Source organism: Pectinophora gossypiella, chromosome 28 (assembly GCF_024362695.1).
Source record: "Pectinophora gossypiella chromosome 28, ilPecGoss1.1, whole genome shotgun sequence".
Lineage (NCBI taxonomy): Eukaryota > Metazoa > Arthropoda > Insecta > Lepidoptera > Gelechiidae > Pectinophora > Pectinophora gossypiella.
In genome coordinates this window covers 4,832,082-4,952,134 of record NC_065431.1, presented here as the reverse complement: position 1 = coordinate 4,952,134, position 120,053 = coordinate 4,832,082, and the positions used below count along the sequence as shown (strand labels likewise).

Below are 120,053 nucleotides of genomic sequence, written 5' to 3'. Positions count from 1 at the left end.
AGAAATATGAGAAGCGAGAAAAAGCACCGTGGTTGCAGAAACTGGACCCTTATTGGCTGGAGTTCAGGTAACATTATTGATTGATTTTGACACATTGGTGCTAATTCCTGTAAAAACCACCTAATTTTATTTTAAATTATATCTGTCATTTTCTTATCCGCCGAAAAGGAAAGGGACGGATGATTGACAGCTCTTAATTTTAACGAATACTTAGATAAATCATTTATTTTTGTTTATTTGCAGGAAAAGATGTGGTCCAGCGGTATGTATTATTTCATCAATATCAATTTAAGAGCCACGCTCTTGTCGGTGTAGCATTTTCCATTCCAGTCTATCAAAGGCCAATTCCTTGACTTCCCTATAAGACACGACGTTAACCTTTTCTTTAATCTGTTCCATGTAAGCTCTTCTTGGTCTTCCCCTTCCTCTCTTTCCTTCTAGCTTTCCTTCTATGATGTTTTTAATGAATTCGTCGTGTCTTATTAGGTGTCCAATCATCTTGCCTCTTCTGTCCTCAATAATTCTCAGTATTTGTCTCTTTTCCCTTACTCTTACTAGCACTTCCTCATTTGTAACCCTTTCTGTCCAACTTATTCTTTCCATCCTCCTCCAACACCACATTTCAAAGGCCTCGAGTCTCTCTCTGTCCTTCTGTGTCAGTGTCCAAGTTTCACATCCATAGAGGGCTATGTATGTATTATTTAACATAACATAATAATTTAAGTGGGCCCAACACTCTAACCACTACACCACAATCTGCTTACGTCATAATGAGTAGCAGCGTCCTTCTTCAAGCGTCGCATGTTAGGGTTGGGGACGGCTGGCTCGTAGATCCATCGCTCAAGTGCACATTGGAACACATAACTGCAAAGTTACATTACTATAGAACGGCAACTTTCCGCTCCCCACCAGCGGCTGAGCTTGGTTTACCTCACCCCCTCGGTCTTACGAGTACTTTAGTCTTCAATTGTATGTCGTCAGACGTCACACACACAGATGCGCGTGTACGATATCGTCAATGTGTAGTGTCTGTGTAAAGCAAGGTGTTTTGTATGAGGTGTCCGAGGTGCAACTGGACTGCGCAGGTCGTTGTGAATGTGATGATGGGTTTTCATTTCAGCAACAAATGATGGGGATGGCTTTGTTCAAAGTTCTGCTGGTGTGTTTCTGGTTCTGGGTGGGGCTGTCACTCATCAACCTCTTCAAGTCTGCCGAGCTGTCCTTTGACAAGAGGCACTGCGTCATCCCGAAGACCATTCGCTTGGATAACTATGCTTGTAAGTCAATACAATACAGTACAGTACAGTACAGTACAGTACAGTACAGTACAATACAGTACAGTACAGTACAGTACAATACAAATACAGGGTGTTAGTGACATCGTAACGAAAACTTTGAGGGTTGATTCAGACCATGATTCTGAGATGATATCAGTTACTTTTTAGTAAACGTCAAAACATGAAATTATGGAATTTGTATGAAAAGGCAACATGTGACGTCATAGAAAAACGTGACAAAATGTCGCACTTATTATTATATTTTTCTTTATTAAAATTCATAAATAAGTTACTTAAATGGGAAAAAAACATTTTTGTCACCTTTAAATCTGTCTTTATTTAGTAAACAGATTTTCATAATTTATCATTGACCTAGGAAACCAGGTACTTATGCTCAATCTTATGAGAAGCCGCCATTGCTAGCCCATTGATGACGTAAGTGTTACCATTCAATTGGTATCTCCAACATTCCAAGGACGCGAATTTATATTATTGAAAATCAAGTGAATTACTGACTAAAGCCTTCCGAAGCACGGATCTTCTTACTTTCGGACAATCAGTTGATCAGCCTGTAATGTCCTAACCAAACTAGGGATCACAAAAGTGATTTTTGTGATATGTGACCACCGGGATTCGAACCCGGGGCCTCCGGATCGTGAGCCCAACGCTCAACCACTGGACCACAGAGGCCGTTGTGTTGCTGTTGCAGTTTCTTGTCATTTCTTCTCCTCAGCCATAATACTTTGCGAAGTGACGTAAATTCAAAAATGTTACTTTGACCTTCAACAAGTTTATCCATCTTCTTCTATCGTGTGGGTTGTAAGGTGAATTACCGACCTCATCAACCCTGGTGTCAGGGTTATTATTGAGCCGCCAAAGGCCCCTGACATGGCTCATTTATCCATGATTATTACGTTGAATAAATGATTCTTGTGCTGAGTGAGGCCCTTTTATCTCAGGACGTCCACAACCACCTTATGATCATTCTACTGAACATCCTCCTATGCTTTTTGTAATTGTTTTGTGAAAAGTTTTAAGTCATGTTATTATCTTGTCTTTGTGTGTGGCGTCCTTTAATAAAAAACAATTTATCATCATCAGCCCATTAACGTCCCCACTGCTGGGGCACGGGCCTCCCCTATGGATGGATAGGGAGATCGGGCCTTAAACCATCACGCGGGCCCAGTGCGGATTGATGGTTATTAACGACTACTAATGCAGCCAGGACCAACGGCTTAACGTGCCTTCCGAAGCACGGAGGAGCTCGAGATAAAAACTTTATTTTTTTGTGGTCACCCATCCTATGACCGGCCTTTGTGAAAGTTGCTTAATTTAAACAAACGCAGACCGAGCGCGTTTACCGCTGCGCCACCGAGCTCCTCAAACAATTTATATTCTATTATATTTCTATTCTATTCTGATTTCTGATATGGCGGTCACACTGGTATTGCCGTACTAACTTATTGCAGACTACCTAACCCAATTGGACGCTGAGGAAGTAAGCGTGAACTTGAAGCTGCATGGTCCCTTCATCCCCTATCTCCAGCAGAACAGAGAATACAATGAAGATTTGATGAGGACTGCTGAACAGAGGCCGTAAGTTAAAGTTAAAAGTTAAACATACATAACATAAACAGCCTATATACGTCCCACTGCTGGGCACAGGCCTCCCCTCAATCAACCGGAGGGGGTATGGAGCATACTCCACCACGCTGCTCTACTGCGGGTTGATGGAGGTGTTTTTACAGCTAACAGTCTGGACCAACGGCTTAACGTGCCCTCCGAAGCACGGAATCATCTTATCATCTTACTTTTCAGACAATCAGGTGACTCAAGCCTGCAAAGTCCTTACCAAACAAAGGACAGTCTCACAAAGTGATTACGACAATGTCCCCATCGGGAATCGAACCCGGACCTTCAGATCGTGAGCTTAACGCTCTAACCACTAGACCACGGAGGATGTTTCTATTAGGCCTCAAACTGGGTGACAGCGGCAACGGCGCGGCGGCGGCGGCGGTGCGGGGAGCGGCGCGTTCAAATGCTAAGATTTCTATTGAAGTGTTCTCGATCGCAGTGGCGCGGCGAGCGGGGTACGAGCGGTGCGCTCTAGTCGAGCGGTGTCTCTGCGTTTGAAACTTGCCTTTTTATTTCCTTTGTTCATTATAGGTATTCAGATCTTCTTTTGCCCATAATAAATCGTACGAAACAAAAGAACTACAATCGAAAATGCGTTGTCGCCGTTTCGACATCGCGTTCATTTGAGACACAACTCTATACCGCCACAACACCGCGCGATCTGCCCGCTGGCATCGAGAACGGAACAGCGGCCGGCGCGCCGCTCCCCGCGCCGCCATCGCCGCCGCGCCGCTGCCGCTGTCATCCAGTTTGAGGCCTTAAATTAACTCATTATTAGTAATTTAAGTCTAATCAATTACTTAATAATGATTTTCTGGGGAACAGAACCTAGAGAGTCCCTCATTCAGGGATAGCTTTTTTTTGACGTGACTTATTGTAGATTTGCCGCAGATGGCATTAACTACTTGGCCGGACAAATGGGGAGCGCTGAAGTCTCTCACCCGGTACAACGTTTAAGACAACAGGCCTGAGGGTGCCCAGTTGGGCGCGAACCTCTGCTCAGGACGTCGTCTGAGAGGAAAAATATTTGAATTGGTGGGTCGATAGTGATAAGCGCTGATTGAGGGAAAACGACGAAGGGGTCGGTATCGGGGTCCTAAAGTGTTCGGCGAAAGTCCCTAACGCACATTTTTTATGAGAACCGCCGTAGCCGGTTTAACCCCGCCACAGAATAAGGAATAGAACGGCAACTCTCCGCTCCCCACCAGCGTCTGAGCTGGGTTCACATTATCAATACGAGCGTCTGTGTGTGTGACGTCTGACACCATACGATTCAAGTCTAAACTATCCTCGAGGGGGTGAGGTAAACCTAGCTCAGCCGCTGGTGGGGAGCGGAAAGTTGCCGTTCTATAGTAATGTAACTTTGCAGGTATGTGTTCCAATGTGCACTTGAGCGATGGATCTACGAGCCAGCCATTCCCAACCCTAACATGCGACGCTTGAAGAAGGAAGCTGCCACACATTACGACGTAAGCAAATCTTCTATCGTGTGGGTTGTAAGGTGAATCACCAACCTCATTAACCCTGGTGTCAGGGTTTTTGTTAATACAAGAGAAGAAAATACCTGTAAGAAAGAAAACCTGAAAGAAAAAGATTAAAATTAGTAAAGAACAAAATAGCGTTCTCCGTCTCTTCTGTAGACCTTGTTCCTTCCGTCGTTACCATACAGCATAATTTTACACTCATCAGAAAAGAGAACTTTGCTCCACTGTAGGTATGACCAATTTAGGTGCTCACGTGCAAAGTTAAGGCGCGCTCTTCGATGGTCTGCAGTTAATTTCGGCCCATTTGCTGGCTTATGCGGTACCAGTCCACGATCCTTCAACCTTCTTCTAATTGTAGAGTCACTTACAGCCACCCTTCGTACAACACGAAGCCGCTGCTGCAGTTGAAAAGCGTTAAGGCGTCGATTTCTTAAAGAAGTTGTTACAATAAATCGATCATCTCGCTCAGAAGTGACCCGATTCCTGCCAGATCCTGAACGGCGCGTGAACAAACCAGTCTCCCGATAACGTTTATAGACTCTATGAACAGATGACAGGCTTAGATGCAGCTTGCAGCCACAACACGCTGACTAAGGCCAGAATCCAGCAATGCCACAACTTGGGCGGCTTCTGTGGGCGAAGTATCCATACGTTTTAGAAAAAAAACCTTTTTTCAGACGTCCCAAAGTCACAGTATTGAAATAAAAAACAAAAAGTTTAAGGATAGGCGCCAATTTTTAGTTTTTGAACGCTAAATGTACTCCAACCCTAAACACACATTTGTCTCAAAACAGTGATTCATTTCGTTTATAAGATAAACAAATGAAATTCTAATTTTGAATTTAGAATTTTCGCTTATTACTGTAATGGCCAAACTGCCAGCTATACATTTATGTATTTTTTGTCATCGTATGAATTCTTTTTTGTGTTAAATTCGGACAGAAACAATGAAAACGGAAGTGTTTCGATTTTTTTGTTAAAGTTTTATAGTATATACTTAACGTCGTCGCACATGCCGCCCGCGCCGCCCCGCCGCCGCCGCCGTATTGCGCCTGCGCACTGCAACCCGCGCCCACGCACCTCTCCCCGCTAGTTCCCTACATGCCCAGTTGCCATCCAGTGTTCGTTGAAACCATTGTTTGTATTACTAAGAATTGATTATAATCGTGTTGAAGACTTATTTTGGAGTTATTATTAATTTCACCAAGCAGACAACCCAGCAAGTAGGAAGGTACTTAACAGTTATGATTGAGCCGCCAAAGGCCCCTGACATGACTCATACAACGACTACGTACTTACATCAGTAAGTTGTAACCGCGGGACCAACGGCTTAACGTGCCTTCCGAAGCACGGATCGTCTTACTTTCGGACAATCAGATGATCAGCCTGTAATGTCCTATAACCAAACTAGGGATAACAAAGTAATTTTCGTGATGTCCCCACCGAGAATCGAACCCATGACCTCCGGATCGTGAGCCCAACGCTCAACCACTGGACCACGGAGGCCGTAGTTAGCAAATTGTTTTCACCTATGAGCGACTTTCCAGGCTACGTTCACCAAAATTAAAGCACATAATAACGGGTTCTTACCGCGTTTAAATGGGGATATGAGACTCCCGATATTTCGACACTGTTGCAAGTGCCATGATCACGGGATGACTGATGAGATTGGAGTGGAGTAGGTAGATCCATAATTTTCTACGGGCAGACATATCTGTCTACCCTCTTTCTCTGCCGCTTGTTTATGTTTTTGATACCGGAATGTTCGGAACCATCTGAACTCGCACGAAACTCACTATGACTCACTATGATCCCGTGATCATGGCACTTGCAACAGTGTCGAAATATCGGGAGTCTCATATCCCCATTTAAACGCGGTAAGAACCCGTTATTATGTGCTTTAATTATGATAATAACCGCGTAAACTTAAAACAATGTACGTTCACCAAATACAATATAATAATATGATTACCTAAGTACTTTCTCATTGCTCTGGTACATAATTATTCCAAAATACAATGTAATGGCAGAAGCATATATAAAAATAACTGTTGCTTGATATTTAGATCACACTAGCTTTTGCCCGTGACTTCGTCCGCGTGGCGTGTATCTATATTACGCGGTTTAGATTTTTTCATACAAATGTTTTTTCCCGCTAACTCCCGTTCCCGTGGGAATTTTGCAATATCCTGTTGCAACTAAGCTTTAAGTTTACTAAGGTACCTGCATGCCAAATTTCAAGCGTCTAACTTAAGCGGTTTAGATTTTTCGTACAAAAGGATTTTCCCCGTTCTCGTGGGAATTTCGGGAATTCCTTTCTTAATGCACCTCTACGGTACCTAAGCTACGTCCCTTCCAAATTTCAAGTGCCTACGTTTAGCCGTTTAGGCTGTGCGTTGATATGTCAGCCAGTCAGTTTCTCCTTTTATATATTTAGATTGTGTATAGAATTGTTGCTACCTATATTGCTTCTCTTTATTTTGATCAGAACAATAATGGGTGGAAGATGTAATTGTGCGTAGGTGTAATAAAAAGGGTTATCATGTATAATCCTTTTATCTCTTGTGTGAAGATAGATTTATGAATGGAATGTGCCGGTGTGCTTTTATGAATGGAATGTGCCGGTGTGCTATTTGTATTCTTGTGAGACAGTGAGAGTCCTCAGCGCTCCCCATTTGTCCAGCCAAGTAGTTGATACTATTTGCGGCATATACTTATACAATATCTAAGTCACGTCAAAAAAAGCTATTTGCATCTGTTGTGTAAAAACGGTGCCTGTTTGCTATTTACATCTTGTATTGTAGGTATGTGTAAAAACGGGATTTTTGTATGGAATGTGCCTGTTTACTATTTACATCTGTGTATTGTCTATGTAAAAGCGGGATATTTGTATGGAATGTGCCTGTTTGCTATTTACATTTGTGAATTGTCTATGTAAAAATTGAATTTTTGTATGGAATGTGCCTGTTTGCTATTTACATTTGTGTATTGTCTGTGTAAAAACGGGATTTTTGTATGGAATGTGCCTGTTTGCTATTTACATTTGTGTATTGTCTGTGTAAAAACGGGATTTTTGTATGGAATGTGCCTGTGTGCTATTTACATTTGTGTATTGTCTGTGTAAAAACGGGATTTATGTATGGAATGTGCCTGTTTGCTATTTGCAGGTATCTCCGACTGGTTACGCGAAGATTATGATGACGAATAAATCTGGAGACTTCCACAGAGAACCTTTGGATTACAACAACTACCCGCGCCAAGCCAGACTATCTTTGCCGAAGACAACCTTCGGAAACGCTACAGGTAACAGTTGCCTGAAGGTAATTTCTTCAATAACATGTTGTCCCCATTTTTACCGACTTCAAAAAAGGACGAGGTTCTTAATTCAACCGTATTTTTTTTTCATGTTTGTTCGCGGATAACTTTGTCCTTTATGAACCGATTTTGATAATTCTTTTTTTGTCTGCTATTTGTTTGTACCTATTTTTGTGTTGTGTCGTAGAATAAAGAATTATACAAATATACTTGATTGCACTAAAATAAAAGGCAATATAATTACAAAAGACTCTAAATTAGGTACACGGCAAATGGCGGCCTTATCAGTTAAAGCGACACTAATAATAATACTACGAGAACGGCAACTCTCCGCTCCCCACCAGCGGCTGAGCTAGGTTTACCTCACCCCCTCGGTCTTACTTTAGCCTTCAATCGTATGGCGTCGTCGCGCACACAGATGCGCGTGTATGATAACGTCAATGTGTAGTGTCTGTGTAAAACAAGGTGTTTTGTATGAAGTGCCCGGGTGTGGCATAGATCTTCTTCTATCGTGTAGATTGTGAGGTGAATTACCAATCCCATCAACCCTGGTGTCTGGGTCTGGTGGCATGGATGAGTGATATAAAAATAAAAAAAAACTAACTTGTGTGTATTATACAGCCTCCGCGGTCTAGTGGTTAGAGCGTTAGGCTCACGATCTGGAGGTCCGGGTTCGATTCCCGATGGGGACATTATCGAGATCACTTTGTGAGACTGTCCTTTGTTTGGTAAGAACTTTTTAGGCTTGAATCACCTGATTGTCCGAAAAAGTAAGATGATTCCGTGTTCGGAGGGCACGTTAAGCCGTTGGTCCCGGCTATTAGCCGGAAAACACCTCCTGCTGCTCCGCATTGGAGCAGCGTGGTGGAGTATGCTCCATACCCGCTCCGGTTGATTGTAGAGAGGCCTGTGCTCAGCAGTGGGATGTACGGTCACGAGCATTAATATGTATACACTTTGGTACCATGTCACATTAACTTTGTTGACAAATTGAACTGTAAGTCTCACTAAATGTCAAATATGTTAGTGCGACAGAGTCCTAAAGTGGGTACATTATATTGCTCATGACTGTATATAGGCTGTTTATGTGTTGTGTGTGTATTGTACAGGTGCTTCGGTCTTCTACGCACTCGGCTTCGGAGTCGATGCATTGCAGAACAAATCGGTACCTTTCAGCTTGGAGTACAATGTGGACGTTATCAGTATGAGGACTAGGGTCCTTATTGGAATGATTGCTCTGATCGTTTTGGGCGCGCTTGTTACTCTGACGGTAAGGCTCACAACTATGCAGGTTAGTGACATCGTAACGAATCATCATTAGCCGTACTACACCCACTGCTGGGCATAGGCCTCCCCCAAGGATCTCCACGACGATCGGGGAATTTCAATAAAAATCATGTCTTTTTGTGTTTTAATAAATTATTTTCAATTCGCCACTTTTGCGATGGAAAATTCCACTTGATATTTTAATTCAAAAATATCTTTATTCAGTAGGTAACATAGTTACACTTTGAATCGTCAATTTTTACATAACGAACGTCTCATCCGTCTAAAACTACTGCAGCTTCTCACAACCTGTATAGCCGGGGAAAAGAAGCTGCAAGAAAAACCTCGGCACAGGGCCCTAGACATTGTTTTAAAAAATAATACTTAATCATAAAATATTATTATACAGTTGAGTAATTTAGGTGCCTGATATCAGTTCTCAGTCAGTTAATCCCATGCATTCATAATCTTCTAAATAATCACTAAACTTATAATAACCTATTACATCGTTTAGTGACATCGTAACGAATACTGAGAAAATTTGCGATGGAAAATTCCACTTGATATTAACTCAGAATAACGAGCAGAATCATCCCCCTCAGTATTCGTTACGATGTCACTTACACCCCGCACAAGTACGTCCAAGTAGCCTCATACAAGTACGTATGGATGTTAGTGACACCGTAACGAATACTGAGGGGGATGATTCAGACCATGATTCTGGGTTAAAAGAGGAATTTCCCATCGGAAAATTAATGAAAAATTTTGCGTTTTTTTTTTAAATCATTTTCAGTTTCTACACTTTGGAAAATGCCACTTGATATCAGCTCAGAATCATGGCCTGAATCATCCCCCTCAGTATTCGTTTAGTTACGTCACTGACACCCTGTATTCTACCCCAAACTACCCCCCCCGCCCTTGTGTCACCTGTAGGCGACGGAATAGAGAGGGTATGCTTAAGCGAGACAGACGATGACCCTGTCATTTTGCAGATAAATCGTGGCGTAGCTGCGTTTGTAGCGATGTGTACCGCGCTGGCGGGGTATGTGAAGACTGGGCGAGATCTGGAGGTGAGGCGCTTCTGATCATTTACGTCACTACCACAAATACCGGCCTCTGTGGTCCAGTGGTTGAGCGTTGGACTCACGATCCGGAGGCCCCGGTATCAAATCCCTGTGGGGACATATCACAAAAATCACTTTGTGATCCTTGGTTTGGTTAGGACATTACAGGCTGATCACCTGACTGTCCAAAAGTAAGATGATCCGTGCTTCGGAAGGCACGTTAAGCCGTTGGTCCCGGTTACTACTTACTGATGTAAGTAAGTAGTCGTTACATGAGTCATGTCAGGGGCCTTTGGCGGCTTAATAGTAACCCTGACACCAGGGTTGATGGGGTTGGTAGTTCACCTCACAACCCACACGACAGTAGTAGTTAGATGACAGGAATAGCCCCAGTGGAAGGCAGAGAAGATGACTCTGTCCCCCCTGGGGCCAGCAATGTTCTTGTGTGAAACCAAAACCAACAGGGAACTATTATTATCGTTAATTGCCATGCATTAATTGATTTTTCTTTCGTTTTTTTTTTGTGAATGTCAGGTTATGGAGATGGGCCAGTGGCTGAATGCGGACCTTATCCTGTATCTGTTCTTCATAATGCTGCTGGTGTCAGTGCTCGTGGAAACGAGGATCTACTCCTGTATAGCTTATCACTTCATCATGGTAAGACAATGTACTAAAATTAACAGGGGGTTAAAATGGCCACATCGAAGTAATTCATCTAAGAAAGCAATATTGCAATTTGACATTTGCGCATATAAAAGTAAGTGCGCAAGGCAAACAAATGTCAAATAGCAATATTGCTTTCTTAGATGAATTGCTTCGATGTGGCAATTTTAACCCCCCAGAACGTTACAAGGCGATGCTCACATGACGCGGTCAATGAACGACCTCATCAGCCCTGGTGACAGGGTTACTATTGAGCCGCCAAAGGCCCCTGACATGGCTCATGTGACGACTACATACTTAACTAATTAGTACCCGAGAATGACTGCTTAACGTTTGGCGTACCTTTCGAAGCCCGGATCATTTTACGGTCGGAATATCGGAAGCCTGCAATGTTCTAAGCAAACTGGGGATCACGAAGTGATTTTAGTGATATGTCCCAACAGAGAATCGAACTTGTTACCTCCAGATCGAAAGGCCAACGCTCTAACCACTAGACCACTGAGGCCGGTATCTCCTAACGTCTCCTATGCCCTAGTGCCTCAAAACTCTTAAGGTTATTACTAGAATAACAGCTATCTCGCTCTTATTGTAATGCTTTGTTTCAGTTCTCACAACAAAGTGTTGGAACAGCTATATTGCTGATCAATGTCCTGCCAGCCGTCCTGTGTATTTACTTCAACAACATGTTTATTGCTTTGTTGTTTGCGCCTCTGGTAATCAGGTAATATAAATACCCAATACGGATACGTGCACGCAAGCGCACAGACACGCACGCACCAATGCACGCACGCACTCACACACGCACGCACGCACCCAAACACGCACACACGCACCTAAACATGCACGGACGCACCTAAACACGCACGCACGCACGTACGCACTCTCAGACGACGCTTATGTCGAAGTTCGTGCCCGACTAGGCACTCTCAGGCCTGTTGTCTTAAATTTTGAAACGGGTGAGAATTAAGCATAGAATAAGGAATAGTACTACGTATAGAACGGCAACTCTCCGCCCCCCACCAGCGTCTGAGCTAGGTTTACCTCGACCCTCCTCGAACACAGTTTAGACTTGAATCGTGAAGGCTGCGCGCGCACCGTTGTTTTTATTTTTTATCAGTTTAGTTTATATGTTCGAATTTTGAAATTGGACGCCGATGTTCTTTTGTCTGATTCGAATATTTGCCCGCGCTGGGTATGCCTGCGCGGCGCCTATAAATATTTATTTTTCATGGTTGATTGTTCATCATTACATGCTAATACATTGTTTTAATTTTACGCGGTTATTATCGTAATTAAAACAAATAATAACGGGTTCTTACCGCATTTAAAATAGGGATATGAGACTCCCGATATTAAACGCGGTCCCTATTTTAAACGCGGTAAGAACACGTTATTATGTGTTTTAATACATGCTAATAATTTGCAATACAATTGAACCTAGGTTAAGTGGTCACAGTAAAAATAATGTGGATGCAATTAATTAGTTCAGTGATTTTTTTAAGTCAAGTGTAAAACCTATTTACGTATATTATTCAACATTTCTTGATTGTAATTTGTGTGGTAAATAAATAAATAAATATTAACTGAAAATTAAAAAAAACATCTTTAGTAAGTAGTACCTAAGTAAAGACGGTTAAATTAGGTATTGTAATTGGCAGCCCTCAGACATCACACACACAGATGCGCGTGTTGATAATGTCAATGTGTAGTGTCTGTGTGAAACGAGGTTGATTGTATGAAGTGTCCGGGTGTGACTTAAGGCTCACCCCAAGCGCTCCCGATTTGTCCGGCCAAGTAGTTAATGCCATTACGGCAAATCTACAAAAGGCACTAACAAAAAAAAACACAAAAAACGCAAAATTCATGATTTCTTTTAGTTTTTTTTAAATTATTTTCTATTCTATACTTTTGCGATGAAAATTTTCACTTGATATTAACTCAGAATAATCAGCTGAATCGTTACGGTGTCACTAACACCCATACCTACTTGTATGGCTACAGTAATGTACTTGTGCGGGGTGTAAGTGACATCGTAACGAATACTGAGGGGGATGATTCAGACCATAATTCTGAGTTGATATCAAGTGGAATTTTCGGTCGGAAAATTCATGAAAATTGTTGTTTTTTTTTAAATTATTTTCTGTTCCATACTTTTGCGACGGAAAATTCCACTTGATATCATCTCAGAATCATGGTCTCAATCATCCCTTCAAAGTTTTCGTTACGATGGCACTAACACCCTGTATATATACGCACGCACGCACGCATGGTTGTGGCATACTCTCAATCATTTTGTAATGCCACGTAGGTACCCTGGATAGAAACGCCGCATTTTTCTTTTCTTTTTCAGGTTAATGGAACTCCTGGATCGGAACCCGTTCCCAGTGTTGATCAACCTGATGATGATCTGCAACATCTGTGGCAAGGCTTACGTCGGCACCTTCATTGTCAAGGACATCCTCAATCACATTGAGGCTAAAAACGCTGTAAGTATAACCACACAAGCCATTCAAGGAAAAAAAACTACTACGTCATGTTGACGGACCAATCGCAATAAGTTTTGTAGTATATTTCGTCTCTGATGTCGCGAACTGACGGACGTTAGGTTCAAGATAAAATTCTAATTAGGTAGTAAATAAAGACAGATTTAGAACTAACGAAAAACATTTTCGTTTTTCTATTTAACTTATTTATGAATTTTCCAGCAACAACAGTAACTGTCAGTACTATTCAGAGGCGGAGGACAGGAGTCCTAGTACGGCTTTGTAATAGACTACTCTGGGCGCCATCCCACTCGCGTCAGACACAGTACTGCGGGGCGGAAGGCAAGAGGGAAACCACTGCCCTATTTTTCCCTAAAAAGTAGCATGGAGAATGCTGCACCGACAAGAGCGTGGCTCTTAAATTGATGATGAATTTTCCAAAACAACGTAATAATAAGTCCGACAGGTTTATGACGTTTTTCTATGACGTCACAGTGTGCTTTTTCATACAAATTCCATAGTAAATTTGTGTTTTGACGTTTAGTAAAAAGTACCTGATTTGACTAGTTGGAAAAAAAATATAGAATTAAAAATACCTAAGAAAATCATGAATTTTGCGTCGGAATACTCCACCTGATATTAACTCGGAATCATGGTCTGAATCATCCCTCTCAGTATTCGTTACGATGCCACTAACACCCTGTATAACTAAATATTTATTGTTTCAGAAAATAGATTTAAAGAAGATAATGGATGTCTGCCTGAACCCATGTTTGATCATAGCGTTAATCACGGGAGGCGTTTGGTACCTTGTATACACTTTCATAAAACCACACGAATACAGAAAACGGCTGGATGTGGCAGGTTTGTTGACATTATATAAAATACTGAATCACTAACACACACACACACACACCCACACGCATACGCACACGCACACGCACACGCACACGCACACGAACTCACCCTCACTTTTCTCGCACGCATACACATGTCATAGTTTATAAATGTCTTAAGCTTGTTATGGAATCTTTTACTAATTATGCTTTGTCTTACTACTTCACTATCTACTTTTTACTTTAAGTACAGGGTCAGCTACTTGAATATAATCATTGTTTTTTTTTAAGAACCACCTCACGGCCGAACACTGACTCTTATGATACAGGTTCTTACCTAAAAGTCTACTCTTTGCTAAAAGTTTGAATGTATGTTTTGAGTCAATAAATATTTTTATTTTTTATTTATTTAAATTACTTCACAGAAACCGAGCAGCTAATGGCGCTGTGGAACAGGTTGTCTCACTCCATTCCTGACATGAGCCTACATTGGCACTACATTCGTCTGCAGATCCGACAGAAGAGGTTCCAACTGAACGAGAAACTGGAAGCTTTGAAGATGCAGGAGATTCCACAGTACAAAGAGACCAGGTCTCCGGCCTACTATAAGGAATTGCGCGCGGATGTTAGTTTTCTTTTAATTAACATAACATCAGCTCAGCACCAATTTAAGAGGCACGCTCTTAGGCTGGTATTAATAAACTAATCTCAGCTTCGAGACTGCCCTCAAGATCATGTCAATGTGACAGTTCTCATATAAAAACAGAGACTTGAGCATGATCTTGAGAGCAGTCTCAGCTGAGATTCGTTTATTAATACCACCCTTAATGTCGTCGAGGTCGTCAAGAGCGACTTTTTTAGGCAAAAAAAAGGCAGTGGTTTCCCTCTTGCCTTCTGCCCCGCAGTTGCCGGCCCTAGGGTGAGACAGACAGAGTGTCTTCCCGCCACTGGGGCAATTCCTGTTCGGTGCGTCCTTGCCGCAGGGGTGGGCGCCGTAGGCCGGAGTGAGATGGTGGCTGAGGTGGCGAATAGGGACCCAGACCTACAGGGTCAAACTTAGAACCCTTGCCCAGGGATACGTGTGAATACCTCAACGGTTCCGGAGGTGGAGAAGGGAGCCATCGGTACGACAATGCAGGACCGAAGATGCAAGTCACAGGGGACTATAACCTGGAACCTGACAGAGGGCAGCAGTAACTATCGGTTCTATTAGGCAGAAGACAAGAGAACAGCTTTGATAGACTACTCTGGATGCCATCCCACTCCCCACTCGCCTAGCAGCTGTCTTGACGCTGGTATGGGGCATACTCCACTACGCTGCGCCACTGCAGATGCTCCATATCGTAACGAAAGCTTTGGGGGATGGTTCAAACCATGATTCTAAGTTGATATCAAGTAGGATTTCCTGTTATTAAATTAGCTTCATTTTCATAGTTTGCGACGGAATATTTCACAGGTCATGAGCTGAATCAGGCCAACAGTATTTGGTACAGTGTCAGTAACAGAGTGTTTTAGTCTCTTTATGTGATTCAAATTCAAAATTATCTTTATTTAGTAAGTAACATAGTTTTGCACTTTGAATCGTCATTTTTTACATAACGAACGTCTCGTCCGCGTAATACTACTGCAGTTAAAACACAGTCATAACGGGTTATTACCGCGTCTAAAGTAGGGATATGAGACTCCCGATATTTCGACACTGTTGCATGTGCCATGATCACGGGATGACTGATGAGATTGAAGTGGAGTAGGTAGATCTATAATTTTCTACGAGAAAAGAAGAAGAAGGTAGACAGATATGTCTGCCCGTAGAAAATTATGGATCTACCTACTCCACTCCAATCCCATCAGTCATCCCGTGATCATGGCACTTGCAACAGTGTCGAAATATCGGGAGTCTCATATCCCTACTTTAAACGCGGTAAGAACCCGTTATTATGTGTTTTAATTATGATAATAACCGCGTAAACTTAAAACAATGTATATAATGTTTTTTTAACCTTTACTGGGGATGGGGGAGATACCCGAAGGCATTGACGAGGCCTAAGAAGGCGCGAGCTCGCCAAGAAGGTGCCTGTTCACTCTGGCCTTGAAAGCACCCGGGTTATATGCATTCGGACATACAGAGGACGGCAGAGAATTCCACTTCGATTTTGTCCACAGAATACTGTGTACAATTGGTACCTGGTGGGGAAATGTGCGCTTGCGGCGATAGCCTTCATCATTCTTATGACACATTACACGTACAATTACTACATCAATAGTATTCATCGGCATAGTAAGTACCTACTTTCATCATCCCGCATCATCCCGTTTTTCACAGGGTCCGCTTACCTAACCTGAAGATTTATTAAAAAAAAAGGATGAAAAAAAAAGTATACAACACGTCCTAGACTAAATTTTTAGTAATATTAATTTCTATTGTAAGTTATAGAAAATAGACTAGTGTCTAAAACTGTGAATTATTATAATTATATATTTATCTATCACAACCACATAACACTGTGAATAAAAAACAGTACACACCCTAAAGTTGACGAAGTGTTACATCAATAGTGTAACACGGATCACCTTCTCCAAAGTAAAAAATGAATGTCTCATGAGTTTTCGGGTGTATAAAGTCTCTGGCCCCATGCCGGAGGACTCACTGACGAAAATACAATTGACAGGTCCGGTTTTTTACAGAAACGACTGCCTGTCTGACCTTCCAACGCGCGAAGGGAAAACCAGCCCAAAACAGAGGTCGTCATACCTCCGAAAATGCATTTCTCGGGAATGTGGGTTTCCTCGCGATGTTTTCCTTCACCGCTGAGCACGTGATAATCATTTGTAATCCAAACATGAATTCGCACAGTTGAGTGTTGGGCTCATAATTCGCAGGTCATGGTACATGCAGTCGACCCAACTAGCATCCCTTCGTTAATTTTTCCTTCATCATCTATACTTCTTCATGTTTTCTTCTTCTTCATGTTTGTTTTCTTAATATCATTTTATCTTTTCTTCTCCATATTTTCTTCTTCCTTCTTCAAATTTCCTCCTTCATCCGTTCTTCTTCATCTTTCTTTGTTCATATTTCCTTCCTTCAACCTTCCTTATTATTCCAGGCCCCTTGAGACTGGGCTTCATCGCTCTGTTCTGTATACTCCTGCTACTCCTCCTGCTCCACTCCAGAGACTACGAGCTGCTGATGAAGAGGATCGACTGGCAGACCATCGTGATCTTCCTGTCGCTCGGAGTCATCACCTCGGTTAGTTAGACTCATGTCCAAATCTTCATCTATCGTGTGGGTTGTGAGGTGGATTACCATCCTCGTCAACCCTGAGTTATCATTGAGCTATCAAAGGCACACGACTCATGTAACGACTACGGATCTTGCATCAGTAAGTAGTAACTGGAACGGCTTAAGCACGCATTATCTTACTTTCGGACAATCGAGTGATCAGCCTGTAATGTCCTAACCAAACTAAGGGATCACACAGTGATTTTGTTATAACGTACTTTCTGATGATTATTTGTACAGGTATTTACCACACTGACTGCGCACATGGATGACTACCTCTGGAAGTTGTATGGGACCACGATGACGGGGTCCCGCAAGAGAAAGGTCCATAAAGTGTTCGCGCAAATGTTATCTGTGAGTATTGCTCATGATTTTACACTTTTTTTAAAACACTACGCCACCCTACTACTATGACTTACACTACTATCACTTACTACATCACCCTACTACTATCATTTATTACATCACCCATCTACTATCACTTACACTTACTGCGCCACACTACTACTATCACTTACTACATCACCCTACTACTATCACTTACTACATCACCCTTCTACTATCCCTTTCACTTTCTGCGCCACACTACTACTATCACTTACTACATCACCCTACTACTATCATTTATTACATCACCCATCTACTATCACTTACACTTACTGCGCCACACTACTACTATCACTTACTACATCACCCTACTACTATCACTTACTACATCACCCATTACTATCATTTATTACATCACCCTTCTACTATCCCTTTCACTTTCTGCGCCACACTACTACTATCACTTACTACATCACCCTACTACTATCACTTACTACATCACCCTACTACCAGTGTTGGGCAAAAAGTAATTAGATTATTCATTGTTGATTACGACTACTTTTTGTAATCTACAATCATGATTACAGATTACAGACGTAATAATCTGTAATCATAATTACAAAATAAGAAATTCAATCAAGAGTTTAATCTTGACATTGATTACAGATTAATAAATCTAAATTGTAATTTAGATTAATTGATTACATAATTTTACTTAGGTTTCAAATTAAAGAACATAATTATTTGATATCCATATTTTCTTAATCATGTTAATTGTACAAAAACACTGATCATACTTTAGCATTGATTATTATAATTAAAGAAAGACGCAAAAAAAATAATTAATTATTAATGATGAAATTTATGTTTATATCCAACTATGTATATGTACCCTTGCACTGTGGCTGTATAAAAAAATCTTTTGCCATTTTAGACTGTAACGCTGTAGGTAAGAATTTTAATAAAATTATTACTTAATTGGCAAATAAATAATATTTATCAACATATTTTTAATATTTATTAAATCACGTAATCATTGATTAATAACTACTGTAATCATGATTAAATATTACATGTAATTAAGATTGATAGTAGTCAAAGATACAAAGTAATCACGATTGATGTAATTATGATTACATTAAATCAGATTACTAATCTGATTACAAAAGTAATCGATTACGCCCAACTCTGCCTACTACTATCATTTATTACATCACCCTTCTACTTTCACTTTCTGTGTCACACTATTACTATCCTTACTACTTACATCACACTACTACTCTCTTCTTTTCTACTATGACTTTCTTTTGTAAGTATTGTTTTAAATTATTTTCAATTTTAAACTTTTGCAAAGGAAAATTCCACTTGGTATTAACCCAGAATCATGGTCTGAATCATCCCCCTCAGTATTCGTTACGGTCGGTCAATTACACCCCGTACGGTCACGATTAATATGTATGGGTCATTCTTCTTTTTTATCGACAATAAGAAGTCATTTTCTCGTTATATCGGATTTAACATCTTTCATTATAACGGCAATAAATATTTAAAAAACATCATATAGAGATGTGTCTGTAGAGGAGTATTTAGTGTTTCTCTTTATCTTGGTAATATACTGTTCCTTGCAGGCGCATTGCAAAATATATTGTGACAGAGTGGTCCTTTTCATCGGAGACAGCATTTCGATTTACCACTCTGTCACAGAATTTTGTGAAAAACAACCAAGCTACGTTAATCACTAATCGAGGAACCGATTAGTATTTCGCTAGTATTTTAAGTATAATAAGATAACTATATTTTTGGACAATGGAAAGAATAAATAAAATTCTAAAACATATAACATATCAGAGCGAAGGACAGATCATTGTCGATAAAAAAGAAGAAGGACCCGTATACACTTTGAATCCACGTCACATTAGCCTTTTTGACATATTAAACCGTAAGTCTCATTAAATGTAAAGTATGATATTGCGACGGGATTCTAAAGTGGGTCATCATCATCAGCCCATAAACGTCCCCACTGTTGGGGCACGGGCCTTCCCTATGGATGGATAGGGAGATCGGGCCTTAAACCACCACGCGGGCCCAGTGCGGATTGGTGGTTATTAACGACTGCTAATGCAGCCGGGACCAATGGCTTAACGTGCCTTCCGAAGCACGGAGGAGCTCGAGATGAAAACTTTTTTTTTTGTGGTCACCCATCCTATGACCGGCCTCTGCGAAAGTTGCTTTACGTCAACAATCGCAGACCGAGCGCGTTTACCGCTGCGCCACCGAGCTCCTCAAGTGGGTACCTACATGATATTGTTCATGACTGTACCTATGTATGTGTGTGTATGTATGTGTGTACATAACATTCATATACTGCCTATATACGTACCACTGCTGGGCACAGGCCTCCCCTCAATCAACCGGTATGGAGCATACTCCACCACGCTGCTCCAATGCGGGTTGGTGGAGGTGTTTTTACGGCTAATAGCCGGGACCAACGGCTTAACGTGCCCCCCAAAGGACAGTATCACAAAGTGATTTCGACAATGTCCCCATCGGGAATCAAACCCGGACCTCCAGATCGTGAGCCTAACGCTCTAACCACTAGACCACGGAGGCTGTATGTGTATATGTGTCTGTATTTTCTGTTCTCTTCCAGTACTGCTCAGTGACCGGGATAGCCAATGAGTATACCATATCGAAATTCTTCCTGGATACGGTGCTGACCTTCTCCGTGTTCAGAGGTCTGGACGCGATTGGAGAAATCATGGGAGGGTTCATGATGGCTACCGGCTTTTGGGGTAAGTCACATTGAAAATCCAAGATTTAAGTCTCTCTCTCTCTATTTAAGAGCTGCGCTCTTGTCGGTTGAGTAATCGCCATTCCTCTCTTCTTCCCACCAAAACCTTCACCTCCCGATACGACACGACCTGCACCTTCTCTTTTCTGATTTAAGTAAGTAATTAGTATTTTATTTTAGTAAGTAGTTATTAGTAAGTGATTTATGTTAGTATTTAAGTTGTTTCTAAATGTTTGTTTCCTGGTAGTGGTTGCCTGGAGGGAATTCCTCTAGAGCAATAAGGCTGCCCAAATTGTACTGTATTCATGTGTAGCCGGGACCAACGGCTTAACGTGCCCTCCAAAGGACAGTCTCACAAAGTGATTTCGACAATGTCCCCGATTGTATTGTGTGTCTGATTGTTGAAATTTAATTCTGTGCAATAAGGTATATTTGATTTGCTAATTTTCATAATTAAAAATGTTGGCCTAATGTCCACCTGCAAACTGTACCTACCATTTTTAAAGCGAAAAATAAATAAAGCGAAGCGATAAATGAATTATGTCTTAGAGGAACACAGTTTGCAGTTGGTCAATGGTGAGTGATAAACATAAATGTATTCGAAAACAAATTCGAAAATCATTAGTTTACGCCCGTATTGGGATTCGAAACTGCGACCTCAGAGTGAGAGTCGAGCGTTCTTCCAAGTGAGCTACCACGGCGTTGGTAGTTGCGGCTTCCAAATACATCCCGCTTAGGGACGGTAATGAAAAGTATCGGCGTCCGTAGGACGTAATATACGATCCCGTCGACCCGATTACTCTAGCCATAGAGGCGGCCAATCAGCTCGCGACACCAAACACTTCAGGGCCCCGATACCGATGATACCCCGCGTCGACGGTTTCCCTCAATTAGCGCTTATCACTATCGACCCACTAGGGTCGATTAATTCTTTCAAATATTTTTCCTCTCAGACGACGCCCTGAGCCGAGGTTCGCGCCCAACTGGGCACCCTCAGGCCTGTTGTCTTAAACGTTGTACCGGGTGAGAGCCTTCAGCGCTCCCCATTTGTCCGGCCAAGTACCTTTAGGTCCATAAGGTCCAAATCCCGAAATGTCCAGCGGGTGCAAAACGTCCAAATCCCAGAATGTCCATATCCCAAAAAGTCCAAATCCCAGAATGTCCATGTCCCAGAAAGACCAAATCCCAGAATGTCCATGTCCCAATATGTCCAAATCCCAGAATGTCCATATACCTAATTAACAACTTGTTTTTTTTTTTTCAATCCATCGTATAACGATTGTTAGGGACACCGTCCCAAAAACTTGGAGGCGTGATTCCCATGGCCCATGATTCTGAGATAGTATTAAGTGGAATTTCCCGCATCTGCGGCAAATCTACAATAAATTAAAAAATCCGACTTGCAACCTATCAGATTATATTGTTTTTTTTAGGTACTGCAACAATTCTGGGCACCGGCGCAAACCTATTGATAGCGGGATTGTCTGAAACCAACGGATATCAAATGAGATTTATTAAGCACATGCGATACGGACTACCTTTCGCTCTCATGTCCATCATTCTCCTTTACATCTTCATATCCACGAAATATTTACTCTAAAATCATTAACTATTTTGACTCTAGGGGTGGTATTAATAAACTTATTTCAGCTTTGAGACTGCTCTGTCATGTCAATGTGACAGTTCTTCCATAAAAACAGGGACTTGAGCATGATCTTGAGGGCAGTGTCAGCTGAGAAATGAAATGAAAATTTATTACAATAAATGTGGTAAGTATATCGAAGTAAAGCTTATAGCGCTCAGCACATTTAGTCATGTTGTGACATACAATAATAACTAAGTACTTACATAAAGTACTGAAAAATATTACAAAAATACTTATCTATATAAAAAAAGAAAAAAAGAACCTATTTATAAACTGAAAAACTCACTTAAGCTATAAAACTGCTTCACCTTTAACCACTTTTTGAGTTGGGATCGAAACTTAAAATGGGGTAGCTCTTTAATATGGGACGGAATGGCGTTATATGTCCTCACACACATAGAATGACAATTTTTATAATAAATTGTAGTTCTAGGAGTAAACTCCTATCTTAGTTTATTTGGATTACTAAGATTTAGCCCATGGATCTCCCCTGATGTCTTAAACAAATCTTTGTGTGTGTGTACAAAGAGAGATTAGTTTATTAATACCACCCTAGGTATGGGCATAGAATAAGAAACAATACTACGTATAGAACGGTTGGTAACGCGTGTCATTATATAAATAGCGCGTTTGGCAAATTTCATAACTTGTCGAAAAGGGGACTTGACGAATTACCAATTTGACATATAACAGTCTTGACCATAGTCGTTATATTCGTCAGTAAACTTAGTCAATATTTGTTTCTACTTATTTTTTCTAAGAAGTTTGTTTCCTTTTAATTTGAGTGCGAGTTATTTTTATGTTGGATCAATACGCTAAGTGCTAAAGTGCTCTGCTAGTAAGTAAGTGAAAAACTATTAATTAAAAGTGCTTAAATGTTTTTAAGTGCTGTCATTAACTATTTTTATTATCCTAAGAATTTGAGTTTGATTTATTTAGGTACTTACCTACCTTTGTGTTGGACTATAAGTGCTATCCTAGTGTATAAGTGAAATACATAACATTAGTAATTATTTTTACTTTTTACTATCCAAAAGCCCATAGAGGCAGCCAATCAGCTCGCGACACCAAACACTTCAGGACCCCGATACCGACCCCGCGGGCGTGGTCGACGATTTCCCTCATTCAGCGCTTATCGCTATCGACCCACTAGGGTCGATTAATTCTTTCAAATATTTTTCCTCTCAGACGACGCCCTGAGCCGAGGTTCGCGCCCAACTGGGCACCCTCAGGTCTGTTGCCTTAAACGTTGTACCGGGTGAGAGCCTTCAGCGCTCCCCATTTGTCCGGCCAAGTAGTTAATGCCATCTGCGGCAAATCTACAATAAGTCACGTCAAAAAAAAAAAAAAAAAAACAAAGAAAAAATTTATTTATGGAAATACCACTAAGAGCTATGCTAGTAAGTAAGTGTAGTGTGTGTGTGTGTGTGTAGTGTGTGTGTGTGTGTGTGTGTGTAGTGTGTGTGTAGTGTGTAGTGTATTTAAGTGTTTAACCATCATAACATTATTTTTATTATTATGTCAACCATTTTTTATTTAATACAAAATAATTTTCTAATAAGTTCCCAAGTAGCAAACAAGAATTGTGATTAAGTCATATATGTCTAAACTTTAGCTAAAGTGAGATTTATCCAAATCAAATAGGACTTATTAGGACTTCATAAATTCTTTTCCTTCTTTAATACTATATAGTTTTCAACAAATCCTACTTTAGATAATTTAGAATACACAAAACCAAGTTAAGTATTCTCAAAACTATTTAGTCTTATCTCAGCCTACTGTTAAGTCTAAAAGTATATTTTTACTTTACTCAGATTATTTGAAGGCTCACTTAATACTAAATTGATTTACTGAAGTATCAGTTTAGTCTTGTAAAGTAAAAAATGAATTGCCTAGATATACTTAGGACGAAGTTCAAAAAATAAAAAGATCTGGTGGTTTTCGAAGGCAGAAAATTAAATACAGAAAATTAACCTGTGATAATGCACATCCTACTGTTTTTGTTAGCGATGCGATATCTTCTTCATTGCTATCAATTTTTTCTATCGATTAGTATAACACAATCATTTAATTTTGTCAAAAAAATCGTAAGTTCCTGTTTTTCAATTCCGATACAGCGTGTGGCAGCCCGGGTACCTACGTCTCGCACAAATCTTCTCAAAAATGATTAAACTAGTCTAACCTAGTCTAAGCGCACGGCAACACTACATCATGAAAAATCGAGTTTTATATTAAAAACCTGCTAAGTTCAAATTTAAAAGTAGGTACCTATTAGTCTAATAATAAATAAATACTTTTCTTTCTTCTTTCATTCTTTCTTTTAATAATTTTAAAAATGTACCTATTTTTAACAAAGTTTCATTGACAATCAAAAACATATCTATTTTAAGTTTTGTATAGTTAAATTTTTATTTATAATTACAAACTTAGTCTAATTACACATAGATACAAAATGATAATTAAATGATTTTTAAATTAATCCAACATCAATGAGTTAACGTCTATGTGTGTGTGTTAGTTTTGTATATGGTAAAATGCATTTAAAGTGGGCATTAGATTCGCTTCCAATATTTTTTTAGCTTGATAAAGTCATCGGGAACTTGGTCGCCATTTTTAACAATAATGTTTTTGGTGGAATTAGAAACTACCGTGCACACGCACGTCGTTAATCAAATTGCAGGGTTCTTCGTGTATACAATATTCAACGGATACTCGTTAATTTTTACAAAAATCACATTGTATCCGTTGGCAATTAGAAGCGCGGTGATCGTACCAACTTTGCGTCAGCGAACCATGTACCTATGAGAATGTATGCGCGGTGACTCGTTAGCAAATTGAGTTTGTTTGTAACTAACAAACTTTGCTAACGATAATATTGAACTTGGCTCTCATTTCACATTTATGTTTTTGATTGGATATCATTACTTTTTGTAGGTAAGTACATATCCTCGTAGCGCGTGGGTCCTTTTAAAAGGACAAATTCAAAACTAAAAGTCGACTTTATAAAAATAAAACATTTGAATACCTATTAAACTTGTTTAAGACTCACGTTAAGTTTAAAAAAAATATGCCAGTAAAATGGATGAGAGTTGTGTTGTATCATGGGCGAAAAGCTGACAACCTATCACCGCTAAACACATGTTCCAACTTGCTTACCTACCCTCATAGTACTTGTCGAATGTGGCATCAAGTGGTTCCATGATCACTTAGTGCTCTGCCTACCCCGATAGGGCATATAGGCGTGATATGTTATGTTAAGTTAATCTACATACCTACCACAAAAAGACCGGCTGTCATGAGTTTTGATTACTTACTGATTCTTACATCTATAGTTAGGTACAGGCACTAATTAAGTATTTATAATTAAAGCACATAATAACGGGTTCTTACCGCGTTTAAATGGGGATATGAGACTCCCGATATTTCGACACTGTTGCAAGTGCCATGGCCAGCGAGGTCGTCGAGGTGATAATCGCTGCCATCGTCCTGTTTATCACCTAGGAGCATACATACATAAACAGCCTATATACGTCCCACTGCTGAGCACAGGCCTCCCCTCAATCAACCGGAGGGGGTATGGAGCATACTCCACCACGCTGCTCCAATGCGGGTTGGTGGAGGTGTTTTTACAGCTAATAGCCGGGATCAACGGCTTAACGTGCCCTCCGAAGCATGGAATCATTTTACTTTTTCGGACAATCAGGTGATTGAAGCCTGAAAAGTCCTTACCTGACTGTTAGCCGCAAAGGAGTAAGAGAAAGCACTCTATCTCGCTCACACTTAGGCTGCATTGTAAAAAAAGAGATTTTTATATGAAGAAGTATTTTACATTGTTTTAGGTTATTTTACATTATTTAGGTTTAAGTGGTTATTATCATAATTAAAACACATAATAACGGGTTCTTACCGCGTTTAAATGGGGATATGAGACTCCCGATATTTCGACACTGTTGCAAGTGCCATGATCACGGGATGACTGATGAGATTGGAGTGGAGTAGGTAGATCCATAATTTTCTACGGGCAGACATATCTGTCTACCCTCTTTCTCTGCCGCTTGTTTATGTTTTTGATACCGGAATGTTCGGAACCATCTGAACTCGCACGAAACTCACTACGACAAACCGCACTCACTGTGTCCTCACGTTTTTTCACCACATTAGGCCGTTTCAAGCTTTTTACAACACCTACTACTGGATTCCACATACTCGACAACTTGAACCCGTCTTCCCTGTTGAAATTTTTATGTTTTCTGATTTCAATAGCCTCTTTTACGAGTCTGGGGATGTAATGACGTTCTGTCGATAATATTTGTGGATTGTTAAACTCGATCCAGTGGTTAGGGCCCGACTCCAGTACGTGCTCAGCTATAGCAGATTTCTGCACGTCGTTTTTCTTCATGGCACTAATATGTTCTTTAATCCGGCAAGAAATAGACCGTTTTGTTTGTCCGATGTACGAACTACCACAAGTACAGTCTATTTTGTATACGCCGGGGCTCTCAAACGGAAAACAGTCTTTCGGGGAACGTAGACTCTGTGCAATTTTCTTTGAAGGAGTAAATATAGTTTTTATTAAATATTTACTTAAAATATTTCCTATCTTATCAGTAACTCCCTTCAGATATGGAAGAAATGCTGGCTGACGTTCAACCCTGGTAAACGCGGTAAGAACCCGTTATTATGTGCTTTAATTATGATAATAACCGCGTAAACTTAAAACAATTAAGTATTTATGTTAAGCGTTCATAATAGAATCTAATTATTTAAAAGTTGGTAGTTTTTTTTTTCCTTTGTATTCATCTAATTACCTATCTGCATACCAAATTTTAACTTTCTAGGTCATCTGCAACTGGGTTAGAGTTTTGATCTATAGGTCAGTCAGTCAATGATAAAAATGAGGATTTTTGGATATTAATATCTAAATAACCGTTTGAGATAAGCTTATGAAATTTAGAACACATATGTATCTTGCAAGTCTCAATATATGGGCCAAATTTAATACGTTTATGTGAAATAGTTTTTGATTTATGAGGGGGTCAAAAGTGGCTCCAGATGGTTCGTGTAATATTACACACGGTGCGGCTCGCCAGTTCTATTTCTTGAACTTGGCTTGACACGCTACCGCGTGTCTAGATACTTTTCTTTCTTCTTTCATTATTTCTTTTAATAATTTTAAAAATGTACCTATTTTTAACTAAGCTTTATTCACAATCATAAATATATTTTAAGTTTTGTGTATGGTTAAATGCATTTAAAGTGAGCATTAGATTCGATTCCAATATGTTTTTAGCTTGATAAAAGTCATCGGGAATTTGGCCGCCTTTATTAACAATAATGTTTTTGGTGGGATTAGAAACTACCGCGCACACACACGACGTTAATCAAATTGCAAGGGTTCTTCGTATATACAATATTCGTATACTATACTCGTAAATTTTTACAATAATCACATTGTTTCCGTTGGCAATTAGAAGCGCGGTGATCGTACCTACTTTGCGTCAGCGAACCATGTAGGTAACCTATGAGAATGTATGCGCGGAGACTCATTAGCAAATTGAGTTTATGTTTGTTAGTTCCATTTCTGATAAATATTAAACAATTAAGTAAATCACATTCCTATCCAAGTAAGAACTTAGCATAACAATATTGTTTATCTTCCACGAGTCGAAAAACTTACCTCTTAAACAAATATACTTTCCATACGTTTTAAAAGCTTGTTCGATTTTAATTGTTACTTGTTACATAGCTAACTCTGGCACAAAATAAACAAACATGATTTTACGACATTACTTCACTAAATCAAAATAGAGGATAACTTTAGATATAAGAGTTTTAAGTAGGAATTCACTAAATACTTTTTGTCTTAAGTGGGTATACTCCTAGACAATTGAAGTAAAATTTATCTTAACTAGTACTTGATGAAGTGCAACTTGACTTTACTTTTCTAAACTGATTCTTACGAAATCAATTGTTTCTAAAGTCTTACTTCATTTAGAAAAATATTACTTAACGCCATTTTGCACTTACAGGAAGAAAACAAGTAATTTTTTCTGACAATATTATCGTCAAAAACTGAAGTAAATTAATATAATATTTCTGTTGTAGTAACAATTACTGCGTTCAGCTGTCACATATTAATAGAAAATGAATTTCTCTGTACCATATGTCACCATTTTTTTTATTTGCTGAATAATCAATACAAATTTTATTATTATTTTTCTGGTATATTCAAGGCCCTTCTGTTTTTTAACACTTTCTATCGATTTTACACGAGAAACAATCATGCGTTTATAATTTCCTGTATGTGAAACGGCGGAATAACCTTTTGTTAAAATAACAACTAGTATTTTAGTCGCCATTTTCTTACAGACTTCATTTCTTGTGTTAATGTAAATGTTCGCCATTATATTCTAAAATAAAGACGCGTGAAGTAAAAATCGTTTTAAGTATGACCTGAAGTTTTACTTCGTTAAGTTACAATTGACTCAGTGCAATTCAATCCTATAGTCTTAACTAAGTATTGTAGATATCTTCAAGTATACATTCTTGGTATTAAGTGATACTACAAGAATTCTAAGTTTAGAATACGCAAGAACATTGTCTAAAGTAGGGTTTAAGTCTGACTTAGCGTTGTCTTAAGTCTGTCTTGTATAAGAGTTAAAGTATGTGCCCACTTTTACTAAACTGTGTCTTCAAGATATCTTGAGGGATATCTTGGAGACATATAAGACTTATACAAGACAAGGGCTTGATTTAGTCTACTTGCCTTCAAGATATCTACAATTCTCTTTTAATACAATCGGTTGCTACTTGGTGTGACAGTGCAATAAATGTGTACTTATTCATTATTACAATATTATTTAAGTATTTATAATATTACTTTAGTATTTGCTGCATGAGCAATAAGGCCGCCTGTTGTGCTTTTCTGTATATGTTGTCCTTATCTCTGTATTTTGTGTCCATTGTGCTCAATAAAGTATTTTATCTATCTATCTATTTACACAGAGAGGAGCTCGGTGGCGCAGCGGTTAACGCGCTCGGTCTGCGATTGTTGAAGTTAAGCAACTTTCGCAAAGGCCGGTCATAGGATGGGTGACTACAAAAAAAAAAGTTTTCATCTCGAACTCCTCCGTGCTTCGGAAGGCACGTTAAGCCGTTGGTCCCGGCTGCATTAGCAGTCGTTAATAACCACCAATCCGCACTGGGCCCGCGTGGTGGTTTAAGGCCCGATCTCCCTATCCATCCATAGGGAAGGCCCGTGCCCCAGCAGTGGGGACGTTAATGGGCTGGTGATGATGATGATGATCTATTTACACTATAACTTAGATTAAGGAATAATACAAAATACAACATATATAACGGCAACTCTCCGCTCCCCACCAGCGGCTGAGCTAGGTTTACCTCACCCCCCCCCTCGTTCTCGTCTTGGCTTCGGGCTTAATTTCGTAAAATTACGCCAGGTTTCGGCCTAGTAAGAATTTTCTACTCTCTCTCTTTTCCCATCTTTTTTTCCTCCTTTCAATGCCAAGCAAAGACACAATGGCAGACCAACAAATACACAGTCCCAACCACTAGATGGCCCACCATCACTGGGAACCCTGTTTTGAAGAACTGCGTGAAGGTAAACTTGTAGCCGTGCTGTTCAGCCACTCCGGCGCACACTACGTTTGCGCTCGCGCCGATTAGTGTACCGTTACCTGGTGAAGAAATGAATATTAGTAGTAGAGAATAGTAGAGAGTGAGAATAGTATGCATAATAATTAATTTTGGCATTACGCTAAGGGAGATCTTTTTTTTTATTTATATTCTTAGATTATTTTTGTTATTTAAGTAAATTTAATATTGTTATTGTCGCGTTGCGCGGGGTATAACGGGTGAAGACCTCAACGGTTGCAGAGGTGGAGATGGGAGCCATCGGTACAGCAATGCAGGATGGAAAGGACAAGTCACCTAACCTGGAACCTGATGTATGTATGCCTTACCTCCAAGACAAGCCCCGAACAGCAGCGCCCACACCAGCGGCCCCATCGGAAGGTTCAAATTGGGGTTGGTGCCCATCGATACCACCACTCGCACCATCATCGTCGTTAGCGGGATGTTGTCGACGAATGCTGAGATAACACCTGATACCTGATGGAGAAGATAAGATAAGAGAAATGAGAGAGAGAGGAAGAGAAAACATTTTTCACAGAAATTATTAATATACACTTCTCATCAAAAAAATCGAAACAACGGCTTCATATTCATGCACGACAATGCTAGGGCTCACACCGCGGGCGTCGTACGAGATTATCTTAACGAAGTCGATATCTCTATTATGGAATGGCCAGCAAGAAGCCCGGACATGAATCCCATTGAACATCTGTGGGATGAATTAAAGAGACGAATTCGAGCAAGAGATCCTGCCCCAGAAACACTTAGCCGGCTGCAAGATGCAATCCAAGAGGAATGGGACAATATACCACAGCATGTGATCGTGACTCTCATCCGATCGATGAAGAACCGTATGGAAGCAGTAATTAGAGCTCGGGGAGGGAATACAAGTTATTAAATAAACGTTTTTTAGCTTTTTTTTTCATTTACGTGTGTTGTTTTATCCATTTCCTTTATACTCCATACGGAATAAAAATGACTCATTTAACAAAATACGAAACCTATGAAAAATTCATTTAAATTTAGAACATTAACATTAAGATTTGATAAGCTCATATTACTCACTATTAAACGACATTTAACATTTATTCCTAAATGTACACATTTTTCTGATAATCCTGACAAAACGTAAACTTGCAAGGTGTTTCGATTTTTTTGATGAGAAGTGTATTTGCTTTTATGAAAGCAATATTGCAATTTGACTTTTGCGCATATTGTATTATAAAGTGCAATGCAAACAAATGTCAAATAGCAATATTGCTTTCTTAGATGATTGGTTTTCCCCGAAGGGTAAGGCATAAGATCAACTAAACACCTTTCGGAGCAGTAGAATGAATCGGGTGAAATAATCAAATACTTATGCATTTCTGGGTTTGGTATATTTTTTTAAAACGGACCTGTCAAATCCTCAGGTTAGGTAAGCGGATCCTGTGGAGACAGGATAACTATGGAGGTGATGACTCACCCACAGTGTAAGCACGATGGCCACAGCTAGCCTGGAACTCTCATCCACCTTCATGATAAGCTGCTCCATCAGACCTCCGACGTACAGGATCAGGCCAAGTTTTGATAGAGCCTGGAGGAATACCAAGGAGGTTCAAAACACTGACATCCTATAAAAAATCCAATCCTATATGTCGTTGTGCAATAAAGTATTATTGATTGATTGAAAAAATAAATTCACATGCGCTAAAGAGTTTTTCTAAAAACAGCGTCCGAAATATTATGTCAGTGCGATCAGTGTCAGTCTTCTTATTTTTTATTTTCTACAGCACCTGGTTGATCTAAAAAGATTCTGTCAAAAACGAAAATACAAGGAGACTGAAATGATTTCAAAGAAGTAATATTATATTCGTTTCTCATCCACGCATTGGTATTATTAGTAAATTAATAGAGTAGTGTTGAAGGGAATAAGGGTGTTTTGAAATTCTAAATTCCCTACGACACTACTGGCTGGTAGTGCAGAAGGGAATAAATATTCCCCACGGCACAACTGGTAGTGCGGCTTGGTAGTGCGGTGGGAAAGAAGGGGAACCGTGTTGTAAATATGTCGTGGCCAGATCGTAGAATTAGAAATGTTTTATAGCGACCATGTGTCCGTCCGGGTCCATTGTGGTGTTATAAAAATACAGAAGTAAGTGTTATAGTATCAACATGGTAAGGGCACTGCAACTGGTAGAGAGGACAACATACTTAATTATTAGTCAGCGATACAATTTATATTTATCATATTTTTAACAATATCATTATTTATCAAATTTTGTTTCACAACTGCCACAGAAATGCAAAGCGAAAGAATCTTGCGAAGTTCGTAATTTTACTTTTCCTAAGTTCAATGCATTGTACAATACACAAAGGATGTTTCACACTATTTATCATACCAACAAAAGTTCTGTCTACCTTGACACAATAACAACAATATTAACAATATTATTGCACTTATATTTTTAAAATATAGTATTATTTAATATAAGTAGTATTATTATATTAAATATAGTATAGAATTGATCGTTTCATACCTTCGTTCTCTTAATATTATATTCTCAAAATATTACATTCGCAAAATGGTGTTCGACCATTTCATGAAATGGTCATATTTTTACTTATCTCTCTCTTCTCTCTCTCTCTTTATCTCTCTTCCTTTCTCTCTCTCTCTTTAAAAACAATGGCTGCGTACCTCCATAAGCACGAACAGCGCCGCAAAGAAGAGTAACGTAGACCACTCGACGCGGTGCAGTATCGGCTCCAGGTCTTCGCGGTCAGCGAGGATCAGCAGCAGCATGGCGCCCAGCAGAGCCGTCCATCCCAGGGACACTCTGTCTGTAATCACCACAATAGGCTACTTGGCAACCTAGTCAAATGAGATGCTTTTTACGAAACGTCAAAACGAAAGATTTCTTTGGAGCTTATTTATTTATTAAGTACTACTACATCATAATATAAAACATTATCACAATTACTAAAATTAAGTCTTATACAGGGTGTCCCAGAATGAGCAAATATTTTTTTTTATTAAGTAAAAATAAAACCTGAAAAACCTGAAACCCCAATACCCAATATTGTGGTTTTGAATAAAACCTGACAGAGGGCAGCAGTAACTGTCAGTACTATTCAGAGGCGGAGGACAGGAGTCCTAGTACGGCTTTGTAATACTACTCTGGGCGCCATCCCACTCGCGTCAGACAGAGTACTGCGGGGCGGAAGGCAAGAGGGAAACCATTGCCCAATTTTTCCCTAAAAAGTAGCATGGTGAGTTAGGAGAATGCTACACCGACAAGAGCGTGGCTCTTACAATACAATACAATACAAAAACTCTTTATTGCACTTGAATCACATTAAAAATACATTAGTATTATAATTAAATTGGTAGTACCTTACACTTACATTGGTAGTAGTAGAGCGTGGCTCTTAAATTGATGACGATGAAAAATAAAAACCTTTAATACAATTTACTGTTCACCAAAATGAATTGCTATGGGAGATAGTCCTAATGTTCTATAAGATGTGCTAAATGCTTTTTTTAAATACATAGCCTTTAAAAAAAGCTTTTTTTTTTCTAAAAACCTGACATAACATATCCCACTTGGTCCAGTGGTTAGTGGTGGTGGTGGTGGACACCAAACACTTCAGGTCCCCGATACTGACCCCGCCGGCGTGGTCGACGATTTCCCTCATTCAGCGCTTATCGCTATCGACCCACTAGGGTCGATTAATTCTTTCAAATATTTTTCCTCTCAGACGACCCCCTGAGCCGAGGTTCGCGCCCAACTGGGCACCCTCAGGCCTGTTGTCTTAAACGTTGTACCGGGTGAGAGCCTTCAGCGCTCCCCATTTGTCCGGCCAAGTAGTTAATGCCATCTGCGGCAAATCTACAATAAGTCACGTCAAAAAAAAAAAAGGTGGTGGTGGTGGCGCTTTAAGCGATAAGGCCGCCATTTGCCATTTACTTAGTTAAGAATCTTTTTGTAATTATTTCTTTTTATTCTGGTGCAATAAAGTATATTTGTATTGTATTGTATTGTGGTTTTGACGCTGACGTTTCAATCATCATCCAAAGTTTTCGTTACGATGTCACTAACACCCTGTATGCATGAAAAAAAATATAAGTACTTACCTAAATCCACCACAAGAAAAAAAATTATCATCCCGAGCTCCTCCGTGCTTCGGAAGGCACGTTAAGCCGTTGGTCCCGGCTGCATTAGCAGTCGTTAATAACCATCAATCCGCACTGGGCGCGCGTGATGGTTTAAGGCCCGATCTCCCTATCCATCCATAGGAAAGGCCCGTGCCCCAGCAGTGGGGACGTTAATGGGCTGATGATGATGACTTACCTAAATAAAAAAATAAAATATTTTACTTACTAAGTTCAGGTATGGAGTGCATGAAGAAAATGACGACCACAAAGGTAATGGCCACTGCAGCCTTCGCCAGCAGAACCTTGTCTCGTATCTTGTACTGAAACATTAACGTTATATTTTTACGGCCTCCGTGGTCCAGTGGTGGAGCGGGTCCCGGGTTCGAAAACCCGGTGGGGACATATCACAAGAGGCAGCCAATGAGCTTGCGACATAAAACACTTCAGGACCCCGATACCGGTCACGCCGGCGTGGTCGACGATTTTCCTCAATCAGCGCTTATCGCTATCGACCCGATTCGATTCAACCTGACCCTGGTCGATTAATTCTTTCAAATATTTTTCCTCTCAGACGACGCCCTGAGCCGAGGTTCGCGCCCAACTGGGCACCCTCAGGCCTGTTGTCTTAAACGTTGTACCGGGTGAGAGCCTTCAGCGTTCCCCATTTGACTGATTTTTGATTGATTTTTCATTTGTTTGATTTTTTTATATTAACTTTAGTTTTACTTTTAGGTATTTAATTTATTTTTTATTGCACCAACCCGCATCCAAGTTGTTTGTAAATTTTTGTTTCCTTTTGGTGGTTGCCTGGAAGAAATTGCTCTAGAGCAATAAGGCCGCCCAAATTGTACTGTATTCACGTGTTATGTCTGATTGTTGAAATTTAAGTTTTGTGCAATAAAGTGTATTTGATTTGATTTGATTTGTCCGGCCAAGTAGTTAATGCCATCTGCGGCAAATCTACAATAAGTCACGTCATAAAAAATAAATTGTAATATTACCTTTCCCTTGAGCACCAGTAGCGTGCTGGTATACAGTTGGCTGGGGCAGGCTCGGCCGCTGGTTTCCCGGATGAGGGTCTGCAGCCTGGCCTGCAGCTTGCTGATCTTCCTCTCAAGCCGCTCCTTCACCACCGCCACGTCCGCGCTCAAGCCGGGCAGCGAGTCTGCCGCGCGACGCCATATCGATATCTGGTTGCGGAGATCTTCGGAAAAAGTTTATTTATTTATTTCTTTATTCAATCTTACAACTATCATTACAGGTTATACCTAATGTGTCAGCGTATCTTATATAATGTGTAACTTATCACCACATCATCAGCCCATTAACGTCCCCACTGCTGGGGCACGGGCCTTCCAATGGATAGGGAGATCGGGCCTTAAACCATCACGCGGGCCCAGTGCGGATTGATGGTTATTAACGACTGCTAATGCAGCCGGGACCAACGGCTTAACGTGCCTTCAGAAGTACGGAGGAGCTCGAGATGAAAACTTTAATTTTTGTGGTCACCCATCCTATGACCGGCCGTTGCGAAAGTTGCTTAACTTCAACAATCGAAGACCGAGCGCGTTTACCGCTGCGCCACCGAGCTCCTCATTCTATGATATGTTTTAGTAAAATGATCCGTGTTTCGGAAGGCACGTTAAGCCGTTGGTCCAGGTTACTATTTACTGATGTAAGTGAGTAATCGTTACACGAGTCATGTCAAGGGCCTTTGGCGGCTCGATCATAACCCTGACACCATGGTTGATGAGGGTGGTATTCCACCTCACAACCTACACGATAAGATAATAATTATATTTGTAGAACCTACCTTGGACGTCTCTAGGCTCGTTCAACCTCAACTTGTTAGTGTCTCGGAACATGAACCGGAACTGGAGTGTGGCCTGAACGAACACCAACAAGATGCCAAGCGACATGTGTGCTGTGAACGTCGTAAAATTTATACCCTGCGAAAAACAAATATGACGGAATGACGGAGAACCGAGCTGACCTTTCGCTGCCATGGGTAACAGGATGCGTCAAATTCCTTAATAATACTTAATAAAACTGCGTAATTTGGAACTGGTTTATTTAAATAATCATTATTTAAGCACAAAATGGAGCTCGGTGGCGCAGCGGTTAACGCGCTCGGTCTGCGATTGTTGAAGTAAAGCAACTTTCGCAAAGGCCGGTCATAGGATAATCGACCAAGCGCCGCCTTGAAATCGACCAAGCGCCGCCTTGACGGGGACCTGTGGACGGTGGTCGGGGGACCGCCGTCCACAACATAGGTCTCGTGCTGTAGGGCTCCCCAAGTGTTCCGGGCAGCCCTCGGCGGAGGGGGAGGCGCTTGACGCGCTCCCATGGGCGCTGGGCCCCAAAGGGCATCCGCCGGCGGGGACGCGGTTGTGTGCAATTGCGTTCCCGTATCCCCGCCACACGGCGGCAAGGAGGAACACCGTTGGGTTTTAGTGGGTATACCGGGTGGCGACACCCGGGGAGTCTCACATAACCACGTCCCCCCCCCAGGCGGCGTGGTATGCGTAATGCATTTCCCAACGTTAAAAAAAAAGGCCGGTCATAGGATGGGTGACCACAAAGAAAAAAAGTTTTCATCTCGAGCTCCTCCATGTTTCGGAAGGCACGTTAAGCCGTTGGTCCCGGCTGCATTAGCAGTCGTTAATAACCATCAATCCGCACTGGGCCCGCGTGATGGTTTAAGGCCCGATCTCCCTATCCATCCATAGGGAAGACCCGTGCCCCAGCAGTGGGGACGTTAATGGGCTCAGCTTGCGGGGCAACTAACTATTGCAGAAACCATACGTCGTCTAAAAAAGAAACTAGACATTTTCGATAAGGACAGTCAGATCGAATGACTACTTCAAAGAAAGGACCGACTTCGCTGGGAGTAGCTTCCTCCATGCCATATAAACCCAACTCATCTGTTTATAGTCAATGAGAGTGATCGCAAGATAAAAACACAAAAAAAATAAATTAAGCACACTAAAATATTCTTTTTTTTTTGACGTGACTTATTGTAGATTTTCCGCAGATGCCATTAACTACTTGGCTGGACCACCTAATCATCATCTCCCTAGCATTTTCCCGTTTTTCTCAGGGTCCGCTTACGTAACCTGAAAATTTGACAGGTCGACAGGTTTCCAACCCGCGAAGGGAAAACCAGCCCAATACAGCTTAGGTCACGCCTCATAATAGTAAATAAAAAAGGAACTCACTGCTTCCTGTATAGCTTTGTTGGAAGCCACTATCACGCAGGGGGGGTCCCCAACAGGGGTGGCAGTGCCTCCGATGTTACTGTAGATTGCCATGAACATCAGAATGGGGACCGGGTTTAGGTCCATCACTTCGCATAATCTGAAAGAAAACATGTTTTAACACGTTCACTCTATAACTAAAAATTATACAGGGTGTAAGTGACATTGTAACGAATACTAAGGGGGATGATTCAGACCATGATTCTGAAGTGGATTACACTTGATATTAACTCAGAATCATGGTCTGCAGAATCGGAAGCCATACAAGTAGATATGGGTGTTAGTGACACCGTAGATAGATAGATAGATAAAATACTTTATTGAGCACAATGGACACAAAATACAGAGATAAGGACAACATATACAGAAAAGCACAACAGTAACGAACACAGTAGTAACGAGTATTAAAAGGGATTGGGATGACTCAGACCATGATTCTGAGTAGATATTAAGTGGAATTTCCTGACAGAAACTTCATGAAAATTTTAGTGTTATTATTTTCAGTTCAAACACCTCCACCAACCCGCAGCGGAGCTTCGTGGTGGAGTATGCTCCATACCCCCTCCGGTTGATTGAGGGTAGACCTTTGCCCAGCAGTGGAACGTATCATCATCATCAGCCCATTAACGTCCCCACTGCTGGGTCACGGGCCTTCCCTATGGATGGATAGGGAGATCGGGCCTTAAACCATCACGCGGGCCCAGTGCGGATTGATGGTTATTAACGACTGCTAATGCAGCCGGGACCAACGGCTTAACGTGCCTTCCGAAGCACGGAGGAGCTCGAGATGAAAACTTTTTTTTTGTGGTCACCCATCCTATGACCGGCCTCCGCGAAAGTTGCTTTACTTCAACAATCGCAGACCGAGCGCGTTAACCGCTGCGCCACCGAGCTCCTCAAGTACAGTGGAACGTATATAGGCTTTTTATGAAGGAACTGATTGGACTTTTGTACCTTATCACACGTTGTGTGATAAGATTGTGTGATAAAAAAAGTCCGCCCATACAACACAGATGGCGTGTTGTATGGGCGGAATTAGCTGGTCAACTAGTTGGGTACCCACAGAATTGATTACCTGATGGTGACCGGGGACATCAGCAGGACAGTGGTGACATTATCCAGGAAGGTGGACAGGACTGCTGTGATGCCACATAGTAGAAAGATGAGAGGCCACAGCTTGCCTTTGGTTACCTGAAGCAAATAACAAAGAATCATTTTATAAGTCACCTCAAAAATAAACACAATTTTATATTCAATTTAAGTGCAACATACAATTGGGTAGTTTTGAACCAGTTTGATTTGATTTGATTTGACTTATTGTAGATTTGCCGCAGATGGCATTAACTACTTGGCCGGACAAATGGGGAGCGCTGAAGGCTCTCACCCGGTACAACGGTTAAGACAACAGGCCTAAGGGTGCCCAGTTGGGCGCGAACCTTGGTTCAGGGCGTCGTCTGAGAGGAAGAATACGTATATTTTAAAGAATTAATCGATCTTAGTGGGTCGATAGCGATAAGCGCTGATTGAGGGAAATCGTCGACCACGCTGGCGGGGTCGGTATCGTGGTCCTGAAGTGTTTGGTGTCGCGAGCTGATTTGCCGCCTCTATGGCTAGAGTAATTAGGTCGTCGGGATCGTATATTACGTCTTTCGGTTAAAAAGTAACATACACACAGAGTTACCTACTTTCGCATTTTTAATAGTATGGATATCCTTTCCGGTTGGTTAAGAGGCCTGTCCTCAGCAGTGGGACGTATATAGACTGCTTATGTATATATGACCAACGGGGTATAACGTAGAACCCTTGCCCAGGGATACGGGTGAAGACCTCAACGGTTGCAGAGGCGAAGATGGAAGCCATCGGTGGCAATGCAGGACGGAAGGGGCAAGTCACAGGGACTGTAACCTGGTCCCCGACAGAGGGTAGCAGTAACTGTCAGTACTATTCAGAGGCGGAGGACAGGAATCCTAGTATGGCTTTGAAATAGACTACTCTGGGCGCCATCCCACTTGCGTCAGACAGAGTACTGCGGGGTGGAAGGCAAGAGGGAAACCACTGCCCTATTTTTCCCTAAAAAAGTAGCATGGTGAGTTAGGAGAATGCTACACCGACAAGAGCGTGGCTCTTTAATTAGTGATGTGATGATGTATACATATATATGTACGTCAGTGTGGATATAATAACATTCCTTGTCCACTGTACTATCAGGAGAGGTTATCAAAGTCAATTATAAGTTTGCTGTTAATTTCCTAGACCTGTTTAGTATGAAATATGTTCTATTATTTTCATGGTTATTTGTGAAAACATCTTCCTCCTCCCCATTTGTCCGGCCAAGTAGTTAATGCCATCGGCGGAAAATCTACAATAAGTCACATCAAAAAAAAAATGTTACCTTTTAACGACTCTTCTTCTTCTATCGTGTGTGTTTTGAGGTGAATTACCAACCCCATCGACCCTGGTGTCAGGGTTATTATTGAGCCGCCCCTGAGATGGCTCATGTAACGACTACTTACTTACATCCGTAAGTAGTAACCGGGACCAACGGCTTAACGTGCCTTCCGAAGCACCTTACCTTTTTGGACAATCAGGTGATCAGCCTGTAATGTCCTAACCAAACTAGGGATCACAAAGTGATTTTTGTGTGTGGGCCTTACCTGGAAAGTGTAGACAGCAAGGAAGTCAAATATCCCGGTCTCCGCCATGATGGCGACGAGCAACATCATGCTGAACAGCAGTAGCAGCGTCTCCGCGTCCAGCCAGGAGACCAGCTCCTCCAGGGGCGGGCGCTCCCCGGCCATTGACAACACCGCCAGCGAGGTCGTCGAGGTGATAATCGCTGCCATCGTCCTGTTTATCACCTAGGAGCATACATACATAAACAGCCTATATACGTCCCACTGCTGAGCACAGGCCTCCCCTCAATCAACCGGAGGGGGTATGGAGCATACTCCACCACGCTGCTCCAATGCGGGTTGGTGGAGGTGTTTTTACAGCTAATAGCCGGGATCAACGGCTTAACGTGCCCTCCGAAGCATGGAATCATTTTACTTTTTCGGACAATCAGGTGATTGAAGCCTGAAAAGTCCTTACCTGACTGTTAGCCGCAAAGGAGTAAGAGAAAGCACTCTATCTCGCTCACACTTAGGCTGCATTGTAAAAAAAGAGATTTTTATATGAAGAAGTATTTTACATTGTTTTAGGTTATTTTACATTATTTAGGTTTAAGTGGTTATTATCATAATTAAAACACATAATAACGGGTTCTTACCGCGTTTAAATGGGGATATGAGACTCCCGATATTTCGACACTGTTGCAAGTGCCATGATCACGGGATGACTGATGAGATTGGAGTGGAGTAGGTAGATCCATAATTTTCTACGGGTAGACATATCTGTCTACCTTCTTTCTTTGCCGCTTGTTTATATTTTTGATATCGGAATGTTCGGAACCATCTGAACTCGCACCAAACTCACTCTCATATTCCCATTTAAACGCGGTAAGAACCCGTTATTATGTGCTTTAATTAAGAAGTATTTTTCTTACTTACCTCAAACACAATGAGAATGTAGAGTCCAGTTAGCAGTATTAGAGCATAGATCACGCCAGTACTGACCTCTAGCGGATTCAACATGTAACTAAAAGTGAAGGGTATAGTCTGTGGGGATGTGGAGTTGAATATAATGGAGTATATGCTTCCGTTTGATGCTGGTAGCTTGAATGTGGTGGAGCGCGGCACTCCAGCGTTGAAGTCCAGGTCGCTTTGGAGGTACAGCGTCCACGGTGGAGAAGCCTGAGTGAAAAACAAACATAAAACTTTTTTTTCTTGACTTATTGTAGATTTGCCGCAGATGACATTAACAACTTGGCCGGACAAATGGGCAGCGCTGAAAGCTCTCACTAAAGCACACCCCGGACACTTCATACAAAAAACCTCGTTTCACACAGACACTACACATTGACGTTATCGTACACGCGCATCTGTGTCTGTGACGTCTGACAAATTTAAAAATATCTTTATTCAGTAGGTAACAATAGTTACACTTTGAATCGTCAATTTTTACATAACGAACGTCTCATCCGCCTAAAACTACTGCAGCTTCTCACAACCTGTATAGCCGGGGAAAAGAAGCTGCAAGAAAAACCTCGGCACAGGGACCTAGACGTTCTTTAAAAAAAACCATACGATTGAAGACTAAAGTAAGACCGAGGGGGTGAGGTAAACCTAGCTCAGCCGCTGGTGGGGAGCGGAGAGTTGCCGTCCTGTACGTAGTATTTATTCCTTATTCTATGACATAAACTCACGAGTTTACATGAACCCTGTCAGGGGAATTTGGCGGCTCAATAAACCTGACACCAGGGTTGATTGGGTTGGTAATTCACCTGACAACCCACACGATAGAAGAAGAAGTTTATGAGAGTGTAGAGGTGTGTAAGTAAGTAGCTTACGTCAGTAAGTAGTAACCGGGACCAACGGCTTAACGTGCCTTCCGAATCACGGATCATCATACTTTCGGACAATCAGGTGATCAGCCTGTAATGTCCTAACCAAACTAGGGATCACAAAGTGATTTTTTAAATGTCCCCACCGGGATTCGATCCGGGACCTCCGGATCGTGAGTCCAACGCTCAACTGGACCACGGAGGCCGTTAAAACTAACATACCTCTTGAAGTTCTCCACTGTTCTCCACCCAGACCTTCATCTTGTGGAGTTTATCCAGTTCAGTGGAGTTGTGGACCATCTCCCGGTGATCAGATAGAAACGGTCCAGACACCTTCACTCGTATGGACTGGTCTATCTGTGATAGTGATAAGGTGTAGTCTGATGACAAAAAAAAAACACTTTTATTTTTTGAGATACGGCAATACATATATATAAATACATAATAGTTATTGTTATTTTTAAACGGTTTTATATATAGATATAATTATTATAATTTATTTCATATATTGCACCTCTTTTTATTTTCCCGCAGATATTCTTTTACTACCTGTGGGTTGGCTGAAAGAGATCTCTCTTAGAGATAAGTCCTCCCTTGTAAACGTCCATTTCATGTTTGTGATGTAACTAGTTGTTAAGTGTAATAAAGAATATTATATAAACAGCCTTATAAATAAAATATAAAACTAATGAATAAAAACCATATTAAAACTAACAATGTCAAATATAGGTGAAAAAAAAGAAAAAAAATAATGTTTTTGTCTTTCTTTCAAACAGAAAGCTCGATGAGGTGTGGGTACTTAGTTCATCTTGCGATGCATGTACTTCTGACCACCCCAATGGGGACAAGTAAGAAAATGACCGGTAATAATTATTAAAAATTAAAAAAATGCGTAATTAGTGAAAATGGTAAAAGTATAATGAATGATATCGTATTCAATGTTTGTTCCTTTCACGTACAGTCATGAGCAATATAATGTACCCACTTTAGGACTCTGTCGCACTAACATATTTGACATTTAGTGAGACTTACATATATGTCAAAAAAGTTAACGTGACATGGTATCAAAGTGTATACATATTAATGCTCGTGACCGTACCCACTACTTTACAGCAGATAATTCACTTACTGTTGGTTTCCTTGGGAGCCAAAGCAGTGTTCTTCACGACGACATCCTTCTCGTTGTAAATGAGGAAAACGACGGTGAAGAACAGCCAGCAGCCTAGCAGTAAGGTCATCTTGGTGTAGTACCGACCTTGTGATAGCTGAAAAAAATCATAAATTGTTCATCATCATCATCATTATCAGCCGTACGACTACGACGCCCGCTGCTGGGCATAGGCCTCCCCCAAGGATTTCCACGACGATCGGTCATAAATTGTTATTTAAATAAATAACGTTACATAGATATACAGGGTGTTAGTGACATCGTACTGAATACTGAGGGGGATGATTCAGACCATGATTCTGAGTTATACGACCCACTAAGGTCGATTAATTCTTTCAAATATTTTTCCTCTCAGACGACGCCCTGAGCCGAGGTTCGCGCCCAACTGGGCACCCTCAGGCCTGTTGTCTTAAACGTTGTACCGGGTGAGAGCCTTCAGCGCTCCCCATTCCCCCTGCCAAGTAGTTAATGCCATCTGCGGCAAATCTACAATAAGTTACGACCAAAAAAAAGTATGTGATCATAGATAATTAATATCACGAGGTTTCCAGCATTTGTGCTCGGTTAAAGGCAATGTTATCATGAAGGTATGATAGAAAAAGGAAATCAATTTATTAGTTTTAGACTTGTAGAAGTAATGAAATTAACATTTAGTAATTTATTTAGGACCTAGGTATAATTTATAAAGTCTTACCCTTGATTGGTTGCTCTTGACTGTTGGTATATCCGTGCTAAAAAAACATAAAGGAATTATTAAACCTACAGGGTCTTAACATCGTAATGAATACTGAGGGGAATGATTCCGCTCATGATTATGAATTAAAATGAAGTGGAATTTCCCATCGTAAAAGTATAGAATTTAAAATAATTAAACTATATTATACTACTACTATCACTATTACTATAAAAAAAATACTATTATTGTTTCTGGAATAAATCACTTTGTTTAGAGATAAGCTTACTTGTACTATATGTTTTCTTTGTATGTTCCTTGTGTCTGTTTTATTGTGTACAAATAAATAAATAATTAAAAAACACAAAACACATTAATTTTACGAAGAAAAAACCCACTTGATAACTCAAAATCACGGTGAAGGAAAACATCGTGAGGAAACACGCATACTTACCCGAGATATGGGGTTCGGAGGTATGTGACCTAACCTGTATTGGGCTGGTTTTGCCTTCGCGGGTTGGAAAGTCAGACGAGTCGGTCTGTAAATACCGGTCCTGTCAAATCTGCAGGTTAGGTAAGCGGACCCTGTGGAAACAGGATAACGCTAGGGAAAATACCTAACAGTGGCATCTCTTGAGTCCTATCTACTTACATAAACAGCCTATTTACGTCCCACTGCTGGGCACAGGCCTCCCCTCAATCAATCGGAGGGGGTAAGGAGCATACTCCACCACGCTGCTCCAAGGCGGGTTGGTGGAAGTGTTTTTACGGCTAATAGCCGGGACCAACGGCTTAACGTGCCCTCCGAAGCACGGAATCATCTTACTTTTTCGGACAATCAGGTGATTCAAGCCTGAAAAGTCCTTACCAAACAAAGGACAGTCTCACAAAGTGATTTCGACAATGTCCCCATCGGGAATCGAACCCGGACCTCCAGATCGTGAGCCTAACGCTCTAACCACTAGACCACGGAGGCTGTCCTATCTACTTACATCTTCTCTTCTCTGGTCTCCTTCTCAATCTCTTTGCTGTCTCCATCGCAGACCTCATCTTCTACGTGGTTTCCTTCTAATACTGGTGCTGATTTCACTAGTGGCAGTCTTTTGGTTATCTCCGGCTTCTTGTCTTGAGGAAGATCTAGTTTACCTGTAAATACATTCATACATAACTAGCTTTTGCCCGCGACTTCGTCCGCGTGGCGTTTTATAAAAGAGAGATCTTTGTATGTGTGGTAGTGCATGCCAAATTTCAAGCGTCTAACATATGTGGTTTAGATTTTTCATACAAAAGGATTTTCCCGCTAATTCCCGTTCCTGTAGGAATTTCGGGAATTCCTTTCTTAGTGCACCTCTACGGTACCTAAGCTACGTCCCTTCCAAATATCAAGTGCCTACGTTTAGTGTTTAAGCTGTGCGTTGATATGTCAGTCGGCGAGTCAGTTTCTCCTTTTATACAGGGTGTTAGTGACATCGTAACGAAAACTTTGAGGGGTGATTGAGGCCATGATTCTGAGATGATATCAAGTGGGATTTTCCGTCGCAAAAGTATGGAACGAAAAATAATTAAAAAAGACACAAAAATTTTCATGAATATTTAGACCGAAAATTCCACTTGATATCAACTCAGAATCATGGTCTGAACCATCCCCCTCAGTATTCGTTACGTTGTCACTAATACCCATACCTACTTGTATGGCTACTGTATGTACTTGTGTGGGGTGTAAGTGACATCGTAACGAATACTGAGGGGGATGATTCAGCTGATTATTCTGAGTTAATATCAAGTGGAATTTTCCATCGCAAAAGTATAGAATTGAAAATAATTTAAAAAAACTAAAAAAAAATCATGAATTTTGCGACGAAAATTTCGACCTGATATTAACTCAGAATCATGGTCTAAATCATCCCCCTGAGTATTCGTTACGATGTCACTAACACCCTGTATATTTAAGAAGATGCCAAAAAAAGATTGATTGAATTCACTTTTTGACAACCCAAATCACTGCTGCCTGTGTTATGACGACTCAATCATAACCCTGACACCAAGGTTGATGAGGCTGGTATTCCACCTCACAACCCACACGATAAGAAGACTGTGGCCTTGTGGTATGGCTTGCTTCTCAAACGGGGAGCGCCGACTCGAACCCCGGTAGCGGACTTGCATTGTACGGTCACGAGCATTAATATGTATACCCTTTGGTACCATGTCACATTAACTTATTTGACAAATTGAACTGTAAGTCTCACTAAATGTCAAATATGTTAGTGCGACAGAGTCCTAAAGTGGGTAAAATATTGCTCATGACTGTACAGGTTGGCTCGACCATTATAGCGATACGGCTCACCACCTATCACGTTGGTCTAACAGAAAGCTGCGTGAGGCGTCGGTACTTAGTTCATCTTGCGATGGATGATTCCTTCCCATTCCTCAGACTTCTGCTCCAAGTCATTCATGGTTCATGCTGTCTGTCTGTGGAATTCTCTGCCTGAAAGCATTAGGAGAGCTTCGTCATTGGAGTCCTTTAAAGGGCAAGTCAAGGCGCATTTCCTTACTTCTATTTTCTCTTAATCTTCATAAACTCTTAGCCATAGAGACAGCCAATCAGCTCGCGATACCAAACACTTCAGGACCGCGATACCGATCCCGCCGGCGTGGTCGACGATTTCCCTCAATCAGCGCTTATCGCTATCGACCCACTAGGGTCGATTAATCCTTTCAAATATTCTTCCTCTCAGACGACGTCCTGAGCCGAGGTTCGCGCCCAACTGGGCACCCTCAGGGCCTGTTGTCTTAAATTTTGTACCGGGTGAGAGCCCTCAGCGCTCCCCATTTGTCCGGCCAAGTAGTTAATGCCATCTGCGGCAAATCTACAATAAGTCACGTCAAAAAAAAACTTCATAATCTATCTACTCCTTTTCTTCCATAGTATTTATGTAGTAGTTTAAGTATAGATATTAGATATTTATTTATTATAACACCGCCCTCCGTGGTCTAGTGGTTTGATCGTTGGGCTCACGATCCGGAGGTCCCGGGTTCAAAGCCCGGTGGGGACACATCACGAAAATCACTTTGTGATCCCTAGTTTGGTTATAAGACATTACAGGCTGATCACCTGATTGTCCGAAAGAAAGATGATCCGTGCTTCGGAAGGCACGTTAAGCCGTTGGTCCCGGTTCCTACTTACTGATGTAAGTTAGTAGTCGTTATATGGCGGCTCAATAACCCACAGTGGATTCCACCTCACAACCCACACGATAGAAGAAGAATTATAATTAATATTAAATATCTCCGATACTTAAAGGTTGCCTGGAACAGATTGCCACTTAGCAATAAGGCCGCCTATTATACGCTTTCTATTTTTCTTTTGTATTTTCCTGTTTGTGCAATAAAGTATTTGTTATGATATGTTGTATGCTAAAGAGCCGTGGTAGCCTAGTTAGTAGAACGCTTGCCTCTCACTTCGAGGTCGCAGGTTCGAATCCAGCACATGCCTAAACCGATGAGTGTCGAATTTGTTTTCGAATTCATATTTGGATCATAAATGATTATCACGTGCTCAGCGGTGAAGAAAAACTTCGTGAGGAAACCCACATTCCCGAGAAATGCATTTTCGGAGGTATGTGACCTAACCTATATTGGACTGGTTTTCCCTTCGCGGGTTGGAAGGTCAGACAGGCAGTCGCTTCTGTAAAAAACCGGACCTGTCTAATCTTCAGGTTAGGTAAGCGGACCCTGTGAAAAACGGGATAATGCTAGGGAGGTGATGATGATGTACCTTTGGCTATTAATACCCATCAGGATGTAGTTGTGAGCGTATGATATGTTATGACAACCCAAATGAACCTCATCTCCAGGGCTGCCAGATGTACGATTTAAATCGTACTCGTACGATTTTTTGGCATTTCTACTCATGTACGATCGCAAGACTACGATCGTACGGAAAGTGTACGATTTTTCGGTACCTGGCAACATTTCGTAATGAAACAAATGTGTTCCTCCGGCAGCTTCGATTTTTTTCAACGCTGCAGGCATTTTTTAATCACAAGTGCAGAAAAAATCTAAAAAATATATGATTTAGATGACCCCATTATATCGAAACTGGTCTTGAACCTACCAATGCTGTTTCCAGTAATTACATGAAAAAAGTACCGACGTTGCTGCCACTCATGATACTGGTTCCAAGAATAATAAAACCCGAGGACATGCAAGTGATGCAGGCGATAGATAACGAATAGCGCAGTTTGCCGAATAAAAATATGACCTCAGAAAATTAGTATAAGTCTAATAAATAGTTTTATTGCATTATAACTTTTAAGTTGTACTATCTTTTCATTTCAAAATTTCCTTGGAATACGATTTTTTTGTAGTTGACGTACGATCATGCCTTTTTTTCATCTGGCAGCCCTGCTCATCTCTATAAGGTAGTTGTGAATTGTGCAACGTTGACAAATTCGACCATGTCGTGGTCATATTTTGCTTGCTTGTTTGATAACCAAATATGGTCAGACATAATTAGATACTCACTCAGACATATCTACAACCATATACAGGGTGTTACTGACACCATACTGAACACTAAGGGGAATGATTCAGCTGATTCTGAGTTAATAGCAAGTGGAATTTTCCATTTTTTTCATATTTTTTTTGGAGATGTCCTTAGAAAAGGTTTAATACGATCTACTCTGAACCGGCGTGCGAGTATGAAGCGATTGATAACTGTGGAGGAAGCAAGAGAAGTGTGTCAGGATCGAAGCAAATGGAATTCTATAGTCTCTGCTTACCCCGGTGGGAAATACGCGTGAGTTTATGTATGTATGTATGAATTTTCCATCGCAAACATATGGAATTGAAAATAATCTAGAAAACACAAAATGAAATCATAAATTTTGCGACGATGTTAACTCGGAATCGTAATATTTGTTTATTTATTATTAATAAACACACGTAACAGGTTACAGACACAAATCTTATGAAATAATACACTTTTTGAGGTTCAGACTGTAGCCCAACTAAACGTATATGCAAGTTATACAATACTATGGCGAGAAAAGACGACGCAAATTAAAAGATATTACAATAAAATATACTTAGCTCCGCAACAACATGGTAACAACTGCGATGGATCTACGGCCAAATATTCAGGTGAGCATTATGTTTCTAACAAGAAAACGAATGAAGGCAGAAAAAATATTATTAAAAATATCAATATCCTTGTCATTAACGACAAGGTCGTTGTACTGACGACACATACGGGTGATAGAGTTGTAATAGATAGTATTATTATAAAATCATTATTTAGGTTCAAGACTTTACATGCTTTATTCTTTTTAAAAACAACATTTATTAAACACAAAAACATCATACTTACAGATATCTACAAAAATAAAAACTCCAAAGCATTACACCGGGGGAAAGTGCCCAAAAGACTGGCAACATTTCCCCTTTGGACAGCTAAACCAACCCTTTGACAAAAGTAGCTGCCAACCGTCGACTCATGCGTCGCCTCGACGAGACGCTTCGAAAGGTCCTTCCTTAACACGTTGACAGTCCCCATACAAAATGTTTTGACTTCCTCGTAAGTCCCGCATATTACTTTTTTTTTTCTTTTTTTTACGGTATCAGTGGTTTACCTAACAATGTAATACTTTAATGATAGAAATAAATAAAATAAATTATTATACGTCTTAAAAACGTAAATAATAAGTGGAGCACCCGCCCGCGTACCTGGTCGTTTCTTAGTGACCCATACATGGGTCACGGACGTATAGAGCTAGTCCGTCATGACCCGTATATGGGTCACGGACGTATAGAGCTAGTCCGTCATGGCCCATATATGGGTCACGGAAGTATAGAGCTAGTCCATCATGGCCCATATACGGGTCACGGACGTATAGAGCTAGTCCGCCATGGCCCATATATGGGTCACGGACGTATAGAGCTAGTCCGTCATGACCCGTATATGGGTCACTGGACTGGCAACGTGTTAATGAAACTTTTCGTCTCCGGGCCAAATGGCGCCATCGTTTCCACGGCAAAAGGTACAAATAAATAGGACTGACCCAGACCCAGATACTTTTTTTAAGGTTCTCTCCCATCAAAGCTGCAGCTCCCGGACGTAAAGAGTTTCCATCGACATGGAATAGTGCCAATGTGTCCACACAAGTCGCTCAATTCCCAAACCCACACACCCCAGTGGACTCAAGTACAACCACTGTGTGTGTGAAAAACTTGATACTTACCGTGTTCCTTTTCATAAAGTTTCCGGAAGGGTTCCAGCGCGGGATCGAACCGGACTTCCTCCGGCAGTCCAAGCCAGAGTCTCAGGGTGTCCTCAGTCAGTTCTCCGGTGGATACTAGAGAGTACCTGCGTAACAGAACATAAGAACATTTTGAAATCCCTGAAACGACGGCAACCGACAATTTCACATGATATTAACTCAGAATCATGGTCTGAATCCGAAACGACTGTCCATTGGTACGTTGAGCGTTGGGTTCACGATCCGGAGGTCCCGGGTTCGCTTCCCGGTGGGGACATATCACAAAAATTACTTTGGTCCCTATTTTGTTTAGGACATTACTGGCTGATCACCTGATTGTCCGAAAGTAAGATGATCCATGCTTCGGAAGGCAAGTTAAGCCGTTGGTCCCGGTTACTATTTACTGATGTGAGTTATCGTTACATGAGCCATGTCAGGGGCCTTTGGCGACTCAATCATAACCCTGACACCAGGGTTGATGAGGTTGGTATTCCACTTCATAACCCACACGATAAGAAGAAGAAGAATAATAATAAAGTACCTGCTTCGGACCAGCTCTGTATCCACTTGGCCATGCGAAACACCTGACCACTCCTTCAGGCTCTTCCAAAGGTTACTCATTTTTGTAGTTGTTTTTTTAGACCTGAAAAGGATTAATTTGGTTAGTATACATACTATTACATAACACAACACCAGCCTCCCAGTAACAGCCTCCGTGGTCTAGTGGTTAGAGCGTTAGGCTCACGATCTGGAGGTCCGAGTTCGATTCCCGATGGGGACATTTTAAAATCACTTTGTGAGACTGTCCTTTGTTTGGTAAGGACTTTTCAGGCTTGAATCACCTGATTGTTCGAAAAAGTAAGATGATTCCGTGCTTCGGAGGGCACGTTAAGCCGTTGGTCCCGGCTATTAGCCGTAAAAACACCTCCACCAACCCGCAGTGGAGCAGCGTGGTGGAGTATGCTCCATACCCTCTCCGGTTGATTGAGGGGAGGCCTGTGCCCAGCAGTGGGACGTTTATAGGCAGTTTATGTGTATGTAACATAACACAAAATTAATACGCGCCGCAAGTGACACATACGATTGAAAACTAAAGTAAGACCGAGGGGGTGAGGTAAACCTAGCTCAGCCGCTGGTGGGGAGCGGAGAGTTGTCGTTTTATACGTAGTATTAATCCTTATTAATACGTTATGATTCAAGAGGAAGGTTTATATGTGAAATAGTGGAGAAATACGGTTATTTTTGAGGTTTTTAATGTGATGTCGTAAATAATTTCATTTTTTCCTCGGCGTTGCACCCGAGCGAAGCCGGGGCCGGGCGGGTCGCTAGTAAAATATAAAATGCGCGTTAAGGCATTTCCATCCTCTTCTATTCCGTATTTTAATCAGACTAGATGTATGTAATCAGTATGTCGTATAATTTTACGATGACGACGATGATGTTATGATTATCGTGATAACTATGATTACTAGCGATTACAGTCTGTATAATTCGTGTTTTATGCCAAAGAAATAGTGATGTGACATTCTGGCGAATTCTGAAGGACGTTATATACGATCGAGATGACCCGATTACTCTAGCCATAGAGGCGGCCAATCAGCTCGCGATCGCTATCGACCCACTAGGGTCGATTAATTCTTTCAAATATTTTTCCTCTCAGACGACGCCCTGAGCCGAGGTTCGCGCTCAACTGGGCACCCTCAGGCCTGTTGTCTTAAACGTTGTACCGGGTGAGAGCCTTCAGCGCTCCCCATTTGTCCGGCCAAGTAGTTAATGCCATCTGCGGCAAATCTACGTCACGTCAAAAAAAAATGTTCCCGTTGTAAAAATTGTAATATTTACAGACACTGGCTATTTTTTCTTGTGCTCTGATCTTATTTGTAAAAAGTATTTAATTTGTATTATCTGTATAAAGACTTTATTACCAAAGCTCTTTTTACTTTTTATATAACTTTCGCGCCTTTTTAGGGTGGTATTAATAAACTAATCTCAGCTGAGACTGCCCTCAAGACCATGCTCAAGTCCCTCTAACGTCGTAACGGCCTCTGTGTTCCAGTGGTTGAGCGTTGGACTCACGATCCGGAGGCCCCGGGTTCGAATCCCGGTGGGGACATATCACAAAAATCACTTTGTGATCCCTAGTTTGGTTAGGACATTACAGGCTGATCACCTGATGGTCCGTAAATAAGATGATCCCTGCTTAAGAAGGCACGTTAAGCCGTTGGTCCCGGTTACTATTTACTGATGTAAGTGAGTAATCGTTACATGAGCCATGTCAGGGAGCTTTTGGCGGCTCAATTATAACCCTGACACCAGGGTTGATGGGGTTGGTATTCCACCTCACAATCCACACGATAAGAAGAATACCATGCTCAAGTCCCTGTTTTTATATAAGAACTGTCACATTGACATGATATTGAGAGCAGTCTCAAAGCTGAGATTAGTTTAATAATACCGCCCTAACTGTCGCATTTTAGGTTTTAGGAACACTCAGAACATTCCGATAAGGAACATTAAGAGCTGTGGTAGCCCAGTTGGTAGAACGCTTGCCTCTCACTTCGAGGTCGCAGGTTCGAATCCGGCAAAGGCCTAAACTAATGATTGTCGAATTTGTTTCCGAATTCATGTTTGGATCATAAATGATTATCACGTGCTCAGCGGTGAAGGAAAACATCGTAAGGAAACCCACACTCCCGAGAAATACATTTTCGGAGGTATGTGACCTAATCTGTAGGCTGGTTTTCCATTCGCGGGTTGGAAGGTCAGACAGGCAGTCGCTTCTGTAAAAACCGGACCTGTCAAATCTTCAGGTTAGGTAAGCGGACCCTGTGAGAAACGGGATAATGTTTAGTGACATCGTAACAAATACTGAGGGGCATGATTCAGACCATCATCATCACCAGCCTATAACGTCCCCACTGCTGGGGCACGGGCCTTCCCTATGGATGGATAGGGAGATCGTGCCTTAAACCATCACGCGGGCCCAGTGCGGATTGGTGGTTATTAACGACTGCTAATGCACCCGGGACCAACGGCTTAACGTGCCATGACCATGATTCTGAACTAATAAATATCAAGTGGAATTTTCCGTCGCAAAATTCATGATTTTTTAGCTTTTTTAAATTATTTTCAATTCTATACTTTTGCGACGTAATTTCCACTTGATATCAACTCAGAATCAATGTCTGAATCATCCCTCAAAGTTTTCGTTACGGTGTCACTTACATCCTGTATATACATCACAGGTCAATGACCTGACCTTCACGCCTCGAGCATAACTAGACTCGCCTTTGTGATAGAGTGAAACAATGGATCTCACAATCGATTTACTCGAGCATAGAGAATATTATAAGAATATCTACACACGAACAGTTTTATAGGTATGGTATTTTATACTTTTGATAGGTAATACGGCCTCCGTGGTCAAGTGGTTTGAGCGTTGGGCTCACGATCCGAAGGTCCCGGGTTCAAATCCCGGTGGGGACACATCACGAAAACCACTTTGTGAGCCCTAATTTGGTTATACGACATTATAGGGTGATCACCTGATTGTCCGAAAGTAAGATGATCCGTGCTTCTGAAGGCACGTTAAGCTGTTGGTCCCGGTTACTACTTACTGATGTAAGTACATAGTCGTTACATAAGTCATGTCAGGGGCCTTTGACGGCTCAGTAATAACCCTGACACCAGGGTTGATGGGGTTGGTAATTCATCTCACAACCAACACGATAGAAGAAGAGTTACCCACGTTAAAAAACTAAAAACTTCCCATATTACAAATAAGTAAGTAGGCATAAAACTAAGTTTAACTTCACGATTTGAGGTTATGCTAAGGAAAATAAATAAAACTATTACCCGTACGAATAGAAACACGCGTTTCATTCTCACATGCACACTAAACAACAGGTTTTTGCACGAGGTCGCTTAATACTGTCCGGCAAATTCCAAATTACAAATATCGAATTAAGAATACTTTAAAAAAAAGTATATTTGAACATTTAAATTAAATGGAATGACATTTATTTAAAATTAATTTTAGAACATTGGTTTTATTTATATTTACATTTGTTCTAAATTCGAATTTAAATCCGACGCTAGCGTTCGCATTGGCGCGCGGTCCGTTACTGACTTTTGTAGGTATTAGGAATGTGTGCTGACATTGAATGTATTTTTATCATTTTCAGTCTAGCATTTAAGCATTATTTATATGCCGCGCGTTATCAAGAATATTGCAGTTAGAATTTATCGGAAGCGATTTCAAAATAAACAAATACTTAAGTAACAACTGTGTGCGTGATAGCTCAGTGCCGCTTGGCCGGGGCCCGTTTTATAAAACTTGCAATTGTTAATTTTCACAAGTATTACAAAAAAGTCGTCAAATAACCTAACTTAAAATTACTTAACCTAGAACCCACTCCGTGTCAAACTTGGCCCAAAAGTGCCAGGGTGTAAGTGACATCGTAACGAATACTGAGGGGGATGATTCAGCTCATTGTTCTCAGTTAATATTAACTGGAATTTTCCATCGTGGGATTGATTTTTTTTCAAATTCAAATTCAAAAATATCTTTATTCAGTTGGTAACATAGTTACACTTTGAATCGTCATTTTTTACATAACGAACGTCTCATCCGCCTAAAACTACTGCAGCTTCTCACAACCTGTATAGCTGGGGAAAAGAAGCTGCAAGAAAAACCTCGGCGCAGGGCCCTAGACGTTCTTTAAAAAAATAAACATAAAATATTGGTATACAATTGAGTAATTTAGCTGCTTAATATCAGTTCTCAGACAGTTAATCCCATGCATTCATATCTTCTAAATAATCACTAACTTTATAATAACCTTTTTTGTAAAGTTTTTTGTAAAGACAATAGTGAATGTCTTAAAACAGTTGAAAAGCAAATTCTGAAATTCTGTTAGGTTAGGTTAGTTTGTAAATTACATGTAAATTAATTGTAAATTACCAAGGCAATTTGATGTACATTGCAGAGTGTGTGATTACAAATATTTTGCAGTTTCAAATTAGCTACGTAATGAACATCAAATTGTCGTTGTAATTTATAATTGTAAGTTTTATGAAACCCCTGGAGTCGCTCACCGGGACTGACAGGGTGACTCGCCGACGGCATCCACAGACTCTACACGGACCTACGAAGTGGCGAGCTTCAAAATTCAAAAATTCAAAAAGATTTATTCTTAAAAATTGGCTTACATAGCGTTTATTGAACGTCAAAAATTTAAGTTACTCGATCGGTCGATAAATTCTATCAAATATTTTTCCTCTCAGACGACGCCTTGAGCCGAGGTTCGCGCCCAACTGGGCACCCTCAGGCCTGTTGTCTTAAACGTTGTACCGGGTGAGAGCCTTCAGCGCTCCCCATTTGTCCGGCCAAGTAGTTACTGCCATCTGTGGCATAGATGTATTTAGATATTATCGACAATAAAAAAAGAACACATTGAATCGAATTATTTATTACCCTTAATTAATTACCTTATTATAAAATTTGTGAAATATCATAATTATCTCACTACACTAATGTCATATGTCATAAGACACCACGGTTGAAGTACCTATTACCTAATGTAATCAAATCAAATACAGGTGTTAGTGACATCGTAACGAACACTGAGGGGGATGATTCGGTCCATGATTCTGAGTTAATATCAAGTGTTTTCCGTCGTTACGATGACTAACACCCTGCATATAACTCTAAAATGCATCGTCATCTTCGTCATATTCCTTCACACGTATCACTCTCGCACGACACTTGGTAAAATATCCTCTTCTCCACACTATCACGGTTAGAAACACTAGCGGGAATGTCACGAATATACCTGAAAAAAAAAACAAACATGACATAACCTCCGGTATGTTCGCCGTATAGATGACTTCCACGCGATCATGCGTAAGCACTGTGGGAATGCAATCCTGACTTAAGGGGCAATGTATACGTTTTTACAATAAGATTCCCATTGACATTCAGAATTTGCCTTTCTACTGTTTTAAGACAGTAGTTAAACAAAAACTTTACGAAAAAGGTTATTATAAAGTTAGTGATTATTTAGAAGATATGAATGCATGGGATTAACTGTCTGAGAACTGATATTAAGCAGCTAAATTACTCAATTGTATACCAATATTTTATGTTTATTTTTTTAAAGAACGTCTAGGGCCCTGCGCCGAGGTTTTTCTTGCAGCTTCTTTTCCCCAGCTATACAGGTTGTGAGAAGCTGCAGTAGTTTTAGGCGGATGAGACGTTCGTTATGTAAAAAATGACGATTCAAAGTGTAACTATGTTACCAACTGAATAAAGATATTTTTGAATTTGAATTTGAAAAAAAATCAATCCCACGATGGAAAATTCCAGTTAATATTAACTGAGAACAATGAGCTGAATCATCCCCCTCAGTATTCGTTACGATGTCACTTACACCCTGTACAAGTACATACAAGTAGATAGGGTGTTAGTGACATCGTAACGAATACTGAGGGGGATGATTCAGAGTTGATATCAAATGGAATTTCCCGTCGCCGTTTTTTTTTTGACGTGACGTATCTCCAAACTTACCTATCATAATACCTAAGATAATAGCACCATCAGATGCTGGGTGTTGTGTGAGGTTTTCCGTGTCTGGGCATGTCAACGTCTTGGACATAGCGCTGAGTTTATCCAAGGATATACCACGGACCTCTTGAGGTCTTTTGCAACTGAAAATTAAACAAAAATGAAGACTCAAACTCAATTGGTAACACACTTCTTCTTCTCTCGTGTGGGTTGTGAGGTGGAGGCCGGCCCCTTCCTGTTGACAGGTAGATGTCACTTCGACATCTTCGAATTCTGATACACGCTCAAACAAAGATCGATAGGCAACACTACTTACACCATGTTGGAAGCATCACCAGTGGAGTTGAGGAGCGGTACCAGTACATCTATCATCCACTGGATGTGGCAGTCGCAGGTGTATGGGTTGTTGCTGACGTCCACCTCCACCAGTCGGTCCCAGCGGTCCAGGTACTCGGAGCTGATGATGGACAGGTTATTGTTGTTCAGGTGGAGCTGGAAGAAGGACTTGCATCAATTCAAATATGAATTCACGTTTGGGTATTATTATATTTTTGAACATCATAGAAGGGGATCTCCCATTGCTAGTTGGCATAACATCACTCCTGTATCTCCAAAAGGATAGGCAGAGGTGCATGGTACCCGGTCCTGGGCAGTTATATTTAATTCCCGTGTAATAGAAATAAGATAAGATAATTTATTTGTATAAACATGAGCACAAATGACATGAACATGAGGGCTTCGAGGCCTTTAAAATGTGGTGTTGGAGGAGGATGGAAAAAATAAGTTGGACAGAAAGGGTTACTAATAAAGAAATGATAGTAAGAGTAAGGGAAATGAAGAGAGAGTTATTGAGGACAGAAGAGACAAGATGATTGGACACTTAATAAGACTCGATGAATTTGTTAAAAACATCACAGAAGGGAAGATACAAGGAAAGAGAGGAAGGGAAAGACCAATAAGAGCTTACATGGAACAGATTAAAAAGAAGGCGAACGTCGTGTCTTATAAGGAAGTGAAATAATTGGCCTTTGATAGAAAGAATGGAGAATGCTACACCGACAAGAACATGGCTTGTTGTAGATTTCCAGCAAATGGCGTTAACTACTTGGCCAGACAAATCGGGAAGCGGTAAGGGCTCTCACCCGGACAACAGAAATCCAGATGACAAATGAAATTCCAAAGATATAGGCGTGAGTGTGCCTCTAAGGATGTTTTTGGGTACTGAACAGAGCATAGTACCCCTCTAGCCACAAGTTGGTAGTGTGACTAGGGATCGACGATTCAACGGTGTCATGTTGGAAGTTGTATACAGGGTGTTAGTGACATTGTAACGAATACTCAGGGGGATGATTCAGACCATGATTCTGAGTTAAAATCAAGTGGAATTTTCCGTCGCAAACTTCATGTTTTTTTTTTAGTTTTTTTTAAATTATTTTCAATTCTATACTTTTGCGATGGAAAGTTCCACTTGGTATTAACTCAGAATAATCAGATGAATCATCCCTCTCAGTATTCGTTACGATGACACTTACACCCCGTACAAGTACATACGGTAGCCATATAAGTAGGTATGGGTGTTAGTGACACCGTAACGAATACTGAGGGGGATGGTTCAGACCATGATTCTGAGTTGATATAAAGTGGAATTTCGTGTCAAAAAATTCATGAAAATTTTTCTTTTCTTTTTAATTATTTTCCAATCCATACTTTTGCGACGGAACTTTCTACTTGATATCAACTCAGAATCATGGCCTGAACCACCCCTCAAAGTTTTCGTTACGATGTCACTAACACCCTGTATATATGTGTCGCGCTGTGCAAACTTTGCTAGCGCGTTTTAGGCCATCTATCAACGCCATCTGTTGCATGTGGGTGGAACTAGCTGGTCAACTAGTTGGGTCCACATGAACCTTACCTTTTGAAGCAAAGGAAACCTCTCGACCTCCAGCTCATCAGTCCACATCAAGAAGCCAGGGTCTAGCGTGGTCAGTCTACGGTTACAGCACAGGTATAGAGAGGTCAGGCTCTCTAGCTGTCCGAGAGCGCCTTCAGATATGGACTGGAGTTTGCTGAGCCGATTGAGGTGAAGCTCTTGAAGGCTGGTCAGTTTTGATATAGCTCTGGAAAATGAAAATTATTTTAGTCAGCACCAGGGTTGATGAGGTTGGTAATCCACCTCTCAACCCACACCCCAGAATCCCAGCACAGAAAACCAATGATTATCGAATTCGTGTTTGAATCATTCGCAAGTGATCAACGGTGAAGGATCATCATGGAGGAAACCCACGTTCCCGAACAATGCGTTTCGGAGGTATGTGACCTGATCTGTATTGGGCTGGTTTTCCCTTCGCAGGTTGGAAGTTCAAATAGGCAGTAAGTTCTGTAAAAAACTGGACCTAGGTAAGGGGCGTGAAAAGGGTTAATTTAAAGTTTTACCTGCTGCACCTACTCGCCATAGGAAACAATCAGCTCACGAAAACATACATTTCTGGATCCCGATACCGACCCCGCCGGCGTGGTCGACGGGTACCCACTAGGGTCTTTTAAATGTTTCAAATATAAACTAAGCGCCCTCAGGCCTGATGTCTTAAATTTTGGACCAGGTGAGATCCCTCAGCGCTCACCATTTGTCCGGCCAAGTTAATGCCGTTTGACACAAAACTACAATGTCTTTTGTATGCATGAGTTGTTGTATTGTATGTAGGTAATACTTGCGTGCCCTCATCCAAGCTGGCAAAAGGATTCTCATCGAGTCTCAAGTAGACCAAGTTGGCGGTCTCGCCGAGGGTAGCAGGGACGCTGGTGAACAGGTTGGCGGAGAGGTCCAGGCGCTCCAGACGACGCTGACGACGGAACAGACCCTCGGGGAGGGTCTCCAGCTCACAGCTGCTGAGATTCAATTCCTGGAGAAGTAAATAATCATTCCTTTTACCAGATGGTTTGAGCAGCGTTTTTGGGAAGAATCTTCTAGAAATCGAAATACGAGAAGTGGGTGTGTATAGTTTACACCCCTGCCTCTCTCTTGTGGGAATCAGACGTGATTCTATGCTATGTACAGTCATGAGCAATATAATGTACCCACTTTAGGACTCTGCCGCACTAACATATTTGACATTTAGTGAGACTTACAGTTCAATTTGTCAAACAAGTTAATGTGACATGGTACCAAAGTGTATACATATTAATGCTCGTGACCGTACAGGACCCAATTTCCGTACAAACTCCAAACAAAACTAAGAAAAAGCTATAAGATTGTGTATGTATATATAAAATGTGTCTATTGTCTTATTTTACGTATCTGCGCGCTACACTGCAGCTGTACAAATGTACCATATCCTTTGCCGAAGGTTGTCTGGAAGAGATCGCTCTTAGCGATAAGGCCGCCTTTGCCCACCTTAGAATAAGTTTATCCTGTAAATGTTTTGTGAATTTGTGTGCAATAAAGTGTTTTTATTATTATTATTAAAACTTTCGTTTTGACATTTCGTAAAATGTATCTCATTTGACTAGGTTGTGAAGTATACGGCCTCCGTGGTCCAGTGGTTGAGCGTTGGACTTACGATCCGGAGGTTCCGGGTTCGAATTCCGATGGGGACACATCACAAAAATCACTTTGTGATCCCTAGTTTGGTTAGGACATTACAGGCTGATCACCTGATTGTCCGAAAGTAAGATGATCTGTGATTCGGAAGGCACTATATTTAACCGTTGGTCCCGGTTACCACTTATGTAAGTGAGTAGTCGTTACATAAACCATGTCAGGGGCTATTGGCAGCTCAATAATAACCCTGACACCAGGATTGATGAGGTTGATATTCACATCACAACCCTCAGGATAGAAGAAGAAGTATCCTGTACTAAGGTATAGTACCTTCAATTTAGTCAGCATGGTAACAGCAGCCATCGTAACCTGGTCTATATACCGCAGTGGGTTACCGCTGAGGTCTAAAGTCGTCAGTTCTGGCAAAGCGATGAACAGGTCTTGGGGCAGCGCGTGGAGTTCGTTGTGGGACAGATTCAGGGTCCTCATCTTCGCAAATGGCTGAGGCTCTTGACCTGGTATTGTAGGGCCCTGGAAGACAAATCGTGGCTGACTTTGCGAACTGCTGCATTTTTTTGCTAAAATAATTTGTGTCTTATTGACAATAACATCAACCCCCTAGCGTTATCCTGTTTTTCATAGGGTCCGCTTACCTAACCTGAAGATTTGACAGGTTGGTTTTTTACAGAAGCGACTGCCTGTCTGACCTTCCAACCCGCGAAAGGAAAACCAACCCAATACAAACCACATACCACACACCTCCACAAAAAGTCACATACCTCCGAAAATGCATTTCTCGGGAATGTTTTCCTTCACTGCTGAGCACGTGATCATTCATTTATGATCCAAACGTATATAGGCGTTTATGTATGTGTAAGTACTTAAATATTTTTATAGCCTAAATACCACCACCAACCTGCAGTGGATCAGCGTGGTGGAGTATGTTCTATACCCCCTATGGCTTGAGGGGAAGCCTTTGCCCAGCGGTGGGACGTATATATAGACTGTTGAAGTTATGTTGTAAATATTTTTTTTAGAAAAAAAAATCTTACTTCAAATACCTGCCGATCCAGACTGACGATCTTGTTGTAACTCAAGTCCAGGGTGACCAGGTCCGCCAGTTTGCTGAAGCTCCGCCCTTGGATACTTTCTATCTCACAGCTGGATAGAGTCAGGTGCTGGATCGGCAGGGGAGCTATCTTTGTAAGGGAACCTAGAGGATTGAAGCTCAGGTCTACTGATGTTGGCTGGTGGGGTTTGAGACCTGAAAGTGTGAAGGAATCATTACTTAACCAAACATCACGCCTATTTCCCCGTAGGGCGGAGGGACACCTCTGATTCTCATAAGATAAGATGAGATGGGATATTTCCGAAGAGAAAATTTATGTCAAAAAATATTCTTACTCCGACGGGACTTGAGCCCGCAGCTCTTGCCAGGCCGGAACCATCTATGTAGATAGCATTCGTATCGTTTATTGGTCGAAGCGCTCAATATAATTCAGCGCGGTTGTCATGAAGACCTGGCTGGTTTTGTTATCTTCTTCGTCGTTCCCGCACTGTTGAGGATCGCGACCACAGGTTATGGTTTTCCATTCGGTACGGTTATATGCTGCGTGGACCGCCCTCTGTATGCTGCCGCCCACCGTCTTCTTCACGATGTCAGACCACCTCGTAGGTGCCCTTCCTCGCGCGCGTTTGCCATCCATTTGCCCAACGATGACCTGCTTCTCCAGACTGTGCTTTGGAGACCGCATATGTCCGAAGAAGCTTTGTTTTGTTGAAGTTGAAGGTTTTGTTGTACCATGCCTCAATCAACCGGAGAGGAGAGACTAGATTTAGTTTCCTTCATCGTCTATTAGAAAGAAAGAAAGAAAGAAAGAAAGAAAGAAAGAAAGAAAGAAAGAAAGAAAGAAAGAAAGAAAGAAAGAAAGAAAGAAAGAAAGAAAGAAAGAAAGAAAGAAAGAAAGAAAGAAAGAAAGAAAGAACATACATACATACATAAACTCACGCCCGTAATCCCTAATGGGGTGGGCAGAGCCACAAGTAATCAAAGACAACTTGCAGCCACTGTTGATACGAAGTCCAAAGATGGATATGATGAACCTTATGGTGATAAGGGATCAGCCTATCGCCCATACGGCGTGAGCCACGACGCTGGTATTCTGCGGGCCACGGACATCGCGGTATATATGTACATAGATACATACTACTTAAACTTACTTACATATAATTATTTAGTATTTAGTATTACCTACCTTCCCAGTCTTCCCACAGGAACGGTCTCCGTATATCTCGCTTTTGGCAATCCACCGCTCCAGCATCGCAGGAGCACGTGCTGCAGACCAGGTCAGTTGGTGCTGACGACGTAACTAGCTCCATCTGTGTTCCTGACTCTGTAACTAAATCAATCAATCAATAATACTTTATTGCACAACGTCAGAGGAGCTCGGTGGCGCAGGAGGAGCTCGGTGGCGCAGGAGGAGCTCGGTGGCGCAGCGGTTAACGCGCTCGGTCTGCGATTGTTGAAATTAAGCAACTTTCGCAAAGGCCGGTCATAGGATGGGTGACCACAATGAAAAAAAGGTTTCATCTCGAGCTGTTGGTCCCGGCTGCATTAGCAGTCGTTAATAACCATCAATCCGCACTGGGCCCGCGTGGTGGTTTAAGGCCCGATCTCCCTATCCATCCATAGGGAGGGCCCGTGCCCCAGCAGTGGGGACGTTAATGGGCTGATGATGATGATGCACAACGACATATACAAAGGACATAAACATACGAATAAAAAAAACACGAATCATGAATTTTGCGACGGAAAATTCCACTTGATGTCAACTCAGAAGAATGGTCTGAATCATCCCTCAAAGTTTTCGTTACGATGTCACTAACACCCTGTATATTCCAATATAACCCCTTACTTAGCACTATATTATGTAGATCATCATCATCATCATCAGCCCATTAACGTCCCCACTGCTGGGGCACGGGCCTTCCCTATGGATGGATAGGGAGATCAGCCTTAAACCACCACGCGGGCCCAGTGCGGATTGATGGTTATTAACGACTACTAATGCAGCCGGGACCAACAGCTTAACGTGCCTTCCGAAGCACGGAGGAGCTCGAGATGAAAACTTTTTTTTTGTGGTCACCCATCCTATGACCGGCCTTTGCGAAAGTTGCATAACTTCAACAATCGCAGACCGAGCGCATTAACCGCTGCGCCACCGACCTCCTCATTATGAAGATATTCCATGCTAATTAAAACACATAATAACGGGTTCTTACCGCGTTTAAAATAGCGATAATCTCATCAGTCATCCCGTGATCATGGCACTTGCAACAGTGTCGAAATATCGGGGGTCTCATATCCCTATTTTAAACGCGGTAAGAACCCGTTACTATGTGTTTTAATTATGATAATAACCGCGTAAACTTAAAACAATGTATATTCCGTGCTTATAGGTACTATTGTACTAACCATTTTCCGTCTGCATAGCTCCATAATGAAACTCGACCACTAAACACAGGAACACACAAACGCAATTTAATTTTCTCATAACGACATAACCTATACGCTTTTCTCGTACACGATTTATAATTCAATAACTAAATAATGTGACGGTGCTATCAGATACCTCTATACGTTATTAGATTAGGTACGATACTGAGATATGCAAAGGGTCTACGCTAAATTCTCACCTTGATTCTTAGCGAAGGAAACGATAAATGATAAACCGACCGAGTGCGAGTTGGCCGCTTAATAGAAAGGGCTCCGTACATTTTCTTCTTCTAATAATGCAATATTCAATATTAAAAAATAAAATAAAGATACATTTCAATATAATTATAAAATACAGTTACTTAAATACTATACTTAGCCATAATAAAACATAAAACAAAATAATTGTGCTATTTACATATTTTATTTCATTAAAAATTCATTATAAATTGATAAAATTCGTCTATATTCTAAAAGCAATTATCAATGCATATTTTTCGTATGGCTTTTTTTAAGAGTTTCTCGGGCAACTCTTTAATTCTATCCGGCAAGACATTGAAGATCCGCAGAATAAGAAATAAGTGGAATAACTAATAACTTGAGATTCAGTCCCTACTTCTGCGGAACCCTAAAAAGCTCATGGAGTTCGTTATCTACATACTTAAAGATAACACTTTTAACACGTTCACTGTGTAACTGAAAATTAGGTATCAACCCCTCACGTGCAATTTTATTTTTCGTTAAACATTGGAATTTAGATACACAAAAAATATATTAACTATTTAATAAATTTATTAGTTAATAAGTAATATTTATTTTATTAATAAATTTAATAAACAAATAATAATTTATTTCTATTTTTATTTTTTTATGTGATTTAAGTGCAATAAAGAGTTTTTGTATTGTATTGTAATAATTATTAAATAATTATTTGAATTTATTTATAAACACTATACTATAGCAAAAAAAAATGTGGCCCATATATGGGACATGCTCGTATCTCTTCTTCTATCGTGTGGGTTGTGAGGTGGAGTACCAACCTCATCAGCCCTGGTGTCAGGGTTACTATTGAGCCGCCATAGGCCCCTGACATGGTTTATGTAACGACTACTCACTTACATCAATAAGCAGTAACCGGGACCAGTAGCTTAACGTGCCTTGATCATCTTACTTTCGGAGGTTTTCTGGCCACGTCTTTCCCTCAGCGTTACAGATTCTGATGTGGTAGTAGTTTTTCAGCTAGTTACATAATATGTAATTTAATTTTTTTTGACGATTGATAATTCTATCAAATATTTTTCCTCTCAGACGACGCCCTGAGCCGAGGCTGTCTTAAACGTTGTACCGGGTGAGAGCCTTCAGCCCTCCCCATTTGTCCGGCCAAGTAGTTAATGCCATCTGCGGCAAATCTACAATAAGTCACGTCAAACTTATTGTAGATTATAAAAGGACACCACAGTAATTTTGTTTTTATATGAAGCCGTACTTTTAGGTGAAAAAACACCACAGTATTTTTTTTTTAGATATTCTACGACATTTCGACAGGATATAAAATAAAAATAGAATGATAAAATACACTTTATTTTCTCATCAAAACAACAATAATACATCACAAATCACAATACAAAATATATATTAAAAAAATCTGATTACGTCATGAAAAGGATTCGACGCGTAACGCTAGTTGCTACGAATAAATAAGCTGGTTGACTTCCGAATTAAAGAAAATCCAAATTTAAAAATCATAACTCGACCTCATCCATTTTTTTCTTTTATTTAGGGGCTTTTAACAAAGTTTCCAGCCAGCCCTATTATATCCCCCCGTAAGTACTAGTACATACAAGTAGCCATACAAGTAGATAGGGTGTTAGTGACATCGTAACGAATACTGAGGGGGATGATTCAGACCATGATTCTGAGTTGATATCAAGTGGATGTTCCTGTCGGAAAATTCAGTATATTACAATACAATACAAATACACTTTATTGCACTTTTTTGTTTGTATATTTAAAAAAAATAAAAATATTTTATTTCAGACTAAGATTGTCCATAAGATGTTAGTAGTTACACAAACTAGCAAGCGGATTATAGCGCCGAGACAAACCCGTGAGGGGTTTAGCGGTGTTATTTTATTGTTTTGTTAATTATTCGTTGTATTCAATAAAAAAAAAAAAACTTAGTATCTATGTTAGTGAGTAAATAAGACAATCAAACAAGTTTAGGCCCCTTTACCGATTTACGCGCTTATGAACATGTAAGTCGGTAAAGCGACGTAGAACAGCCGAGTCCATCCTCTCGGCAATCATCCTCAGGACTCCTTTATCGCTCCCCCGCATTCGCAACAACACCGAAGCAGTCTTTTTGCGCATGATTGTATAGAAATCATCTATGTTGGCATCTGCGAACATACCTGATGCGCTGCAAAAACGTGGGAGCCCCACCAGAATCCTGAAGACATTGTTGTAGAGTATATAGTTTTAGTGTTTATTTAAGTAATTTCAGTTCTATAGTTTTGCGACGGAAAATTCCACTTGATATCAACTCAGAATCGTGGTCTAAATCATCCCTCAGTTTTCGTTACGGTGTCACTACCACTGTATAAGGTTAACTACTAAATCGTTTAAGACAAGAAGTCTTCGGCGGGGGCTCGTTTGTAGAAAGCTCGGCTCACGTCCACTGGGCCGGACAGGCCGATGCAGGAGAAGTACCCGCGGCGCCACAGCAGCATCAGCGACAGCATAATTGGCACTGACAGTAGGACACCTGGGGAAAAAGGTAATAAGCTAAAAACAGCCTCCGTGGTCTAGTGGTTGGAGCGTTAGGCTCACGATCTGGAGGTCCGGGTTCGATTCCCGATGGGGACATTGTCGAAATCACTTTGTGAGACTGTCCTTTGTTTGGTAAGGACTTTTCAGGCTTGAATCACCTGATTGTCCGAAAAAAGTAAGATGATTCCGTGCTTCGGAGGGCGCGTTAAGCCGTTGGTCCCGGCTATTAGCCGTAAAAACACCTTCACCAACCCCCTCCGGTTGATTGAAGGGAGGCCTGTGCCCAGCAGTGGGACGTATATAGGCAGTTTATGTAAGCTTAAAACACATCTAAAAAAAAAGGTTAGTATAATCCCAGGGATGTTAGGGAGCTCCGTAACCGTAACCGAAACTATCGGATATATCCGATATAATAAATCATCCGTCACCGTAACCGAATCCGAAAAAAAAGTTTCGGATAATATCGGCTAGGGGCGGAGCCTACCTAATTGAGACACGTTATGACAACTTGTTTGGATCGGCTGGCCGCTGCCAGTTTTTCTTGCTTTGTCGTCATAACATACATAACTTGTCGTTATAAATAAAACCTTTATATTATTAGGCACCTATTCGTATTTTACTTTTGAAAGTGCTTAAAAAATAATATAATAATAATAAAAGTTTCTTTCGGACTTATAAAAAAAAACATCCATATTTGTTAGTAACATTACAAACTTAAATCTAGTATTATTAGTATTATATCTGTAACCGAAATTATCCGAAACTAACGGCTAATCCGAAATAATATTATTATTCGTATCCGTAACTTGAAAAGTCTTTACCAAACAAAGGACAGACTCACAAAGTAATTTCGACAATGTCATCGGGAATCGAACCCGGACCTCCAGATCGTGAGCCTTACGCTCTAGACCACGGAGGCTGCTGTGTGAAAAAAAATGTAGAAAATGTATTGACAAGAATAGGCTAGTTAACAACTAGTCAAATCAGTCATCAACCAGTACTTAATCAGAATTTAATAGTATATCTTTTATAGATAATCAATATCGCGTTTCCAGGATTTGTGTAAACGTGACGTGTCAAATCAAACACACACACACACACACACGCACACAAACACACACACACAGACACACACACACACACACACACACACACACACACACACACACACACATACACACATGTATGTATGCATATATTTTTATACTTACTCTTGTTGTAGCTTTATCCATTCAGATTAGTTTGAAAAACAAAAATGTGGTTTCACAAAAATTGTACCCCCTTAATTACACATATAATAATTAACTGTTGTTAACCCGAAAATGAAAATAAAATAAATAAAAACAAATCTTCAGGTTAGGTTAGCGAATTATGTTAAGTGTAGTTTTAACTAACACATCTTGCGATGGATGTAGCGATGTACCTTCGACTGATTGAGATATAGTCGAGTTTATGAACTTACCAATTAGGGTGCCCATAAGAATAGCGCCGTCTCTCTCAGGCCGATGACCATACTTATCCACACAGCGCATGGTGCGATGGATATCGTGTAGATGCTTCATGGTGTACCCTCGCATCTCCACTGGTTCTTGGCAGCTGTGAAGAGATAGAGTCTTTGATAAGAGTGGATGAAGCGAAAGTGGTATTTCAGATTCGCAGTAAGTATATTTCCCTGGTTGCTGCCCCAATGGAAATGCAAAAGCAGAAACCCTTTATTAATACATACATAGGTACAAAAGGTGGACTTGTCTCTAAAAGAGATCACTTCCAGGCAATCCCGCATGGTGTGAAAGGGCAACAAAAGTGAGAAAGCACAAAGTATACAATTAAAAAAGAAATGTACATACTTACATACAAATATATACATCTAGAATTTACATAAGTGTAAACACTTAATATTCATGTCCTTATATGTAAACCACTTTGAAAATCACTTTGTGATCCCTAGTTTGGTTAGGACATTACAGGCTGATCACCTGAATGTCCGAAAGTAAGATGATCCATGCTTCGGAAGGCACGTTAAGCCGTTGGTCCCGGTTACTACTTACTGATGTAAGTAAGTAGTCGTTATATGGGTCATGTCAGGGGCCTTTGGCGGCTCAGTAGTAACCCTGACACCAGGGTTGATGAGGTTGGTAATCCTTACAACCCACACGAGAAAAGAATTATATCACTGACATCATGCAGTGCAGCGCCAGGATCTACTTACACAAGCTTAGTGGAGTTGCTGCCAGCTTTTTCCACCACGGGCACCAGGATGTCCACCATCCACTGGGTGGAGCAGTCGCAGAGGTAAGGGTTGTCTGAAACGTCCACGGCGCGCACCAGGTCCCAACGGGACACCAGGCGCGAGTCGATTTCTGACAAGTTGTTAGACTGAAGGTACAACTGCGAAGGAAAAAATTATATAAATATATTACACAGGACCGATCGTTGTGGAGATCCTTGGGGGAGGCCTATGCCCAGGAGTGGGCGTCGTACGGCTAATGATGATAATATTACACAGATCAGGGGATTAAAATGGCCACATCGAAGCAATTCATCTAAGAAAGCAATATTGCAATTTGATATTTGCGCATATATGTATAGGTAAGTGCGCAATGCAATAGCAATATTGCTTTCTTAGATGAAAAAAATATCTAAATATATTACACAGATCAGGGGATTAAAATGGCCACATCGAAGCAATTCATCTAAGAAAGCAATAATTGCAATTTGACATTCGCGCATATAAAATAAAGTGCGCAATACAAACACATGTTAAATAGCAATAGGTATTGCGTTTTTAGATGAATTGCTTCGATGTGGCCATTTTAACCCCCCTGTTTTGTTCGTTTTGTCCTGTCGACAGACGGACAAACGGACAGACAACAAAGTGATCCTATAAAGGTTCCGTTTTTTCCTTTTTGAGGTTCGGAACCCTATAAATGTATCAAAATCATCATCTCCCTAGCATTATCCCGTTTTATAGAGTCCGCTTACCTAACCTGAAGATTAAACAGGTAAAAGTAATAAAAAAATATAAAATACAAAGATAATCAACCCTGGTGTCAGGGTTACTATTGAGCCGCCAAAGGCCCCTGACATGGTTCATATAACGACTACGTACTTACATCAGTAAGTAGTAACCGGGACCAACGGCTTAACGTGTCTTCCGAAGCACGGATCGTCTTACTTTCGGACAATCAGGTGATCAGCCTGTAATGTCCTAACCAAACTAGGGACCACGAAGTAATTTTTGTGATATGTCCCCATCGGGATCGAACCCAGGATCAACCACTGGACCACGGAGGCCGTTGGTAAAAATGATGACCCTTTTTATTACAACTTCCATCCATTATGTGTCATCATCATCATCACCAGTCCATTAACGTCCCCACTGCTGGGGCACGGGCCTTCCCTATGGATGGATAGGGAGATCGGGCCTTAAACCACCACGCGGGCCCAGTGCGGATTGATGGTTATTAACGACTGCTAATGCAGCCGGGACCAACGGCTTAACGTGCCTTTCGAAGCACGGAGGAGCTCGAGATGAAAACTTTTTTTTTGTGGTCACCCATCCTGTGACCGGCCTTTGCAAAAGTTGCTTCACTTCAACAAGTGTAGACCGAGCACGGTTACCGCTGCGCCACCGAGCTCCTCACCATGTGTAGTACAAACTAAAATTTGTTTTATATTATGGCAACACCGCGTTTAATCTTGCTTCTACCCTTCTAACATCAAGGCGATGGGGTGTTGCCTTTTTTATTTTTGTTAATTTAACTTATACAGTCCTTTTTTAAAACTCAAGAATGTGTTTTTATTTATTTAATACCAGCGACGCACACATTATTATTCTGATCAAAAGTCCCTCATTGGGGTAAGTACCACGTCTCTGCTTGTTTTTAAAGGGTATATGTACACCTTTACAACGACACGCTTACTCGGATTAATTCATCTCATTTGACATATTTTACACTCGTGTACACATGGGATAAACAACATAAGGTCGACACATTACATAATAAATAATACTAGCTTGTACCCACGACCTACCCCCGTATTCTAAGACACTCATCCCAGTAATAATAATAAAATAATAATAATAAAAAAAATATTTAGGTAAAACCTACGACACACAATTATAATATACATATTTACAACATTAAAATATACACACATTAATATTTAGTTGGAAAACATAAAGGGGTTCGGTGAAAATTTACTCAGAGCGCAACATTGAAATTGAAACTGAAATTATCACTCACTCACCCTCGACTCACCCTCGACTTACCCTCGGCTCACCCTCGACTCACCCTCGACTCAACCTAGACTCACCCTCGACTCACCCTCAACTCGCCCTCGACTCAACCTCGACTCACCCTCGACTCACCCTCGACTCGCCCTCGAGTCACCCTCGACTCACCCTCGGCCCTCGACTCAACCTCGACTCACCCTCGACTCACCATAGACTCGCCCTCGACTCGCCCTAGACGCCTCAAACTTAAGTTATTTATTTATTTACTTATATCTAACAGTACAAACAAACACATCGCCATTACAGGCGGACCCAATGCGATGATGGAAAAACAAGGTTCCTTTAAAAACCTAATAAACATTAATATAAAATAAACAAAAATGATTAAAAAATTTATGACAAAAATTAACAACTTTACAAATGATATTAATAAAAAAAAATAAAAAAAACATATACAATTATACGCTTATTTAAAATTATTTAAAGCAGAATTTAGAAAATTCAACGTGGTACGGTCAAAATCTTAATAATTTAACAGCCTACGAATAAGACTTATTATTTATTCGTAGATAACAGCACTAATTAATTCTATACAAAAGTTTATTCTAGTACTTACGCTATTTTCGTATTATTATGTTGGCACTATGATATGCTCGACTCCAGTGAGTAAAGTCTGCAGATAATACAGGCCCTAATTACTCACACACACACACACACACACACACACACACACACACACACACACACACACAGCCTATATAGGTACGTCCCACTGCTGGGCACAGGCCTCCCCTCAATCAACCGGAGGGGGTAATTATTACTAATTAATTACTCACTTATATTAATTTATGTTAAGTGCAGTTGTCACTAACTCGTTTGGCTCGACCATTATATGTATACGGCAATACGGCTCACCGCCTATCACGTTGGACTAACAGAAAGCTTGCTGAGGTGTGGGTACTTAGTTCATCCAGCGATGGATGTACCTTTGACTACCCCATGGGGATGTAGTTGTGAGCTTGTGATGCTAATTCCTGTAGAGGGAGTGCCCCAAACGCTCTTCTTTGCTAAATCTCCGCTCTTCTCTTCTCAATAATTTCCCTTACTCTTACTAGCACTTCCTCATTAGTAACACTTTCTGTCCTTAAAGGTAACTAACAACTTTCAGGTAGTGGCCCCGATCCCTGCAGACACCTCCTAATTTTATTTTAAGTTATACCTGTCATTTTCTTATCCACCGAAAAGAAAAGGGACGGGTAATCGACAGGCATAAAATGAATGGTCCACATAATACCAGCGTCGTGGTTCACGCCGCGACTTGTGCTGAGTGAGGCCCTTTTATCTCAGGACGTCCACCACCACCTTATGGTCATTTCGACAAACATCCGTCTTGCTTTTTTGTAATTGTTTTAGTGGAAATTTGATATGATGTTGTTGACTTTTTTTTGTGTGTGGCGTCCTTTTATAATAAACTTTTTCTATTCTATTCTATTCTATTCTAATGGAACACACGTCAATTTTAAACAGAAATCCAAAACAACCGTCTAAAAATTTTACATCGGCCAATAACACAACAGAGTTAAGTAGACAGCACGTCAAACGGATTGCATACCAGCGAGATGCCAGTTTTATTCGCCCGGGTTATTCATTCGTTTTAAAATTAACTTGTTGTCCCTTTCCATTTCGGCGGATAAGAAAACGACGGGTATAACTTAAAATAAAATTAGGAGGTGTCTGCAGGAATCGGGGCCAATGTCTGTGTTATTACCTAATCACCTGTGCATCGCCTACAACCGCCCACGCCTCAAGTGCGCATGTCCTTAGATTGCCCCTCAGTCAAACGCGCCCAAAACGTCATTAATCCAGATTAAGTTTCTACCAGTCACCCTGCAATCATCACTGTCTCTATCGACCCACACTGTTTACGTGCAAAGGACCTTCTTCTAGGACAGTCCAAAGATTTTATTATGTTGGGACACACTGCATTAGTAGGGCAGATACACACACTTTCGCCTCGGCATTTCGGCTCACTTGTTTTTATTATGTCTAACTATTGTCATATAATAAAGACCTCCGTGGTCCAGTGGTTGAGCGCTGGGCTCACGATCCGGAAGTCCCGGGTTCGATTTCCGGTGGGGACATATCACAAAAATTACTTTGTGCTCCCTAGTTTGATTAGGACATTACAGGCTGATCACCACATTATCCTAAAGTAAGATGATCCGTGCTTCAGGCACGTTAAGCTGTTGGTCCCGGTTACTACTTACTGATGTAAGTACGTAGTCGTTACATGAGCCATGTCCGGGGCCTTTGGCGGCTCAATAGTAACCCTGATACCAGGGATAGTGAGGTTCGTAGTCAATCTTTTTTTTTTTGACGTGACAATTAACTTGTAACTTGTGAACGTGTAGACTTGTAAGTTTTAGTCCCGCGAATATTTTCAAACCGATATTAGGTCAAGCCGAAAACTACCGAGCCGAAAAGTGCACCTCGACCTTTATATCGAAGATATCACGTGCGCTCTATATGTGCCACAAGAGTCGTGGGCCATCTCGCAATCCGACCACTTCTGACCACTTCTTACAGTCCTAACATCATTACGTTTTTATCTATACAGGGTGTTAGTGACATCGTAACGAATACTAAGGGGGATGATTCAGACCATGATTCTGAGTTAATAACAAGTGAAATTTTCCGTCGCAAAATTCATGATTTCTTTTTTAGTTTTTTTTTTTATATTTTTAATTTTATACTTTTGGGGTGGAAAAGGAGGAGCTCCGTGGCGCAGCGGTAAACGCGCTCGGTCTGCGATTGTTGAAGTTAAGCAACTTTCGCAAAGGCCGGTCATAGGATGGGTGACCATAAAAAAAAGCTTTCATCTCGAGCTCCTCCGTGCTTCGGAAGGCACGTTAAGCCGTTGGTCCCGGCTGCATTAGCAGTCGTTAATAACCATCAATCCGCACTGTGCCCGCGTGATGGTTTAAGGCCCGATCTCCCTATCCATCCATAGGGAAGGCCCGTGCCCCAGCAGTGGGGATGTTAATGGGCTGATGATGATAGGGTGGAAAATTCCACTTGATATTAGCTCGGAATAATGAGCTGAATAATACCTCTCAGTATCTGTTACGGCCTCCGTGGGCCAGTGGTTTGAGCGTTGAGCTTACGATCCGGAGATCCCTGTTTCAAATCCCGGTGGAGACACATCACAAAAAATCATTTTGTGATCCCTAGTTTGTTTAGGACATTGCAGGTTGATCACCTGACCGAAAGTAAGATGATCCGTGCTTCGGAAGGCACATTAATCCGTTGGTCCCGGTTACTACTTACAGAAGTAAGTATGTAGTCGTTACACGAGTCATGTCAGGGGCCTTTGGCGGCTCAATAGTAACCTTGACACCAGGGTTGATGGGGTTGGTACTCCACCTCACAACCCACACGACAGAAGAAAAAGAAGATGCCACTAACACCCTATATATATATATATTTCTATTGAGATAAGTGACAGTGCCGAATGGGTCGTTTATAAATCTTTGAACTTAACGTTTACCAAATAGTGCTTCCAGACATAGTCTCTCGTTGAGTTGCTAACCGCGTTCCTATCTATATCTTTTAAAGTAAGTAAATTACGTTTACTGTTGATATTCTCGAAATAAATATTATGTTTATTGTTTGAAGTATCATTAGTTGTTATATGAAAGCAAAAGTTGGTTAGTTTTAAAACATAAATGGTTTTGTAGCCACGCGCAGTAGACCTGTGTTATTTACGAAATAAATAATATAAAGTGCATTTTGAAGTTAGTTGCTGAACTCCAAAACTGCTCGGCCGATTTCGATGAAACTTTGCGTGGATACCAATCAAAAATAAATAGATTCTATTTAAATAAAAGTGCTGATATATTTAGAAACAAGATTGAGTTTAAAACAATATTATAGAAGAAGCGAAAAAAAGTAAGGAAAACTGTGTTCAAAAGACTTATTAATATAGAGAAGTACCATGATAAACATGCAAATCTAGAAACAGTTTTAAGAAATATTGTAACAAAGTGTTGTCAGTGTGTGTTTTGATAAAAAAAATACGTTTAAGTATACGTTTGACACCAACGTACTTGTGTGAAGTGTGCCTAATTTATCTTCGTTAGCACTGAAATTTGTCGCCCTAAGATTTGTTAATTAAGTTCTTAATTAAGTTTTGAAGTGACTAGAACGGTTATCAATAAGATTTTTAAACTAATCTCGCAATTTCTCTCATAATAATTTAAATAAAATTATCTTTTTGTGCGCGAGTACTTCATAATTACGACAATAAGTCGATTTATGTAGTGTCTTGGTACAAAACCTATTTATTATTTAGCTGTGTAACTGTTTATATATCTATTAAGTGTACGGAAACATATGTGAAAATGTAACCTAACGTCGAATCCGATTAGGCGTAAGAGGGAAAACTGTTAATGAATTCGTAACCACAATATAAATATCTTCATCCACTGAATTTATGTCATATTAATGAATATTTATGACGCAAGGAGTATAAAACGAGAATATTTCTTAAACAGCTCACAGTGTTTGCTTTGACCCGTAATTGAAAACAGTTAATACGTTGTAATATTTTTAAAACATACATAATTTAAACGCACATTTGAATAAGAAAGAGTTTTAAATCGCTTTCAAAAATGAAGCTCAATACCTACTTCTTCTTCGCTATACTATCCATCATCTTGGTGTCTTCACACGCTACGCAAGAGGACGATTCCAATGAGAAGTTCTACTGCGGCAGGATATTATCCAAAACCCTGGCCTTCCTCTGCAATGATGAATATGTCGTGAAGAGATCTAATAACTGGCCTTGGATAGCGCCACGAGCTGCTAGGGCTTTGGAGACCGTCCGAGGGAAGCGACAGATCATCTCTGAATGCTGCTACCAGCCATGCAAAGTCGAGGAGTTGATGACCTACTGCTAGAAGCCAAGGAAGACCAGAACAAACGGCGGTTACGATTAGGAAACGAAGACATGATCAAGTGATAAAATGTTCCTTGTACCATCAGTGGCAGCCCTAGCAAAATGTAGTGGTGCGAAACCTCAAAGTGGCACCCCTAAACCCCTTATTTTTTTTTTTAATTCCATTAGTTTACGACCCTCGAAATTTACCTATGTAAATGTTTTAGCTCTGGGCGCCATCCCACTCGCGTCAGACAGAGTACTGCGGGGCGGAAGGCAAGAGGGAAACCACTGCCCTATTTTTCCCTAAAAAGTAGCATGGAGAGTATTCGGAAAATGCTACACCGACAAGAGCGTGGCTCTTAAATTGATGATGAAATGTTTTAAACGTGTTGTTTACGACCACCCGGTTTGAGTTTTATGTGGTCGCAATATAACCTGATGAAGTTAGCTTGCGGCCAGGGTAGCCAGTCTTGGTTGATTTTGACTAGTCCAAAATGCTCAACTGGAGTCGAGTTAACATTTTAACACGTTGCCAGTCCAGTGACCCATATACGGGTCATGACGGACTAGCTCTATACGTCCGTGACCCATGTATGGGTTACTAAGAAACGACCAGGTACGCAGTAAGGGCGGGTGCTCCACTTATTATTTACGTTTTTAAGACGTATAATTATTTATTTAATTTATTTATATCATTAAAGTATTACATTGTTAGGTAAACCACTGATACCATAAAAAAAAAATGAAGTAATATGCGGGACTTACGAGGAAGTAAAAAAAACATTTTGTATGGGGACTGTCAACGTGTTAAAATATAGGAGCGAGTAAATGTTTATTTGTCTACAATCGCTAACTTATAACACGTCCGAATTAAAGTTTACATCAAGAATGATGCGTATAATACCTGCGAGGAGCCTTTTTATGTTAGCAACGTTAGCGCTTGGCGACATCGGAACATTTCCAACTAGGCTAGGCAAAGTAATTTTGTAAAGACCATAGAATAAGTTGTGGCGCACCAAACTAGTTGACCAGCTAGTTCCGCCCGCATGCAACAGATGGCGCTACCAGTCAATAAAGCAGTCCTAAAACGCGCTATCGAAGTTTAAATGCGGGACTTTTGACTAAAACTAGCTCCATCTCTTTCATGCTCTTATTGTAAGTAAAAGACGGCAATTGTTTAAGAGCTGTCTAACTTTAGGTTAAGTTTCTCTCTCTCTCTCTATTTAAGAGCTGCGCTCTTATCGGTGGAGTAATCGCCATTCCTCTCTTCTTCCCGCCAAAACCTTCACCTCCCGATACGACACGACCTGCATCTTCTCTTTTATTTGTTTCAAAAATGTTCTCCTAGGTCTACCTCTTCCTCTCTTCCCTTCAATTTTTCCTTCTATAATGTTGTTATAAATTAATCGTGTCGTATGAGGTTAAGTTTATGCCCGGCAGAATTGGCGCCAATGTCAAATGGAAATATGATTTATTTTAGCTAGCTCCGGAGTGCTTGTCATTGTAAGAGGACTACCTCGTGTGTATTGTATTGAATAAGTACGGTAGTTTCCAACTAGTCAAATCAGTTACTTTTTACTAAACGTCATAACAGGAAATTACTATGGAATTTGTATGAAAAAGCAAACTGTGACGTCATAGAAAAACGTGACTAAATGTCGAACTTATTATTACATTTTTCTTTATTTAAATTCATAAATAAGTTACTTAAATGGGAAACAAAAGCATTTTGTCACCTTTAGATCTGTCTTTATTTAATAATCAGGATTTTTTCATTTATCGTTGACCTACGAAACTACTCAATTGCGCCAAAACGTTGTTACTTCAAATGTTTTTAAAAAATAAGCGTAAAATTAAATAAAAGCGTAGTATTAAATTAATGTTATACATTCTAGAATAATATTTATACATTATTTTAAGTTTACGCGGTTATTATCATTATTAAAACACATAATAACGGGTTCCCTACTTTAAACGCGGTAAGAACCCGTTATTATGTGTTTTAATTATAATAATATTTATGTAAAAATCTGAGAGAAATTATAGATTGTTGTCAAGCGCGCCCTCTACCTGTAAGTACGGTCACGAGCATTAATATGTATACACTTTAGTACCATGTCACATTAACTTTTTTGACAAATTGAACTGTAAGTCTCACTAAATGTCAAATATGTTAGTGCGACAGAGTCCTAAAGTGGGTACATTATATTGCTCATGACTGTACATGAACAACCCGTTCGTGTTTTGTTGTGTGACGGTTTTATTTGGGAAGTGTAAGATAACACGTCATAAGTAAATATAATTAATGTTCTAAATCTATTTTCTTGTTTTGGTCGATTTAGTTCAACATAATAACAGACGTAACCATTCGTATCATCATCATCACCAGCCCATTAACGTCCCCACTGCTGGGGCACGGGCCTTCCCTATGGATGGATAGGCAGATCGGGCCTTAAACCACCACGCGGGCCCAGTGCGGATTGATGGCTATTAACGACTGCTAATGCAGCCGAGACCTACGGTTTAACGTGCCTTCCGAAGCACGGAGGAGCTCAAGATGAAAACTGTTTTTTTTTTGTGGTCACCCATCCTGTGACCGGCCCTTGCGAAAGTTGCTTAACTTCAACAATCGCAGACCGAACGCGTTTACCGCTGCGCCACCGAGCTCCTCAGTCCTCCATTCGTATAATGATTAAATATTCTATATTACAAGTACTAAATAGTGCTAATTCCTGTAAACACCACCTAATTTTACTTTAAGTAATATATCTGTCATTTTCTTATCCGCCGAAAAGAATGTTGTTTTCTATTATTTGAAGCTTTTTCTAGGAAATATAATTTTTTAAGAGGTGTAATCTTTAAAATACTTATCCACAAAATGTCAAGCAGCCAATTAAGCATTTATATTTTCAGTTTAAATTTAGCTTTACAAATCAACAATTGCATCCTGCCTTAAGAAGCACGGAAGCATATATTTTTTCAGTCTGAGTGTATTATTTGATAGTTTGTCATCCACGAGTACGACGCCCACTGCTGGACGTAGGCCTCCTCCAAGGATCTCCATGACGATCGGTCCTGCGCTGCCCGCATCCAGCGGCTTCCCGCGACCTTCACCAGATCGTCGGTCCACCTTGTAGCGGGCCTACCCACTGAGCGTCGTCCGACACGTGGTCGCCATTCTAGAACCTTTCGCTATGTGTCCGTAATAGTTTTTTTTCATTATATCCTTAATCTAAATACATGGTTTGAATGATGCCGTTAAACTACAGAGGTATGTCTCGGCACCCATTCGTCGCATTAAATAAGAAAAAAAAATAATAATATAAAAATACAGAAAACATTGAAAGGAATCATATCGATAGTTATCCACAAATGAACTCAAAACACACACAAACACAAACAGTACCCTAACATAAATACCTAACCTAAATTATATTAAGTAATTAAAATTGCCGTCGAAACGGCGGGGACTTGGGTTTCTGAAGCGAAGCGCTTTATCAGAGAAGTGGGTAAGCGGCTAAGGGAGCAAGGTGGCGACTCCCGGTCCAGGGATTACCTAGCGCAGCATATTTCCCTCGCCATCCAACGGGGCAACGTTGCGAGCGTGATGGGCACATTCGGTCAAGAGGTGGTAATAGGGAGCATCTTTAATTGAGCTTTTTAATTTAGTTTTAGTAGTATAGTTTGAGGAGCTCGGTGGCGCAGCGGTAAACGCGCTCGGTCTGCGATTGTTGAAGTTAAGCAACTTTCGCAAAGGCCGGTCATAGGATGGGTGACCACAAAAAAAAGTTTTTATCTCGATCTCCTCCGTGTTTCGGAAGGCACGTTAAGCCGTTGGTCCCGGCTGCATTACCAGTCGTTAATAACCATCAATCCGCACTGGGCCCGCGTGATGGTTTAAGGCCCGATCTCCCTATCCATCCATAGGGAAGGCCCGTGCCCCAGCAGTGGGGACGTTAATGGGCTGGTGATGAGTATAGTTTAAATTATTTGTAATTTTAATGCCTAAAGTAAGTTATTTTAAGTTATGTAGAGGTATTATTCTGTTTTGTTTTATATTTTTATCTGAAATTTTTGTAATTAAAATATGTTAGTGTATGTATTATCTTTCTTGGCATTATAATTTAATAATGATTAGGTATATTAATGATAATTGTGGTTTTATTTCTACCCAATGCGAGTTATAATAAGTAAATCTGTTCTGGGGGTTGAAAAGGCCACTTTTTTTTAATTAAGATGGGTTTAGAAAGAAAGAAACGTTTATTATAAAGGGACACCACAGTAACAAATACAAAACAAATAACAAATATATAATTTAAAACACGGAGTAACACACAACATACAATCAAACAAAACACATAATAAAAAGAACATACACGAGAAATACAAATAATTGAGTGTATGGACTGGTCAACGATGGTGGTGGTGTCCTTTATAAAAGGGCCTCACTCAGCATAAGCCGCGGCGCGAGCCACGACGCTGGTATTCTGTGGACCCTGGTTTGCTCTTGACTTCGTTCTTCCACGAGGAGAAGAAGAGGTCGACGGTGGAACGAGCTTACCCATAAAATGCCTATTCACCCGTGATTTAAAGGGCCCCAGGTTATAAGATAAGTACATTAAGTACATTATTATTAAGGCCTTAATGATATTGGCCCCGATTCCTGCAGACACCGCCTAATTTTATTTTAAGTTATATCCGTCATTTTCATATCCGTCGAAAAGGAAAGGGACGGATGATTCACAGCTCTTAATTTTAGTAAGAATGGGTAAATGAATGAATAACCCGGGCGAATCAAAAGGTACGTCGCTGGTATGCAATCCGTTTGACGTGCTGTCTACTTAACTGTGTCGGGCTATTGACGGATGTAAAATTTTTAGACGGTTGGTTTAGATTTGTGCTTAAAATTGACGTGTGTCCCATAAATTTTATGCTTGTCGATTACCCGTCCCTTTCCTTTTCGGCGGATAAGAAAATGACAGATATAACTTAAAATAAAATTAGATGGTATTTACAGGAATTAGCACCATTATATTATTATAATATTATATTATTATTATTATCAAAAATTGACGATTCAAAGTGCAACTATGTTACCTACTGAATAAAGATAGAATATTCTCGTAGAACCAATAATTACCAGTTTTTACAGTCCGCTGGTCGTTTTGTTATAACAAAATCAAAATCAAAATCAAAAATATCTTTATTCAGTAGGTAACATAGTTGGGTTGTTCTTCTTTTTTATCGACAATGATCTGTCCTTCGTTCTGCTTCTGATAAGTTATGTTTTAGAATTTTATTTCATGTTTTGATTGTCCAAAAATATAGTTATCTTATTATACTCAAAATACAAGCAAAATACTAATCGGTTCCTCAATTAGTTATTAACGTAGCTTGATCGTTTTTCACAAAATTATGTGACAGAGTGGTAAATTGAAATGCTGTCTCCGATGAAAAGGGCCACTCTGTCACAATATTTTTTGGAATGCGCCTGCAAAGAAAAGTATGTTACCAAGATAAAGAGAACCACTAAATAGTCCTCTACAGACACATCTGTATATGATGTTTTAAAATATTTATTGCCGTTATAATTTTAAAGATGTTAAATCCGATAAATCGAGAAAATGTCTTTTTATTGTCGATAAAAAAGAAGAACGACCCAGTTACACTTTGAATCGTCAATTTTACATAACGAACGTCTCATCCGCCTAAAACTACTGCAGCTTCTCACAACCTGTATAGCCGGGGAAAAGAAGCTGCAAGAAAAACCTCGGCACAGGGCCCTAGACGTTCTTTAAAAAAATAAAAATAAACATAAAACATAAAATATTGGTATACAATTGAGTAATTTAGCTGCCTAATATCAGTTCTCAGACAGTTAATCCCATGCATTCATATCTTCTAAATAATCACTAACTTTATAATAACCTTTTTTGTAAAGTTTTTGTTTAACTACTGTCTTAAAACAGTTGAAAGGCAAATTCTGAATGTCAATGGGAATCTTATTGTAAAAACGTATACATTGCCCCTTAAAAGATTTAGTAATCTTATGTAATCGACTGACTTGTAAAGCAAGTTTATTTTTGTTCCTGGTATTAACAATACACCAGTAGATAACCCTTCCAAGTGATGGAGCTCTGGTCTCCAATAAGTACAATAAGAAGAAGAACATACCTCTGTAACAGGCGGCCAATCATAGTTCTCCCCTATATCATCAGGGCGCGCTAAAGCCTTGGGATGTATGGAGGAGAGTTTAGGGTTGAAGCTCATGTGCAGCGCAGAGAGAGCCTGCAGCCCTCCGAGAGCTCCAGCCCCGATAGAGCGCAGTTCTGGCATGTTGCACATGTGGAGCTCTTGCAGTTTCCGGAGACGGGGGAAGCCTCTGGAGACGAAAATACGGAATTAATATTCATGTAAAAACTTTTTTTCTTTGTATTGTAGTTTTGCCACATAATGGCGTTCACTACTTGGCGCTGAGGGCTCTCACCCGGTACAAAATTTAAGACAACGGGGTGCCCAGTTGAGCGCGACACTCGGCTCAGGGCGTCGTCTGAGAGGTTTATACTTGAAAGAAGTAATCGACCCTAGTGGGGCCGGTATCAAGTAGTACGGTCTACCGGGCATAAACAGCTGCGAGAAATGAGGGTTTTTGGATGACTTATATTACCTACTTCTTCTTCTCTTCTTCTAATCCTTTTAACCCCTGTTGGAATCTTCAATCGTGTGGGTTGTACTACATACTTACATCGGTAAGTAGAAACCGGGACCAGCGACTTAACACGATGACAGTCCCCATACAAAATGTTTTGACTTCCTCGTAAGTCCCGCATATTACTTCAATTTTTTTACGGTTTCAGTGGTTTACCTAACAATGTAATACTTTAATGATAGAAATAAATTAAATAAATAATTATACGTCTTAAAAACGTAAATAATAAGTGGAGCACCCGCCCTTACTGCGTACCTGGTCGTTTCTTAGTGACCCATATATGGGTCATGGACGTATAGAGCCAGTCCGTCATGGCCCGTATATGGATCACTGGACTGTCAACGTGTTAATGTGCAACACAACACCACTAAATAACACACATGGACAGTCATGACTAATATAATGTACCCACTTTAGGACTCTGTCGCACTAACATATTTGACATTTAGTGAGACTTACAGTTCAATTTGTCAAAAAAGTTAATGTGACATGGTACCAAAGTGCATACATATTAATGCTCGTGACCGGACACATATGGTTCAACACTAAGTAAAAGTCGCAATACATACGGATAGTCTTCGTCAGAAGCATCAATCCTTCGTATCGGGTTCTGGTTGAGGTTCAAGTAGAGCAGATTCTTTGTTTCCTCCAGCTCTTGCGGCACCGCAGTCAGCTGGTTGTCGCTCAGGTCCAGACGCTCCAGGTACCGAGGAGTGTGGAGGAACTTCTCGGGAATGTCGGGGAGTTGGCAGGAACGCATGCGGAGAACCTGAGGATGGAAAAGCTTTAAGTAGATAGCGACTTTATATGTTTAATTTAAACACATAAAGTCGCATTCAGATGTTTAGAACCCGAGCAGGGATTCCAAGCCAGAACCACCAAATGGTGAGCCCAATGCTCAAACACTGGACCACGGAAGCTGTTAGTTTGGTCATCATCATCCCTCTAGCGTTATCCAGTTTTTCACAGGGTCCGCTTACCTAACCCGAATTTGACTGGTTCGGTATCTTTCAGAAGCGACTGCCTGTCTAACCTTCCAACCCAACCACAGATTCTAACCCACAGATCCTAAATCACAGATCTAAACAATACTCAATTACTTACAGTAATTCCACTCCCATTCCATGTAGTACGGTCACGAGCATTAATATGTATACACTTTGGTACCATGTCACATTAACTTTTTTGACAAATTGAACTGTAAGTCAAATATGTTAGTACGACAGAGTCCTAAACTGGGTACATTATATTGCTCATGACTGTACAATGGGGTGTTACATAAGCATAGAAACCAAAACATGAACCCTGGTGGGCATAGCAACGTTGAAGGGAAGAGAGGAGTGTGTATTAAAACTTTTTTTTTATTCTAAACCACAGATACATTACCTTAAGCATAGGCAGACTGCTGATGGCGATCACAGTGACATGGTCCAATGTCGTCAGAGGGTTGCCGCTAAGGTCTAGATCCGTCAGCTCGGGGAGATGTTCAAACAGATCCTGGTTCAACGAGTGCAGCTCGTTGTAGGCCAGGCTGAGCACCCTCATTGCTGGAAGGGGCTCGTATTTCTCTGGGGAGTAGCGACCCTGGAAGAACATAACAAAGCATCACACCTGTATCCCCAAAGACCCCTTCAGGCAGGCTGAGGTCTGTTGAATTTTGAAGTCTTTGAGACGGGCTATCCTTTTCTCTGCGAAAGTCCGTCAGACCTCCTAATGAACATGATCTATATATTTTTTGTTGACTTATGGTAGATTTGCCGTAGGCATTAACTACTTGGCCGGAATAAGGAGCGCTGAGAACTATCGCCCGGTACAACGTTTAAGACAACAGGCCTGAGGGTGCCCAGTTGGGCGCGAACCTCGACTCAGGGCGTCGCCTGAGAGGAAAAATATTTGAAAGAATTAATCGACTCTAGTGGCTCGATAGTGGTAAGCGTCGAATGGTCGAAATCGTCGACGACGCCGGCGGGGTCGGATTTCATAAATTTGTTAAATAATAAGCTCTTTCTTCAGGATGATATTATGCTTATATAAAATTAAAGACTCAAACTTCATCCAGAAGTCCCGTGGACCCCCGAAGACAAAAGGATATACTGTAAGATGAAAATGTGTTGTGGATTACCAACCCCATCAACCCTGGTGTCAAGATTATTATTGAGCCGCCGAAGGCCCCTGACATGGCTCATGTAAAACTACTTACATCAGTAAGTAGTAACCGGGACCAACGGCTTAACATGCCTGCCTAAGCACGGATCATCTTACTTTCGGACAATCAAGTGATCAGCCTGTAATGTCCTAACCAAACTAAGGATCACAAAGTGAATTTTGTGATATGTTCCTACCGGGATTCGAACCTGGGACTTCCGAATCGTGCGCCTAACGCTCAACTCTGGACCTCGGAGACTTTGTTTAGTACTTAATAAGATAACTTGCTATAAAAGAGAGTTCACACAGTATCAAGTTATGATACTTACCTCAAAAGCGTGAGGACTCAACTTGGCGGAGGTCAGCTTATTATGGCTGAGGTCCAATACCCTCAGGCTGCGGAGGTCCTTGAAGCTGGCGTTCTCTATGAACTCGATGCGACTGTGAGACAGGTTCAGCACCTGAAATCATACGTAAGTAATCTATGTTAGCGACGGTAGAGGTTTTAGTAAGTATTATTCTTTTTTGCTTTTGTGATTTCCTTATTCTTTGATTTGTTACTGTCCTTGGCCGCTGTCGGTATTGTAAAATATAGTATTTTCGAATTCATGTTTAGATCATAAATGATTATCACGTGCTCTGCGGTGACTGAAACCGTCGTGAGGAAACTCAACCTGAGAAATGCATTTTCGGAAGTATGCGACCTAACCTGTATTGGGCTGGTTTGCCCTTCGCGGATCGGAAGGTCAGACAGGCAGTCGCTTCTGTAAAAACCGGACCTATCAAATCGTCAGGTTAGGTAAGCGGACCCTGTGAATGATTCTGTGGGGATGATTCAACTCATAATTCTGAGTTAATATCGAGTGATGATTCAGCTCATAATTCTGAGTTAATATCAAGTGGAACTTTCCGTGGCAAAATTCATGATTTTTAGTACTTTTGTGATGGAAAATTCCACTTGGTATGAAATCAGAATCATGAGCTGAATCATCCCCCACAGTATTCGGTACGATGTCAAAAACTTTCATCATCATCAATTTAAGAGCCACGCTCTTGTCGGTGCAGCATTTTCCATGCTACTTGTTAAAAACATTCTGTAAGTATAATCGTTAGCCTATGCAATGTGTTATGTTTACCTCAATAGGAAGCTCAGCTATGATTGACACGTTGGTGAAGTCATTCTCACTCAGATCTGCGTGGGTTGGCTTGAACTCTGTCAAGTCTGAAAGAGATTAGCAGTTTTAAAGCGAGAAACAAACAGCCTATACATCTCACTGCTGGGCACAGGCCTCCCCGAATCAACTGGAAAAGGTATGGAGCATAAAAATATACAATTAACAATTATTTAAAATCGAATTAAGAAAAATCGAAGTGGTACGGACTACAGCTACTCTTACTACAGCTACAGCTATTCTTAACCACAGATTCTACTCTTCTCTATTCTGTTCTGTTCTGTTCTGTTCTATTCTGTTCTATTCTGTTCTATTCTATTCTATTCTACTCTATTCTATTCTTTCCACTTACCAGCCCACATATCCTTGCTGAAGAATGTGGTGATGTTCCTATCATAGCAGTCTACTATCCCGTCTTTACACTGGCAATATCGGCATATACCTATCTCTTTCGCAACATCAGCTGATGGTGGCTCCCTCACTGTAACATAAAAAAAATATACGGTCGAATTGAGAACCTCCTCCTTTTTTGAAGTCGGTTCTTTTTCTTCTATCGTGTGGGTGGTGAGGTGGAGTACCAACCTCATCAACCCTGGTGTCAGGGTTACTATTGAGCCGCCAAAGGCCCCTGACATGGCTCATGTAACGACTACTTACTTACATCAGTAAGTAGTAACCGGGACCAACGGCTTAACGTGCCTTCCGAAGCACGGATCATCTTACTTTTTGGACAATCAGGTGATCAGCCTGTAATGTCCTAACCAAACTAGGGATTACAATGGGATTGTGAGTGTGTGAAGTCGGTAAAAATGAGCATATAATACAATGACGGATTTTCCAGGCTGCGTTCCCAAAACAATATAGATGGATATTTAGATTGGACGTGATAATTATTTATTTTCGCAATGCTTGGGTACATAATTATTCAAAAATATAATGTGATGGCAGAGGCTATATGCATAAAAGTAATAGGCTACTTTCCAACTAGTCAAATCAGAAGGAACACGTCGCGAGGAAAACTTCATACCCGAGAAATGTTCGGAGGTATGTGACCTAACCTGTGCTGGTTTCCCTTTGGCTTGGAGGGTCAGACAGGCAGTCGCTTATGTAAAAAACCGGACCTGTCAAATCTTCAGGTTAGGTAAGCGGACCCTGTGAGAAACGGGATAATAATAATAATAATAATTTTATAATAATAATTTATTACATAAAAGCTTTACAAGTATTTAAAAACTTAATAATGCTAGGGAGATGTTCAATATTCTTCTTTTTCAAAATTCAAATTCATAATTCAAAAATATATTTATTCAGTAGGTAACATAGTTACACTTTGAATCGTCAATTTTTACATAACGAACGTCTCATCCGCCTAAAACTACTGCAGCTTCTCACAACCTGTATATATAATTTTTCATTATTATGTTGATCTGTCTATCCTCATTAAACCCTTACAGCAGTTAAATCGTACCTGTTGAATCTTGGCAATAAGTCCCCGCCAAGAAAACTGAGAGAATTACACAGGACAGGATATGCCACGCCATTCTGTAAAATAAAAAATAGGTACTTGCACATAAAACCATTGTATTTATATATACGTACACAAAACATAACACCACCATCATCACCAGCCCATTAACGTCCCCACTGCAGGGGCACGGGCCTTCCCTATACATGGATAGGGAGATCGGGCCTTAAGCCACCACGCGGGCCCAGTGCGGATTAGTGGTTATTAACGACTGCTTACCAAAGGACAGTCTTACAAAGTGATTTCGACAATGTCCGCATCGAGAATCGAACCCGGACCTCCAGATCATGAGCCTAACGCTCTAACCACTAGACCACGGAGGCTGTTAAGGCTGCACCAATGAGTTATTAATTTATCTTAAGTGAAGTTTACACTAACACAGTTGGCTCGACTATTCTTATTGATTTCCGTGTGGTTTCTGTCCTGTGTTAAATGTAATGTACCTGTCTGTCTGTGCCTGTGATGTCCGGAAGTAATAAATGTTTCTTTCTTTCTTTCTTTCTATTCTAGACGGCGATACGGCTCACCACCTCTCACGTTGGTCTAACAGAAAACTCGGTGAGGTGTGGGTACGGTCGCGAGTACTAATATATGTAAGTATATATACACTTTGATACCATGTCACATTCACTTTTTTGACAAATTAAACCGTAAGTGTCATTAAATTAAGTTATACCTCTCATTTCTCATCCGCGTAAAACTACTGAAGCTTCTCGCAACCTGTATAGCCGGGGAAAAGAAGCTGCAAGAAAAACCTCAGCACAGGGCAGTAGACGTTATTTAAAAAAAAAATACCTACAATTACCCGTTCCTTTCTTTTTCTTTTTTTTTGACGTGACTTATTGTAGATTTGCCGCAGATGGCATTAACTACTTGGCCGGACAAATGGGGAGCGCTGAAGGCTCTCACCCGGTACAACGTTTAAGACAACAGGCCTGAGGGTGCCCAGTTGGGCGCGAACCTCGGCTCAGGGCGTCGTGTGAGAGGAAAAATATTTGAAAGAATTAATCGACCCTAGTGGGTCGATAGCGATAAGCGCTGAATGAGGGAAATCGTCGACCACGCCGGCGGGGTCGGTATCGAGGACCTCGCGAGCTGATTGGCTGCCTCTATGGCTAGGGCTAGAGTGATCGGGTCGTCGGGATCGTATATTACGTCCTTCGGACGCCGATACTTTTCAGTAAGTACCTTTCTTTTTCGTTAGATAAGGATCCTAAGCGAATAAATGATTTCTGATTTCTAAAGAAAATCACAGATATAACTTAAAATTAGATGTTGTGTATGATAGGTAAGTTATTGTTTGCTATTTGTACATACTTGGCCAGACAGAATAAATAGACAGATAAGAATCCGTACATCCGGAGCTGATGCAGCGAACTAGTTTTTGTGTACTTCGTTTGCAAGTGTATAAATTCCTACCTACATGTTCTTTATTTATTGTACTATTTGTTCGAGCATGATACTATATTGCAAATTGGAAGCGACGATGGTGAATGTCGGTGTACGGACAAACCAAAGTTGGTTTTTGTTACACCGTCAATTGTAAAAAAAAATGTATTAAGTACTATACTTATTTTTAATAAATAAAAAATAAATAAAATAAAGAGAAATCCGTGAAGTTAGAGCTATTTTTATAATTTCAACCAATTTGTATGAAAGGAGGGTAAATGTTTACAAGATAAGGTGCGATTACCGCTTGTTTGTCATCCTTATCATAACACTCACTCTACTAAGAACTCACTATGAATCAGACACATTTAAGTACTATAATATTTTTCATGTTTTTCAATACATAAATGAGTGAATATCAAAATGTGTCAAGTTTGGTGGCGACTGTCATATATTTTTTTCGTGAAAAATTGGGGAAATTGGGAAAATTGGGAATTGAAAAATTCCTTTTTCATGTCGGAACCGAGGATCCTTTTGGATCTTTTTCATGTCGGAACCCAATTTTTCACGAAAAAATAATATGAAATTTCGCCACCAAACTTGAAATTTTGAGATTCACCCAAATAAGTTTTGGGACCGGTGATGTGTCGTTCACGGGAATATTCCCGGTTGTGGGAACATTCCAGGCAGTAAGAAGGCAAAAATCTTATGAAAAGAGCTTTATACACTTTTAGGCAAATACGACCAGCGGCCTAGCACGCGAGTAAATGTCAAAGTGCGAGTTGTCAAATTTGACAGACGTGTTAGGGTGAATAACAAAATGTCAAGTTTGGTGGCGAACTTTCATATTATTTTTTCGTGAAAAATTGGGTTCCGACAACAAAAAGGATACTTACTTACTTGGTTTCTACGAGGTAACTTGTTCCTCGTAGCTAAAACTATCCTTTTTCATGTCGGAACCCAATTTTTCACGAAAAAATAATATGAAAGTTCGCCACCGAACTTGGCACATTTTGATATTCACCCGTTAAGGTCCCCCCGTTCACGCATCGACTTGAATATGAAAAGCGTATCACACAAATTATATTATAAATTTAAAAGATGATGATGATGATGATGATGATGTCCTCCCAGACGTATCCGTCGACGGCGCCACCCTTAGCTAGTGTTAGCCTGGGCTCTTGCATGGGCGCGGGCGTGACTAGCAAAACCAAATTTAGTTTTGAAAGTCCTGTTGCAAGAAGCACAATAGAGAGTCCCACTCGGACTCGGACTGGCGATCTGCTGTCGAATCGGGATTAAAAACTTTGAACGAACCCGTCTTGAAGATCTTGACGCCAAACGCCAGATCCGAAAAACTCGACCCAAGCCCTCCTACCACTACACTTATAAATTTAACACAAGACTTGGCTGTATGGGCTATGATCCCTTTGCCTGTCCTACGGACAAAATAACAAAAAAAAAACAAATTACTTATATTAAAAACTAACTTTCTCATTTCTTATGAAAATATGAGCAATATTTACGTATAAGATAATAAGATATTTAATACGGAGGTCCCGGGTTCGAATCCCGGTGGGGACATATCATATCAAAAACGACACATTATTGACTGTGAGGTGGGTGACCAACCCCATCAACCCTGGTGACCGAGTTACTATTGAGCCGCCAAGGCCCCAGACGTGCCTCATGTAACGACTATGTACTTGCATCAAGCAGTAACTGGGACCAACCGGTTTTCGTGCCTTCCGAAGCAGCAAGTTGTCGTCTGATTAGGTATTTACGGCTCTGTCCACCCCGTTAGGGCTAGCGGGCGTGAGTTTGTCTATTGACAATCCTTACCTTAATATTTAAACTGTCTTCATATACCTAACCACTAAGATAACCACTTAAAAAAACTTCATGAAAACCACTTTCAAATTAACACTTTTTTCTCAAAATTTCTCGTCTCTGTCTAACACCTTATATTTTCATGCACTAGACAGAGATAGAAGACAATTTTTTACGTTAATCTTCTTCGGATAGTACGAAAATACTGCGTTACAACATGGCCGCTCCCTATTTGTTATCTGTTATCAATATTTTATCAGTTACTTGGCTGATAATTTATCTCTGACATCGAGCACATAAAAACATAAGAAAGGCGATTATTTTTCCTCTCTCTCTCTCTCCTTGGCATTTATTATTCCCATCTGATGGTGGGGTCTGCCTTCTTCGTACTTCTCTTCCACTTCGCTCTATCAGACGTGTCGTTCTCGGAGACATTGCACATGCATAGATCCTTTTTGACCACAACCGCCCATCTTGTTTTTGGTCGTCCTCTTGGATCTCTCTCTCTCTCTCTCTCCTTGGCATTTATTATCCTCTCCTCTTTCGTCCTGGTCGTTTCGTTCTGGTCGTCCTCTTGGATATTTTTCCAAAAAATAATTAAATTATACAACCCCATGATTATATTCCCAATAAGAGACTTTCATGTTACGTTCATCAAAAACATTATAGAGGGCGCTATAAAGATTTTCCTTCGTTTAACCTTCTAATTTCATGGATAACAGACATATCATCATCATCACCAGCCCATTAACGTCCCCATGTCCGTGAATATGTAATTTCTTACCGCAAAATCGCATTCTTTGATTCCACAATTTGTTGCTATTTCATAAGTAACAAATGGTAATAGCTTACAGACCGATGGGGCTGTAGTTATTTACTTCTATAAGTACTGCTTTATTACTTACTGCATTTCTATACTCAATTTCTCTCTATTCGCTGATTATTTTACCGCGTCTTAACCGCATCTGCATTTGAATGTAAGTACCATTCTTTTTGAATAAAACTGCTCGCTAATAATATTCAGTAGTGATTTTTTAATAAAATAAAACGCAACGCATTACTTTGTCACATTTTTATCCACAAATTTGTTACGAGTGTTCAAGTTATTCTACTGCTATAGTTATTCTATTGCTTCTATGCTGTTCTGGGAGCAAATAAAAAACATAGAACACGTTCAGCTGCTTGTCTTCCCGGGCATGTCGTAAAAACCGACAGAGGGATTGTGTCCTCTAACATGATGGACTAATGTTATGGGCGATAGGCTGATCCCTTATCACCATAAGGTTCATCATATCCAGCTTAGGACTTCGTATCAACAGTGGCTGCAAGTTGTCTTTGATTACTTGTGGCTCTGCCCACCCCATTAGGGATTACGGGCGTGAGTTTATGTATGTATGTATGTAAGTTATTCTACTAACTAGATAATTATACTCATCCTACTTACGTATTGAGCGCAGAACCAATAGGCTAGTTTCCAACTAGTCAAATCAGTTACTTTTTACTAAACGTCAAAACACGAAATTACTATGGAATTTGTTTGAAAAAGCACTCTGTGACGTCATAGGAAAACATGATAAAATGTCGGACTTATTATTACGTTTGTCTTATTTAAAATTCATAAATGAGTTAAAATAGAAAAAAGAAAACATTTTTCATTACTTTTAGACCTGTCTTTATTTAGTAATCAGAATTTCATAATTTATCTTGAACCTAGTACACGACCCAATTCTATATCGCACCACGCGGGAAAATGCAATTCTGCCTGGGTGTAAAAAAAGGGTCTTCATTTATTCCCCAAAACAAAGATAAAAGATGCATAAGTATGTCTGTTATCTATGAAATTAGAAGGTTAAACGATGGAAAATCTGTACAGCGCCATCTATAGTTTTTGAAGAACGTACCCAGGAAATTCCCTCTGTTAGTAAACTGCCTATATACGTCCCACTGCTGGGCACAGGCCTCCCCTCAATCAACCGGAGGGGGTATGGAGCATACTCCACCACGCTGCTCCACTGCGGGTTGGTGGAGGTGTTTTTACGGCTAATAGCCGGGACCAACGGCTTAACGTGCCCTCCGAAGCACGGAATCATCTTACTTTTTCGGACAATCAGGTGATTCAAGCCTGAAAAGTCCTTACCAAACAAAGGACAGTCTCACAAAGTGATTTCGACAATGTCCCCATCGGGAATCGAACCCGGACCTCCAGATCGTGAGCCTAACGCTCTAACCACTAGACCACGGAGGCTGTGTATAAAAATACGCCAGTTTCAGTACTATAACCATAGCTTAAGATAAGTTCATTTCGTTATCAGATCAAATATTACTCATTGTAACCCATTTATATGTTCTTTGTAATATTTCCAATAAATTAAAGATTACCTTCTAACAAGGTGTAAGGTTTAACGGATATCCTCTTACTTTAGACATCAGCATAACATGAGAAAGAAGAAGAAGAACCCTAGAAGGACTTCATCATCACCAGCCCATTAACGTCCCCACTGCTGGGGTACGGGCCTTCCCTATGGATGGATAGGGAGATCGGGCCTTAAACCACCACGCGGGCCCAGTGCGGATTGATGGTTATTAACGACTGCTAATGCAGCCGGGACCTACGGCTTAACGTGCCTTCCGAAGCACGGAGGAGCTCGAGATGAAAACTTCTTTTTGTGGTCACCCATCCTATGACCGGCCTTTGCGAAAGTTGCTTAACTTTAACAATCGCAGACCGAATGCGTTAAAACCAACCAACCACCAATCAACCAGCAATTTTATCCAGGCAACCTTAACGTGAAAGAATTTTCCATTAATTGGATCCCGGAATGGAATTTTTTCTTCCGTTTTATCCTTTTTACCGACATCTATCGCACACACGTTGTAACTGGTAAACCCCACACGAGCACCACACTCAGAAGATTGTCAGACAGACGGGCCCTCACAGCGCATGCGTCACACCGCCTCTCTGATACGGGAAGCTGCGGGCTGGACAGCGAGAACTGTAGAGTCGAATTGATGATAAACATTAATTTATTTCTTAATAAATATAAGAATAAAGAAGTTTTATTAGCAATTTTTTTTAGTTTTATATATAACACCCTGTTTAAACCGGGTGTATTAGTATCGGCTTTCAGACCAAAACCTTCACCAACCCGCACTGGAGCAGCGTGGTGGAGTATGATACGTCCACCCCTCCGGTCAATTAAGGGGAGGCTTTTGCCCAGCAGTAGGATGTATTTAGAATATTTAAGTAAACTTTAATCGAATTCAGTGGTTCAGAGCCTCAGCTGGAATTCGAAACCTTCACACTACGACTCAATCATGCGTTCTTCGAACAGGGCTAACATTTTTTTTCTTTAGGACTCTGTTATCTTGCAATTTGTGGCTATGCTCACCCCGATAGAATCTATAGGCGTGAGTTTTATATAAATAAATACTTATAACTACAAAATAAAAACCGGAATTTTATGAATGAACTACGAAGAAAATATTATGCGAATAAAATAAAGTATAAGGCTACTCCGTAGGTTTCTCTGTCCGTCTTTAAAACATCCCATGCATTGGGGTGTGATCTGCTAGTGAAAGGACTTACACCATAAAATTTACTATAAAACGACTTTTACAAACATAATTGGTAGAAACAATAAACATCTTCGATATACACACGAAAAACCAAGTGCTTAAAACATTTTTTTGTTGTGAAACGACCGAAAACCGGAGGATTTCACAAAAATGTCTCTGGTATGTACAAATTGTTGTAAATGATAGCTTTATAACTATACTTTTTTATGAATGAATCTTTTTTATATATGGCCTGTTTAAAACACTCATTTTCTTTTTTAAATAAAAAGTATTTAAACTATCGCGTACGAATAAAGAGAAAAAAACGATAAGTTCTCACTTACAAACCTATTTTAAGAATTGAGATACTTAAGTATTTCTTAAATATGAATGAATACTAAATAATTATTGTCAAAAACAGTTACTATACTTTTATTTAGCGAATTTCATTTAAATATGTATAGTGATTATTCAAAATCAATTTAAAAACTCACTAATAAAATTTTAAGGTTAGAAAAAGGTTTTAGTTTTTAAATAAGAAGTTAGCATCCGAACATAACGAACCTTTTTTATAATTTTATTTTTTAAAGTTTGCGTGGGATTAAGTAGTGGTAGTGTTTAAAAATCGAAGAAAACCTGACCTACTTTAGCAAGATGACATTAGCTTAGGTTGTGACCTAGGTCACAGGATACCTAGGTACCTACCTACTTATGCACTTGAATTTCGTAACGAAATGTATTCAAATCATGCGTTCAGGGTACATTTAAACTACTTAGAGATGTGCCTACTACGGTTTTGGCCGACTAACCGACTGGCCGATAAGTGGGCTGAATAGTCGGTTTTTAAGCCAATTAAAAAGAAAATTCTATTTTCCTATTTCGAAATGTAGGTACATGAAACTATAAAAAACGTATATAAGTACCTATTTATATTACTAACATCAGTGTTTAAAAATAGTTAGTTTTTCTTGCAGCTTCTTTTCCCTGGCTATACAGGTCGTCAGAATCTGCGGTAGTTTTAGGCGGTAGAGACTTTCGACAAAAAATATACTTAAGTATGTCAAAATTGGGTAATTGGGTAGTTTTTTAAGTCAAAAATAAATTATGAAATTCTAAATACAAAATAAAGACAGATCTTAATGTGACAAAACCCGTTTTCTTTATATCCATTTAACTTATTTATGAATTTGAATAAAGAACAATGTATTAATATTAATTGCGACAGGTTGCTTTTTTATACAAATTGCATAGTAATTTCGTGTTTTGATTTTTAATAAAAAGTAACTGATTTGACCATCCTATTGGAAACTATCCTATTGACGAGTGTAATAAAAAGTGTAACTATATATTTAGCTATTACTATTTTTTGTGTGTCCCGGTGGGGGCATATCACAAAAATCACTTTGTGATCCCTAGTTTGGTTAGGACATTACAGGCTGATCACCTGATGGTCCGTAAATAAGATGATCCCTGCTTAAGAAGGCACGTTAAGCCGTTGGTCCCGGTTATTTACTGATGTAAGTGAGGATTCGTTACATGAGCCATGTCAGGGGCTTTTGGCGGCCCAATTATAACCCTGACACCAGGGTTGATGAGGTTGGTATTCTGACAACCCACACGATAAGAAGAAGAGACCTAATGAAGAAAGATATTTTTAAGTTTGAGTTTGAACCTACGTTCAAGGTAAACTTTGATTGGGTGTACATATAATATGTTTGAGCTAATATGACAAAGCACTGCACTGATTGGATTGCATTTTGAATGCATTCTACTGCTATGATCTGCAAACTTCTATCTAAGATCATAGGGTAGTGGTGTCCATCGGGAATAAGGAGGTTGAGTTAGTAGTTAGAATAAGTCAGTATCTTTACAAGGAGGTTACGACCTCAGTGGTCCAGTGGTTGCGCGTTGGGCTCACGATCCGGAGGTCCCGGGTTCAATTCCCTGTAAGACATATCAAAAGAATTACTTCGTGGTCCCTAGTTTGATTAGGACATTACTGGCTGATCACCTGATTGTCCGAAACTAAGATGATCCGTGCTTCAGAAGGCACGCTTAGCTGTTGGTCCCGGTTACTACTTACTGATGTAAATAAGTAGTCGTTACCATGAGCCATGTCAGGGGCCTTTGGCGGCTCAATAGTGACCCTGACACCAGGGTTGATAAAGTTGGTACTCCACCTCGCAACCCACACAATAGAAGAAGTAGGTAGTATAAACAGAACGACCAGTGCCGTGTTTATCAAAACTTGCAAGTGTACACGTTCATAAGCTACAAGTTACAAGTACGTGTATATGTTCATCAAAAAAAGTAGAGGGATTGTAAAATATACTTGTAATTATTAATTGTATTACAGGGCTTGTAAGTTTTATATAATGTATTTTATTTTGTGTTTTTATGTATGTATTGCTGTTGATGCACCATATCTATAATTTAAGAGCCACGCTCTTGCCGGTGTAGCATTCTCCATGCTACATTTTAGGGAAAAATAGGGCAGTGGTTTCCCTCTTGCCTTCCGCCCCGCAGTACTCTGTCTGACGCGGGTGGGATGGCGCCCAGAGTAGTCTATTTCAAAGCTGTACTGGAACTCCTGTCCTCCGCCTGTGAATAGCACTGACAGTTACTGCACCATATAATTCTTATTCTTCTTTTTTCCTTCTATATGAGAATTACTAAGTGGGATGGCGCCCAGAGTAGTCTATTACAAAGTCGTGCTAGGACTCCTGTCCTCCGCCGCTGTGTATTATTTTCACATATTAAAACAAAATAATACAATTATGAATGTATGCCGAAACGGCACCTCAGCATAATGCCATAGCCTAGACTATGGCGCTGATTGATAGAGGGCAGCAGTTTCTTAATTAAAATTCATTTAAATACTTAAGTTACATACATACATACATACATAAACTCACGCCCGTAATCCCTAATGGGGTGGGCAGAGCCACAAGTAATCAAAGACAACTTGCAGCCACTGTTGATACGAATTCCAAAGATGGATATGATGAACCTTATGGTGATAAGGGATCAGCCTATCGCCCATAACATTAGTCCATCATGTTAAATACTTAAGTTAAATGGAAAATATAAAACTTTTTTATCACCTTTAGATATGTCTTTATTTAGAAATCAGAACATCATCATTTATCTTTGACCTAGGAAATTACTCAAGTCGAAACTACCCAATTCTTGGGGTAAGTACTTAAATAAAATCTTTAACGACTACAAACCAACTTATAGTAACGTTATTTTGTCTACCTAACCTTGTGAGAGCAGCAAGCGTGAACCTATGCAAGTAATGTACGATAAAAATAGCGAAATATTTTGGTGACACGGGCCTTCGTCAAGTTCTTGCGTGACTGAACGCGTCGACCTTCGCGTAAAAAAATACCACACCCCAAAACCATCATGTTAAAGAAAGGACAAGTTCTAAAAAACATATACGTAACTGGAATAGGTATACTTAGTTATGATTATGTTATGTTGTAGGTAGTTTTAAAGGTCAATTTTACAATATATTTTCCACGTCGTTTCGCAATAAATGTCATTCTCAATTCAGTCAGACGGGATTCGAACCCGGAATTATTGCTAAGACGGGGCAAGTTGTGTTCCAACCTATACGTACATGCTTGTTCCGCCGTCGTATCGTATCGTCAAAATTACGTTTGTCGGATAAAAGAGTGTTTTGAAATGGAACTTGTCTAGAACACTGCCGTGCGCTTAGATACACCCCTCTGGAAATAAAAAAGCTCAGTCGGAACGGATTCTTAAATGTGGATAGTGTATTTGTTATGAGTGAGTGTATAAATAGGTATTAATACTTACACACATATACATAAACAGCCTATATACGTCCCACTTCACTCCGCACTGGGCCCGCGTGGTGGTTTAAGGCCCGATCTCCCTATCCATCCATAGGGAAGGCCCGTGCCCCAGCAGTGGGGACGTTAATGGGCTGGTGATGATGATACGTCCCACTGCTGGGCACAGGCCTCCTCTCAATCAACCGGAGGAGGTATGGAGCATACTCCACCACGCTGCACCACTGCGGGTTGGCGGAGGTGTTTGGACTAGAAGCCCGGGACCAACGGCTTAGCGTGCCTTCCAAAGCACGGAATTGTTCTTGAGGAATTACGCCTTCAGGTAGTATTGGAAATAAAATGTAAAATCGGAGTATAAAATCAACGTCTAATTCAGTGAAATGTGAAAGTACAAGTGAAAGGGGTTGCGGGGGGAGGAACAATGTCAACTTAGCGCCTATTAAATAAAAATAGCAATCCGTCTTCTTCCTGTCGGGATTAATAAATATGAAAAGGCGTCGATCCCCAACAGAATCATCTTACTTTTTCGGACAATCAGGTGATTCGCTCCTGCAAAGTCCTTACCAAACAAAGGACAGTCTCACAAAGTGATTTCCCCATCGACAATGTATGTGTGTTATTTATCGCGTTAAGTAAATAATAATCAATAATGGGCACCTTTGAACCGGGTACGAGAGGGGGCGGTATTTTAGACTGACTAGTGTTTGTGTTATAATTTTAATTGTTTTAATTATTCGTAATAAAAAAAAATAATAATAATCTAACTTTCTTCGCCAGGTGGTGTCACCATGATGAAGCAGTGTAGCATACGCATGGTCAAGAGATGGATCCTCGAGTAAACTCCTTATCATCCCCCTAAATCAGGTAATTGTCAACAGTCCGGCAAAACAGCACATTCAGAGGTCAATGAACAACCTTACCAACCCTTGAGACTCAGGATATACAAAGTGTTAGTGACATCGTAACAAAAACTTTGAGGTATGATTCAAGCCATGATTCTGAGTTGATATCAAGGGGAATTTTTCGTCGCAAAAGTATGGAACGGAAAATATTAAAAAAAAACACTAATGGTGGTATTAATAAACTAATCTCAGCTTCGAGACTGCCCTCAAGATCATGTCAATGTGACAGTTCTCATATAAAAACAGAGACTTGAGCATGATCTTGAGGGCAGTCTCAGCTGAGATTACTTTATTAATACCACCCTATAATTTTCATAAAGTTTCCGACAGGAAAATCCATTTGATATCAACTCAGAATCATAGTCTGAATCATCCCCCTCAGTATTTGTTACGATGTCACTAACACATAGATGCACATAGACACACTATGGCAAGAACAAAAACAATCTGAAAAATTCTTTTTTTTTTTTCATTTTCTCTAGTACCCACATAATATGGGACATGCGCGTATGAGTCACAAATGTATTGCCTCATAATAATATGTGGTTCATGCACAGTGAGCGTGTTAAGTTAACCTCTTGTTTACCGAGGACGCCTTTTGGCACTTTGACACCCCGGACACTTCATACAAACAACCTCGTTGTACACAGACACTACACATTGACGTTATCATACACGCGCATCTGTGTGTGTGACGTCTGACGCCATACGGTTGAAGACTAAAGTAAGACCGAGGGGGTGAGGTAAACCTAGCTTAGACGCTGGTGGGGAGCGGAGAGTTGCCGTTCTATACGTAGTATTATATTATTCCTTATTAAAGCCCGTGTAGCGTCTTATAACGCCATCTCTCTCTGCCGCAGGTCGGCGGCGCGGTGTGTGAGCGAGACGGCGCGATGCACCCCTCGAACAGGTGACGCTGTCGGCGACACCCGCGGAACATGTCATGGGATTCCATAGAGTCGCGCGACTTCCTCGGGTTAGTGGCTCTTCGTCTTCTTTCTCTTTCTTTTGGAGTCAATGACTTACCCCACCAACCCTGACAGGGTTCATCATCATCGTCAGCCCATTAACGTCCCCACTGCTGGGGCACAGGCCTTCCCTATGGATGGATAGGGAGATCGGGCCTTAAACAACCACGCGGGCCCAGTGCGTATTGGTGGTTATTAACGACTACTAATGCAGCCGGGACCAAGGAATTAACGTGCCTTTCGAAGCACGGAGAAGCTCGAGATGAAAACTTTTTTTTTGTGGACACCCATCCTATGACCGGCCTTTGCGAAAGTTGCTTAACTTCAACAATCGCAGACCGAGCGCGTTTACCGCTGCGCCACCGAGCTCCTCAACCTGACAGGGCTATCAGCATTGTTTTACCACTACCGTAGATACAGCGCTTGATACAAAAATGCGGCGAAAACTTGGCGCTTGTTTAGCTATACATTCGTACACAGCGGTCGGTACATATATTCAATAAAATCTTGTCAAATTAAGAAAGTACGCATCATCTTATTACGTATATTAGCACGTGGTGCTTCGTAACGCGGTCGGGTTATACTGCGAAGCGGATTGACCGGGATTACTTGTTTTAGTGTATTTTAAACTAAAATAATAATTGTGGTGGGTTTTACTGCAAAAATTAAAATGTTTATACTATGATATAACATGCACAATGTCATTACTTATTAAAAATATGACGTTCGATCCTTCTTTTTTCGCTTTGAGCTACTATTTTAGCAAGTTTTTACCACGCACTTCCCCGTGTTGCCAGTTCGGCGCCTAATCGCGCACTGAGGTAAAGTACTGTCAACGTCGCTATATTAACAGTAAATTTGAGCGCTAATGTTCAATCTACGGTAGTAGTAAATCTATGAATGAAATGCACTATTGAATTCCTGTTTAAAATCAGGATGTCGCTTTTCCGGGTCAAAAAATAACACTGTGCCTAGGTATGGACGCCCCAGTGCTGGGCACAGGATCCCCCTCAATCAACCGGAGGGGGTATGAAGCATACTCCACCACTCTACCCCACTGCGGTTTGGAGGAATTGTTTTTTACGATTACTTAGTGATTGTATTTCAACATTTTACAATAGCTTCAATGCGCATTACGAGTTACATCTGTCAAAGTACAGAAGCCAGTGTTGTGACGCATAGTGATAGTATCAGTCGAGATTACACCGATCGATTCTATTCTGTTAAACAGTATACAGCCTCCATGGTCAAATGTTAGAGCTTAGGCTCACGATTTAGAAGTCCGGGTTCGATTCCCGATGGGAACATTGTCAAAATCTTAGTGAGACACGTTATATAGTATAAGGACACGTGAAGCCATTGGTCCCAGTTTTTAGCAGTGTAAAAAGCACCTCAATGAATCCGCAGTAGAGCAGCGTGGTGGAGTATGCTCCATACCCCCTCGGGTTGATTGAGGGGAGGCCTGTGCCCAACAGTGGGACGTATACAGGGTGTTAACCTGCGTTGGGCTGGTTTTTCCTTCGGGTTGGAAGGTCAGACAGGCAGTCGCTTCTGTAAAAAACCAGACCTGCCAAATCTTCAGGTTAGGTAAGCGGACCCTGTGCAAACGGGATATCGCTAGGGAGATGATGATTAGGTTGATGGTGATGATGACGATGATGATTCCAGCGGGGTGCCGGCGCACCAGCTGTCGGCGACGCGGCTGCTCAGCTCGCCAGACACCTCACGTCATCACCTCGATGATCCCCCAGGTATGATCAATTATAAAATAAAAATAAAATTCTTTCATATTTTCTGAATAGTCATTAATGTGGGATGGGGCATGAAGAAACGATTATATTTGTTTACCTTTGTATATATTTTAATTAACACAACACAATTTTATTTTAATTTTTAATATTGGAATTTGTGACTAATTTTGATCTTGACGTGTAAGTAATATGAATTATTATATGAATATATTTTCTACGTTTTCCTCTTTAAAAACAACCGTCCGCCATTTCCCTGTCTTTCCGCAATTCTCTCTTCTCTCTCGCTCACTCCTCGCTCTCTCTTTCACACACCTTTGCGTTACGTTTCATTCAGCCTACCATTCCTACATTAATAACCTTATAAAGGTGCTGATTCGTATAAACACCATCTAATTTTATTTTATGTTATACCTGTCATTTTCTTATCCGCCGAATAGGAAAGGAACGGGTAATCGACAGGCATAAAAATTAAGTACCACACGTCAATTTTATGCACGAATCTAAAACAACCGCCTAAAAATTTTACATTGATCAATAACCCGACCTAATTAAGTTGACAGCACACATCAAAGGGTTTGCATACCAAGATACCTCTTTGATTCGTTCGGATTATTCATTCATACACTCATTAATTCTAAAGTTAACAGTTGTTAATCATCCGTCCCTTTCCTTTTCGGCGGATAAGAAAATGACGGGTAGAATTTATTATTGAGGACAGAAGAGGCAAGATGATTGGACACCTAATAAGACACGACGACTTCAATAAAAACATCATAGAAGGAAAGCTAGAAGGAAGGAGAGGAAGGAGAAGAAGAAGAGCTTACATGGAACAGATTATAGAAAAGGTTAACGTCGTGTCTTATAGGGAAGGCAAGGAATTGGCCTTTGATAGACTGGAATGGAAAATGCTACACCGACAAGAGCGTGGCTCTTAAATTGATGATGATGTATTTATTGTAGGAATCGGGGCCATTAACTTTTTGATTTATACCTAATTGCCGTTCTTTATGTAGTATTGTTCCTTATTCTATGACAGAGGTATATCCCTTCGCTGAGGAGTACACTGGTGGAGAAGGCCGCAATGGGGCGCTGCGGTGGGGCTCCCGCTTTGGGCCGGCGCACCGCCCGCCCACCGCTGGGTTGCTCGAGTGCTTCCGCGCCTGCCGGTCGCGCCTTGACCAGTATCTGGCTAGAAGAAAGGTAACCACATAACATAAACAGCCTTTATACGTCCCACTGCTGGGCACAGGCCTCCCCTCAATCAACCGGAGGGGTATGGAGCATACTCCACCACGCTGCTCCAATGCGGGTTGGTGGAGACGTTTTTACGGCTAATAGCCGGGACCAACGGCTTAACGTGCCCTCCGAAGCACGGAATCATCTTAATTTTTCGGACATTCCGGAGGTCCCGGGATCGAATCCCGGTGGAGACAAAACACAAAAATCACTTTGTGATATTATCCCTAGTTTGGTTAGGACATTACAGGCTGATTACCCAAAAAGTAAGATGATCCGTGCTTCGGAAGGCACGTTAAGCCGTTGGTCCCAGTTATTAGTTACTGATGTAAGTACGTAGTCGTTACATGAGCCATGTCAGCGGCCTTTGGCGGCTCAATAGTAACCCTGACACCAGGGTTGATGGGGTTGGTAATCCACCTCACAACCCACACGATAGAAAAATAATATTTTGCATAATCTGTTTTTATTTACCAATAGATAGAACGTGGTGTCCGTTTGTACGGCCAAAACGAGCAGCGCCAAGCGGTCAAAGTATGGCTCTCCGCGCTTCGGGGAGTGCGCCACCGGAGCGACAAGTTCGCTTTGCTCGGACACCTGTACCAGGCTTACATGGACTTTGGGAAGTACAGGTAACATCAACCATTATAATGGTGCTGATTCCTGCAGACGCCATCTAATTTTATTTTAAGTTATACCTGTCATTTTCTTATCCGCTGCAAAAGAAAGAGACGAATGATTGACAGTCGTAAATGGGTGAATCTCAAAATTTCAAGTTTGGTGGCGAAATTTCATATTATGTTTTCGTGAAAAATTGGGATCCAAAAGGATCCTCGATTCCGACATGAAAAAGGAATTTTTCCAAACCACCAAACTTGACACATTTTGATATTCACCCAAATCTAATATTGAAATTGACCCGGGAAGGTACTGGTTTGATGGTAAAAGGCCATGACCTCCGGCCAAATACTTGATGTTATTTGCAGCAAATCTACAATAAATTAAGTACGTAAAAAAACGCTCCCTACCACATTTTTTTTTTACATGACCTATTGTAGATTTGTCGCAGATGGCATACTCTCTCACCCGGTACAAAATTTAAGACAACAAGGCCTGAAGATGCCCAGTTGGGCGCGAACCTCGGCTCAGGGCGTCGTCTGAGAGGAAGAATATTTGAAAGAATCAATCTACCCTAGTGGGTCGATAGCGATAAGCGCTTAATGTGGGAAATCGTCGACCACGGGGGGTTCCGACCACATCATAGAGACCTTGATACCCTCATTATTTGATTTCAGAGAATCTCTAGAATTCGCCAACAGACAGCTAGGGATATCCGAAGAGCTGGACTCCGCCCCGATGAGGGCGGAGGCCTATCTCAACCTGGCCAGGGCACATCAGACGCTTGGGGGTCTTGACAGGTATGCTGAACTTCGAGGAGTCTGTTTAACGACAGACAACCTCGATTCAAAATTAAAAAAACATACTTTATTTAGTCTTCTTATCGTGTGGGTTGTGAGGTGGAATATCAACCTCATCAACCCTGGTGTCAGGGTTATTACTTAACCGCCAAAGGCCTCTGACATGGCTCATGTAACGACTATACTTACATCAGTAAGTAGTAACTGGGACGAACGGCTTAACGTGCCTTCCGAAGCACGGATCATCTTACTTTCGGACAATCAGGTGATCAGCCTGTAATGTCCTAACCAAACTAGGGATCACAAAGTGATTTTTGTGATATGTCCCCACCGGGATTCCAACGGGGCCTCCGGATCGTGAGCCCGACGCTCAACCACTGGACCACGGAGGCCGTTCAAAGGTATATCTTCTTCTTCTTAATCTTCTTCTACCCCACCATCAGGGCGCTCTCCTACGCCCGCCATGCGCTGTACAACGACTGCGGTGGAGGCTCCACGGCGGGGTGCGTGCATCTCACCGTGGCTTCCGTCAGCCTCGAGCTCGGAGCCTTCTCCAAGGCAATGGATGGCTTCCAGAAGGCGCTATCCGTTGCGCAGGCGCAAGGGGATAACACTTTGTTGTTGCAGGTACTATTTTGCTATTTATCTACATAAACAGGCTATATACGTACATATACGTCCTGCTACTGGGCATAGGCCTCCCCTCAATCAATGGAGTGGGCCGTACCTTAAAAAAGTGAAACAGTTATGGTAAAGCGTACATTTCACAGCTATCACAGTGATGTGTCATACATTTAGGAAATTATACTATATATAGCTTACTATTATGAAGCTTCAAGAATCTCCCTTAGTCATGAAAAAATCATTAACCATTTTTTCCAACTTGGCGCCCAACATGGGACCCAATACAATGACTACTCTGGTCGACAGTGGGAAGGCATGTGCCCCATAGTCTTGTATAAAAGGTCAATAAATGATTACCTACTACACAATTCTCGGTCACAGGTATACGTAGGACTCTCAGAGCTCTGGCGCCGCCTGAAAGACGCGGAGCGCGCTGTTGCCTGCGCCGCCCGCGCGTGTGACCTCGGCCGCGGGCCGCGCGCGACTGATCTGAACACGCGACATCATCGCACTGCGTTGCTGCAGATGGCAGCAGCGTTGCGCGCGAGGGGGGAGCTGGGGGATGCGCATGACTATTGCAATGTGAGTAGGATTACTTTAAATGCAGCTTACGATAATACGGGTCAGAATTTTCTTGAGTTACAGATTTCCAGGAGTACGAATCGACTGTGTAACTTGTTTAAAAACTGTACAGCAGTGCAATGTTATCAACGACTCATTTTTATGAACTGCGAGTTATCGTTTGCTCCACTTTGTTGGTTCCTTTTGAATGCAACGAAACTGTTACTCCAATTTTGGCGCCCAGCATGGGGCGTTCAGACAAAAACCAACCTACTGTAATAAACATACTACAATGTCATAAACCTTCTACTGTGTTCTCGCTTTGTATCTATGGTCGATTTAATAATGTTTAGTAAAAGAAATCTTACATTTTGTTCACTTCAAAATGTTGGCGCCCTACATGGGGCCTATGAAATACTGGGTACTTATTTAATTTACAGAGTGCTAAGGGCTCTCGCCTAGAACATGGTTAAACTCTCTTCACACTTGCCGGCATCACGACAAACGCGACGTCAAAGGCTCGCTATATAGTATTCTACATTAGCGCTCCACGCTAAGAATAATCCCAGATCGCATAAGTGTGTACTTATACTATAATGTATGTCAAAGTAACACTGTTTGTGTGACACGTAACACACGAAGATAGAGACCACGATATTCCACTTACTACGATCCTAGGCCGCACGACTTTCACTTCTTCCACTTTCAAGTGGAAAGCAGTCTTTGTATCATACATACAAAGACTTCACGCATGCTCGCCGGTTTAAGGTACCTACTCTTGACCTGATGTCAAAAAGGCCACAACTAAGCAATTCATCTAAAAAAGCAAAATTGCTATTTGACATTTACTTGCATTGCGCACTTACATGCGCAATTGTCAAATTGCAATATTGCTGTGGTCTTTTTGACCCCTTGGCCTTTCTTTAAAACATCCTGGAAAGAAAGAGCCTCGCTCTTGTCGGTGCAGCATTTTCCTTGCTACTTTTTCAGGGAAAAATAGGCCAGTGGGTTCTGATCGCGGTATGTTGGTTTAATTTTAATTGTAAATGTCATTCCAGGAAGCATTAAGACTAGCAGCTGTAGCCGGCGACCAGGGTTGCTATGCGCGCGCCATCAGGATAGCTGGAGACGTTTATAGACGGAAGTGTGACGTGGGGAAGGCTCTCAGGTAAATTATAATCTAATCTAAGGTCTTCAGCTTAATATATATTTTGCTAACGTTGCACCCTGCTTTTGGTAGAGATTAAATACTACTTTTCCTGTACCCAAAGGTTGCCTGAAAGAAATTTCTGCAGAAGCAATAAGGCCTTCTGTTGTTCTTTTCTATATATGTTGTCCTTATCTTTGTATTTTGTGTCCATTGTGCTCAATAAAGGATTTTATCTATCACGTTTATAAAAATCATTAAAACTGTACGTAAATCTTTTATAAAGTACAAAAATTTATTGCAAAGTAAATTAAAAACATTGGATGTGCACGCCAATGCAACGCAGGGTCAGATGACGTCAGCTGGGCTAACCTTGAAAATACTAGCTGTCAATTTTGAGCAGGTATGAAGGTCATCTAAGATCAAAAACCAGCAAGGAGAGCATTTTCTGCGGGCTTAGCACCGTAAGCGCGCGACTCTTTCTCGCCTCGACATACGTCACCCGTCACTCTCTACAGTACTGCACAGAAAGAGACAGATGATCTCTGTCGCGGCGAGAAAGAGTCGCGTGCTTACGGTGCTAAGCCCGCTTAAAATGGCCACATCGAAGCAATTCATCTAAGAAAGGAATATTGCAATTTGACATTTGCGCATATAAAAGTAAGTGCGCATTGCAAACCAATGTCAAATTGCAATAGGTATTGCTTTCTTAGATGAATTGCTTCGATGTGGCCAACTTAACCGCTCTGGTCTTCTTATACCATGAGTTGGAAAAAGCGTTGGATGATCGGCTGGCCAACTGACTGTCACTTACGGTCGACGATGCTACATCAGTTCCATCTGATAACGGCCTCCGTAGTCCAGTGGTTTGAGCGTTCGGCTCACGATCCGGAGGTCCCGGGTTCAAATCCCGGTGGCGACATATCACAAAATATACTTTGTGATCCTTAATTTGGTTAGGATATTACAGGCTGATCACCTGATTGTCCGAAAGAAAGACGATCCGTGCTTCGGAAGGCACGTTAAGCCGTTGATCCCGGTTACTACTTACTGACATAATTTAGTAGTCGTTACATGAGCCATGTCAGGAGCCTTTGGCGGCTCAATCGTAACCCTGACACCAGGGTTAATGGGGTTGGTAATCCACCTCACAACGATAGAAGAAGCTATTTGGTTCTGAGCTCATCCCTAACACACCAATATTCTTTCCTCTAGACATTACGAAGTAGCGATGGGGGCTGGGCAGGCTCTAGGCGATCGTCTGGCGCAGATGGAAGCCATGGACGGAGCCGCTAGGTGTCTGGAGGCGCTGAGGCTGCAGGGAAGAATCTGCAACTGTCGCCCGCTAGAGTTTAACACCAGGTTGCTTGAGGTCGCCACTTCTGTTGGAGCTAAGGTAAGCTTTGGTTGCTGATGTTGATGTACTGCTGTTTCCCGCTTAGGAATGGCACTGAAAATATAAATAATATACTTTGAACTTGTTTCGCTTACATCAGACTTAAATGCTGTGTGCATTTAAGATACATATACATACATATGGGTCATACACAAAACGGGGTTCAAAAAATTGAAAAATAAAAAGATCCCAATTTATTGAAAATTTGTGTTTATTTATTAGAGATCAATCAAAATGTCCCAATGACAGTAAGAAACTAGATCGTTTTAGGAAATTATAACAATTATGGCACTTTTTAAATTTTTGATGTTCACAGAAGTGACATAAGCCACAGAAAAGATCAAAATCAGTCAAGAAATCAACATTACTCCTTCTAGACACTTATGTTTTCCATTTATTTTATGTTTATACTAGTATAAACTCTAGAGCCCCTTCGCATAGGTAGTGTATTATGCGATTTTCGAGTAGACAGCTTTAAAAAAATATATAAGTACTCCACACAAACTTACACCTTTTATGTCACGTTACCTCTTTGTGATTTCTATTTCTAGGTTGTAAAGAAATGTGGTAAATATTTTTTAATTTCTTTAAATAATGAACATTTTCTAGTACTTTGGAATCCCATCTACTTGTTAAAACTATAGAAGTTTCATACAAACTTTGCAACCTCTTTTTACTCCCTTAGAAGTAAAATTTCGCAAAATCCCGTCTTAGAGAGTATCTATATCCTAAAAGAAACCCTATGCCCCATGCAAAATTAAAGATTACTTGTAGTTTCTGAAATTTTCTGATGAGTGAGTCAGTCAGTCAGTGAATGAGTAACCTTACGCTATTATAGATTTACATACCTATCTTAATTATTGACTTATTTCAATAAACTATAACAAAGGTATATCAAATTAAAGGTTTTAACAAAAACTTCGATTTTAAAAGCCATAAGTATGTTAAATTACTTATCAAAGAACCACGTGATCAGAAGCTACAGTACCTATCCATAGAAGACAAAAAAATATTTATCAGTAATCGCTGATTCTTTGGTGGTAAGTTTTCATGATCACCATCATCAAAGATTGCTGGATATTTTTTAGCATACCTAGATGGTGAGATTTCGTCAATTTACCATAAGCTCCACGAGTAAATCTCAATTAGGGTTGAGTGAGGTACAACCATCGTAAGATAAACTAAGTACCCTCAGACTAGCCCAATTGGAATATAGTCGTGCTTCTTTCCGTTGGACCAACGTGATTCCTAGATGGTGAGCCGCGTCGCCATCTATAATGGTCGGTATGTGGTAAATTACGTCTTTCGGTTATTTTAGGTGGTGAGTGCTTATCATCACATTCATCCGCTGGTCATTTTTCAACAATTTTGGGCGGTGTCAAAGAAAGGGAGTCACCAAAGTAGATATTTTCAAACACTAACCTTTTTCGTGCTGTAAGTGGCTGACGTACAAACATAGGTTCCAAAGATGGTGTCTAAAGGTCCAGTGACCGTCGAAGCAGAAAGGGTTCCAAGAGAAGAAACAACTGAACTGGCCATAGTGGGCCTGGACCCTAATGCAAAACTCGACGGAGTCGCTGGATACAACAATTGGCGTTTGGCCGTTTTGAAAATGAGGACACTTAGTGCGAGCGGCACATAGTGTACCAGATCAACCTTTTTGCATGGATTGTGTTAGGAGCTCCAGAAAATTTGGTGATTTTGAAATGTCCCTTTAAAAAGGGAGCAGTATTTGCATATATTTTGTATTTCAGGCACATGCACATCATCAATTGGAATTACCATAATGCCCTTGCAATTGGTTTTTCCGCAAACTGTAATGGTATTAATAAGTATAAGTCTTTGAAAGCCGGAGGAAATAATTTTATTTGTTTTAGTACAAGTTTTAAGTCGGCACAAATGAGTACTGGGTCATATATTAAATATTGAGAAACTGTGCTGATAGATGTCGTATTTATTGTATTCTGTGATGGATGAGAATCAGTAGAATACTTAATAAACGTTATTGTGCAAAGATAGTTGTCCTTTTGATCCACCAAAATGATCTGACTGGACTTCTGTTCCATATTTAAGTATACTTATTCAATAATTGTCGGCAAAACCGATATGTAGTAAGTAGGGCGTAAGATTATGCTTCATGAATCGAATAGCACTCTAAATTAATTATTTTTTACTTGAAACAAGATAATCTCGATTTTGAAGGCATGCCATAACAAGATGCAAGAAAATACAAATTATTTTCATTAAAATAGAACCACCTCAACAAATAAATAAGTCTAAAAAGCCCCATTTCATGTGATGACAATTAAAAACATACATTCTGTGGACATAAGTATCTCTTGTGGACACGTGAATTCACAGGAAAGATATCCACAGAAGGGAATGACGAATATGAAATGAACCACAGTTTTTTTAACTTTTGAAGTTAGAAGAGAAGAAAAGTGGATTTGTAAAATAATCCCCGTAGCCCTTTAGGGCGGTATGTTTTTACTAATATTAATAGTCTACATATCAAGAAATACTAGGAACAGGAAAGAGCCACTGAACTCTGACAAAATTAATTAATACTAGATAAATAGTTGTATAAAGATATATTCTAGACGTATCTCTGGTAAATCGATGCCGGAAACCGACACCTAATCGGTGTGGCCAGTAAAAAATATATAAGTTTTGTGGTAGTTTTAGCAGATGGGAAATTCGGTCAGTTTTTTGGGTCCACAGAAAAGTCGCTAACCCATATAACCGAATGTTTATTTTATTTTTTTGATTGTTTAACATGTTCAATATTTTTAAGTTTTTAAAATATTATACGTTAGGATAAAATACAATATAGAAGGAAATAACCTTCCAGTTTGTATCTTCCAAAACAAAGCATAGCCCCTTAGAATATAGTAACCACGGATCTGAACAGCCCACAGAAGGAGACAATTTAACATAAATTAAAATAATTTAAATAGTAAGATAAATCGTATATTTTAAATTTTCAGTGCATTATAATAATAATCGTTAGTTTTTGCGAATATGAAGTAATATATAATTATATAGACTATATTTTTAAAGTGATCACATCTGAACACGTGTTTGTGTATGACCCATATGTATTATGTATGTATAAGTAAGCAGAGACTATAGAATTCCATTTGCTTCGATCCTGACACACTTCTTTTGCTTCCTCCACATTCATCAATCGCTTCATACACGCACGCCAGTTCAAAGTAGATCGTAAATGCACGAATACTGAGGGGGAAAATTCATGTTTTTTTTTTGTGTTTTTTAAATTATTTTCTGATCCATACTTTTGCGACGGAAAATTCCACTTGATATCGACTCAGAATCATGTTCTGAATCAACCCTCAAAGTTTTCGTTACGATGTCACTAACACCCTGTATATAAATAAATAAATAAATTAAGTAAACATTTTAATATTAAGAAGTTAATCTAACGTCCTCAACCTATATTTAATAAAGATTTTATCTATCTATCTATCTATCACAGATGCTTGTACGTCGCGTGCGCCTGCGCCTAGCGGAGATCTACACGGCTCTGGGCGACAACAACGCGGCGGCGCGGCAGAAGCGCGCGGCGGCCGCGTGGGCCGCGCCGGCCTGCGCGCGCTGCCGCGAGCCGCTCGCCGAGCAGCCCGAGCCACTGGCCTCGCTGCCTTGTGCGCATATCGTTCATCATGCGTGAGTACCTTTGAAAAACGCCTTTTTGAAAATTCGCAATCTATTTTCTTCAACAAAACATAGATTTCCATCAATTAACGGCCTCCGTGGTCCAGTGGTTGAGCGCTCACGACCCGGAGGTCCTGGGCTCGAATCCCGATGGGGACATATCACAAAAATCACTTTGTGATCCCTACTCAATAGTAACCCTGACACCAGGGTTGATGAGGTTAGGACACCGTTGATGTAATCAATATTTCATCTTTTCATGTCTTTTCTGAACGTCCTTATAACGAAGGATGCATGTGGCTACTCCCCCCCCCCCCCCCCCGCGTGTTGCTCTTTGGCTTTTTCATTATAAATTCCATAGTGATTTCGTGTTTTGACGTTTAGTAAAAAGTATAACTGTTTTGCATTCCAACAAAACAATTATTATGTGTGAAATAAAACACACAGTGTATTATGAAGAAGCTGTCTATGAATTTCACCTTTTATAAGATAGAAGAGTACAAACATACCTGAATTCTCCTTGTGTTTGTGTTTTCTGTCTCTTTCTTACTCACCGCAAGGCGCCCCCGTCATTCTTCGTCAGGCGCATTACTTGTCAAATCATAGTCTTCATACACCAGCAAGGCACTTTGGTGTACACTGTGTGTTTTATTTCACACATAATAATTGTTTTGTTGGAATGCAAAACAGTTATATTATGTGTTCTCATAAAACACACAGTGTATTATGAAGATGTGTTTGTTATCTGCTGGTGAAGTAAGCTTAAACGCTATGTGAATGAATTAAATAGAATATTAATTTAATTAAAACACTTCAGTTTTTTAATTTATTTACTTACTATTGTTCTATAAAGTTATAAAGCAAGTTTAATCAAAAAGAATGCTTTGTATCAGTCTGTGAATTTATCCAATTCTTAACTTATTATAATTAAAATAACAATGAATTAAATTTGTATTATAGTTTTTAAACTTAATAAAATTATTTCTTTTGAGTAATCATAATGAGATCTTTTAAGTATTTATTAAAATATACCTTCTTCTTACTTAATAAAGTGACTAACATTAGTAAAGATTTAGAAAATGTAACAAAAATTAGAGTAAACATTTTAAACACTGTTAAAATTAGAATAAAGTAAATCAACATTTTTAATAGTTGCATTTTCTTTAACCTCCCTACGGTAATATTTAGTAAATGTGTCTGAAGATTTCCAATTACCTCGCCTGAGGATTTCTTCGATTGGTCGATTATCCAGCCAGCTCCTGGAGGCAACTGCAGACCGAACGCTACCTGGAGGTGCATCAATACCAGCCTCTCTAAAAATGCTTTTTATCCAACCGGCGATCATCGTCCTTGTGGCTGGCTTCACTTGCCCCGTTATGGAAATAAATAGACTTGTAATATTACTACTCCTCCGTGCTTCAGATACCGTGATTAGTTGTTGAATATGTTTTACAGGACATATTTTTTCATTTTCATGTTTCTTTAGTATCCAGCCTGACTGTCTGCTTTGACCTGTATCTGTTTTAGACCCAAATTTAGGCCATAGGGTTAGTTGTTCTTGAGAAAATTCCACATTTTCTTGGGATATGTCTAACAGTGTCAAGTCATGAATACGCCTTCCGGAGGCAAGCAAGAGAATAATTGCAGATCTTCTGGATGTATCAAACAAGGAGCCCGAGTTTGGATTAGTTATAAGCCAGTTAAATAATATTTCTGTGTTCCAAATTGGTACTTTCTGTGGCTGTGGCCTGGCATGTGAAATGGCCTTTAAAATTTGATGTACGAAGAAGTTTTTAGATATTTGGTCGTTATTTGCACAGTATGTTGCAACTGCAGATTTGTGCAGTAAAATGGTTTTATATGCCAGCTTGTCCTCCAAATATAATTTGGCCAGGAACCTAGCGACATTATTCCCTTGAGGATATTTTTCATTAACATTGTGACTTTTACACCAAGCTAGCCATCTATTTATAGGTGCACTGTATGTGGTAAGTGTAGAAGCTCGCCAGCTACTATTTAAAAGGTTTCTTTCATTTAAGCTCCAGTGCCCTATTTTGTCTGACCACCCCCAATTTTCCATGCTTGAAGAGCCAGTTTGTCCACTTGAGGTGGACATAGTCCTGTCGTTTGGTCTATTAAGCTGTTCTGTAGGTTGGTGATCGTCATTGGAGCTTCTTGGGCCCGTGCTTGGATGTCCGCCATCCAAAAGCACTGCGGCCACGTTGGTGCTATTAGGATATATGTTCCCCTCGCCTCGTTCAGATGAGCCAACACTCTTGGTATCATACTGGGAGGTGGAAACACCCAGGCTATCCGATAGTTCCATACTTGGGTGAATGCGTCGCAAAAGCTTGCTGACCCGTCTCTGGAGTCTAGCGTAGCGTATTGAGGGACGACTGCCGTCTTTTTGGACGCGAACAGGTCGATATCGGGCACACCCCACTTTTTGAATATGGCCTCCGAGGCCTGGGGTAACAAGTGCCACTCTGGAACTGGTCGATTTCTCGACAAGCGATCCGCGATTCCATTTAACCTTCCCGGAAGGTATGCGGCCGACAGCATTAGATTGAGCTGCTCGGTTAGTTCCATTAGTTTTGTGGTAAGTTCCAGCAGACTTAGCGACTTGGTACCCCCTTCGTTGCGTATGTAAGCAACAAGGGTTCGATTGTCTGATTGTATCAGTACATGAGCATTTATTAATTGTTTTTGTTCTAGTTTTATGGCTCTGTACACTGCATACAGTTCTTTTTTGTTTGAGTGCCAACCTTGTTGGTGTGGTAACCAAGTTCCTGCTAAGTGTAGGTTGTTGAGGTGAGCTCCCCAGCCCGCATCCGCTGCGTCTGTTGTTAGAAAGTGAGTCACCTTGCTCTTGTGTAGAGGAATGGAACTTTTGTTTATATTTTTTAGCCACCAAGTCAGGTCTTGATGTACATTTTGTTTTTCTCTGCCTTGGTCTGCCTTTGAATTGTTTGAGAAAAATTTGCATCCGTCGACATTTCAACCTCCCCTGAGGTATTGTAAAATTTGCAAAGTTTAGTTGCCCTAACAGAGACTGTGTCTCTTTTTGATTTATGTTGTTTTTTTTCTAAAAGTTTTGTTATTGTCATCTTTATCTTTTGTATTTTCTTTAAAGGTAGTGCAATTGTTTTTAATTCCGTATCCCACACTAGGCCCAGATACTCTAGTTTGTGTTGTGGGTTCAGAACTGACTTGCCATAATTTATGCGCCAGCCTAAGTTCTCTAGGACTCTTAAGGTTTCCGCAACCTGGTCCACTAGTGTGAGATGATCTTGGTTGACTATCAAAAAATCGTCCAGATAAACAACAAGACGCATTCCCTTTTTTCGAAGGGTCTCCGCGACCCAGTTGGAAACCGCTGCGAAAGTCCGTGGAGCTGAAGACAGGCCAAATGGAAGTGCCGTTAACTGCAGTATTTCCCCATTGTAAATTATGCGCAGAAAGCGTCTGTGACTTGAAGCAATTGGCAAATGAAAATATGCCTGTTGGAGGTCTATTTTCACTAGCCAATCGTTGTTCTGAAGAAATTCCCTCACATCCACTTGGGAAATTAATTGGAAGTGTTTTGTAAACACATGGTTGTTCAGGCCCCTCAGATCGAATATGGGTCGGACACTTCCATCTGGCTTTGGTCTCAGAAATATCTTCGAATGGAAACCCGCATTGGTCTCTATAGGTTGTTCCAATACCTTTTTGTTTTTTAGGTCGTTTATTACTAGAGTCATGTCCGGTGTTGTTTTCGTTGTAAAGTTTTTTATCACATTTTTGTTGGGATATTGTAATGGAGGGTGTGTTAAGAAAGGGATGCGACCCTTCGTTATTAACTTTAGTATAAATGGATTGGCTCCTAACTCTATCCATGCTGAAACATGATCTTTCAGGCACCCCCCCTGGAATTCTTTCTGATAATAGTCATTTTTGTTTACCACTGGACTCTCCAACACCAACATTGGTGTTGAAGCCTTTACGAAAGTTATTTGGTTTTTTGTTAAATTTATTCTTTTTCTCATGTTTAGCTTTTTTGTCAAAATGGTCTTGTTTTTTGTAATTATTATGAAATTTGTTTGAAGCTGTGGTAGGTTTTTGTTTAGTTTGCACAATAGGTTGTAACCATGAACGAACTCCTCCTAAAGATTGAATTACATTAGTGAGGGCCTCTTTTTCAAATAAGTATTCAGAACTGGGTGGAATATTTTGGAGCATAGCTTTTAAATTTGGATTAGAAATTTCTTTTAGTATGCGTTCTCGACGAATCTCAATACTTTCTGCTCTTTTCCCACAAGTAATTTGCATAAGTGTTTCGAAACTCTTATAAGAAGGAGAGCCTGGACCAAATACAGCAGTGAATTTATCAAATAAAGTTGTTGCATTTAAGTCGTTACGGTTTGCTGAAGCCCAGTCAATAATACCTTGTAGTCCAGACTGCAATAATTGTCTCTGTTCTAAAATGTTATTGGACATTCCTGCTAACAGTTGGTCAGTAGATGCCAAATAGTCTTTTGTTTTAGTGATATTACAAAATTCTTCATTGACCCTCAGGCCGATAAAACCTGGAGTGGCAACATAGGATTGCAATGCTTTCTTGTACCTGATTCCTTTCCATCCCTGACTATTAAACTGTTGCAGTTGCGAAAGTTCACTAAGCCTATCCTTATCAGCTGTTGGTATTATCTTTTTTTCATCAAAATCTAGCTTGATAGATCCCAAAGAAAGATTGGATGTCGATGGAGTGGTGGGATTTGTGAGAAACGGTGTTTGATTTTGTTCGAACCTACTAGAACTAGGTCCCGGTTGATCAATGTTACTCTGAGAAGTATTAGTAGCGGATAAACACTGCGGTAACTGTGTGAGATAACCTGATATAAACCCTACTTGTTGGATCAACGAGTCTATTCGCGGGTCTGAGAAGTTATTACATTTTCTCCGCTTATTAGGAGGCACCGAAGCAGAGCTTTCCTCATCCTCCGAAGAAGAGGAAGAGCTCTCTTCGTCTGTTGATTGCCGGCACTCCGCGGGGCGAGAGTCGCGGTCTCCATCCGAAGCACCGGTAGTCTCCCGTAGCTCAGATTCGCTCATTATTAAAGTGTACTCACCGACACTCGCTATTCCAACACAAAAAATCCAAATATTGATAGTTTTACACTGTTAAAACACTATAATTGCGCACAGAAAAAACTTAACGTGCATTTCGCGGCGAAATTCTTAAACGCTATGATTTGACAAGTAATGCGCCTGACGAAGAATGACGGGGGCGCCTTGCGGTGAGTAAGAAAGAGACAGAAAACACAAACACAAGGAGAATTCAGGTATGTTTGTACTCTTCTATCTTATTAAAGGTGAAATTCATAGACAGCTTCTTCATAATACACTGTGTGTTTTATGAGAACACATAATAACTGATTTGACTAGATGGAATTTAGTCTATGGTCATACTTACCTGTTCCGATTCCCCGTTGGCAGCTGCATGCCGGAATCATGGTCCAGGCGCTCGGGGCGCGGCGGCCCGGACACGCAGTGCGCGGAGTGCGCCTCCCCGCGGGCTCCCCGCGCCCCACCCGCGCCTCCCGCGCCGCCCGCGCCTCGAACACTGCCCAACCAGGTAAGTTGGCACCAAGGGTCACTGGTGGCCACTGCAATTTTATCAAGTTCTCTACGAAGATAGGCTGCGACTAGGGGGGTTAAATTCTCTAAGAAAGCATTTCATCTAAGAAAGCAATATTGCTATTTGACATTTGTTTGCATTGCGCACTTACTTTTATATGCGCAAATGTCAAATTGCAATATTGCTTTTTAGACGAATTGCTTCGATGTGGCCATTTTAGGCGGACTTAGCACCGTAAGTACGCGACTCTTTCTCTCCGCGACAGAGATTGTCTGTCTCTTTCTGCGCAGTACTGTGAGAGAGTGACGGGTGACGTATGTCGAGGCGAGAAAGAGTCGCGCGCTTACGGTGCTAAGCCCGCAGAAAATGCTCTCCTCGCTGGTTTTTGATCTTAGCTGACCTTTAATGTTTCCTCTTCAGGACTTCCCATTCGGAACACCCCCCACATTGCGCGAGTCTGACCTGAACTCCGTGCTCTCAGACCAGAGCAGCCAGCAAGCCACGTCAAGCGTCTAATCCGCCCTACAAAGCTACGGCTGTACGAAACAAAATCTTTGCTTTAAGTACTCTGATAGAAAAATATTGGTGAAAGTTTTTTTTTCACAAATGCATAGAGCTTTTCGACCCTAAGGGTGGCTTGCGTAACGGTTCTTAAACATGTTTAGTGGCATTTAATTTCTTAAACACGTTATTAGCATCTTACCCAACAAAAGTTCTTAAACGTATTTACTGATCTGTCAATTTGTCATATTTTACGTATTTTCGTTGACGCATTTTTTCACGTATCTAAAGAGTTGGTTACAAAGAAGATCCTAAATTGTCGCGTGCGATAGTGTCGCCTATAGATAGTTTAAAAAAAACGATAACATCTTATATCTGTTTTTTAGTATTGATGCTTTCAAGGCCAGAGTGAACAGGCACCTTCTGGGCGAGCTCCATCTTAGGCCTCATCAATGCTTTCGGGCAAGTCTGAGGCCAAGAGCAAACCCATCAAAGGTAAAAATAAAAAATACACAGGAGGTATCGATAGTTGGTTAAGTAGTTTCCTTGGTCAAATATATAAATAAACAACAGATGTAAAGGTGACAAAAAATGTTTCCTTTTTTCTATTTAACCTATTTATGAATTTTAATAAGTACTTGTGAAAAATTTTATAATAAGTGGGACATTTTATCACATTTTTCTATGACGTCACAGGTTGCTTTTTCATACAAATTCCATAGTAATTTCGTGTTTTGACGTATAGAAAAAAGTTACTGATTTGACTAAATGGTAACTACCATATTTTCAAGGTCAACAAAAATAGCCAAACAACAGTATTTTGCGCCTCCGAAATTACGTATAAAGGAAGAAAGTCCCGATTGTTTTTCCATACAGACACTGTGACTGTCTGTACGGTGAGTGTGGCGCGAACTCTACTTTTAAAAATCACTCAAAGACACCAACTTCAAAATCATTGTTTTGGCTGTGTAAACATCAACCTTTGCCTTTCAATTACCTCATTAATCAAACATGGCTGTGCGTACTAGACCTTTAGGCCTCATATTCACCTCTATGTAGTTGTTCCGTACGAAAGTAAATTCTGATTAAACATTAATTTATTTTATTCCAAAAGAGATAAATACTCTATAAATACTAAATTAATTATAAAGTTTAAATGACAGCTAAGTATTTATTATAACATTGAAAAAATGTAGGTACATACTTACAAGTCGAAACAAAAAGCGATTTTTAAGTCAATGTTTGAATACATCCGATTCACCCATCTTTCTGACAAGGTTTTTTCTTGGCATTATAACGATTCAGTTTATGATTAGGGCCGTAATAACGAGCCCAAAAGATCCAACATGATATAACATCTTTTTATTTATCGATTAAATACTTATTATAAAAAAAAAACTTGTCAGAGTAATCACCGAGTACAAACCGAATACCTACCTAACTTAGAAAATGACGGGTATAACTTAAAATAAAATATTAGGAGGTGTCTAGGCTATCGATTAACTGTCGATAGTCCTCTATCTATCGGCAAGGCTAAATTATATCACGAATTATTAGCGAAATATCTAGCTAGATCATATGCACGGGTTATAATTATAAATCAGTAAATGGAAAATATTTTGTTCTTATGTTAGATAAATGCAGCAATAATAGAGCGGTTTGGAGATGGCTGTTAGAATAAATTCCACTGCCTGTTTTTAGTTTAAATTAAAATAACATTTATTAGACTCATTAGTGATGTCATAAATATTATAATAATTATAATTTTAAATATTTTCATCAATAATCATTATTAATTGTTAATGTCTTACGCACAAAGTTAATCGTTAAATATGATTTATAAAGTTGCTGATCCTAAACTAAAAATGATTTTCCAACGGTAGGTAATAGATGAGAAAATAATAGGGGAATACCACTAAAGAATCACTGTAATAGAATGCACTAAACAATAGCACTTAATGCACATGAAAAAAAAAATAGTAAGTAACCTTTTAAAATACGCCAAAAAATACAATAGAGAAAAAAGTTTTATAAAAAGTACCTATACATTCCGGTTATTTAATTTTAAAATATTATTATAATTTTATCTATCACACACATTTTTTTATAATATATTTTTTTTAATATTTAAAAACAAATATTTAACATGGACGACGGGAAAACATTTTTTGTATTTCCTATCTTTTTCACTAGATTATTTATAAATATCATAATGCAATAATTTAAGTGTTGTGTCTATTGGAAGAATCAAATATATTTATTATTTATAAGGGTTAATAGAGGTAAATAACGACTACCATTTTTGCTTGAGCAAAAATGATGTAACGTCGAAATTTTTGTTTTTGTGTAAAATTGATGATTTGTATAGCCTGATGACAAAATGTTGTAAATCTTTACATTGATGCTTAGAATAACGTTACTAGGTTCAGGGGCGGATAAAAAGGCCACATTGAATCAATTCATCTCAAAAAGATAATATTGCTTTTTGTCATTTGTTAGCAATGCGCACTCAATTATAAGAACTGTCGGTCTAGAATGGCCGCATTGTAACAATTCATCTAAAAAGCAATATTCCTATTTGACACTTTGCGCGTATTTAACTACGTATATTATGTTTTTTTAATGTGTAAATTGCATCATGGCAAGTTTTCAACATTTGTGGCTGGGCTTTCGTTATTTTAAATTTATATAAAACGTATTTTGGTTCTTGAATACAGTAACGAACTTAACATGAAGATCTTACCTATATGCCTTTGATTGGAAAGGGTACGAAACTGCTGTTTGATGGTCACAAAAATGGTAATATGAAGGAATTATTTTAGGAGTATCTTCTACAAAAAGTGCTTAATACAAACAAAAAGATATATGAATTTAAAATAACTATTATAATAACATGAGTACAGTAAGTACT

At 40.4% G+C, this 120,053-nt stretch overlaps 6 protein-coding genes across 6 annotated transcripts; 3 read left to right on the top strand and 3 right to left on the bottom strand.

Moving 5' to 3' along the window:
* The first annotated feature begins 11,162 nt into the window (after positions 1-11,162).
* Positions 11,163-14,364, top strand: LOC126379086 (uncharacterized). Its single transcript, XM_050027648.1, has 4 exons — positions 11,163-11,425; positions 13,055-13,190; positions 13,916-14,051; positions 14,315-14,364. The coding sequence occupies exons 1-4, from the start codon at positions 11,388-11,390 to the stop codon at positions 14,362-14,364; spliced, it is 360 nt and encodes a 119-aa protein (XP_049883605.1). The 5' UTR covers positions 11,163-11,387.
* A 103-nt stretch (positions 14,365-14,467) lies between these two features.
* On the top strand, positions 14,468-22,032 carry LOC126379252 (uncharacterized). The gene is made up of 6 exons (XM_050027952.1): positions 14,468-14,648; positions 16,187-16,301; positions 17,128-17,270; positions 17,544-17,657; positions 20,281-20,422; positions 21,855-22,032. The coding sequence occupies exons 1-6, from the start codon at positions 14,502-14,504 to the stop codon at positions 22,019-22,021; spliced, it is 828 nt and encodes a 275-aa protein (XP_049883909.1). The 5' UTR covers positions 14,468-14,501; the 3' UTR covers positions 22,022-22,032.
* Positions 22,033-23,416: 1,384 nt separating this feature from the next.
* Positions 23,417-53,761, bottom strand: LOC126379139 (P protein-like). The gene is made up of 18 exons (XM_050027779.1): positions 53,506-53,761; positions 50,192-50,293; positions 49,633-49,757; positions 44,386-44,539; positions 43,415-43,451; positions 42,682-42,817; positions 41,775-41,932; positions 40,660-40,902; positions 39,766-39,969; positions 38,187-38,302; positions 37,073-37,211; positions 35,668-35,803; positions 34,856-35,058; positions 34,081-34,174; positions 32,397-32,539; positions 31,185-31,295; positions 30,049-30,196; positions 23,417-29,763 (listed from the first exon to the last, which is right to left on the bottom strand). The coding sequence occupies exons 2-18, from the start codon at positions 50,269-50,271 to the stop codon at positions 29,585-29,587; spliced, it is 2,406 nt and encodes an 801-aa protein (XP_049883736.1). The 5' UTR covers positions 50,272-50,293; positions 53,506-53,761; the 3' UTR covers positions 23,417-29,584.
* Positions 53,762-55,134: 1,373 nt separating this feature from the next.
* Positions 55,135-63,379, bottom strand: LOC126379204 (carboxypeptidase N subunit 2-like). Its single transcript, XM_050027894.1, has 9 exons — positions 63,232-63,379; positions 62,012-62,155; positions 60,809-61,020; positions 60,087-60,287; positions 58,931-59,118; positions 58,131-58,335; positions 56,532-56,707; positions 56,219-56,358; positions 55,135-55,484 (listed from the first exon to the last, which is right to left on the bottom strand). Exons 1-9 carry the CDS (start codon positions 63,308-63,310, stop codon positions 55,360-55,362), a joined length of 1,470 nt encoding a protein of 489 aa, XP_049883851.1. The 5' UTR covers positions 63,311-63,379; the 3' UTR covers positions 55,135-55,359.
* Positions 63,380-64,814: 1,435 nt separating this feature from the next.
* LOC126379203 (leucine-rich repeat neuronal protein 3-like) lies at positions 64,815-90,182 on the bottom strand. Its single transcript, XM_050027893.1, has 11 exons — positions 89,980-90,182; positions 86,692-86,765; positions 85,576-85,704; positions 85,188-85,273; positions 84,381-84,512; positions 83,293-83,490; positions 82,476-82,675; positions 81,372-81,579; positions 68,231-68,409; positions 67,484-67,617; positions 64,815-66,016 (listed from the first exon to the last, which is right to left on the bottom strand). The coding sequence occupies exons 2-11, from the start codon at positions 86,762-86,764 to the stop codon at positions 65,874-65,876; spliced, it is 1,482 nt and encodes a 493-aa protein (XP_049883850.1). The 5' UTR covers position 86,765; positions 89,980-90,182; the 3' UTR covers positions 64,815-65,873.
* A 9,001-nt stretch (positions 90,183-99,183) lies between these two features.
* On the top strand, positions 99,184-117,157 carry LOC126379207 (43 kDa receptor-associated protein of the synapse homolog). Its single transcript, XM_050027896.1, has 12 exons — positions 99,184-99,221; positions 100,882-100,964; positions 102,001-102,164; positions 102,681-102,832; positions 103,496-103,618; positions 104,062-104,245; positions 104,624-104,824; positions 105,862-105,971; positions 107,166-107,346; positions 110,843-111,033; positions 116,500-116,638; positions 117,062-117,157. The coding sequence occupies exons 1-12, from the start codon at positions 99,184-99,186 to the stop codon at positions 117,155-117,157; spliced, it is 1,662 nt and encodes a 553-aa protein (XP_049883853.1).
* The last annotated feature ends 2,896 nt before the right edge of the window (positions 117,158-120,053 follow it).

Excerpts from the sequence above, each read along its gene's own strand:
- LOC126379204 (XM_050027894.1), bottom strand. The coding sequence starts at position 63,310 with ATGAGAAAATTAAATTGCGTTTGTGTGTTCCTGTGTTTAGTGGTCGAG. Across the intron at positions 62,156-63,231 it reads AGCTATGCAGACGGAAAATG|TTACAGAGTCAGGAACACAG; the intron begins GTTAGTACAATA and ends TGATTGATTTAG. Across the intron at positions 58,336-58,930 it reads GCCAGCTTGGATGAGGGCAC|AGCTATATCAAAACTGACCA; the intron begins GCAAGTATTACC and ends TTCATTTTCCAG.
- LOC126379086 (XM_050027648.1), top strand. The coding sequence starts at position 11,388 with ATGTTTATTGCTTTGTTGTTTGCGCCTCTGGTAATCAG. Across the intron at positions 13,191-13,915 it reads ACATTGAGGCTAAAAACGCT|AAAATAGATTTAAAGAAGAT; the intron begins GTAAGTATAACC and ends TTATTGTTTCAG. Across the intron at positions 14,052-14,314 it reads AAAACGGCTGGATGTGGCAG|AACCACCTCACGGCCGAACA; the intron begins GTTTGTTGACAT and ends TTTTTTTTTAAG.
- LOC126379207 (XM_050027896.1), top strand. The coding sequence starts at position 99,184 with ATGTCATGGGATTCCATAGAGTCGCGCGACTTCCTCGG. Across the intron at positions 102,165-102,680 it reads AGTATCTGGCTAGAAGAAAG|ATAGAACGTGGTGTCCGTTT; the intron begins GTAACCACATAA and ends ATTTACCAATAG. Across the intron at positions 105,972-107,165 it reads GACGTGGGGAAGGCTCTCAG|ACATTACGAAGTAGCGATGG; the intron begins GTAAATTATAAT and ends TCTTTCCTCTAG.
- LOC126379139 (XM_050027779.1), bottom strand. The coding sequence starts at position 50,271 with ATGAGTAACCTTTGGAAGAGCCTGAAGGAGTGGTCAGGTGTTTCGCAT. Across the intron at positions 35,804-37,072 it reads ACAAAGCTATACAGGAAGCA|GGTATAAATTTTACGACGTT; the intron begins GTGAGTTCCTTT and ends TGTTTTTCGCAG. Across the intron at positions 34,175-34,855 it reads TACTGGTGCTCAAGGGAAAG|TACAAGATACGAGACAAGGT; the intron begins GTAATATTACAA and ends TTAATGTTTCAG.
- LOC126379252 (XM_050027952.1), top strand. The coding sequence starts at position 14,502 with ATGAGCCTACATTGGCACTACATTCGTCTGCAGATCCGACAGAAGAGG. Across the intron at positions 17,271-17,543 it reads CGCTCGGAGTCATCACCTCG|GTATTTACCACACTGACTGC; the intron begins GTTAGTTAGACT and ends TTATTTGTACAG. Across the intron at positions 17,658-20,280 it reads TGTTCGCGCAAATGTTATCT|TACTGCTCAGTGACCGGGAT; the intron begins GTGAGTATTGCT and ends GTTCTCTTCCAG.
- LOC126379203 (XM_050027893.1), bottom strand. The coding sequence starts at position 86,764 with ATGGCGTGGCATATCCTGTCCTGTGTAATTCTCTCAGTTTTCTTGGCG. Across the intron at positions 85,705-86,691 it reads TTATTGCCAAGATTCAACAG|TGAGGGAGCCACCATCAGCT; the intron begins GTACGATTTAAC and ends TTTATGTTACAG. Across the intron at positions 83,491-84,380 it reads TGAGTCCTCACGCTTTTGAG|GGTCGCTACTCCCCAGAGAA; the intron begins GTAAGTATCATA and ends ATGTTCTTCCAG.